The following is a 138,071-nucleotide window of genomic DNA, read 5'->3' on the forward strand; positions in this document are numbered from 1 at the left end:
AGACAAACTATATAATTAATTTTTCTTTTCATATATATTTAATGCTTTATGCACGTGCCGCAAAATTCGATATAACGAGAAATCTTAAAAAAAAACTAATTTTTTGGGTAAACTAAACAAGGCCTCAACATTGTTGAATAGTGCCCGTATGGCTGAGAGAGCTCCAATTCCCGGCATGAGGGAGCAGGGAGTATCTTATATTATGTACAACTATTCTTGGTTTCCCATATATAAAAAACCAACTAGTTTAGCTCACCCGCTTAAAGGCCAATCTAAGACGGTTTCATTCCAAGTTTTTGAACCTCCGGTCAACTTATTTAGCCAAATAGATTAAGTTGAAGAGCTCTGTTTTAAGTGGAGAGGATAAAGTTGGGCAACCCCCCCCCCCCCTTTTTTTTTTGAGAGAGAGGGAGCTCGTCGTCTACTACCTCCTCGTGGAGTGGACTCCAAGATTTTTTTTAAAAAAAAATAACTTGTGCTTTGGAACGGAGTATTACACAAATTTGTTCTGCATAAGCATAAGCCTAGCGTAGCGTGCATCCACTCGTCAGTTGGGGCTCTTGGCGTCGCACTTCCGCTCCGACAGAGGCCCGCCAACAGTGTCGCGAGAAAGAGCTCGTGAAGCATGTGCAGAACATGTGTTTATCTGGCTGAGGCAAACGTCTGTGGCTCGCAGGCCGCCAGGCCTTCTATCCTCAGAAGGGCTCATGCTCATGTGCACTCGGAGCACGCCGCTCTGCGCTGCTGCTGAGCCGCTGACGGACCGACCTGAAGCCTCCGTCCGAGGCTAAACACGTAAACGGACATCTGCCTCCGCTGCGCGTGCCCTGATGCGAGCTAGGGTCCGGGAGCACTTGCTTCACGACCACGCGGCAGCAGCCGAACACGTCGCCGGCGTGCCGGGGGCCGGGCGGCCGGCCACTGTGCTGACGCGTTCAACGGAGGCAGCCCGGGCCATTCCCACGTGTTGCCGCGTTGGCGCGCGCCGACGACGTCGCCCGTCGCCTCTTTCCGGCCAGAGAGCCGTGTCCGTCCGTCTCCGTACCTCTCGTGTGGCCCGCCGCAGGCCCCGCGGCGGCAGGCACACCACCTGTTTCCACGTACGTGATCCGCACGGTACAGCTACAGCGCTCGATATCACACACGAACTTTGCCCACCCCCTGTGTGCGGTGCGCGGTGTGCTATCCGCGGCACCGGCACGACGCCTCCATCCGTCACGTGCGCGCTCCTGCGAGTCTGCCTGCGGTACCGCTCCACAACAAATTCCTCGCTTTTTGCTTCCGGAGGACCGGCGCAGTCAGCCAGGCAGTGACACGTACCATCGCTGTGTTCTATATCTGTCACGAGAAAAGAAAAAGAAAAAGAAGATCTTGTGAATAGCGTCAGCAACGCAGTTTACGTATCCTACCGGCGTTTTGTGAGCTCTTTCACCGTGACGGTGATACAGTACTGATAACCTCAACGGTGTAGTGTAGGTCGACGGGAGAAAAAAAAAAGGCGACAGCTCAGTTTAGATTTCAGATGATGTGCATCGCCCAATCAACTCGCTGATCGTCTAGTATCTCAGTCTGACTCGGAGCACAATCACCCGGCAGGGGAAAGCAGAAGCAGCCGTACCATCTCGACCTAATTGCGCTCAATAATATTAGTAATAAACCGAGCCGATAATGCGGTCGCTGGCCGGCCATCCACACGCAAAGCGGCGCCGGAGCGGAGGCCCGGCCGCCCGGGACACCGATCCAAAGGGGCCTAATACCTAACAGCTGAGCTAGCTTATCAGTAAATCACTCCACTGATGATACTCTCGCTTGGGCCATCGATCTCGCCGGTCCCTGTCGCTGTCGCTCACCACCGGCCCCACCGACCAGACAGCGTTTCTAGCTACTATAAGCACATGCGTTTGGATTATGCAGGGCCCTTACTAAATATCTGGATAACAGCCAGCCCCAGCCCCTCCGCTCGTCCTCGTCAGTACTGACGAGTGACGATGATACTGACGATGATGCACTCCTGCACGCTGTCAAGTTAGTAGTATACTAGTACTATTAGTCTCCGTTTTAGTCATTGCGTTCGTATAGCTACTGCTAATGGGTGGATTAACTGATGCGATCCTACTGGCCGTTGTTAATATACGCGGGAACTCGAGTTGATCGGTGTCGTATGCAGGGACGCCGACGTCGCCGAGTGATATTCCGGCGGAATTTCTAGTGATCCGAGCCGGGTGCGCGGGAGATATCATCATCTTCTTCTTTGCGCGCTCCGGACGGAACGCGACAACTCCCACGCATACGGCGTGGGGACCCGTCGTGTCCGGCCACCACCGGGACCCGGACCCCGGCCTCGTGAGACTGACGTGGACCCTCGCGGCGATTTTTTATAAGCCCCCCGGCAAGCAGCGTCGTGTGGAGCTCAGCCATTCGCACGGCGGTATCCGATTGCGAGCAGGTGGTTCAGCGATCAGCTCAGTGCCCCAGCCCCAGTAGGCAGACACAACACAATCACACGACGGCTGTTTCGGTTTCGCAGTAGCTCAGTTCGCTGCTTCCTCGAGCTCTCGCCCCGGAGTGTCTACTGTCCAGTCTCGAGTCCAGCGGGGGATGGAGAGCAGCTTGCTTGACACCGCCGCGGCCGCCGGTCTCTGCCCGGCGGCGGCCGGGCGCCGCCACGCTGGGAGAGCGGCGAGCTTCCTCAGCTGCTCCTGCGCCTCCAGGGGTACGTGCACCACCGTTTCGACACCGGCCGCCTCCAGTTTGTTTCCGGATTGGTCTCTCTGGCTTCAGGCGGCCTCACCAGTCGTTCTTCGTGCAGACTGCAGAGTGAGCGCGTCCTACTCCCACTCCATCAGCCGGATGCTGAGCGGGGTGCGGTCGGCGGCGCGCAAGAAGCTCTTCCGGACCGACCAGGCGGCCGACCTGCTGGGCATCGCCAACTGGTCGGATGAGACGAGCGGCGGCGCCGGAGGCCACGGCCACCACCAGCAGCAGCACTGGTGGACGGCGCTGGAGCACAACTTCGTGCTGGAGGCCACCGACGACGAGTACGGCGGGGTCGTCGTCGACGCCGACAGGCTGCCAGACGACAAGGCCGCCTTCGCGCGCTCGCTCGCGGCGTCGCTCTCTTACTGGAAGTCCGTGGTACGTACGGCTGGCCTGGCCCCCCCATTCACTGTCATTTTGCTGATTTGCTACGGTGTTTATGCTGCTGCTGCTGCTGCAGGGCAAGAAAGGGGTGTGGTTGAAATTGCCGGTGGATCGAGCCGAGTTCGTCCCTTTGGCAGTCAAGGTACAAATCTGGTCTTCAGAATCTCAGTCCCAGTAATGAGTTCTGCAATGCTTTTTCCGACATGTGTAACGGAAGCTCCGAACCAATAGAATCCAACTCTTTTCTTGTTAAATCTTAAAACAATAAAACTCAGAGTTTTCTTTCTGAAACTCTTTGTGCAGGAAGGTTTCAAGTACCACCACGCAGAGGAAGCGTACCTGATGATGACGTACTGGATCCCTGATGAACCGAATATGCTCCCAGCAAATGCTTCTCATCAGGTTGGAGTCGGGGGTTTTGTGATCAATGACCAGATGGAGGTGAGTGGGTCCCACGTTCATACATGCTTCTGTTTCGATGGGAACAGACAGGCAGCTTTTGCGTTTCTGAACTCTGATGGCGTTCTCTTTGAACAATTTTTTTATCAGGTTCTAGTGGTGCAAGAGAAGTATCGCGGTTCGTCGCTGGATGGCGTCTGGAAACTACCCACAGGCTTCATTCTTGCGGTGAGAATATACTCCTATGTCCAAGGTCATCAGTCATCACGATGCCCATGTAGTTGTTACTGAAATTTTGTTCTGTCACAGTCAGAGGAAATCTATACGGGAGCCAGCAGGGAGGTGAAAGAGGAAACCGGGGTAAGAAAATGAAACTCTCCAGAAGGCTTTGAAACCAGTACTTCTTTCCAATCCATATTCCTCCTCGTAGGGATCGATTCTCACAAGTGGTGTTGTGATTGCGATACACTATGCAGGTTGACACCGAATTCGTTGATGTCGTTGCTTTCAGGTAGTTAAGTTACCTTCTTTGTTTCGGCGATTATCCCGATAATTGTATCTTAATATATCCTCGAGCTGTAGGCTGAATTTGTCGTCCTACGTATATGTTGCCAGGCATGCCCACAACGTGGCGTTTCAGAAGTCGGACCTTTTCTTCATCTGCATGCTGAGGCCTGTATCGAGTGAGATCAAGATTGACGAGACAGAGATTCAGGCAGCAAAGGTGCGTCGCCATCTTTCTTCAAAGGGGGTTTCATGATTTTCCTGAAACGAGCCTGCAGACTAAAAAAAGAAAAAGAAAACATTTCAGCCTCCATTTCACGATATTCAGAGCATGAAGTTCTAGACAGTGATCAATCAAGCTTAATAACTAACCCACCGAGGCGTTTTGTTTCAGTGGATGGCGCTGGAGGAGTTCGTGAAGCAGCCCTTCATCCAGGAAGACCACATGTTCCAGAAGATCATGGACATCTGCATCCAGCGCCTCCGCAAGTGCTACTGTGGCCTGACGCCGCACCACGTCGTCTCCAAGTTCGACGACAGAACGTCCACGCTCTACTACAATGTCGCCGAGCCTGAGGACGTCAACTGCAGCGCCACCTGATATATGATGGGAGATTGGGAGGGATAGTCTAGCTTTTGCTGCGCAAAGTTTCATGATGCAGCAATGGCGATTGCTGAGAGTGAAATGCTAGCTAGTACGTAGCAGATTGCGCAAGGCAATAACAGTGTTGCCAAGCCTGTACATATACGTGTAGGGCATAACAAGCGAGAGCTGTATATCGGTAGCTCTGCTCTGTCGTGTGTTCTGATAAACGATGGAGCCGTGTTTGATCGTTTGCGACTTGCGAAACGAATTCTGCATCGAATCAAACGCGGTACTCGATCGCCCTCACCATCTGTCCTCTTGGCCATCCTCGCCGCTATGCACTAGAGCCGAACCTCACCATGCTAACCATTTTTTGTTTGTTTTGGTAAAACCGATTATGTGGCATCACGATTCACGACTACCTATAATACAACAAAAGAACACTCACAAGAGACTCCCATCGTGCCAGCGTTAGACAAAACAGAAAGCCTAACAAATACTACCTTGTCTCTCAGTAATTAGGATCATAGGATGGACTGATATGATGGAGTAGTTTACTTATTATTATTTTTAGTTAGTGACTGGCTGTCTCTTTTGGATGACGCCAAGTCTAAAAGCAATCTCGCTATTTCCTGAAGAAAAGGCTGAGGAGAGATAGAGGGGTTAAGAACCTACAACTACAATACTAAGTACTTCATCTATTCCAAATTATAAGTTATTCCAAAATTCTTGAAGAGTCAAAGCATCTCAAGTTTGACCAAATTTATATGAGAGGATTATAACATTTATGATATCAACTAAGTATCATTATGTTCGTAATTACTTATATTTTCAGAATATATCTATTTGATGCCACAAAACGTTATAATTTTTTTATAATTTTGGTCAAACTTAAGATGCTTTGACTCTCTAAGATTTTTGGAATGATTGGTAATTTGGGATGGAGTATTTTGGTATAAATTTGAAAAAAAAAATTTACGATGGTTGGAAAAAATATAAACCATCCATTGAGAGATCTAACGGTGTAAAAATAGAAGGTACTCATATGAAAGTACTCAGAAGTACCAAATTGGTGGGGACAGTACTAAAATATGTGAGCCTATACTAGGTGGACCATTCCTTGATCTTTTCAATATTTATTTTTTTGTTTGAGGTTAAATCGATAATTTTAGTTTCTTGATTGAAAGGCAAAACTAAGATTTTTCATTCCACTCGGTCTCAATCTCTGAACCCATACGGATTCTCCTTTCTTCTTCCCATGGCTAAGAGGCTGGAGCACCTGGACCAGCGCCGTCATCGCTGCCGCCGGTTGCGCTGCCAACACTAGGGGATTGAACCTAGGTGCTTGAGCTAAGAAGTTAGCTTCCTAACCAGTTGGACTACAATGAAGTTGTGTCAACTATTCTAGAACAATAATACTTGTTCTAACAGCTTGGCGCCAATGACAACAGCATCAAGCTTAGCGCCAATAATAGTGGTGCTAGTAACCTTAGCGCCAATGGTGATGGCGCCAAGCTGAGGATCTATTTTATAAAAATATTTTGTGAAGGATATATTTGAAAAATCTTTTTTAAAAAGGACTAAGAAATAAAAAAGACGAATGAGCATCATCGACACCTCACAAAATATCGTGGCGGATCCAAAATTTGATTTTTTTAGAAGTGGTTTATTAGAAATTATTGGAGATAATCTTTTTATCTCTCAATATTATTTTAATAAGAGATAAAAATATCATATTTTTAGAAAACAAAATAGGATACTCTTAGAAATCCTCACTCCCATTTGCCCTAATTCCGATATGGCTAGGGGTGCAAAGGGGTAACCTTTAGGTGCACCTCCAAACCTCTTTAGTTCAAATATTTGTACTATTTTTTAATTTTTTTGGAGAAGTAGTATAAATATTTGAACTAAAGAGGTTTAGAGGTGCACCTAATCATCACTCATTTGCACCCTTAGATACGACAGCCTATATTAGGGGGGCGTTTAGTTCCATTTTCATTCCAAAAAATTCTGAGTTTTGGTCTATTATTTTGTATAATAAAATTAAACATCATGCAAAAAATTTGACAAAATAATTGTCATTCTTCATTTTAGATTTTGGCTTCAAGAGCTAAAAAAACTCAAAAGAGTCTCAAAAGACCGTAATGAGAGCAATAAATTCTGTATTTTGAATAGAACTAAACATAATCCTGAAAATTTTAACATTTTATATTTCATCATTCTAAATTAATTAGCATTTTGTATTTTGTATTTCATCATTCTACTAGCATATGCCCGTGCGTTGCTACGAGAGTAAAATTTTAATGCAACAATGATATAAAAAAAACTATGTTGAGTCAAAATATATAGACAAACATACTATTATGATCCACTTGCAAATAAAAAAGCTCAATTTTTAAGAAAAATCATAAATTCGTCATATGTATTCATCAATATATACTATTTTTTAAAAAAAATTCTTGACACGCAATTTAACATCAATTCATCGAATAGGAAACTATTTTCTTTTAAATTGGAAAGAGAACATCCAATCGTTTGACGGGTATAAGGTTATAGGAGTTAAAAAATCCTCTTTCCAGCATATTGCTCCAACACAATTTCTGCATCTATGGTATACTTTTGGAACCCCGTATAATAAGTCTGGTACCATTACAAAGTCTATTTGTAAGATCAATGTTCCTAAGCAATATGACCAACAACTAATCTTTATATATTAATCATATCAACCCATTCGTAATATAGCTTGAGATAGAAAAATACCCCTCTTATTTTCATTTTTTTCTTTTCTAATTTATTCTCTTCCCTCTCCATTTTTTCATTCTCTCCCCGCCGTATCCTCTCAACACAACCACGCCGTGCCGCACGACACGAAGCCGCTACCGCCGCCGCCCTCCAGGACCCGCTTTCGGCCGTCGGCGTCCACCACATTGCGACCCAACCCTCTGCAACCCTCTGCCACGGCTACGGTGCACTCCACACCAACCTGGTCGTCCCTTCTCAGGGGATCTAGGGCCGGTGAAGCCCACGACCACCAGCTCCCCTCCCATAGTCGTCGTCTGCCCTGGCCCACCCTGGTGACTCACCGTGTTGCACCAGCCATGCCCGCCGCACTGGGGATGTCGTGCTCGAGTTACCATCTCCATCGTCGAGAAGGTTCGTTACATTTGCTTTGTGTGTTGTTCCGTAGCTAGGTTGTGTGTTGTGTTTGGGTGAAGGAAGTGGGTGATGCGATACTATCACTGATGTGTCAATAGCTGCGAGTTCCCCATTGCCATCTACGGCTGTACGAACTTGCTAAACCTCTTTTTTTTCTTTTATTATGCGGCTATCAAACCACGGAATTTCAGCTTGTGTTGCTGCTAAGAAAATTAGAGGTTTAGTCAACTGCGTGTGTTGCTTAGCGATTTACCGCCACTAACTCTATTCCTCTTGATATCATAAGTGAAAATGGAGTAGTGGATGTGCATCGTCTTTGTTTTATGCTCCCAGTTTAGAGTCTTGGATTTCTGAGAGTTGGACAAAGATGCCAAGTACATATAATTCGTAGTAGCTCCGTGGGAATGGCTATTGCCTCAGTATTCTAGTGATTCCATTGTTCATGGCAAGTAGTTTTTCATTCTATTAATTGTCATTCGGGACCTTGAGATTATGCAAGTCCTCGAGACTTTTATATAGACTGACCTGAGATTGAGTTGTGAATGATCTGTTGATATTGATTCAGTTACTTGCACGAGATATGAAGAAAGTTGTCTTACTAATATTAGTTTTCTGGTTTCTGTAAACACTCATTATAGATTCAAACATGAGCATAAGTCGAAGGTGAACTTGAGGTGTATTTGTGGCTCCACTGATATTCCACATGTGATGTCTTTTTGGACTGGAGAAAGTAGTTGTTATTTTCTTCTTATTTTGGGACCTTTAGCAGTTGAAGTCTAGAAACTATTTCTATTAAGAATCCATAATCTGCATCATCATGTTCCATTCTTTTTTGTTAACAGGACAAGCATATGGCTACCCTCGTTAAAGATAGGTTTGGATTTACAGAGCAGTTGAAGGTAGCTGTTATGTCCATCAACACAGTCAAAGTAAAATTTGCCGCCTTGTTTAGTTCTCAAAAAATTTCAAGATTCCTCGTCACATCGAATCTTGCGGCACATGCATGGAGTATTAAATTTAGACGAAAGTAAAAACTAATTACCTGTAAATCGTGAGATGAACCTTTTGACCCTAATTAGTCTATGATTGTATAATATTTGTCACAAACAAACGAAAGTGCTACAGTACCCAAAATCCAAAATTTTTGCCAACTAAACAAGGCATTCACAGCAGAAGCAACCTAGGTCCTCTCCCGACGTGGGTGGCTGGGGCCTGCTCCCATCCGGCCAAGCAGCTGCGTATGCAGGTAAGCACTTGAGTGATTGGATCTGCTCTCTCTTGCTCAGCTGCTGTATTAGCTTGCATCCTCTATACCGCTAGTCTACAAATATTTCTTCTTGCCTGAATGCCTTCTATATTGGTACGTACTACTAAATGCTATGCTAATATTGTTTGATTGTCTGAATCCCTGAATTAAATAGTGTCTGTTATTTGGTCACTTGCATGCCCTTGAGTGGACAGCTCAGACAGATCATGTGGTGATATAGAACAGAGGCATTTGAGCTCAGCGCATATGTACTCCTGCAATTTGCTACAGCTTTCTTGCCTGCAAGGCCAGGTAGGAGAAAGCAGGAGACCTTCAGATGCTAGCTTGCGGCTGATGTGTATCCATCCATTCAAATCAAGCATCATTTGCTATATCGAGCCTATTAGGAGCTCTCCTGAATATAGGATCTGAGCCAGCGACAGCAGAGGCGGTCCGTTGTTGCACCGCACATGAGGCCAGTCGCCGGCGGATCCTGAGTCTGGACCGATCGATCATGTGTGTTGGCCTGTTGGGGGATCAGTGTGCCGAGTCGCGCCGTCCCCCATGCCTCTAGCTTCCTCTACTGCTAGACCTAGACGCTGAGGAAGCGAACGCATGCCTTGCCCTGCTTTTGCCTCTGCCCAGATTGATCGGCCTAGACGCTGGTGTATACTATACAGTGGTACGCGGGACACGTCTTTTCCGGCCGGCCGGTATGCACGCGCTCCATCATCGATCTCGTGCATCCATTACAGGCGGCACAACGCGACGTTGGGCTAGGCCTTGTTTACTTGCATCTCAAAATCCAAAAATTTTTAAGATTCTCCATCACATCAAATCTTTAGACGTATGCATAGAGTATTAAATATAGATGAAAATAAAAACTAATTCCACAGTTGGTCAGAATTTACGAGACGAATCTTTTGAGTCTAATTAGTCCATAGTTGGATAATAATTATCACAAACAAACGAAAGTGCTACAGTGTCGCAGAATATTTTCCTTGCGGAACTAAACACGGCCTTACCTTTGCTATTGCTTGCAGCACCAATCCCTGGCCCGCTGGCCCTGATCTCTCCTCTCGCACGAGCTAGCTTGTGCCGAGTACCGACGTGACACTACGGCGGCGAGCTTGCATCTGCATGTGACCTTGCCATGCCTCTCTGCCTACCTAGACATATTATACGCCAGGCAGTATGTACACGTCAACGGATAGTCTTGTGGTCTTGATTCGACGGTGTTTGGGAGAGCGGGAGGTGGCTTCGGGAGTGGACTGCAGACACGTTGAAGAGGTACCTTGGAGTGGTGTTGACGTCCCCTGTATTGGTTTTTTAGGGGTAGAGAAATTAGTTAGCATTTTGTATTTTGTATTTCATCATTCCAAATTAGTTAGTAGCCCAAAATTCCCAAACTGACGCTGGCGTGGAAAGTCAAAAAAAAATGTCGTCGTCATTTCGTTTTCCCTCGCAGGCCCGCACGTCAGTACACCAGTCCAAGGCCGTCGCGGTACACGATTGTGGCGCCCCACTAAAAATCAATCAGCAGCCCCGCTTTTTTTTTTTTGAGATAGCAGTCCTGCTTTTAAACCCATCGCTATAATGTCTAATTGAAACCTCCAAGCCCCCTCACCAATGGATTATAGCGATTGGTCTATATCACTGGACACCTGTTCAAGCTCGTAATATCACTGGACTATCGGCCCCACGCTTGGCTGGCCCCACACGACAGTGGCTTGAACAGGTCGCAACGCCAGCGCCAGCGCGTGACGGAAAAATATCATGCTAGTTGCTCTCGTTCCCCGGTTAGTTGAGCTCTTTCCCTTCCTCGCTTCGAACCAAATCAAATCGGAGCGGCGGAGCAAAACGATCCCTCGCCTCGCTCTCCTTCGATTCAGCTCGACCAGGGCCCTAATCGGGAAGCTAATGCCACGCAAGTCGCGAGATCTGTAGCGCCACCCGGCTTCGCGGTGGGCATGGAGGCGCAGAACGGCGCCGGCGGTGGGGCGCCCGTGGTGCTCAACGTGTACGACCTGACGCCCATGAACAACTACCTCTACTGGTTCGGCCTCGGCATCTTCCACTCCGGAATCGAAGGTGCTTATGTTTCCACTTCGTGTTGCCTCGGATTGCCGGAATTGGATTTCGTTGACTGTGTACTGTTGAAGTTGTACATATATTCTCGTGTTCGTACAATACCTGTTTGGAGGGGCCGTCGTAGTCTATGATTGAAGAGGGGAAAGCGATTGTTTGTAGTTGAAGAGAAGGGGGCGGAATATCGCGATAGGTTTGTTTTGAATTTCCAGGATGTTACGAGCTTCTGCTGCTGTTCGTAAGCAAGAAAAGGAATTCGATTAGTATGTTCTGGGCTCGGAGGAAAACTGCTAAATCGGGGGTCAATTTTTACATTCCTGTTTCTGACAGGTAGATGGTTACGCAGCTGTTGTTGTTGTCTTGTTTAAGCTTCAAAGGCAGTAATGTGCTCAAATATGCCAAGTGAACTGTGGCATAGGGATGGAGACACTTAACAAGTTTCGAGTAGTAAGGGTGAATATTGTCTCTAAAATAGGTGTATCATGTTATGCATTGTCAATGGCTGGAATAATAGTTCGCAGGGGTTGGTAGAGGTGTGTAGCTTATTTGATGTTCTAAAACTGGAGAATCTGTCCTTCACTTTTCTGTGGTACACTTGTTTGTAGTGCTGTACTTTACACTATTTATCTGTAAGGTTGTACCATTAGTTCCCAGTCAAAAAAAAGTTATACCAGCTGTTGTCATTACCTTTTAAGGTTGTACCATTAGTTCCCGGTCAAAAAAGAAAAGTTGTACCACTAGCACTTGTCATTACCTCTTGGCTTGCATTTGGTAGCTTGCATTGTGCTAGCTAACTGATTTTTATGAGCTTAAACTCAAACACTGGTGTATGTTTTACTCAAATAAACAGTTCATGGTATGGAGTATGGATTCGGAGCACATGAGTTTCCAACAAGTGGGGTATTTGAGGTGGAACCGAAAAGCTGTCCTGGTTTCATCTACAGAAGATCTGTGTGGATGGGCACAACTGACATGTCTAGAGCAGAGTTCCGCTCGTTCATTGAAAATCTTGCAGGAAAGTACAATGGCAACACATATCATTTGATTTCAAAGAATTGCAACCATTTTACAGATGATGTCTGTAAGAACTTGACCAGGAAATCAATACCTGGGTGGGTGAATCGGCTAGCAAGAGTGGGTTGGTATCACTAGTTTAATATGTCTTTGTCTTGATGCACTTCAGACTTTATGTGTCTGATTGTTTTCCCCCCAATATTTAGGTTCATTTTTCAACTGTCTCCTACCAGAAGGCATCCAAGTTTCCACAGTTAGACACGTCCCTACTCATCCTGCATTTTCTGGTGAGTTTTGTGCCCGAAAGTTCTTATACGGATTTGTGCAGTTGACCTGAGTTTTCTTAATGAGCTGCTACCTATGCCTAGACCTTGTTAAACTTTACATTTTTAATTGTCCTATATACATCAACTGATCAACATATGGAACCTCCATTTGACTGGTATTCCTTGGTGTAACATTTGACCATCCTGAATATTTTACTAGTAAGTAATCTGGTAGCCTTTTGGTCATATTCAAAATAACCACCAGGAGATCAAACTTTTTCTCTCTCCTTTTGACCTGGCATACTTTGGTCTTCATGGAACATTATTCTGATTTGCTTGATGGTTATGTTATGCATGACTCATAATATACCTAGTAAAAAAGAGGTAATTAATGATAATGTCTAGCTAGCAAGTTAGATAGGTTTGAGTTATGAATACAACAGATTATTGATTTTCTTCAGCTCAATATCGTGTAACCTTCTATAAGACACTCCAGATTCTAACTGAGATTTGCAAACAGTAGTAGATAGTTTATATATGCTGTCATCTTGTTCATTTGCTAGTTATCTTCTACTTTGTTCACATTTTTGCTGCCCTTTATTTTCTCACTTTCCTAGATGATGATATGGATTCGGTATCTTCATCGATTATTGGAGACAGTGATCTGGAAGAGTTGGACCAACACCTTCTGCCATCAACTACTGATGCCCATTCTATAGACGTGCCACCAAAGCTAGCCAAAGATCTTCTCTGAATTATTCAAGCCTTTGGGGTCCACATAGCAAGGATAACTTTGACTGCTGCAGTTGATGTCCACTGACTGCTTCTCCGGGTGATTCAGGATTGCGGGAGTGTAGATGAATGCTGCTGATTGTATTGATTCTTTGCGACTGAGTTTGTTACATACACACATAGCTCTCGACAGAAATGGCATGCTTTCTAATTCTTTGCCTGTTATGACTTGTGAGTTGTGACTTCATCCTAAGTATCTTGTGTTCGAGTGATACTGTACGCACTATAGACGTGAGTTGTGGCACTGCGGAACTGGCCTGTCCGAAAGAGGCACCAGGCTGTGGATCGTGATTCGTGATAGGGATAATACTGAAAGTCTGAAGCCCCCTGTGTGCCAATCCTTATTTAGGGGCCTTAGCCAGCACATGTTGTAAGTACCATAGAAGTATTTATGTTTATAATGGCAGACTGGCAGTTCCGTGGCTGATTGATTTTTTGTGTGCTTTTTGTGTTTGGACTGGATCATAATCTAAAGTCCCATTTGGAAGATGAGAAATGTTCTAGTGTTTTTCAGGATCCAATACATATTTTTACTAAGTTATAGGGATTTACTGTTTCTGTTTCAAAATATAGGTCCTATTAGGATTTGTAAAGTTAAACTTCGTAAGTCTTGACAAAGAAAAAGACAAATCCATTCATAGGTCCTTTTAGTATGATATTGATTCTGTAGCAATTGAAGAAGCTGATGATGATCGAAGCAGATAACTCTTTTTTATATATAAAAAGAATCCTAATACGAAAAAGAACGAGTACTTACTACACTTAGGGCGTCTATTGGACTGCTCCATTAAGCTCTCTACTCTACAATAAAATAGAAGAGTAGAATCCGTGGAACACGTGTTCAGTGGCCTTCACCAAAATAGAAGAGTTGAGGTTGCTTAGTCGCTTCAGTAAAATAGTAGAGGTGATGGTGCTCATGACCCATACTACAAACATTTGTATTGATTGAGTTCGCCTCAATCATCCCCGCCAAGCATCGCCCCATCCCGTGAGGGACGGTGCGAGGCAAGCAAGGAAACGGTGCGAGACAGAGAACCCAACAGGGCCAAAGAGCATGACACGGTGCCGGATAGCACTTTGGACGGCCTGATTGAGCCAAAACGGCTGTCAATGGCAATCCATCTGAATCCTTCAAATTTTGCTTAGTTAATTCACACCTTTTAATTCTGTCATTTTGACAATGACCACACTAGCAGCAGGCAAAAAGTTTCATTTCATTACATATATGGTTGAAGGGGGAAAAAAGGATCTTGGTCCTGCACTCTGCACCTGCTGTGTTCGGCATGCAAAGAGAAAGTTAAAAGTGTTTCATTATTTTACTGTACCATGCTCATGCCTAGCTATCAGATATGCCCCACGATTAGTGACGCATAAATATCCGCACCAAGATTTCATAGGGCTTTCTCCTAGAAAAGGAACAGCATGAGTATATGAACCACAGGCGATAGGCCATTGCTTCAAAAACAGATATAAATTAACTAGTGTTTACAAAAAAGACTATACAGTGTGCACTATTGCACTCGAATGCATGATCAGAGCAGGACACAAATATATAGAAACAGACAAATATGCATGATCAGAGGACTCCTTTCAATGTGTTTATCAGGAACAAAACACGCTAGTTAAAAGCTGAAGAGATCTGTTCTAGGCATATCAGTCTAATATGTCTGCCATATTGCTTGGTTCTTTGATGCCATAGATGATTGACTATAGCAGTTGTCATGCCATATATATGCAAGAATTTGAACTGATCCACAGGCTTCAGCCACGGTTCTTGCTGAATTCAGATCCAGGAGATTTCAAATGGTTGATCTTTGAATGTTCTATTTTTGTAAAGCGCACAAGTTAATGTGAACTTTTTTCTCCAACAACAACCCATTATGCGTACGGAGGACTTTGACAATAGTCGTGTGCAAAGCATCTTGATGTTTTCCCTCAGATCCTTGCCCCTTCTGTATCTTATCTGTAAGCTCAATTGGCATATCACAAAGCTCCAGGTTCTGGAGATGCACAAGGTTCTCAATGCCTTGGGGTATTTTAGTTAGCTCAAAACATTGTCTAAGCATCAATTTATCTAGATTTACAAGGCTTCCCTGTTGAAACTCTAGGTGAGAAAGGTTAGCTAAGTCACCTAACCTTAGTTTTCGTAGTACAGGAAAAACACCCGCTGCAAAGACCAAGCTCTTCTCTTCATATGCATCCATGAGGCTAAGATCAAACAACCTAGGAAGTGCTGACAGCAATCCAATTGAATCTTCCTTAAGTTTAGAAGAATGCAACTTAAGCTGCATCAGGCCACTAAGGTGACGAAACCATGAAGGTAGCTTATTCCCTACTAACCTCCCTGCTAGGGTGAATTTTTGTAGCTTCACTGGTGGTGGTGAAAAGGACTCGAGGTCCAATTGTACATCAGCATCCCGACTTACAATTCCCAGGCATTGAAGGTAACTCATTTTAGAGATGGATGATGGCAAATGGATAAGATTACCCTCGTGCACACCACATAGTTCCAAGCTCCTCATCTGTTTCAAGCTTCCTAAGGATCTGACTGTCTCCTCATTAGCTTCGATGTATTTCAGAGTCTGCAGACAGGTCAGATTTCTCATCCCATCTGGAAGAACAACTGCTTTACCAGGATACAGAAACCTAAAATCTGCAGCGTAGCGTCTAAACAATATCAGGTGGCGCAGACTTTTGAGTTTTGTTATGTTGCTTGGCAACCTCTGGACCATGGACCACTTGGCATCTAAAGTTTGCAACTTATGTAGTCGTCCCAATTCATGTGGTAGCTCTTTGATTAGAGTGGAACGGATGCCAAGATAGCACAGATTGAAGAGATTGGTCACTGCACTAGGCAGTTTATTTATTGGAACGTACCATAAGTCTAGAACAGTTAGTAATCTGAAGCTAGACAGCAGAGAAGCATCCAAATCTGTTTTGAATCCATGGAGGGACCGAAGTGATGCCATCTTTGGGGCTGGAATGTCACTACTTCTGCATCGATCAATTATGAGATGACGAAAATTACTGTTTGACTCAAATGTTGCTGTGCACTTTGAGAATACGAAGTGTCCCTCTTTTGCCGACCTACTAAGAATCAACTCTCTGATCAAATCATGTATTTGGAACCGCTTGGCACGTCCAAACTCATTTTTCATCACAACCTGCAGCAGGCTTCGTTGCACTAGCTGGTTCAGGTAATCATCAGCGACATCCTCCATTGTGGCATGGTTTTTTTCCTCAACAAAGCCTTCAGCAATCCACTTCCTTATCAGAATCTTCCTTTTGACAAAGAAATCCTCTGGGTATATACTACAATAAAGAAAACATCTCTTCAGATGGTATGGTAGATCATCAATACTCAGATTCAGTATGCTTGACACTTGCCCAATTCCATGATCAGTGCTTTCATCCCACACAAGACTGTCATGGACACTCTTCCAAGCAAACTCACTTTTCTCCTTCAAAGCAAGGACATTGCCAACTGACACAATCGCCAATGGTAGACCGCTACATTTGTTCAGTATCCTCAAAGCCCAGTGCTCCAAATGCTGAGGGCACTCTCGATCAGCATCCTCCCTGAATGTTGTATTACAAAATAAGCACCACGCTTCCTTCTCAGGAAGCGGCTTCAGCAGGATGGTCCTGGTGGATTTTGCCAGATTAGCCACGTCTTGACTGCGTGTAGTGATGATTATCCGGCTCCGAGTTCCATCGTCAACAAATGCACTGCGGATCTCGTACCATGCAGCCGCGTCCCAGACGTCATCCAGTAACACCAGGTACCTTTTCTTGGACAGAATGCCTTGCAAAACCTCCACCAGGGATCGGTAACTCGTCTCTTCGACGTCCTTTGGGACGCCGGCGCTAACGTCCCGCTGAAGTTCTTTCAAGACTCTCTTCAAGAGGTCTTCCCTCGTGAAGTTCTTGGAGACGGACACCCATGCGGCGCAATCGAAGTGGAAGCTAGCGGCGACTTCCCTGAAGACGTTGGTCACTAGAGTGGTCTTGCCAACACCACCCATCCCCCAGACGGCGACCAGCGTCCGCCGGGGCTCCATGTCCTCGGTCAGCCATTCCATCAGTAAGCTCCTCTGCGCCGCAAAGCCAACTATATCCTCTTTCCCGAGAAAATGCGCCGTATCTGCTACCTTCCGGCTGATGAAGGTGGCGCTGCCGCCAACTGCAGACGATCTCTCCGCGCCCGCGGAGGAAATCGCCGGCAAGATGCCGTATTGCGCCTTGGCGCCCGACAGTTCGCGGAGTCTGTCCCGCGCCTTCCGCAGTCGCCTAGAGAGCGCGAACCAGGCGCCTAAATTGGCGCAGCTGCGGATGAAGCCTCGGCCGGATAGGTAGGAGTACTCGTCCACGACGTCCTCGAGCTCAAAGGCAGCGTTGCGAACCTGATTGATCCAGGCGACGGCGAGATCATCGGTGCCGCAGCGAGAATCGGCGAAGCGGAGGAAGGCACGGAGGAGCTCGAGCTCGCGCACGGCGGCGGCGACCCCGGAGCGAATGGCGAAGAGGGAGGACAGCTCCACGGCTGCCGGCTCGGACAAGGACGCGGCCGCCTTCGCCGAGAGGGATACGGCAATCATCTCCGCCATGGGTAGAGAGGTAGGAGGAGGGAACTAAGTCAACGGACTGAAAAGATCTTTGACCAGTTTGGTTGGGTATGTGGCCACGCGCGCGCCTGTGTGGTCCGCTACTACCAACTCCATCGATTGTCTCTCTCCCGACCGTGTCACCGCTGGGTCAGGTCCGCCGCCGCCTCGTCCCTCCCGCCGCGCAGGGTTTAGGGTTCAGTAGCGGCGGCACCAACTCTTCGTGCCATCCTGCCCATCGCCCTCTCTGGTGCGTGCCACTAACCACCGACCTGATTGATTCGAGCATGCTGTTGCTTTATTTGCTCTGCTCTTCTACAGTAGCCAGCATTTCATGAACAACAGTTTGGCTGCATTTTCCGCTAATCCGAGCGTTCTAGAATTTTGTTTGGTTCTTATTGTTATGTGAGCTCCCATAATACTCCAATCAGCTTTCTCCGAATTCCCTCTGCAGTTTAGCTGCTATTTGCAGGTTGATCCCGTCCAGGTACAAGAGTACACCTGTTGTTTATGCTTGTGCAGTTATTCATTTTCTGAAACTTTACTAATATCTCAATCGAACTAAGGCTTGAAAAAGAAACTCAATTTAGTTTCGTGAAGTATCCATTTGGTGTCAACAAATGTTAATAATCTTCTCTATGAACTTGGTGAGACTTGAAATTAGTTTTGACTTAAGACAAAGCTAAATGTCGTTCTTTTGGGATGGAGGTAGCATATGGCTAGCTAGCTAGCTAAATTTGTTATGCTATTTTCAGGACCTTGGGAAATGAAGATATGAGTACTGTGATCATGCATCTGTTACATTCATCGGTTGAGCAGATTCACACTCTTTTTCAGAACATCAGTGGTGCCATTATAGATTGGGTACGTCACAGGAGTGGGGTGGATTGGCAATCAATGTGACCGACCAATATTCCTAGGAGTATAAAATATGGTTTCCTTGTTTGAGTAAGCTACTAAAATAAATCAGGGTGCATTAGAAGCAAGATCTACATCTCATGCTACATTTGGCAATGAGGCTTATTCTATCCAAGTTGCAAGATACAGAATTGTTTTTTGAGCTTGAATCTGAAGAAGCTGCTACTTTTATCCAGGTAGCTCATTTGGTTGAACTATTGCTCTATTAGTGTTTTTCTTTATTCCATGATCTATTTTGCTCAATGAGTCTAATTAGCAAAAATCTACTCCCTCCATTCCAGATATTTCTGGTGACATTATTAAGTCAGAGATTTTGCAAATACAATACTCAAAACTATTAATGGATGGATGACTGCTTCAACATATTTCAGAGGAATTACTCAACTGTTAGATCATTCAGACAGTCATGTGAAAAGAAAGGTACTTGTTGGTTAGCAGATTTTTGTTCTGTTGGTTTTACCTTTTTACCAATGTGATTGCAATTGATTTATACTTCTCTACAGACACTTGGGATGTTGTCTGAAACTGCCAGACGAAACAGTTTGATCCAGAAGCAAAGGAAAGCACGAAAACTGAAGCATAACTCTGGTGCTACTGCAATTAAAGTAGACAAGAGCTCTGGTCCTTATTTCAGCAAATTGTGCTTAAAGATTCTGGAGTTGATTGACACAGAAGTTGATTCAGAAACTTCAGTGAAAATTGCTGCTATTTCTTTGCTTGATACAATAGCAAAAGAATATCCCTCGGATAATCCTGTTTATAGCAACAATCATTGATCACATTGGCTCTGATGATGCAGCTGTGTCTTCTGTATTAATTCATACTGTGGGCTCTCTTATAAATGTGATTGGATCAGAAGCATTACCACAACTCCCATTAATCATGAAAAATATAATGCTAATATCACGTCAGATTTCATGTTGCCCTAGTGGAAATTATGCGTATGGTTCCACTAGAACTGCTCCTGGACTTCCTAACCAAGACATAGCTGTGCTGCTATCTGCACTGACTACAATTGGGGTTGCTGTATTAAACATGGGTGAATTTGTTAATCCATATTTGAAGGAAATAGTTGATCTTGTAGTACTTCATCCTGAATGTAGCGTTCAAATGCACGCCAAATTAGATGCAAAAAGCAGCACATGTTCGAGAGCTACTGACTGTTAAAGTTCCAGTATGTCATCTGAATTTGTTCAATTTTTTTCTTGGTCATATGATGAATGTTTTTCCTTGGATCTCATCAAGTTATTGTCTGCAGGTCCGGCTTATCCTCCCACCTTTACTGAATATGTTCTCCCTTGCTGCAAAATTTGGAGATGCAAGCCTTTTGTTTGGCATTCGATATGCTAGCTAGCCTAGTTTGTACAATGGACCGGCTGGCTGTAGGAACTTACCATTCGAAAATATATGAATATTGTTTAGCAGCTCTTGATATCCGTTGCCAACATCCTGACTCTTTGAAGAATAGTATAAATAAATATTGTGGAGCAATGTATTACTCATGCCATAATCACTCTCACTGTGAAGCTTACAGAGGGCACTTTTAGGCCACTTTTTCTTCGTACTTTGGAATGGGCGAGTCTGAAGTTGATCAGTCCTCATCAAAGAAAAGCTTGGACCGTGCAATTGTTTTCTACAAATTGGTTAACAAACTTGCTTTACAACACAGGTACCTTCATAACTGCAGTGAATACTGTATCCTAAGTTATGTTCAGAGCATACCCTGAGCTTGGTTTCACCTGTCTTTTAACTGTCAGTAATCCACACTATTGGTCTGTTGTATTACGCTCATCATTCTTAGCGACCCCAACTAAAGCATGCTTTTTTTCAACTACCTGCTGCCATATATTTTCTTTCTTGATTATTTAATTTGTCTTTGAAGGTCCTTGTTCACACCTTACTTGAAAAGTATCTACTGGAGGGATCTATCCAGGTTGGAAACAAAAGAAGAAGAACAACGCCAAAATCGAAGATGTTATAGTTGAACAGAAGGATAAATTTTGAAGGTTAAAAACTTAAAACTGTGAAATTTAAGGGCTCTAGTTTTGAAAGATTCATACAAATGTTTCCTTTATGATAATGACCAGAAGATCCTCGATTCCTCTAATTTCCAGGTTGGTTGGTTCGTTGTACTACAAGTGTTTTCTTTTTGTTGCTGGCGTGTGCTTTTTGTAAGGCACAGAAATAAGTGCATGGCAGTGACCTTTCATGTTCTGTTGTACTCCTGCTATCTCAAAATATAAGGCGCGCACATATTTCAAAATACAAACTTCATAAGCTTTGACCAACAATTAGTCTAATAATATAAAAAAATTGTGGTACAAAAGTACCTGCATTATATTTGTATTTACAAATACTCTGCAATGATTAAACTTTTGTTGCCACAAACGATATTCTATAACCTATAAGAGGAATTAGCAGTCAAATTGTGCCTTTGGAGACAGCACCAACTCAAATCGGCGTCATGTTCTGTAATTATTCTTTGTTCCTATAATACTAATACCATCTGCCTTCAACCCATGCAGTTTTTCCCAGTGATATCTTTGTATTTTAATATATTTGGTGTTTGCAGGTTCTTTTGAAGCCTATTGTCTCCCAATTTGTTGTGGAACCACCAGAATCTATTGAATCAGTTCTGGATGCTCCATCAATTGAAGAAGTAGATGAAAATGTTCTTTTGTGCTTGGGCCAAATGGCAGTCACTGCACGGTCAGATGTTCTTTGGAAGCCTCTTAACCATGAGGTGGGAATCTCTTAAGGTTTTAAGGTTTTTTTGCCTATAAAACTTCGTGATATACCTGCACTAACTAAACTAATTTCGTAACTCGCAGGATTTAGTTTACCTAATATAAAGAATAGTGTACACTAAAGACTATGAACAACAGTGTACAGGATTTATTGTTCACTCCCTCTGGCTTACAATTTCCTCATAAAATTGCAGGTGCTGATGCAGAGAAGTGATAAAGTTTGCCCCCAAAATTCTGGGCCTGAAGGTTATCAGGTACATGGTCCAACATCTGAAGGAGGAGTGCGTCGTTCTCCTACCAGAGATGGAGAGACGACCACCCCGTTCCTGGGCGAATTGCTTGAGGATATGGAGCTTCCTGTCAAGACACTGTCGCCGGCAGTACCTTGTGAGGCCTCAACTCCTCGCTATAGTACCTTTGGCTGATGAACTGTAGAACATCAGCCATCATGCTCATTTCCTGTAGATCACATCAGACGTATGTACCTTGTAATTTATGTAGGTTACACTTAACAGATGTATGTAAAATAAATTTGAATTGATTCTATACAAATTTGGGACAAGAATCACAATTTGAACTTCTCGTGTGCATTTGAGTTGCTTGCTTGTCATTCTGGTCCTGCTTGCTTTTCCTGTATTGACAAAAAATCACGTGTATAGCAAGTGATTCACATCTCTATTTTAATCTGGTGTGCGTTATAACTAGGCTGTCAAGATTGGCTGGCCCTGTGCTTGGTGACTTTTGGGTGATCCGCACCGCACCCTCCGCGCCAGGGTAGGGTACCATCTACTAATCACGTGCCAGGAACAACAGCACATGGAGCACTTAATGCTTCTGAACTCCTTGACCTTTTCTTTATTATTTCTTGGGTGTAAACCAATGCCCCATAATATACTGAGTGGATTTCTTTGCTCGGCAACATTGCCTTTTCCGGGATTGTTTGTATCATTATGTATGAGTATCAGTATGACAGATGGGATTGGTTTCTGAATGCTGACCGTCACAGGGTATGTGATTACGTTAGGTCACATGCTTGTAGCAAAGGCTGCAGAGAGTCTCCCGATCTCTTCGAGTGTGACAAAGAATGACAGGTCCTTTTCACACTGAATTTGAAGCCCAGATTTGGCAGCATGCCGGGGGTGAAAATTTGAGATCTGGAAGTGAAAACCTACTTACAGGCTTAGGCTGTCAACAGGAGACTCATTTGGGAACCCAAACCCAAAATGGTCTCCAACATAATACCTATAGCCTCCAACAGAGTACCCATACAGAAGATCTATTTTGTGTATCAGGAGAGGCATAATCAAATTTGGGTATCCTCTCTCTTCGAGACCCATTTGCAGAGAGTGTAATCTTTTAGATCTTGTTGGGTATGGAACCTTTTACCTGTAGCGCTACCCAAAAGACAAATGGGTCTTGTATTTTGGGTGACGATTGTTGGAATAGTCTTACATCCCCGACATGGATGTTCAGCCACTCTAGTGACTACGTACCAAATGTCCTTTTGACTAGTTGACAGATCGAGAGCAGAGCTGAAACTATCCAAGCTTTCTTGCGAAAGTAGCAGTGAAAGTGTTCTTGGAATTGATAGTTTTAAAGGGTGCAGCCTTGTGCTTCTTCCAGGTAAAAAAATCGATGGCTCGGGCAATTTTGGAAGATAGGGTTACAACTGACGTTGCATATAGCCGTGCTACTGGTGTCGACATGCCTGGGACCGCAAAGCAATGAAGTTTCGAGGCCAACACTAAAGAGACCCTGATAGGATGTCACTAGCCGGTGCCTCCAAAAGAGCCGACGTACTTGATTGCTCACTCATGTTTCTTGTGGAAAGATGAAGGATTGTTGATGACAAGGAGTCGAGAGACCAACAAACCCTAGTCATATAGAGGCAAGGGCATCTTTTGACCAATCCTCCTCTTCGGTTGTACGAGTATGCATCATTGCTGTCACTAGCTTGCAATAGTAGTGGAGTACACGGCCGATTTCTTGGTCATGCGGTGCCTTGTGGACAAAATTTCATCACTACTTGTCTGATGGCTGAAACTGAAATCGCATACTGTCGTCTTCAGGCAAGACAAATGGCAATTAACAAAACCTCCAAGAAAGACAAATGCAAATTAAGGAAATTTTTATAGATTTCCACGTCGAAAGCACCCACATTTTGTTCTCGGATGAGTTAGTGGAAAATATACTTTTCTATACATGCTTGTGGCTCCTACCTTACGTTACGATCTTTTCCTCTCCAAATGCCCCGATACAATCTCTGATGTATGCAAGAAGTAACAGACAATACAAGAGACACCAAAGCTACTATCCTGCTGGCTGCTGCTATAACACCACACTTTCTAAACAGGATTAATGGAGCCTCATCGCCACACGCATCTATTATTATCTTGCTATGTCTTCAAGCCTTTTCAGTATTTTCTTTGTATCTGGTCTCAATGACGGTGATGGATTACAACAAGCCGTTGCCAATTCGAAGTAGGCATTTAGATTGTCCTCCTTCCCAGAATTCTTGCTTTGTTTGATGAGCTCGGAACTGAAAGCTTCTGATATCTTCCTCTCAAGAACCAGGTCTTTGAAAGAGGCCGGCAAATGGATGTCTCGCGCATTTGGCGACTTATTATCATTTGCGACATCCTTCTGAGCGAGCATCTCGAGCATAATCACTCCCAGACTGTAGATATCACTCTCCCTGGTGGCATCCCTCATCTTGATCAGCTCTGGAGCCTTATAGCCCTGCATTGCAGATGTCTCCAGCATCTCTTGCGCAGCAGCAGGGTTCAGCAGAAGGTAGAGGCCAAAGTCTGCTATCCTGGGCTGGAAATCAGCGTCAAGCATAATGTTATTTGTTTTGAGATTGCCGTGAATGATTGGTTTCTGCGATGCTGTGTGAAGGTGGTCCAGTCCTTTGACAATGCCGATAGACAGCTTGCAAATTATTTCCCATCTCTGTGAATCATTGATTCCCTCTGCAGGTCAGAAGAATAGATAAAGATGAGAAACTTGCAAACGAAAAGGAAAAACAGGGGGAAAATATTGATATTTCACGACTGACTGAGACTAGCTTGTTAGTAATGGGTGAAATTCCTTTATAACCAAAAACTGTCCTTTTCAAGCCGTTGGTAGTCTGAAATGCAAATGGCCCAAAGTTCATTAAGTTGTTTTGTGCATGCAAGCAATAAAAACTACGAGTATTATGCAAGTCTTTCTCTACGAGACTAATTAAGTTGTGTATAATTTTTAAGAAAGGATGTGATCCAACAACTCCCTGAAAACGAGAGCTGATAGATGCAGGAAACCACAAACAGTTCAGAAGTGCCACCATTCCACCAACATAAAGCCCAGAATAAGTCATGAAAACCGCTAAAGATGCATTTCTCTGTCTGATAATAAAACAACCACCATGTCCGTCTGGAAAAAATCGGCTTTCCGCCAAAGCCTTGATTTGATAGAGGACTTGCATCGCCCAAATTGTAAAGGCAACAATTAAAAGCTTGAAAGCGTGACTATTGAAAAGGAGTGAAGCTTGCCACATGTAAAACCCAAGATCTTACGCAAGAAGAAGAAGATGCTCTGTGGAGCGGATAACAACAACTACGAAAATTTCACTAAGAACTTTATGAACTGTCCCTTTGTGTAGTCAAGAACAAGAGCATAAAGCGTAACAGTGAAGCCACATGGCTAAAGGTAACAAAAACCACCCTGCAAGGCTGTAACATAGTACAGCCCAGGCCTCCACAGCGATCTGCTTAATCCGCGAAGCATCATTTGCCTGCCACGCTTTTACCGCAGCCCGAAGGCATGGGATGACGAAAGTAGCTAATCATCTAAATCTGAGGTAAATGTCAAATTCTGCAGTAAATCCAAGCAATGGGAGCTGAACCAGGAAACCTTACCGACACTCGAGCAAAAAAAGAAAAAAAAAAAACATTTCGCATGATTAGCCTTACTTGAAGCTACTAGCTGGGTTCGAAAGCAAATGACGTGAAGGGAGAACAGACCTTGCAGGAAGCGGCGTAGCGAGCCGGCGGCGTAGAACGGGTGCACGAGTAGCTTCTCCCCGCGCGGTCCGATGTAGAGCGCGCGGATCGGCACGAGGTTTGGGTGGCGCGCGGCGCCGAGCACCCGCGCAGCCGCCGCGGCGTCCTCGGCGGCCGCGGCGCAGGCCGGGCGCACGAACCGGAGCAGCGCGACGGCCTCCCCGGCGCTGAGCCCGGCGCGGTACAGCGTGCTGTGCGAGGACTTGGCCACCACCTCCCCGGGCGCCTCGAGGATCGCGGCCACCGTGAGCGCCTCGCCTCCCGGGAACCGCAGCAGCGCCTCCTCCCCGCCGGCGACGTAGCCGCCCGACGCGCCGCCGGCCGCCTGGAACCGGTCCGCCCTCGCGCCGCCGTGGGAGGGCAGCACCGAGCGACCGCGGCCCCGGCCCCGGCGGCGGCGGCGGCGGACGAAGTAGAAGATGGCCAGAGCGACGACCACGGCGAGAGCCGGGAAGAGGACGGCGTTGATGACCGCCTTGCGCATTGCTCCGTTCTAGACTTGGGGCGAGCTCTAGATCGGAGGCGTGCTTGGTTGCTCTTGCTGGGGTAAATGGGCAACGGGAAAATGGTAGGGAAATGGGGTGCGGTGGTAGGGTTTGGAATTTGGGAGAGAGAGAGAGAGAGAGAGAGAGGTTTGCTTGAGCGTGCTGCTCTGGGGCTGCTCTGCTTCTGCTTTCCTCTGCCTCGCGCAGCCCCTGCTATTCTTGCCGTTGGGATGGGGGAGAAGGAGGCTACCAGACAGCCTTGGGATTCCTTTCGTTTCAGGAAGGCTTTCTTTATTTGAGAACAGAGGAAAGTTGTGTGTGAAAAAAATGAGAATGTGGCCTGAGACGGTGACCACGACGGTGGAGGCGACAGTGAAATGTTTCTCTTGCTTTTAATCTTGTATAACTAAGGCCTTGTTTAGTTCGCAAATTTTTTTTGTTTTTGGTTACTGTAGCATTTCGTTTTTATTTGACAAACATTGTCCAATCACGGAGTAAATAGGCTCAAAAGATTCATCTCACAAATTACAGGTAAACTGTGCAGTTAGTTTTTATTTTCGTCTATATTTAATGCTCCATGCATACGACCAAAGATTCGATGTGACGGAAAATCTTAAAAAAATTTGCGAACTAAACAAGGCCCAGCACAAGCTAAAGTTTAGGCTTAAAATGAAGACTTGTATCAAAGTTAAAGCAAAACATAGGTGTGCATTCGATGGAGTGTCGTAACAATAGAAAGCTTTCCCTCAAAAAAAAAACAATAGAAAGCACTTTTTATCTCTTATACAAATCAAGAAATTTCTATATACTACCTACCAAAACTTTGACAATACACATTGGTGCACCAATTCTCTTTTTTTAGAAAGAAAAAAACTGAGTGCACCAATTTTTTGGCAATGAACCAATTGATGACTTAAGTTTTTGGTTTGCCATGATTTGGTAGGACAGGAATGAAAAGCCAACCAAGTAGACCTTAAGTCCAATTTGAGCGATGTGTCAGCATCACGAAAATTTTAGTAATAATAACTTAACTGACTTAACAAATATAGATAAAAATAATAACTAATTACACAGTTTATTTGTAATTTGCGAGACAAATCTTTTAAACCTAGTTAGTTTATGATTGGATAATATTTGTCAATACAAACGAAAATATTATCGTATTCATTTTGCAAAAAAAAAAGAACTAAACAAGACCTTAGGATATGGCCCTTCCATCTGCCCCTCAGGCCGGCGTGTGATTGGAACAGGCATTGACTTTATATGTCGTTCTCTAATTTTTGTTACTACCCCATATTAGGCTTATACAAGATATAAAAAGTTTTTGGATTTTGATACTTTAGCACTTTCGTTTTTATTTGACAAACATTGTACAATTATAGAGTAATTAGACTTAAAAAATTCGTCTCGTGATTTACAGATAAACTGCGCAATTAGTTTTTGTTTTTATTTATATTTAATGTTTCATGCACATGCCGCAAGATTCGATGTGATGGGGAATCTTGAATTTTTTTTTTGTTTTTAAGGTGAACTAAACAATGCCTTAGTAGCTCGCAAAAAAAGAACAATGGCTTAGGGTGCGTTTGGTTGAGCTGTGGCTTTTGAAAAAGCCGCTATGAGCTGTGAGCTGTGGAAAAGCAGCTGTGAGAAATCAGCTGTGGAAAAAGCAGAAGGCCGTTTGGTTGGAGCTGCTGTCAAACTGTAGACTGTGTAAAAAATACCTATTATGCCCCTGGAGGCTGAGGACATGTTTATATGAAAATTGCTCGTAACAAAATAATACATCACTTGATTATCATTAAAAAGACTGTTTAAGCAAGATAAAAATAATTTTCATAGTTTTTCATCCATCAAAGTGATTGGTCCATACAACAATGTCATCCCTCAACATAACATAACTAGCTTTCTCTCGCACTAACCAAACCATCCGCTATCCTAGTACGAATGATATTCATAGTATCCTCGTTCTCTACATGCTCACTACCATCCTCTCCTGTCGTGTCACTTGTCTCTTGTACCAAGTAATCTTCATCGGCGTCACATCTCTCGAACTCCTTATCATGCAATTGGCTATCACGGATAAAACCGATCACTCCAATCTGCTTTGTCACCCATACTTGAACCGCACAAACAAAAATTTCGATCAATTTGCAGGGAACACAACAAATTTACCAAATGTCATCATGGTTGCAACTAGTACTAATGATAGTACGACAAGCAGACCAATATTCACAACCACTACACAATCAGAACACAAGCCAGAAGGGGTCCTTGGCTCTTTACTTCAGTAGCAGAAGGGATCAGACATACCTGGTGCGCCCTTGGTTGGGGCTGGCGGCAACTCTGGGGCCAGTGGCTGGCCGGCTGCTCGACGGCGCGAGGATGTGTTGGCGCTGCAGCTCGTCGGGCAGGGAAGCGCCGGCGTCAGGCGGGGATGCGTCGTTGATGTAGCTCGTCGGTCGGGGATGGACTGGCGTCGGGCGAGGATGGACTGGCGTCGGGCGGGGATGTGCTGGAGATGTAGCCGGGGATGACGACGCCGGTGGGCGGGTTCGGTGGGGTGGCCGCCGGCCTCGGGCGGGAGTGGCGGCGGAGGAACCCTAGGTCGCGGCCATACTCGCAGAGTCGCGAGTCGCTGTCTCGGGCGGGTGGGAGATGGGGAGGGTGAAATAGAACCGCGAACCGTTTTTTCCCCTTCATAACCAGTGGCAGTGGGTAATTTTTTCAAAGTTACCCATCCTAAAGCCGGTGAAAGCAGGGGTAAGGTGCTTTTAAAATTGTACTGCAGTTAAAGCTGCTTTTGGGCAAAAGCACATGTAGCTTTTGGACCCTTTGGTTGGCTTTTGGCTTTTGCTAAAGCAAAAGCAGGTTGAAAAGCCCAACCAAAAGGACCTTAGTAAAGTGTTAAGCTGCTTGTCTAGAGATCAAAACGATGCCGTGCAGAAAAGCTACGATTTAGGATTAAAAAAAAATCTGTGTTCTTTTGAGAAAAGAATCTTCACTTGATTTTGCTATTGCTCCGTCTTGTTCGTTTGGCTGATAAGTCATGGTTGGAGGTATTGTTCACTGATTTATTGTAAGAGAAAAATATTATTGAATAGTTGACAGATACTAAGATCCTTATTTTTTGATATACATATATAATATATATACTCTCTCTCTCTTTTATATAGATAGAAAAAGGCTGAAAAACTTGTATAGTCCGTACCTAACGAATGGTGTGAGACTTCAACGGTAGTGTAGCCGACGCCCGACGGCCAGCAGCACTCACGTATACGATTACGTATAGCACCGATGTGTACGGCGTACTGGCAAGCACGTGCATCCAGGACCGGCACACACGAAGCCGCGTCCGCTTGAGCCGTGTCGCCGGTCAACGGATGGCCGTTGGCCGGCACACTGACGCTGGGCCATCCCCTTCCGGACGCAGCTCATCACGGAACAAAACTACAAGAGCGCCTTTTCCTTTCGGCCGCTGCCGCTGCCGCTGCCGCTGGCGGCTTACCGAGAGCAAGGGAAAGAACCCGTATGATCCGCACGCAACAGCGTGCGCGGTCCGTGGGCGCGAGGTTTCCGGCGACCGGCGTGCCGGGCGCGGTATCCGGGCCGGGCGGCGCCTGGCAGGCAGCACGCGTGGTGGGAGAACCGAACAACTACCTCTCGGTGGGCTGCAACTGCGCTTCCTATATTGGGGCCGGCCCGAAGGCCCATCAGTACACTTCGGCTGGGTGTCTGGAATCCATGTCGCTAAAGTCCGGGCCGAGCATTTGCTTTGTATTGGAAAGGGAGTCCATTTGGTCTCATAAAAAAAGGAAAAGGAAAACGTCCACTTTTCCTCCCCTAGTTTTCATAATAGTTCGTTTTTTCTCCCTTAACTCTAAAACCAGACAAACCACCTCTCTCAACTTTTTAAACCGTGCATTTTACCTCTTTGGAGAGGTTTTAAAAGCGGTTTTGCTATAGTAAATGGTGATTTTGTCTTTTTCTTTTTTTTATTTATTTCGACTAAACCTTTGAAAAATCATAGTAAATAAAAAAAAATCATAAAATAGAAAATCCATTTTTTGGACTCCACATGAGTAGCTCTACACAGTAACATATAATATGGAATACTTTAGTACAAAGCTTTTGATATAAAGGTTTTCTTTTTTTTTCTTTTTTTAATTTAAATCTTTGAAAAATAATAGAAAAATTGTAAAATAAAAAATCTAATTTTATTGGACTCCATATGAGTATATATACACAATGAAAAACCTTTATAGCAAGAACTCTGTACTAAAGCATACCATATTATATGTTCATTGTGTAGATCTACGTTCGACAAAATTTGACTTTATATTTTATGATTTTTTGTGGTTTACTATATTTTTTAAAAAAGATTCAACCAAAATAATTTAGAAATAAAAAACAAAATCATCGTTATTGTAGCATACCACCATTCGCTGTAGTAAAACCGTCTTCGAAACCGCTCCAAGGAGGTAAAATATACGGTTTGAAAAGTTGAGGGAGGTGGTTTGCCCGGTTTTGGAGTTGAGGGAAGAAAAATGGACTTTCGTGATAGTTGGGGAGCAAAAGTAGACTTTTTCCAGAGAGAGAGAGAGAGATCCATTTGACCTCTCCAATGGAAGTTTGTTTTGCCTGCAATTGCACCAAACGGATTTTTTTTTGCTTCTCCAATTTTTGAACTATCCGAATAGATGATTTTAAAAGTGATTTTGGCTGAACTACGTCAGCCCAGTGACGAAGCTAGACCAAATAAGAGGGTGGTGCATTTCTCTTATAGATACATAAACTCGAGTTGTAACCATGATGAAAAATTAATTTACTCAGTGGTGTTTAATTTTTTCGTGGGTGCATGTGCACCCATTGTCTTGTATATAGCTTCGCCACTGCGTCTGCCACGAGAAAGACAGATCGGACTGTATTTATAGTTTGGCAGTTAATTACAATGCAAAATGTAACAACCTATCTTTTTAGAAAAACCATCCAAATACTTTTCTACAAAGATACGCAAAATCCTAAAACTAGAAGAGAATAATTAAGCTGTCAATGTTATTTTTTTTCCTTACGTCGGTCGTTCCATGATACGGGCCACAAGATTTGGTAGCCTCCACCGTGTTCTGTCTTCCGTGCAAAGCAGCTCTGCAACACGAACGTTCTACTTCGTCTGGAGCCCTCGGTCAAAACTTGACATCAGGGCCTTGTTTAGTTCCAAAATATTTTGCAAAATCGACACTGTAGTTTTTTCGTTTGTATTTGACAAATATTGTCCAATTATAGACTAACTAGGCTCAAAAGATTAATCTCGTCAATTTCGACCAAACTAGTTTTTATTTTTGTCTATATTTAATACTTCATGTATGTGTCTAAAGATTCGATGTGACAAGGAATCTGAAAAATTTTGCAAAATTTTTTGGGAAATAAACAAGGCCCGGATTAGTACACGAAAAAAAGATAATTCAAATGAGATAGGAGCCCCGGGTCTATGTTGTTAATTTACACCGCTGTTGAGGCTGTAATTACATTACGACACCCAAAATGAAAAGACAAACGTAAAAGGAAATATCACGCTATCATACACTGCACGAGGGAGGCTAACTGTGAGCCTGTTGCCTGTGCCTGTAAACACTTTGTCGGACGTGTTCGATCGGTGGGTCATCTCCTGGCCGGCTCGACCCTCTGCATCCTAATCTGCTCCCTGAACTTGGCTATGAACTCGTCGGCCTTCCTGTCCACCTCGTCCTCCACCTCCGTCTCCGTCTCCGTCTCCGTCTCCGGTCCTGGCCTCATCGCCAGCTCAAAGAGCTCCTCGTCGCACGAGTTGCCGTCCTCATCGTCCTCGTCCACCCCGTTATCTTCGCAGCTGTTTTCCTCCTCCTTGATGATGGTGTCATCGTCGTCGAGATCACTGCTGAACGAGCTGATGTCCGACGCCGCAACCATCTCATCACGCAACGTCTCGTCGTCTGCTTCGTCGTCGATGGGCACTACAGGATCGTAGCGGCGGCCGAAGGCGCTCCTCCTCGTCGCTTGCACCGCGGATCTGGACCGGAACTGCTTGCTGCCCGCGGAGCCCAAATTTGCGTTCGGGCTCCGGTCGCCACGACTAAGTGCTCCAAATTCGTTGAAGCTCCTCGCCTTGGCCTTCAGGAGGCCGCGTCGTCGCCCGCGGCCGAGAAACGGCGGCGGCGGTGGAGGTGGGGGAGGCGGGAGCAGAGGCGGCGAGGACGGCGAGAGCGTCAGGTCGGCGTCGAGGACGGAGGACGGCGAAGGGATGGCGTGCTCGCGCACGACGTCGTATCCCGATCCCGGTCCCGCCTTGGGAGCTAGGAGCAATTCTTCTTCTTCCTCCTCCTCAATGCCGCTGCCGTCGCTCATCATCATATCCCCTGCTGGTGTCGCCGCCGGCGCCGACTCCTCGGCCGCCGCTGGCTTCAGCTTCCTCACGGGCAGGAGGAGTGGTTTCTCGCCCGTGTCGGTGATGACGCCGTTGCCGCTGGTGGTCGTCCCTGGCGCCGAAGTGTCCGCGACGACCACGAGCGGGTCGTCTGCAAGGTACTGCGAGCTCCACGCCTGCTGGACGCCGCCATCGTTGCTGGCGCCATCGACATCGTCGCCGCCGCCGTCGTTTTCCTCGAAGACCAGCGGGCCCCGCATCATCTGCGAGACGTAGGCCTCCACCGCCGCCTCGTCGTCGACGACGCCGGGCAGCAGCTTGGCGTCGTCGGCAGCCGCTCCCGCCGCCGCGGCGGCCACCTCGGCGCCGTCGTCGGCGTTCTTCTGGCCGAAGACGCCGTAGGAGAGGATGATGCCGAGCAGGAGGAGGTGCGGCAGCTCCCAGATCCTGGGCGCCTCCTGCGCCTGCCCCGACGGCAGCAGCGGCAGCAGCGCCACCACCAGCGCGAACAGCGCCGCCTTCGCGGCCAGGCTGGACGGGAACAGCAGCGCCAGCACCTGCTGCAGCCACGCGGACACGGAGACGTCGCTGGCTGCCGCCGCCGTCGTCGTAGCTACTCTAGCAGCAGCCTGCTGCTGCTGCTGCGCTGGAGCCGTGCCGGCCGCCGCCTCCGCCATTGCGGACGACGCGCGCGCGCGCGCGCCTCTTGCGTTGTCCCGAGGCTGTGTGTTTGTTCGGGGTCTCGGTAGCTAGGTTGCTGCGATCGGTGCGGTGGCGTCGGTATTGGGAAGCTTGGAGCGACAGATCCTTGGCGTTCGGGCGGGGAGAGGAAGCTAGCTAGGAGGCTTGGTCGTGAAGCGAAAGGGAGGGAAAGAATTTTGATCGCGGCGGAGCAGAACGGAGAGGAAGGGGAGCGGGTCACTGTCATTTTAAATCTGATGACAGCAGGCCAGGCCTCGCGCGGGCTCCCGGATGATTAACTGCTGCTACTACTGTGGAAGGAAACGGCAGGAATGCGCTAGATCAAAATGCCAGAATTAATTTGAGGAAAAGGACCTCTTGGCCAGCACTTGGGACTTGGGCATATATAGTAACCTCTAGAACTCCATGCACTGTAGAGAGTAGTATGTCATTAGAGTATTTAATTTTAATTATTGTACACTCTAGCGTGTAGCCTAGCCACGCAAAGATCGATGGTGGAGCCGGCTGCCGGTGCAAGGCATGGTTGCCGGAGCACACACGGCACAAAGGGGCGGCGTCGCCAAGGTCAGACGATGGGGCCATGCAATGGCTCACCTGTGCCTCGCTCTCGATCGGTGATCGTTTAAGCTTGGAGGATCTCGTTCAGTAGAAGATGTTTCTAGTAACGGACGAGCATGCAGATCATCATCCTGATGTGCCGAAACAGGAAATTAAGAAGCTAGTCCAGACTTCAGGACGACCCACTAGTGGCCCTAATCCTGATGATCCGGCGAACTCCAGAATCACAACAAAAGCTATAGGTGTGCTGATACTCGGCGCCGCTGCTGGAACAGAATATGCATAGTTGGATGTAGCTCTGTACACCGTGTTAATTTTGAAGACTACTACACAAGTCCCTAGATAGATGCGATCCGATCCGATCTGATTTTTGCTGCTGCGACGTGATTCGTCTTCGTCTCATCTGCAGAGATGTGAACGCCGGCTTTCTCAAGAGGTGTCTAGATTTTCAGGAAACGGAAAAAAGGTAGCTTGCTCCAGTCAGGCTTTCTGAGCATGGGACATGGGTTGTTATCCTTTGCTTAATTCTGCAGCTATCCGATCCTTTACCACCCCCGGGAAGGAGGAGATTCCATGTGTTTCCTTGTTTGTTCTGCTTAATTTTTCTCCGGGAGGTTGAAGAATGTTCAAGTTACTGCTTACTGGAGTGGAGTAATCAAGGGGGCAGTAATATTCGACCCCATTTCACCGTTGACTGGCTCCCCCTCCAGTTGTGGTTCACCGTTGACTGGCTGTGGGGGACAAGCGGCAGCAGCTGTAGCAGGCCACGAGTCCGCCTCCGAGAAGATATCAACGATCTGGACTGGGCCAGAATTCTTCTTGTTTGTTTTTTTTTCTGCATGATCAGTGGGCTAGAATTTATTGGCATGGGCCATAATGTCTGTACGTTCTCCCTTTAAGTATTTGGTCTGTTTATCTTTTGTTTCTGCAAAGAACTCACGATACATACGTACCTTTCCTCTGTCCTTCCTTAATTATCATTCTCACTTTCTAAATAGTCAAATATACTCAAGTTTAAAAATATTAACAAGCATTAAAGAACTATATAAGTTATCTATACTATACTCCTAAAGCTAGACAGGGAGCCCCCTCTCATAGATCACTGTTTATGAACTGTTCCCCCTCATAAAACACTGTTCTGGTAACCGTAAACCCGTTAAAGAACGGTAAAAGTCCATTAAGGAACAGTAAACCCGTTAACAGAAAAGTAAAAATTCATTAAGAAACAGTACAACCCGTTAAGGAATAATACTACCCGATAAGAAACAACAAACCCATGTAGAACCAGTTACACCCGTTACTAAATACTTACGGGTTCCAAACATAATGGGTTTAAAAAACCCGCTTACTGCCCCGTGCGAAAGCACGGGGGCACCTACTAGTTACTTTATATTTATACATTTTGACTAAAACGTTTGGCATATCCATATTGATAGATAATTGTTGCTGCGTATATAATTCTTTATTAAGAAATTTCAAACATCTAGTTAGTGTAGACTATAGGTGGCTATGGCAATATCTTCGTGGCCTTTGAGATTTCTTTAGAGTAAATAGTCATTAGAAGGTTTAAATATTAATATCCTTTTGAGGACACCACTGCTACCCATTTAAGATATCCTTTCAAGGTCTTTCACTGATCTTAGGCAACATGGTGCATGTTTTAAACTTTTTATGCTGTATTAGTACTAGTGTAGTCTATGATCTAAGGTCCTTATTTTTTATAAAATAAAAAAAGAGTAGTGTTAATAAAATACATAATAAACACAAGAGTTCCAATTTAACTTGAGGATTACAAAAATTTTAGCAACAAATAAGAGACTAATATTTGGAAAAAAAATCATAATTTACATTCATGATGTCATAAGACATGGATTCCAACAAAAGCCGCCGAAATGTAAGCTTAAATTTCAATAAATACATCTTAAACGTACACAAAAGTGCCTGCAAATAGGGGAGAAAACTACGGTATATATCGAACAAAAAACAACAATTTATAAGTTTACAAAATATCTATTATGACTATTGTGTTAGAAAAGAAAAAACATACACTTTAATATAAGTAATAACACTTTGGGCGGGGCGTCCTACCCACCGGACGCCTTGCCCACTCACGCACAACGCGTTCACTTCCTCTACTTTTGTCTGCACCGCTCTCTTTTCTTCTTCTACGCCGTCTCCTCCACTACTGTCCGCGTTGCTCCTCTGCTTTCTTCTCTGCCGCTTTCCTACGCGCTCTCCACGCCGTCGCCGGGACAGGGGCACCATGCCCTCGCACCCACAAGCTCACAGCGTGCCCCCGCACGCCTATACTCTCTTCCTCCCTCCGTCCCTTGCCCACCGCAACCTCCAAGCATGCGGCCCTACTCCCACATCTCACCGGAGATGAGTATGACGGTGGTGACTCCGACTACATAGGACGCGGAGGGGTCTTGATCTAAGACATGGTGCTCCTCCTGTAAATCTAGAACTGAGGCTTCCTCCTCCTCCTTTTCTGGATCTAAGGGGATGCAGTGGTGGTTAGGATTCCGATAAGCTCTCGGACATCAATTTTGCCATGTTGTATCAGTTTTTTTATGTTGCACTAGCTTTTCAGTTGATGTCGTAGAAGTACTACTTCTTGGGATTGTTATAGTATGTTTCATAAGCTATTCAATCTTATGTTGTAGCAGTTTGTTCTATGTTGTTGTAGCAGTTTGTTCAATATTGTTGCAGCAGTTTGTTCGGTGTTGTTGCAATAATATGTTCATGATGTTTTAACTGCTCCATGTTGTTCTTCGTTGTTGCAATAATATATTTAAGGTGTTTCAACTTCTACATTCCAATGTTGCAGTTGCCGTCCCTTTCTTCTTCGTAGGAAGCTAGGGATGGGCTATGGGGGCGAGCTGGCGGCGGGCGTTGGTGCTAGGCCGGCGAGGTTTGGAGGTGTGTCGAGTTCCATGTGTTGGGGTTCCATGCGTGGGCAGCCGAGGAATTGAAGGGCGGTTCCAATCTGTACTCTTTCTTCTCTGTGCAGGGGCGGGTGAGGTCATGACTTTGGTGTGGAAGTCAACACCTTTCTTCTCTATATGGGGCGGTCGGGCGGGCGCTAGCAGTTCCGTAATACTTTGAGAAAGAGATAGTATTAGATAATAACTAATTAATGCTTATGTATATTGTATTAAAAAACACGTGTTGATGGATTATAGTGAGTTAGTGACATTGATAGGCCACGCGCTGGATGCCAGCGGGGCGGGGTTCATTTTCCTTTTACGTTACGCCGTTGCCTGCCGAACCGGTCCTCGTTCGTTCACTGTTCTGACCTTTGAAGTGGCCCGATGAGCTGATGTCACTGCACCGGTAGACACCTGGGCAAGAGATCTCCGGTTTCCTTAATTACTACTTGTAGTGAACACGAAGTCAATTTCCTCGTACGTTCTCGGTTGTTGTTGGCAGGGTGAAGTGAAGATTCATCAATGTTTCCAAGTACGTAGTTGCCATTTGCCCAAAGCCTTGGAGACGATGTCATTTGTTAATCGTTGCTCGCAAAAACGCGGGCGCGACGCTTCGACTCGACAGTGACATACACTTGAGGACTTTGACGAGGCGTATCTACTAGCTTGTGTGAGGGATGAGCTCTATAAAACTACCCGCAACTGCTCTCTTGCATTTGCTACTTTCGTTCTACTAGACGTACGTGGAATCGTGGATACGCGAGCTGCTCAGCTAGTAGCATAGCAACGAAGACGACGGAGCACTGCGTGTGTGCGGCAACAACTTACAACGGCAATGGGCGTCGGCGGCGGCGGGAGGACGGAGGCGATCATGCGCGAGATCGCGAGCCTGCGCGCGCAGCGGGACGAGCTGGACAGCCGCATCCGCTTCTTCGAGTCCCAGCTCCGCGTCGGCGGCGGCGCGCCGGCGCCGACCACGATTCCTCCCAGCTTGTCCACCAAGCTCGACGCCGTGGGGTTGCACGCCGCCGCCCAACAAGGTGGCGGCGCCCTGAGCCCCGACGTCGTTAGACGCTACAGCCGCCACCTCCTCGTCCCCGACTTCGGCGTGCAAGGTTGGTGCCTGTAATTAATTTGCCTAGTTAGCTTTCTGATCTCTTTCCCTGATCGATCGTGAACAACGCGTGAAATTTGCTATGTGCGCGTGAAATCTGAAATGGATTGTGTTCTTTTTTTTTTGTTAACGAATTAAACGAAATGCATGGATGGGCAGGGCAACGGAGACTCTCTCGGTCATCAGTTCTGGTGGTCGGAGCCGGAGGCTTGGGCTCGGCCGTAGCATTGTACCTGGCTGCCTGCGGCGTTGGTAACTAATAAATAAACGTCCCATTGTTAATTTCTTTTTAAAAAGTTATTTTCTTTTTTACTACTAATCCCTCATACTAGTAGCTCAGCTTTGCACTTTTGCTGACCATTTTCCTACTATATATTACTAATTTGATCTTATCTATTTATAGGTTCTCTAGGCATTGTTGATGGAGACGACGTTGAAATTGGCAACCTCCATCGTCAGGTACTACCACACATGGTCTGCACTGTACTTCGTCTACATCTATGTTGTAGTTGTCATGTACGTTACCTCCACCGGTACATTACCGCCTATGGTGGGCACTACCACACATGGTCTGCTAATTTAATTTCGTGGTTTAGGTTAAGTCAAAGACAATAAATTGTTTGACAAATTCCCGTCACTGTTTTAATTTCTTATAAGCACAAAAAAAAAGTGCCGTACTTTTCTTCTGCTGCTTCTTAGATTAATTCCTCGTCTGTTTGCCTTCCTTTTCAGGTCATACACGTAGAAGCATATGTTGGGCAACCTAAGGTGAAATCTGCAGCAGCTGCTTGCCGGGCGTAAGTATACTTTGTAGTATTCTGACTTTTTGAGAGATAGGCTACCATGCAAGCTTGCTTGCTTGCTTTCTTTCTTTCTTTCTTTCTTTCTTTCTTTCTTTCTTTCTTTCTTTCTTTCTACTAATATCTCAGACCTCTTGTATATGTGATCGATGACTCGATTTTTTTCTACAAACCAGGATTAACTCCTCTGTCAACGTGTTGGAGCATCATCTCAAACTGAAATCAAAAAATGCTTTGGATGTTGTGAGGCAGTATCCTTGACAATGTGAAAGAAGAATTTAAATTCCGCATTTTGTTATTGTTGTAAAGCCTGTTTTCGATACTAAATGATCACAGATATGACATAGTTGTTGATGCAACAAACAGCATTGCTAGTCGGTACATGCTTAGTGATTGTTGTGTCCTTCTCAACAAGGTAACTAATACTAGTATATTGCACTTTTGTTGGCAACAATACATATATTACCTTAAATTGAAATTCACCTTCTCACCAAATAAACAAACTTATTGAAAGTTTAAAATTTGGAGAAGTTCATACATCTTGTTTATAATTTGTTAATTTTAGCTATACTGAACAACTGAATCCTTATCAATTTTAATGTTTTCTCAATCAAAGTAGTTTTTCACCTGTTGTGATGTGCTGATTTATTGCCATCTAACTCTTCAGCCTCTCATATCCGGTTCAACAAGTGGTCTAGAAGGACAGGTAATTCTTGTTGTCTCAAAATGGTTTACATTTAGCCTTAAGAAGTTAAAATGTTCACTTTGTGACACTCTTTAAACTTTTAACAGTTGACGGTGTATAACCACAATGGAAGTCCATGTTACCGGTGTCATTTTCCAAACCCAGCAGCATGCCAGAGTAGTTCTGCTAATTGCACTCTTGGGGTTGGTAAGTTACAAAATTCTCTATAATGCCCAATCAACTCCAAGATATTACTAACACAAACCAAATTGAGTGAGAAGCTGATTAGGACATCATTTTAAGGCTATAAATTAGGTGTTTCAATAGTACGGCAAGTATCCATGCATATTGAACTGCATTGTCTCACTTATTCAGTCTGTTCATTATTTTTGTTCTAGATATAACACATTTATATTGCCGAGAGTTGCTTTAAGACGCTGATGTGTCAAATACATGCATCCCTTTCAATGATATGCATTGAGTACATTTATATGATCATATCTTGTCTTTCACCGTTATTATTTGATAAGTACTCCTACCATATTGTCTATATGCATGACCTGATAATTCCCCTTGTATTGTTCAGTTCCAGGAGTGATTGGCTGCCTACAAGCTCTTGAAACTATAAAGGTTGCAACTCGTGTTGGTGAATCCCTTTGTGGAAGAATGCTACTCTTTGATGCATTATCCTCCCGTTTTAAGACTGTATGTCACTACATCATGTGCATATACAGTGAATAAATCATGTCTTAATGTCTCATCCTAGTTTAGCATGAACTAGAATTTCTGTTTGACTCATAAAGCTCATGAACTGTTCTACATTATTATTGTTCGGCAGGTTAATAAGGTTCATCAGAGGTCATCAACTTGCACAGTTTGTGGAGATATTTCTAATTTGACTCAAGACACTTTTGTTATGTTTGATTATGACAGCTTTGCACAGTCTACAAAGTCTAGCAAGGTAAACTACATTTTGTTTGTAATGGCCACTTTCATTTAAGGGTAAGCAACAATACCAAGAAAACATAAGATTTGTGACCTGACACTGACAGTGACATGTATGTTACCTACAACAATGCAGCCGACGGTAATCCAGAACCCGCTCCCAAAGAACGCCCGGATCACCTGCAGAGAATACAAGCGGGTGCTGGACAGCGGCAGGGCTCACCTGCTGCTGGACGTGCGGCCGGTGCACCACTTCCAGATCGCCTCCATCCCCAACTCCGTGAACATCCCGCTGCAGGAGCTGCAGGAGAGGCTTCCCCGGCTCAGGGACGCCCTGAGCGAGGTGGCGGACGTGTCGCACGGCAGGCAGGCCCGGCCTTGAAGGCGGGCAAACGGGGCGGCCGCCCTGGGCCCCCAATTAGACAGGGCCCCACCCCAAGTATACAAACCATGCAATGATGTTTAAAGTATTTGTACATTTATATAAATTGTTACATATGAATATTGCTTTTGTATATAGAATTAAGTATTTATGAGTTTATATATATAAGTACTATTCTACATCTCCGAACTGTTATACTGGACATAATTTAGTATCGTTTAGTATTTTGCGTTTCAATGTTGTTCAGTTTTTTTAGTCCTGGGTGTAGTACTGAATGATATTTAACGTTGTTCAATATTATTCAACATTTTTTCTGCTTAGTCTTGTCTTACAATGTAGAATATAAGGCCCTATTTGGTTCCTCCTGCTAAATTTTAGTCAGCTAGAACTATTTTATCTACTCTTAGGTGGCTAGTGTAACTAAACTATTTTAGCTCTTTTTGTCAGTGTGTTTGGATTTTAGCTACTAAAGTGACTAAAATTTAGCAAGGGGAACCAATCAGACCCTTATTCTAGAATAACAACAACTAGAACCTTGTTAGTTTCCAATTTTTTTAAGATTTCTAGTCACATCAAATTTTAGACGCATGCGTGGAGCACTAAATATAGATAAAAGAAATAATTAATTACACAGTTTACCTATAATTTATGAGATGAATCTTTTAAGACTAGTTAGTCTATAATTGAACAATAATTGCCAAATACAAACGAAAAGTGCTACAGTAGTTAAAACCAAAAAATTTCCCTTAGGCCTTGTTTAGTTTCCAAAAATTTTTGGTTTTAGGTACTGAAACGCTTTTATTTTTATTTGGCAATCATCTCGCGATTTATAGGCAAACTGTATAATTAATTTTGGTTTTGACTATATTTAGTGATTTATGCATGTGCCGTAAAATTCGATGTGATGAGAAATCTTAAAAAAAGTTTAGTTTTTAGGGGTGAACTAAACAAGATCTACATATATGTATAAAGGACCCCTGATTTTTGTTTCGCCCCAGGCCTCAAAAACTCAGGGCCGGCACTGACGGCAGGCACCGCCCCGTGTACTTCGTCTGCCAGACCGGCGATGACTCCCTGGCCGCCGTCGGCATCCTCCGGGAGAACGGGTTCCCTTACGCCAGTGCCATCGCCGGCGGCCTTGAGTGTTGGGCGCGAGAAATTGATCCCGGGTTCCCTGTGTACTGGTGATTACAGATTATACTACCATAGACTGACTGGGCAGACGTAGGATAGTGTGTTCAGGGATGAAAACTGTGTACCTTCAGGGCTTGTTTAGAAACATAGCCCAATCCATAGCAATCCTCTTCAGGATAGTGCTGGATTTTTATTTTGTTTTACATTTGGGGCTACTGGCCTCTTTCTCAGGGAAATGGGCCTACCATCCTTTGGCCCATAAGCGGTGGCAAGAGAGTAGTGCGTGAACAGTCTGGCAAAATCAGAAGTAGCATGAACACTAGTTGAAGACAGCGAACCTTTTATGTGCTCCTGAAATGTGCCATATACAACTATACATTTCCATATGATAGTTACTACCAACTGGTCCCATCCGGTCCAAAGAACTCATAGTACTCATCTAGTTTTGACTTGTGATTGCTCGTTGATTTAATTTGATTTGGGCTCCGGCACAGCAGAGAGCTAGCAGTGCAGAGACAGTAGCACGACCAACCATGTGAGCACCCTGTCTCCTGCGAATCATTGTGCTAGCTAGCCAATCTCGCAAAAGCCGGGCCGCGGCGGGGTGCCAATGAGTGTGTACTACTGGTACTAGTAACACACGGCACGGGCTATCCAATCCTCCATGCTTACTTTCTCGTACATGAGCATCTGTAATCGTATTTATTAGGGGCAGACATGGAAAACTAACCTTCAATTAATCACTCCTTAGTTACCACAATCATGTCCTAAACGTCAGGTTTTCCAGTATGGAGTGAGTATAGATTATATGCAACTTGGATGGAGTTCTCAGTTCAGGCTTCAGCAGAGAGAAACTGACCCCAGCTTTCGCTCCAGAAGTTCCGGTGGGCGTGGCGGCCGCCGCCCCACCGCCCGAGCGCCAAAGCTAGCCGCCCTGGCTGGCATTCGCGATTCGATTCATCGTCCGTCCCTGGGTGCCTGAATCTGTGTATGTTTTGTCCAAGTATTGCACGTCTACAAAGCCTGGAAAGCTCAGGCTATGAGGCTACCTCTGCCTACCTGCCTGCTGTGGGTTAAGTTGGTCACGCACACGACGCACGGGGCGATGGAGTGGAAGCTGACGATATCTCCCGACCCGACCAAGAAACCTGCCGGGCGCCCGCGCGCAATATTGTTTTGCTGTTTGAGTGCAGAATATTCATGCATGCACGTTGGGGACAAACTCCTCCTATATACTATAATGTTAGAATGGTCGTTCTTGCAAACATTTCGGTGCTGTGTAGTACTGGGCACCGAATAAAGTGGCGAAAATGCAGCGAATTGGATCGGGAGGCGACGTAGACTGCGGGTATATATATATCTGCTAGTAGGAGATGAGATGAGAGAGATTGATCGGTGCCAATGTGACATGCGTGCGCTTATTATGAGTTGGATTATTAGTTATTCCCCAGCCGGATTCTCGCCTTCGTGCACACCATTCCAACCTACGATTTTATATATGCCGCGTCTTGATCATGGGACCGGATCGACGCAAAATTAACGAAGTAGTAACCACAAACACATGCTATCGAGGTTTGTGTTTATGTATAATTTAGCGGTTAGTGTCGTTTAGATTCGCTATTAGCTATTTGAGAGGCCATCCACTGAATTCCTTAGCCGAATATTTAAAACATTGCCTGGTGTATGGATATAAATAGGCTTTTGGCCCATATAAATATTTTAGTTATTCTAATTATTAGATCTCAAAGACTTTGACCTTGTTTGGATGGGGACTAAGACTAGTTGTTAGTTGGGACTAGAACTAGAACTAGTTGTTAGTTGGGTAATAGTAAGCTAGCTAAAATTTAGTCATATGTAGCTATTTGGATCCTAGGACTAATGAATAGTACTATTTGCAGGCAAAGATATTTATTATGTCATGACCTTTTTCGAGATTAGTTGTCCCTATTAGCCCAGATGCTTAGCTAGTTTTTGCAAATTAGTGGTCTAGCAACTAATGGTGGTTTAGCTAAAAGTTAGTCCACCCATTAGCCCATCGGTTTGATCTTTATATATGGACTAAAAATTAGTGACTGGTAGTACTTAGTCACATGATTCAAATAGACCCTAATTCATGTATGCAAGTGGAAAAAGAATTCCTTAAATATGAAGTTCCTTCCATTTCATGTGTGGGTGAAGAGAAGGAAGAATCATAAGCCATATGCTGGCCCATTGGCAAGAGCGGATCTAGAATCACCATTTTCAGGGGGCTAATTAGTAAAAAGTTGTTTGGACTGGTTGTAGAATGAGCTATCTTATGCTAAATAATGTCTGGAATTTCTATGTGCTTCGAAGACTTTGTTTATAGAAAAGGGCGTGTTTGGTTCGTGGCCACAGGCTGCCACGCCTAAACTGAAGTTCGCCACATCATGTTTGGTAGGTGTTTGGTTCAGAGCAAAAGTAAGGTCGCCACAGCCACGAAACCGCCCTCGCCACAGATTTCACGAAAGTAAAGTGTGGCGGGCTTTGGCGGCCGATTTTGCCGCCACAGACTCCGTGGCGCGCCTTTACCGCGTCGAAAAAGGCATCTCGCCCAGTATTTTACCGCACCCGCCCCGACTCCTCCTCATCCTCATCCTGTCCGCCTCCACCGGCCGTAGGGAAGGGGACGGAGCGCAGGCGCCACCGGAGGGCCGAGCGAGGGCCGCGCGAGCGCCGCTCGGGGCCGCGCGAGGGCGCCGCTCGGAGGCCGCGCGAGGGCGCCGCTCGGAGGCCGCTCGGGGCCGCGCGAGGGCGCCGCTCGGAGGCCGCTCGGGGCCGCGCGAGGGCGCCGCTCGGAGGCCGCGCGAGGGCGCCGCTCGGAGGCCGCGCGAGGGCGCCGCTCGGGGCCGCGCGAGGACGCCGCTCGGGGCCGCGCGAGGGCGCCGCTCGGGGCCGCGCGAGGACGCCGCTCGGAGGCCGGAGGCGCGAGGACGCCGCTGTGGGGTCGCGTGAGGGCGCCGCGTGCATCGCCGGACCACCACGCCATCACCGCAGGAGGGCCGCGCGCCTCTGTGTGCCAGGAGAGCACCACCGGTAGGGGTAGGCCATTGACGAGGTAACCAGACATCCCCTGAGTTTCAGCTTCCCATCTTCTCTGTGTGTATGCATGTGTCTAGACCTGGTGATACTTTAGCTATGGTTTTCTTCCATGTGTGCAGATCTGAAACAGCTCAGTGAACGAGGTGTAGATCCATCCATCTTGTGGTCTTGGTGATGCGCAACAACCAGTCCCTTCAGATCAAGAAGGTTCAAGTTCGGAAACCTCTTGTCAACAGAGAAGGTAATTTTATTTCCCCCTTTGCCATTCATTTTCTGATGGAGGAATAATTCAACATTGTGATGCCTCTTTCTAGTTTATTGCTGATTTCATATTTTTTAACATATGTTTTAGATGGGTCAAAGAAAATTATACGTGCAGTATTACTTGGACTACTGCCAATATATATGGAGGAGAAGATTAATTGCTGGTATTCTTGTGTGTCTAGCCATGCATCTGTATAGGATTAAATCAAGAAAAAGAAGAAGGGCCATAACTTATGGTCCCATGATAGATAGAGATGTTGATAGATTGGCACGTCTAAATCGTTTATATCATGGTACAGAGGCCCATTGCATAAGTGAGTTGCGTATGCGGAAAGCTGTCTTTCATAAACTATGTGTTGAACTTAGATCACGTGCCTTGCTAGAGGACACTTTTCATGTAACAATAGAGGAACAAGTTGCCATGTTTATCCATTGTGTTGGGCACCATTGGTCAAATAGATCAATTGGTTTTGAGTTCATGAGGTCAAGTGAAACGGTTAGTAGGTACTTTCATCATGTTTTAGATGCCCTTTGTACCCTTGGTCGTGACCTCATATGCATGACATCCATTGAGACACACTCAAAGATAACAAGTTCTCCGGGCAGATTTCACCCTTATTTTGAGGTACATCTCATTTGTAAATCAATGTTTCTAGTTTACTTTAGGTGTCATGGCCATCTAATTTATATTAAAAAAATTATTTTCGTAGGGATGCATAGGAGCCTTGGATGGTACACATATACCAGCATGTGTACCTTTCCATATGCAAGATCGGTTTAGGGGTAGGAAATCATATACCACCCAAAATGTGCTAGCAGCAGTTGATTTTGACCTAAGATTCATATATGTTCTTGCCGGATGGGAGGGCTCAGCACATGACTCTTATGTGCTTCAAGATGCTCTATCACGTCCTAATGGGCTTAACATACCAGAAGGTAGGAATACCCCATTATGTCCTAGCTTTAATATAAAACTTTGCTTATATTCTTAGCTAATTAACCTGCAAAAACAATGATGTAGGCAAATATTTCCTAGCTGATGCTGGATACGCAGCAAGGCCTGGTGTTTTACCCCCATACCGTGGTACCCGATATCACCTAAAAGAGTATAAGGGGACTAGGCAGCCTGAGAACCTGAAGGAATTATTCAATCTTCGCCATTCCTCACTTAGAACTACAGTTGAACGAGCATTTGGGACCCTGAAGAATCGTTTTAAAATCTTCGCAAGTCAGCCATTCTTCCCTTTGAAAACACAAGTAAAAATTGTGATGGCCTGTTGTGCGCTTCATAATTGGATCTTAATGGACGGTCCTGATGAGTTCGTCTATGATGATGCTACTTGGTACAGAGCCCTACCACGGAGTATAAGAAATCGTAGTGATATACAGCAAGAAAATGCGGCATGGGTTAGAAAAAGAGATGAGATTGCTCAAAGGATGTGGGAAGATAAAGTAGGAGCAGCTGTAGATTAATTTCGAAATAATAGCCAATGTAACCAAGGTGCTGCTACATTTGTGTATTGCTGCTTGTATTTTCTGCTTGTACCTTTGCCTGCTGCTGCTGCATGTATGGAACAAATATATAAGTGACATGCTTTCTATTATGAATATGTGCTGCTAGCTACCTTTGCCTATTATTGTTGGTTCTATTCATGTATTTATAGCTGTAATGCTTGGGGGTAGTGTGTCATGCTTGTGCTAATACAACTTGTGTACACCATATGACTAATGGAGTGTGTCTTTTGCTGCAAACAGCCATGGCCAAGGGAAAGGCTAAGGCTGATGCTTTTGTACCTTCTCGTGAGAGGTCTCTGAATTGGCATGAGGATCAGACAAAGTACATGCTTGAGTGGTGCATGGAGTATTTGAAGAAAGAACATGTAGGATTCAAGTTCAAGAAGTCACATCTCCTGTTGTGTGCCAATGCTTTAAACAAAAAGTTTGCTATGGGGGTGACCGTTGATCAAGTGGACCGCCACTACAGGTACCACAAAGAAAATTGGAAGTACATTGCAATAGCATTGAGCAATAGCGGCAATACATTTGATGAAACTAGATGCATGGTGATTATTTCAGAATCTGAAAAGGCGCGTTTATGTGTAAGTTGTTTGCACTGAATTTCATTATTATACATATATATATATATTAGATTCTGAAATGAATTCACTTGTTCTTTCACATAAATGCAGGACAGAGCCAGACGCCTGCTTTCTAAGCCTATTAAGTTCTACAATGAAATGAAAGAACTATTCATGGGATCAAATGCTAATGGATCTTTGGCTATGGATCAGAACACATGCATGGATGTTGATGATGGCTCAGATAGTGATGACTCAAGAGAACTAATTGACCTCAATGCCTACACACTGCCTGAAGAAGTTGAAGGTGAGGATTCAGATACTTTGCCAACTCCAACTATACATGCACCGGTTGATATTCCATCTTCCAGCACTGATCAAGTTAGTAGGAAGCGTCCAAGAGCCAAGAACTCTCCAACTAAGAAACCAAAACGCAAGAGTCGTTTTGCAGACTCAACTGATGAAATATCTGCTACAATGAAGTCACTTCGAGAAACACTAGCTGCCACTGCCCCTCCTCCAATGCCACAACTTAGTGATCCTCATGCAGCATTATGGGGAAGACTAGAGGCAATTCCAATGACATCAGATCAGAGGGTTCTTGTTGGTGAGCACTTATCTTCCAAGGAGAATAAAGGTAAGCGTGGCTGGTTGTGTAATGCAAGTGATGCTACTCTACATGCTTGGGTGTTCAAGTTCTTATGTGACAAGGAAGGCATTAACCTTTGAAGGCTTGTGAGGTTGGCTGGTCATATTTTGTGCCATGTCGAAGAACTTAGCTGGGTGCTTATTTTGCTTGTGATCATGACTTATGGTGGCTGATCATATTGTGTGCCCAGAAACTTATTTATGTGCTTAGTTTGATTGTCGTGAAGACTGATGGCATGTTGGATGTGTGCTCACTTTGCCTGGGCTGTAATGAGCCATGCTTGGCTAGTTGCTGATTTTGTAATTAGTATTGTAATATAAATCTCCTAGGCTTAAACCTTCTACATATATGTATATATATGTTGTTCTCTGAAAAATGAGTGTGATCCTACTATGACAATGAGGTATTTTTCATTCATTTGTGGTTGCAAACCAAACACATGCCACAATATTTTGCCATGCTTTTGTGGTAACTATCCAAACAGCAGCCACATTTATTTTGCCAAACCTTAGTCACTAACCAAACACCTTGTTTTTGCCACAGTTTATGGCTTGCCACACTTGTGGCTACTACTTAAGGTTAGGCATGGCAATGTGTGGCCATGAACCAAACATGCCCTTAGACTACACCCCGGGCTACAGCTCCCTAGTCCGGAACCTAGATCTGCCCCTACCCATTAATTGGCCTTAAGCACGTGGTACTTTGCTGCAGAATAGTCCACTGAAATTTGACATGTGGTCTTCTTTTGCAGTTTTGTATTTTTGTACTTGGCCTTTAGACCTGCGAGTTGTAAACCTAATCAGGTTATATATTGATCAATCACAACATGAGATTGTGCGGGGTTGTTTTTCTATACTATATACAACCTATCGCCTGCCGGAAAAAAAATATATCTATTTGAGTTAGAGTTTTGCGTCATTTCGTTGCTACGTTGCCGTCGTAGTCTTTCTATCCCAAGCATCTGTGTCCACCGGCGTGTAGGTCTTCAGAACCTCTCGCTCTTGTGATTCCAAATCGACAAAGTGCAAATAAGATTTTTGGAAACCGAGAAGCGCCTCATGCAACTGCTGAATTACTTTATCACAGCCCATCTTCTGTTGCAAAGCCAAGTGGGGTGCCGCGTATCATCATCTTCGTCCCGACTGTTTCGACTAGTCCTCGACGACATCACTTCTCCACTACTAGCCATGGTGACTTCTTCTGTGAATGAAGAGTACTTTCCTCCATATCAATTCCAGGAATCTGTGTTAGTTAATTTTTTTAAAGTTTAACTAACTTTATAAAAAAGAATAACAACATCTATATATGACATAAAATACATATCCTATAAAAATATATTTTATGATGAATCTAATGATACTAATTTGATACCATCAATCTTAGCATTTGTTTTTAGAAATTTAGTCAAAGTTTAAAAAGTTTGACTTAAGACAACTCTAAAAATTGATTCTTTCGTGGACGGAGGGAGTATACTATACACACATCATGGTCCGATCTACTACTACCTCCGTTCCATTTTAGCTGACGCATATGCATATCAAGATTCAAACTTTAACCAATAATTAAGCTAATAATTTTTAACTGTTATAATACAAATTAAACTTCATATGATTATATTTGTAAAGATCGTGAATTATACTATATCTAATGATTATAAGTTTATAAACATAAACAATATAAATATAAAGCAAATAAATAGTCAAAGTATAGTCTAAGAAATCGTGTCATTCTAACTTGCACTAGATAAAATAAAACAGAGTGAATATTTAAGTATATTTTACTGTTTGCGACATGATTTTGGTCGTTTAATCTAGCATGTTAATGATGAATTACATGTGCTAGTACATGCTTTCGTCATGGTTTAACCGTTTAAGTTATGAACTTAATCACAAAATTGTTTAATAATTATCCAAGACGAATAGCATATATACGGTTCCTAGGTTCCCAGGACTCGCAATCGACAGGACCAAATGAAATCCGTCACTGACAGGGGCAGATTGCTTCTAATCTCCAGAATGTGCCGCGTTGCTGTTCACACGTATACTCCAACAGCCATCCATGTCCAATAAGAATAATTGTTTATCCATACATCCGATCCAGCCACGGATAATCCTCAGTCAAATCAAACACCTATATCAAGCCAGCAATTAGAGTATCAAAATCCAGCGTGCTTTAGTTTCGCAGGCCACAGATTTAGTTAGCTAGCAGCTGGCCATTATTAAGCAGCTAGATTAAGCTGTGAGTGCCAGTCGAATTAATATAATTAAGCTATAGCTGCGCGCCTGCACTGTGCACAGCACGAGAGACCATGCACACCACAAGAGTGAGATTAACAACGCTAATAAGATCAAAGCTTCAGGGACACGGCTGTCCAGCAATTAAGCTCTAGATAGCGAAACCGATGGACCGCGACCTCTCTGCAGCTGGGCGTGCATCATCGCCGGCCGTCATCATCATCACCGCCGCGCGCGCCATGCCGGCCGGGGCCGCGCAGATATATGCAAGTCGACAGGGCAAACCACCGTGCCATCCCGCTGCGCCCCACCCTCCCTACACCCGTATCCCACGATTCCCACCATATCCAGCCACCCGCTTTCTCGCACCAGTACTGTGCAGCAGCCAGCAGGACCATCAGCTGCTAATATTCCTTCTCGATCTTCCTTCCCCACACGTACGTACGCCCAGCTAGCGGCTCCCGGCCGGAAAATACACACGCACAGGCACCTCTCGATCAACAACACACAAGACAGTAGGAGTATAACTAGCTATAATCTGCTCGATCGATCTGCTACTGTGGGTGACTAATCAATAATTAATAATACTGGCTCTGAGTCGTCATAACAGAGGTTGTTACTACAGAGACAAGAGAGATTAACGAGGAAACAGTCGTTTGCACGATCGAATAAATGCGGCAGAGCAGACGTACTGTTTTGTTGGCTTACACGTACGTACGGACGGCCGGGTGAACAGCTAGCTAGCTATAGCTAGTGTAGCAGCTACTACTACGTACTAGTGCCTCGATCGAGATCGGCTGGGTCATGGAGTCATGACTGCTGCGGCCGGACGGCGATCGGGCGGTGGCAGACGATGGCGCCACCGTCGGCGACGCCGGCGCCCGCCTTGCGGTCAGCGGCGGCGGAGTTGGCGTTGGACGCGTTGGAGGAGGAGACGCGCTCGCAGGAGGGGCACATGGTGAGGGTGGTGGGCGGGGGCATGTGCATGTAGAGGTGCGGCGAGACGAGCTTGAGCGCGCGGAGCTCCTGCACCTCCTTGTGCAGCCGCCGGTTCTCCTCCGTCAGCGTCTCGCAGCAGCGCTTCAGGTACTCGCAGTCCACCTCCGTCTGCTTCAGCTTCGTCCTGTATATAAAAGAGAGAAAAGTGTGTGCATGCTGATCAGATCAATGTTTCATTTCATCAGAAATTCAGAAATAGGTAGCATGCTGCTATAGCTCTATAGCGGCTAGCTGTGTGAAGCTAAATAAGCTGTCGTACGTGCAACGGCGGCCGGCGACATATCGCATGTGCGCTACGTACGTACCTGGCGCGCCTGTTCTGGAACCACACCTCCACCTGGCGGGGCCGCAGGCCCAGCTGCTGCGCCAAGGCTGCCTTCTGCCGCTGCACGCCAATTAATCAGCAGCGAGTTAGTACAACTTACACGCAGGATAACAGTTTACAGGTTAAGATCGAGAACCGGGCGAATGATTGACAACTACTGCTACATAGCTGTACGTTCATCCATGACCATGAGGAGTCTTAATCGATCACCGGCCGGGAGAGGATAGAACACAGGACAGAACTGCTGCAGACCTTTAAATTCTCAATAGATATATAGCATGTCGTTAATTACTACTTACAGGGTTGAGAGTTGGGTGCTCCCGGAAGCTATCCTCGAGCACGGCCGACTGGTCCTTGGACAGCCGGAGCTTCTTCCTGGAGCCGTCGATGCCGCAGCCGCCGTCCTCCTCGTCGCTGCCGCCGCCTCGCAGGCCCTCCTCGCCCGTGGCCAGCTCGCTTCGCTTCGCGGGGAGCAGCAGCGGCATCTCCAGGAACCTCTTCTCTGATGATGCATGATCCAGAATGCCAGCCATACACGGTACGGTATTAGATGCTGACGACTAATCTTACATATAGTCAGACAAATTTCAACTCACATATGTACACACTAGCTAGCTAGCTAGCTTGATCACACATAGCTGCTAGCAGTAGTAGTGTACCTGCAGAAGCTAAATACTCGCTGATATATATAGCTACTTACTATAGAGATTCAAGTTATATATATATACAGCAACTTGCATTATATTTACCTGGTGGAGCGCGTAGCAGCATGGTGGCGACATGGTGAGTGCGAGGAGACGCGAGGGACGAGCTGAGGCTGAGGCTGAGCCCTAAGTCCTCGACCCTCTCCATCATCTATCGATCGACCTCTACTGATCAATCTAGCTATATATGTGAGAGCTATACAGGCGTGTATGTCTATGTCTATATGTGTAGAGGTAGAAGAACGATGGAAGAACTGGCCGGATAGATATATAGCAGCAGTACGAGTAGCAGCAGAGACGAGCAATAGATATAGATAGATAGATGATGGAGCTGTCCGGCCGATAGATGAAGATGGAGTGATAAAAGAAGTGGGGGGGAGAGCGAGGGTTTTAAAGACATGGGATGGGAGGAGAGGGAGCAGGGGCGGGAGGAATGTTGGATCTCACTTCACATAGTTTCTGGGACAGCAATCATTAACTTGTGGGGCGGGCTCCTTAATTGGTGCAATCATAACTTCCCCACCACCTCCTCTCCTCCGCCTCCATCCGCTCAAAATTGCTGGCCTAGCTAACTTCAGCTATTCCCCACCCAGGATTATTAGGATTTTCTTTTCCACGGAAAGGCGATCGACCATGATATTTCCCCTTTGTTGACGACGAGCTATAGCTGGTACTACTAGTGTTTTTGTAATCCATGCATCTGACCACTGGAATAATGCATGGACCTCAGAGAGTAGTGTGTAGTATATATATGTGGCATAACTACTACTAGCTAGTAGTAGTATTATATATGCATACCTTTATCTTGATCTATATATGCATAGCTCCTGATGAACATACTAAATATATGGTGCCCGTGCAAATAGATTTTTGCGTCGTCTTCAGTACTATAAAATACTAGTACGTATTCTCTAAAGTTTCAGATTTTGGACCACTTGCGTCTGGTTTGAAATGCTTATTAGATTTTAGACATGGAAAGTAATTAAAGTAGTAGCGTGATACTGTGTATCTATACTCTAGGAAGAGATGTATGTATATATGTAAAAGAATGTGTGTCCGCCTAATAATTACCTTTATTCTGCATTATATTAATTATTTGGACAGCTAGTAGCTAGGTCCCCCTTTGGATAGGAATTGTGCAGCAAAAAATTTGGAGTCGCTGTCAAATTTTTTTTTGGTGTACTTTTGATCGAAGTGCTACTTTTCCTTGTTTTTAACTGCAGTGGACAAATATGGAGGTCCTAGGCTAGCTAGACCGGGATGCATGTACTATGTGCACATCTCATTACATGAAACTAGCAGCTAGCGCCAGCACTATTGGCTACCTAGCTTTGGTCTTGTTTAGATACACCTAAAATCCCAAAACTTTACAAGATTCTCCGTCACATCGAATCTTGCGGCATATGCATGAAGTATTAAATATAATTAAAAAGAATAACAAATTGCACAGTTTACATGTAAATCACGAGACAAATCTTTTAAGCCTAGTTACTTCATAATTAGATAATGTTTGTTAAATAAAAACAAAAATGTTACGGTGTCAAAATCAAAAAACTTTTTAGGTCTAAACAAGGCCTTAATTGGTCGCTATAGCTTTGGGCCGGCTTAGACCACCAGAACTAGTACTACCATGCAATGATCGCAGCACGTAGGAGCAGTGCATGAGGAAATGATTGGCTTTTCGAGTTGGTACCAACCAAAACGCTAATAAGGCTGCCCCGGCCCGGCCGGTTCGAGGATGGACGCCATGATTGCAGAGGGCGTGCTCGCATTGGTACGGTGGTATAGCTAGGCCGGTAGCGCATGGCATGGCAGCAGTGGCTCCACTACGCTTCCACAGACCACAGGACGTACGACACGGGAGATCGAGGAGACGAGGCGAGCGAGTTCATTCGTTCAAGTGCTCCATTCATGCGATGCGAGAGCCCGGCCGGGCGCGCGGGCGGGGCGCATGGCCTTTCCCCCACCAGGCCCAAATCATCGTGTCCCGCTTTGTGCCGGCACGCACCTAGCCGGCTAGCCCCCACACCGCGGCCCCCGCCCGGCGCCTATCTCATCTCCTCACCCATCATCATCCCATCATTGCGTGCCTGCCGCCCATCCATCCTTTTGACATGCATGGCAACGCGCTTGTCTTCCATCGTGTACTTGGAGCTAGCTAGCTAGCTAGCTAGTAGCGGTTCATACGAGTTGCGTACACAATACTCATGCTACTTTAATTTGTGTATTCGTTCTCACCTCCATGGCTCGTGCATCTGTGTTTTAGGGAGACCCTATTAGGAGTACTAAATAAACCTCATCATGGAAATAAACTACGTCTGAGGTTAGGGTTTAAGAGTTAGAAAGATCTAGAACACTGGCGGAGCCTAGTGAAGGCTATATGGGCCATAGCCTCCCTATGCCAGATCAATTCTTAGCGAAGGTCTTAGCCTTACTACTTTTATTCATGGCAAGCACCACCACTGACCAAGAGGAACGTCGTGGTACGGTTTACCATCTACCCCCTGGAACACAGCGCGCAAATCTTGGATGCAATTTTGGTTTGATTTCAGATCAGTGGCTAAACTTTGGATTTTGTGGTCAAAGTGCTCTTACTAATAATGTTATGTTCCTCGGCAATCTTATGGAGAGCATACAAACATATGGAATGTTGTCTGTTTTCAGAGGAATACCTAGCGCAATGTGAGGAGGGTGATGAGGTTGGCGATAAAGATGCTAAGAAGAGGCCGCCCCTATACAAGCAATAAGACTAAGAAAGGCGGGAATGTACTAGTTGTAAGGTAAAAGGAGAAAAAGGCAAGCAAACCACTGAGAATCATGTGAAGAGTGGACTGTGAAGATACATGGGGATCAATGGGATTGAAATTCTTCCATTGAACTCAGAAGATGCAATATCATCTATTAGCCAAATTTCTTTAGAATCTTTTGGATCGTAATGAAATACAAGTTTTCTAGAGTATGGATTTAGGCAATTTAAGTAGATGTGCCTCAAATACGCTTTGTTTCGTAGACGCCTCTAAAAAGTAAAGGGAATTTCTAGATGTGCTAAAAGTCAATTTCTAGAGGCAGTCCAATTCATAATCCATATTTAGAGGTGGTTCTTGATAGATCCTTCTCAGGACTAAAACGGAGATGCCTCTAAAAAATGGCTTTTGTTGTAGTGCTTGCCAATGGGCTCGGTGGTGGGCCTTCGTGTTGGTAGGCTTCACGACACCTCTTCTTTTTTTCCCATCGAGGTAAGTGTGGACTCCTGCCTATGTTATCTTTGATTATCATAGATCTTAAATAGCCGCCACTCGACCTCTCAAATTTGTTCTGACCATCTCCGTTAATGCATGTAGTAAAAGTCATGCCTAAAAATCCCATAGCAACCAAAAACATGGAACATGGACACGTTCAAGTTCAACATTCATATTCCCATTTACGTTCCCATACTATAAAAAATATTATAAAGTATCGATCCATGTTTTCGTTCCTGTTCAAACATTCTCATTCCCTTCAACGTTCTTGTTCCCTTTTATATATAAACATGGCTGCTAAGAGACATACTATGATTTTTTTGAGCGAAGAGACATACTATGATAGGTGCCTCCACAGTCCAAACGTCACGCTTGCAACCACATGGCTAAGAGCACTCCTATATACAACCATGGGCCATAATCACTAAAGCTAACTAACTCCAAAACCTTGCTAGAGTATTATGTTTACGAGTTCACCAGAAGTTTTTTTTAGATAATAGAATAAACATCTGGCTTCATCCACGCTCAAAAGTGAGAAACAAGACCACGTTTTTTCACAGGTTGTTAGCAAAGAGGCACAAATCTAAACCACGAGACCGAAAATTCTACAGGTTGACCCAAGAAATCCGTCATAAGTGTTGGAGTTGTTCCAAATTCACTTCAGAATATTGGCCGGGCTTCTGACGGAGCGAAGCGGAGGCCCGACCCATCACGCTGCGTCCGTGTGTGCACGGGGGGTGGGGGGGGCGAAGCCCCCCGCGGTACGGTATATATATACCCTTGCTAGGGTTTTATGGAGACTTGATTCTTTTGTAAGCCGTCATAGGCGTGTAACCCAAAACTCTTGAGATAGTGAGATTGTTGCCGGCTAGTGCCCGTGGTTTTTTTCCTTCGCATTGAAGGAGTTTTCCATGTAAATCGTGTGTCTTCGCTGTGATTGATCTCGTTTATTCATATTCCTATACGTAGTTCATAACAATAAGATATACCTAGCGCAAAATCCTTAAAATATACTCGTACGTTGCTTGAGGAACCTAATTGGGTACCTTTGCTAATTGTGGGACCATATATATTTCAAAGGTTGCTGTCACACTTTCATAAATATGAGAATGGGTGGCCATTAGTTCCTTTAAGTAGCGAGCTAGCCCTCCCACAGTCCATCTGATTATTGCGATTTTTCTACACGTCTCTACTGGTCCTCGATCGCACATAATCAACGCCGTAATCAAACATTCCACATTTCCACTATCCGTATTCACAAGAAAAATCAAGATTATCATATCTATATATAAAAGGCAAACTAACTAATTAAAGCTCGCAAACCTGTAGCGCGAGCGTAAAATAAACCCGCTCTCCTCCTTTTCCTGACAGGAAAAGTACGTTGTTGAGCCGACAATCCGTCTACCTGTGGTGGAGATTCTCTCGCCCTGCCCCTGCACCAAAGCATCGATGATCGCTGCTTCAATCATGCGACGGCACTCCGGCGCGCGCGCGCGCGCACAGCGACGCTGGAAAAAAAAGCAGCCAGCCGGACACGAGGGCGCGACCGCGACCGCGACGACGGGGCCCGGCCCGGCGCGCGGTGTGGCGTGTGGATCCTCGACCTCGATGGAAGCAGCAGCAGCAGCAAGCAGAGGAGGTTCCGGTTCCGGCCGGACGCGGGGCCGATCCCGCGGGATCTCGTCACGTGGCCCGTGTCCGACACGGGCGCGCGCCGGCACGTGGGGCGCGCGGCCTTTGCTCGCCCCCACCGTACCGCAGCACCACACACCGTCGGGTGGAAGAACTGGAGACGTACGGAGACCCTCGTCGGTCTCGCCCGCCGCCCGCGCCAAAGCGAGGAAAGGAAGAAGAAAAGCGGGGGGCCCGCCCGCGCGCGCGAGAGAGAAGCCCAGGTGACGGCGGGCCTACCACCGTGGCCGCTCCGCCACCGCGGGCCCGTTGTTGTACGTCCCTCCCGCGCCACCAGCAACGAACGAACACGACACCCGCAGACTCACGCGTGTCGTCCTGTCGCCTTCGGCGGCAGGCATCCCACGACCCATGCACACGCCGGTGCGGTGCCGATCATTGTCGCGCCCCCGATCTCTGTGTGTATGTGTGTGTCAGGTATATCTGTGCCCCTAGCTAGCTCGCGGGGATCTATTGGGCTTTCAGTCACGTCAGCACGTTTAGGCATCCGGTACCAACGACCTTTGAATGACCTGGATTGAGACGGTTCCAAACAAGATGAGGAGAGGCTAGCTAGCTTCTCATCATCAAGCAACAAAGGGATCGGAGCCGACGCGTTGTTACCGGCCGGATTCTACAGAAGGATCATCCGATCCTTGTCAGTAAAGGAGTAAACGGATATCAATTTCCGATCTTGTTCTGATGGCCGGAATGTGGACAGGGCTGGTGTTGACCACTAGAGCCGTCCCGGCCGGCAAGCAAAGCAAAGCGCCTGGCAGGCAGGCAGATTGAGCATTGCATTGGCACTTGGGCCCGGAAAGTGATATTACCGTGCCACTGCCACCAGACACACGCACTTTCACCGCGTGACGGAGACAAAGGTAAATGCGCGGCGCTGTGTCCGCTGCACGTCGTGTGGTGCGTGTGTGTTTACCGCCCGCACATCCATCCATCCATCCATCCATCCATCCAGGTTCAGTGGCGTAGAAGCGAAGACGACGGCGCGCGCGCATGGCAGTGCCACATCCAGGTCCAGGGCGATAAAAACGCCGGATTGCCGTATGATGTCTCGCAGTCGCAGGGGGTCGGTGTCGCGCACGCAGCAGACTAGCAGAGAGCAGAGGCAGTCAGAGCCCTCTTATTGGCAAGCAGCCATGCTGAAATAAACACCTGCGGCTGCGGGCTGCGGGCTGCGGGGATCAAGATCATGCCATGCGCGCGCGCGCATGCATGCCAGTACGACGCGCCACCATACCATGCCCCCGTCACCGTCAGAATCATGGCCGCCGCGCGCAGACCATTCAGGCGGAGCCAAGTAGCTAGCTAGATGGCCAGGGCCAGCAGCCAGCTCCAGTACTCCACCTGATGACTACACAACGAGTGTAGTGAGTGAATGCTGTAACTTTTTTGCACTCAAGAACGCACTGAAGTCTCAGCTGAGGTGACAGTGAAGGCTTTTATCAGTTATCAGTATCACTAGCTCGGGCCGGCCGATGGATCATCGATCGAGAACCATTGGATCCGAAAGCTGGGTAGTACGTGGAGTAGCTTGATTTGCAAGGAACGCGATGATATGGATTATGGACCAACGATGACACGACTAGCTGAGCTGCAGCAGGCAGCCATAGGTAGCAACTGTCTCACCATAAGTGCATCAGGCAACGCCAATCTGAAACGGGTGGATAGGAAGACGAGAGCCCTGTCGGCCTGACACTTGGTGCTTATACCAGCCACCACCGCCACCGGCACCGGGTTGCCGCGCAGGCGCAGCTCTCCTGCCGCGCCTGCGTTGCGTGCCATCACGCACGCTCCCTCATCATGGCGCTGGCCCCGGATCATCATTGCCACCACAGCGCCGATGAGAAACCGTGCCGCGACCCGCCATCGATCGGTTGACCACGATCGCACGCCGGCCGTCTCCCCCCCGCGCGCGCGCACGAATTGCCCTGTGCAGGTGATGTCTGGTGCTCGCTCGCTCGGTCACCTCATGAGAAATCTGATGATCGAGCTAGCCGTGGACAGCTAAAAATTAAAGGGGCACCGAAGTTTCATTGGCATGATGCTGTTGGGAGGCCTGCCTGCAGAGCTGCTGCTAGCTCCCCTGAGGCCTGAGGGAGTGATCATGGCCGCGTTTCTCAGGGAGCTTATCATGGCGGCGTTGAACGACGGGATGTGCGGCATTACGTTGTCCCAATCACTCCCCGACATGGCTGGCAGTGGCAGACGGATCGAGCTCTTGACGTGCATTGCGTAAGCGTGTTGCGGTACAACAGCGGTAGTCAGTGGCGAAGCTAGAGCAAATCAGAGGGGGGGTGCAGTTAGCTTGTGGTGCATATACATGAGTTTTAGAAGATGCATATATGGTAAAATTTTGATTAGATCTGCTGTTTTTGCAATTTTTGGAGGGTGCATTTGCACCCCCTACCTACAACACAGCTTCGCCCCTGGCGGTAGTGGTGGACTGGTGGTGGTGTGCACTGTGTACTGTGCAGGCAGCCGAACGGTTGAGGTGGGTGGCTGGGCCGAGCGCGAGATGCACCAGAGTCCTTGGCCTCCGGCGTGTGGCAAACGACGACTCGTTGTAGGCCTCATGCACGGCCCATATTGGCAAACAACGACCACAGAAGGCCTTATTATGGACTATTCAGCCCAGCCCAGACTAGCCCAACCAAAGTAGCTTCTCCAAAGGCCTTAATCCATGCGGCCTAAATGCCCCCTGAGTGTCGGCCTTCCATGTGACGAAAGCCCACTCAGAAAAAGAAATTTAAAAAACAAAGCATTCCTCCTTTTAAGTGGCCTTAGAATTGGTTGACTTCGTTGCTTGGTCCTGAAAAAACAATTGACATCAAAGATTGTCCTCTCAGGGTCGATGGCTTAGCACCCTCTCCCTATTGATGAAGAAAACTATGAGCTTCTTGTTCTCCTCTGTCAATTTAGAATGAAGGTTGCAGAGCACCTAATACATGGGCGACCTTACAAATTGATCTAGTCATCATAAACAATAAACCTCTTTGAAACATGAGAGAGATATCTCTAGACTAGAAAAAAAAGGACATTCTAAAAACAAAAGGAAGATATCTCTCTACATACGGGAAATGGTCCTAATTGGTACGTCAAAGTTTTCATTCAGAAAATTAGGAGTTGCATCATGCAGTACCTTCTCAAGTGTACCATGAATTCCTACTCTGAGATGTGCTTCATATTGGCTCTCTCAATAATCTTAAATAGGACTAATGGCAGCTACACACGGACCTAATGTTGGACCAGATATGGGGCATAAAAAAATGGGCCCGGTGTCACATAAAGTGGGATTTTTTTTTTCAAAGTCAAGAAAGGAAACCAGTTAATTTTTAGGCCCAAATAACAATTCTCTTTAAGAGCAAGCTGAAACCTGGCCAGGAATAATTTCAGTTGACAAAACCTATTCAAATTAGAATACAAATCCAGAGTGGGATTTTTTTTCAAAGTCAAGAAAGGAAACCAGTTAATTTCTAGGCCCAAATAAGAATTCTCTTTAAGAGCCTGTTCGGTTAAGCTGAAACCTGGCCAAAAATAATTTCAGTTGACAAAACCTATTCAAATTAGAATACAAATCCAGCCTGGAATATTTCCAGGGAGCCATTCCCCTTCAAACGAACGGGTCCTAAATGTTTTTTTAGCTCCGTCAATTATTCTCAATATCTTATCTTCGTCTCACTCAAAAAAAAGAAACTATAAAACTTGATGTTTTTTTGAGGAAAAAAACTTAATAAAACTATAAAAAGAAATTATAAAACTTGATGTTAGTGTCCTTATATAACTTTTAAAACCATTTGTTTTTGCACCCGGACGGCTTAGACGTAGCTTACATGGCGCCATACCAATCTTGAGGGCGCATATCAGATACAACTATTTTTCTTCTTCAAAAAGTATCTAAATAACTATAAATTATGCAATTAAGAATCCTAATATATAGTTAAACATTAGAAATATTGTACCAAAATCATACTCAATCCTATGGTGACTATCCTAGAATTATATACTCTGTGGTCCTTTTCTGGTACTTATTTGCCGACAGATGCTCTCATTATATATCATAACTATCACACGTATAGTTCAAGTGACTCTAACAAACATAATCCAATTTACCCTTCCGCGGCTGACCCCACATAGTACGGTTTGATATGATACAAAAATAAAGGATTTTAAAAGCTGAAGAGATAGAAGAGTCACTAGTACATATGTGGGCTTTAATACCATAACCGGGATTAAAGTTTATCCTCGAAACTAAAAACTAATTTAAATTCTGAGAGAACCCCTCTTGCGACGCATGAGATTCAAACACAAGATTCCTTGTCTCTCGCATAACTTTCTTACCAACTCAATTGCACACCACATGTGACAAAGGCCTGGGCGTGTTCCTTTGGAATTCACCCTAGGGACTTTTATTCTCGGGTGGAAGACCTTTAGTTCAAGTTAGACATACCAACAGAGACTAAAGGATGGTTTTAGATTAAAGATGTTACTAACTGAGATAAAACAGCCTTTGGTGCTTGTAAAATTTAAGCTCGAAACTAAAAGGATCTTTAGTTCCGAACCGCAATACAATTGAGACTAAAAGTGTGAATCGAAAGTCGGCTCTCTACTAGAGACTATTATCTAACATCAACTATGCCTGACGACAACTATGCACACGGTGCCATAACCAATCATGACCATATAAAAGAAACCATCAAAGCAGGGTGGCCATGTGACAACACTAGAAGATTAGTCACCACTACACTAGAAGATTATCTAACATCAACTATGCAGTTTGTTTGGCTGAAAAATCATGACTAAAAGTACTATTCGCTAATTTGTTGAGAGAAAAAAAATAGTACTAAATGATAGATAAGCTAAGTAAAGCGAGCAAGCTTTATCTGGTATACAACTATAAAATCAATCTATTAAAGAGGATGGTTTCTCGCTTCCGGTCTTTACCCCGTGACCTGACAAAGAAGAAGAGAGAGTGGGACCAGAGGACGATACGGATTATGAATTCATTTTCTTTTATTGCATTGGTTGAAAAAAAAACAAATGTCGTGTCACCCGCACGCTTGGATGCCCCTCTTCAGGCTCCGCTGCGTCGAGATATTTTAGAATTTCTGCCGGTTACGCCGACGCGGGGAGCGGGGTGTGTGTGATTGCTGCCAGCAAAGCGTGCTTTGATTGTGATTGCCGCACCAGAGCCAGGGACGAACGAGCAGATCGGAATCGGGTGGAGGGCCGATCTCCGATCTCCTCCTCGAGCGCAGCCGACCGTACTGCTTCTGTAGCCTGGTAGTACGTAGTAGTACTACGCATAACACATGTGGTCCCTCCCAGTCCCTGATAAAGGCGGCCTCTGTCGCCGGGTTGCAACGCCAAACTTTATGAGTGAGTGGGAAGCTAGAGCCCCCTGAATCATGGCCCATGGACATGCTTTGTGAATGAAGTTCAGGTTCAGGACTTCAGGTACATACAAACGGGAGCCAAGTGCTCCGTTTCTGAATGGAGACCAGCAAAATACAAGTGGAATCGTCCATGTCTGAATGACATGTATACAGGACTGCAGGTATCTACATTTTCTTACATTACATACAGGAGCACAATAACACATTCACAACAAAAAAAAAAACCGAGAAAAAAGATTGACAGGATTGGAGTACATACCATACGTACCGTCCCAGACTGAGAGACTGCACAGAATATGAACTCGGCGGCGAGTTACCAACCAGATCGAAGAAGCTGCCACCTCCTAGGTAAAACTGAGGTCTCTCCTACCCACCTCCACCCCGTACGCGCCTCCATTGCAGCTTGCAGCTTGCAGGGGTGTCGAACTCGAACCTTGATCGGCTCCGCAGTCCGCCGCAGCAGGAGCATGGCCTGAATCCACACCTCACATCATGATGCCCATGGTATGAATGCCGCCGACGCGGCCCCACGCCCACGAGTCCGTGAGCGGCGGCGGCGGCGGTCGCGGCCGCATGATGCACTCCTCCAGCTCCTGCAGCCTGGCCACCAGCACCACCAGCCGCCGGCACGGCACGAACACCAGCGTCACCGGGATGACCCAGATCGCCAGGTCCAGGATCAGCATCGCCGCCGTCGCCCTCCGCTAGCTGCAGCCTTCTTCGGGGATTTCCTCCGACCTCCGAGCTCCTCTCGGCCCTGCTGCCTAACCTTCCACAGCCACAACTGGGATGGCCGGCCGGCCGCTTGCTTCACTTATTGGACAAGTGTTGCTTTGCCTTGTAGTTGTAGCCGGAGAGTTGCTTGCTAGGATATATAACCGGCCTTGGATGCTTGCTCTTCAGTGAAGTTAGCTATTCATTATCCGAGCGTTGGATGCTTTATTTATCAAATCAAAGGTTATTCTTCAGACGGCGACTAATTTAGTGTTTTCCTCTAATCAATCAAATCAACCGTGCTCCGCCCATGTTAGACAATGGGGGCATGTAGCACTGTACTGTCGAGGGGTTGGGGTTGTATTGTATCTGCAGGCCCACACTTGACGTGGCATCGTTTGCCGTTGGAGGGTTTCATCACACATCGTCGTACGTGGTGCAATGATTTGGGCATAACTTATCGCCTTATCGGTATCTTTTCTTTTCTTTGTCGTTTTGGATGAATGTGTATTTCCCATTGCGTGCACCCCCTCACTCTCTCCGTCCAAAAAAATATATATACGTATATTAAGTTTGATTAAATTTATTTAAAATAGTATCAAATGTTATGATTAACAAATAAGTCACACATACCATATGATAAGCTAATCTAGTTACATTTATCTGATATCGTAAATATTAATATTTTTAAAATGATCAAACTGAATATGGTTTAACTTGTAGCTAGACTTACAATCATTTCAGGATGGATGTACATATTTTTGACCCAAGACACCCACTATTCGTGGGACCTTCTTCAGTGAGCACCCGCCCTGTCCACCCTGCACCAAATGAGGTGCCGCCGCCTTGTTTAGTTCGTGAAAAATTTTGCAAAATTTTTCAGATTTTCCGTCACATCGAATCTTTAGACGTTTGCATGAAGTATTAAATATAGATGAAAATTAAAACTAATTGCACAGTTTAGTCGGAATTGACGAGACAAATCTTTTGAGCCTAGTTAGTCCATAATTGGACAATATTTATCAAATACAAACGAAAGTACTACTATTTCTATTTTGTAAAATTTTTTGCAAGTAAACAAGGAGTATATGTCCTTGCTCCCCTGACTGTTCGTCCAGAAAAAGAATTGCCAGGAGTGGAACCATCACCTGCCCATTCTGGAAAAATGTTGCTTATATATTCTACATTTACATTCTAGAGGCCCAATTCATGGTTGTTCGCGTCGTGGAAATTTGTCTGATAGATTAGCCTGACTGTAGTTTCTACCAAAGGTGGAAATATGCTTCCAATGCAATGCAACTAACCACTTTATATATACTAAAAATAAAAAGATGCTTCCTACGGTAAGTACTGGTTGTCGCGGGTCCGGAAACAACGTGGAAACCATTTGTCAACCATTCCGCCGCCGTCCACGGTCTACATTACCCTCGACGCTGCTTACCATTAAAATCAAGGACAGCGCAATAGATTCGTGAGTTCTTCAAATTTTACTCCAGTTCGTTAAATCCTATACTCACTCAATAATAATAATCTGTAGACTGTAATGCGCACAAATCACATCGGGAACTTGGGGGGCATCATATGAGCGACGGAGCTCAAACATGAATCCGTTTTTTTTTTTTTTTTGCCAAACACTTATTTTCAAAACAGCTTCGTGGGTGAAGCTGTTTTTCCCCTCCTCTCACAAAGACATAAGTTGAATGAAGCTGGAAAAAAGTAGCTTATTGCAGCTTCTCCCTCATTTCTCTCTCTCAACTATGTATGAAGTAGTTGGTGAAGCTATTTTGCCAAACACTTTTTCCAAAACAGCTCAGCTTCATCTAGAAAGTCACTCATGAAGCTATTTTCTAAAAAACAGCTTTACTAGTGAAGTTGAGCTGTGCCAAACAAGCGCTAAGTATACAAGAAAACAAAGGAAAACGAAAGGCGAGCGAGACTGCTATACTTGTCGATAATGGGCATCATTGACCACAGCGAAAGGTGAGTACTAATAAATTGCCGCAAAACGAAACATTTATGCGACCTGATAGGCCGTTAGGCAAGACGTGCAATTGGCTTATCCTTTCGTAGATGATAAAAGAATAAATAAAACTATTGACCAAAATGTGTACTGCTAGACATTCATGAAGAACTAACACAAAATATTAGTATCCTTTTGTTAATATAAACCAACTCGGACGACAAACAAACCAAAGAAACTCTAAAACATTTATGCGGCCTGATAGGCAGTTACCCTCTGGCCTCTGCTTCTCTCTGCTCGCCGCCGTAGCATCCCACCGCTCATCAGAGCTACTTCCACTAGTGGCTGGTGAGCCAGTGAGACTTTCCAAAATCTACCGTGCCTCCGAGCTACTCCCACAGTCCCACTACAGCAAGCCTGCTGCCGATCCCGGTCCCATCGATCCAGGACAAGCAGCAAATTGAGCTTTGAGAGAGAAGAAACACCCCTCAACTGAAGAACATGCACTCTGCTAGAGTCTATTCATAAAGAAATAACATAAAATATTAGTATCCTTTTGTTAATATAAACCAACTCGGACGACAAAGAAACCAAAGAAACTGTATGCAAAAACAAAAGCAAAGCAGCAAGCAGAGATCCCCCTCAGCATTCAGGAATCTTGAGAGCTGGAGCACCATAGTTCTCTTAAGCAGGGGAACCACTAATGACTAAAATAGCCTGTGCAGCTTTAGCTTTAATATAAACATGATAGTTGGTTCTACGAAGTTGACTATTTATTGCAAGTCTAACTTCTGTACAATCAACTCCTAGTTTCAAAAGTATCGGCATTCAACACTTTTTATAGAAGGGGAAAAAACAACTATGGTCAAATTGGTACATATAGTACTACTAGTTTCAAAACAATCGGCTTTAAGAAAAGGTCATTTTTAAAACATCAGCAGGGGTGGTTGTGAAAAAAAAATGTTCATCACCACGTGTAAATATCCTACCTGCTGATAAAAGCAAACTTTTGTTTTCGGTGAATTGCCATTGCTAAGGGTATACTGTGATGACCTCCACATCCTGCATGCTGGAATTTCGTACAGAGTATTGGAATGTCCATCCGTGACATGCCCCGGCGTGCACTCCTTCCTTGTTGACTGCAAATACAGCACCGATGAAATCTGGGTATTTGCGGGCAATTCTCGATATAGCATCTTTGGCAGCGTCTCGAGGATCCATCCCTTGTCGCATGCTCTCTACCACTTGATAGCTACAACAGGATTTATAATAAGATTGGTATGAAGTGCATGACAGTTGATAAAGTTGGGATAGAAAAAAAACGACTAGCATAAGCTGTTACCAGCATTAGTGTTTACAACTGGATATGCAGGGACTGTTTAAAATTGAATGCCCAAAGATGATTGCAATTGCATACCACCATGTATTAGATTGCTACACTTGAAAAAACAAGAAGGGAAAAGAGTTCATAATAACCAGAGCACAACTCTGTCATCTCTCTTTTCTTTCAAAGAAAATTGCAGCTTGGAGCAACTAATCCGGTTCTAATTGAGAAGCTAGACATCACACTGAGCCATATATTTTCAAATGTCATTTTCAATGCAAACTATGTTTTCATTACCATGGAAGGAAGCGCATCATAATATCACCATCACCAGTTGCTCCACAAGCCCCAACTTCATTATCACCATATGAAGAAGCTCCTGGTATTGGTCCATCGCCTACCCTGGAATCAAATGATTGATCGGTACTCAGTACTAGCTATAAAGAGAGAAATTGAGAATTCTTCACCAAGTTCATTCAAAATATTGAGAATTTTAGAACTAGACTGGCCTCTCGAAATATGAATTCATCTAGATTTTATATTTCTATGAGGATGGTTACACAAATGAATAAGCAGGTACCATGCCAAGCAAAGAGTCCCAGTTCAATGGGCAACATTTAGGTTTCTAGGGGAACAATGGATGACGCATACACTGGCTTATAGAAAGGAGCTCTAGTCTGACATGTTTCACCAAATAGCAAAACTGGTTTAAGCACATATAACAAAAATGCAAAAATGAATAACGCAGTTGGTACATGGAAGAAGAATACAGCTGGTGGATCTACATCATTATCCAATACAGAGAAATTCAAATATAAAATACCACTCCAATAAGACCAGAGGATCTGATTGATTCATACAGTGACTAGATAACACACTCCAAAACCATATGAAAGATACATGAAATGGTAAGATCTCATGGTGCAAAGGAATTAGATACACAGAAAGGCGGTGAATAAAATGCCCGAGTTAGCGGAAAACCACACACACTTAGCTAAGACAGGTACTAGCTAAACAGTTTGAGCGAAACCAGGCCCAAACAGTTGGCCATAATTTTAACTAGCCATCAGCAGAAACTAGTATATTTCGTGTCCATGATTAGTTAAAATTATGATAAGCCGGTTGGGATGCGATATGAAGTCACCCAACATTCCAACAGTAGTCAAAGTGATCACCTTCCTGGAATTTTAAATGTAGCACCATTGGTTGATGTCCCAACTGCTATGTGGCCCATCTATAATAGAAAACAACACACATATTAGTTTGACAACAACAGAAAGAGTCAGCTAATGTTGAATGTGATAGCTACCTTGTCAATCACAGCCATAGAAATTGTGTCATGGTTGTGGCGATTAACAATCTTCGAATAAGACTTTATTGGCTCCAGTAAATTATCACTTTCATAATACCCCTCTATCCCATTCTTTACAGAGTCCTCAACTTCAACTGGGGCTAAATTGATAGGATGGTATGGACCACACTTACCGACAGGAACAACATTTTTCCAGAAGTTTGGTTGGCAGTAGTTCTGTCTCCACTTTTCCCATTTCTCAATTGACTCTGGTGAACTGAGGTTGGTTGGCCCTGGAAGACCCAGTGAAATTGCAAATGCTGTTGCTTTCTCTCCAACGAGCAGAGTATGCTCACTGTGCTCCATGACTAACTTTGCTGCCTTAATTCCATCCTTCACATATCTCATGGCCGCCACAGCTCCAATTTCCATTGTTGCCTGACAGTTTCCTTAAGCGAAATAATGCAATATGCATCCACTATGAATTATGAATGATGGAACAAAACAAAATATCAACTTGAACTGCTGTATGAGTAAGTAAAGCAGATGTTACCCCATTCATGACAAGAGCATCTAATGTGGTTTCACCGTTCTCATCTGGACTTCCACCTGGACCAACTGTATGACATGTAGAATAACTAAAATTATGACCAGGTTGGTAGATCCAAGATGCATGCTAAAAATAGGAAAGTTATTCAAATTATAAGTCAAAAACAAGAAGCAGGGCTGCTTAAGCATTGCTGTCCATAAATGGATTAGGAGTTACTCCCTCCATTCCAAATTATAACACGTTTTGGCTTTTCTAGATACACATAGTTTTTGCTATGCACTTAGATATACAGTATGTCTAGAGACATAGTAAAAACAATGTATCTAGAAAAGCCAAAACGTCTTATAATTTGGAATGGAGGGAGTACAACACTATGAACAACATGCAAAATCAGTTGCAATTCATGTTATCCTCACAGTGCTAACCATTTAAGGATTTTTTGTGCATCGATTGTTTTACCTATGTAACTGCACATAAGAGAAAAATAATTTAGGCAATGTAACACCACACGTGTTTCTTTGTATTAATATTGACACCTCAGACTTGGCATTATTTTGTTTCACAACTCCAAGTAAAGCAAATCACTAAGAATTATGCAGGCAGGCACATCATTATAATCTTTTAGTATTGCCAACATAAGAAGGCCTGAAAAAGATCCAATTTAAGCTCTGCAACCATTGTTTATCTATTTACTGTATCAAATGAATGGAGAATTTTTTATTCAATGTACCACTAAAGTAACTCAAATGGGACCAATGGTCTATGAGAAATATTTTGGCTGCGTGTTTGAATGTTAAATTATGACAGCATGGAAGCACATGTAGTCTGTACAGAATCCAAATCCAATCTGATATACAGGTATACAAATTTTGAGCAGTTTCATGCATCAGCCTATGATGGCACAATGGGGGCAAAAAGAGCTCTACAGGTGGCACGTCTGGCACCAGGCATTGAACAACATATTGATACTGAAGCACTGTACTTTACTGGTGCAGAACTACAGATGAAAGCAACAATGTTGGCATACAGCTACAGGTAATCCTGATACAAACAATGAATTTAACAACCCATTTCTATTGTAGTCCCTGATGTTGCATCATGTTTCGAATCAATGTGATAATAATGCCGATGCATCAACATACTTCAGAGAGCAGCATGGCTACTGCCATGCCACCCAAGTTCGGCCTTGTTGGATTGACATAGGAAGAACGACACGTGCAAGGGAGCAGGCCAGCAGGAACTAACCTGTACCATCGCAGCGGAGCTCCTCGCAAGCGGAGCAGCCAGCGATGACAGCATCGACGGCCGAACCCCCTCCTTCACCGGTCGAAACCACCTTCCACGCCGCTCTGACCGCCTCACGGAACGGCCAGGTGCTCACCACCACCGGGAACGCCGCGCCTACTTCACCCGCGCCTTCGTCGCCCACCGCCTGATTGCACCCCCAAACCCCCCCCCCCCCCCCCCCCCCCCAACAATCCAAATCCATCATCAATGACGTAACAAACCAATACAAACTCCAGAGACCAAATCGAATCGGATCTACGCTTACCGAGCACCGATTGAGCCGAATTAGCAGGAGCCCTATGAGAAGCCCCACGGAACTCCGCCTCATGGAATCCATGGAAGCGGGCGTCGCGATTGACCGGATACTGTACTGGCGGGTCTGCCGGGGCTCATAGTGGCGCTTCGATGGGGACCTGTCCCACATGTCAGTGGGCTGGCAGTTGAATACTTCCATGCGGGCTCCACATGTCGGTGAGATTTCGGCTTCTATAGGGTGCCACTCCAGCAGCTGAACCCCGAATACCCTAGTGACGCCGGCGGGGATGGACGACCGAGGCGGCGGCGGCGGCGGGGAGGCCGAGAGGTGGCCGTGGTGGGCGGCTGCGAGTGCGGCTCAGGCCGCGGCCGGGGTCGCGTGGTTCCGACGCGGCAGGGGCGGAACGGCTGTGGCGATGCCGTTCAAGGCATTCGCCATCGCCTCCCTCTTCGTCGGGGCGGGCGCCACCGCCGTCTCCGCTGGGGTGCTTGCCGCGGGCGTCGGATCGGTGAGGCGTCTAATGATCTAATCCAAGCTTCCGTCCCCGTACGGCGAGCGATTTTGCTGCTCGAATTTTCGCTGATCTGGTGCGCGTGATGTGTGTGTATCTGCAGGTGGAGGAGATGAAGGGCGTGGGCGCGAGCATCCGGCGGTGGATGGGAGCTCCTCCTCGCCGAGCGGGAGGTAGTGACTAAGCAGCACACTGCTGCAACCGTGATTTGGATGAGAGATTTCTCAGCCTTGCTAGGAAACTACAGAATGCTGAGGGGTGTGGATTGCTTCACGTTTCAGAGCTAAGCGTGTGTCGTTCTGAATTCGGAATGCAGAATGCACAGGAGTAATAAGATCACTGTTGTAATTTGTATTGTATCACAAGCTTACTTTGATGATCCCTCAAAATTTATTTCCGCCTTGTTTCCACCGAGCACACGTATGACTTGTTTAGTTCCGAAAAGTGAAAAGTTTTTGGTATTGTAGCACTTTCGTTTGTTTGTGACAAATATTATTTAATCATGGACTAACTAGGATCAAAAGATTCGTCTCGTGATTACAACTAAACTGTGTAATTAGTTTTTTTTTCTATATTTAATGTTTTATGCATGTGCCATAAGATTCGGTGTGACGGGGAATCTTGAAAACTTTTTGATTTTCAGGGTGAACTAAACAAGGCCATACTCCGAAGTTACTTTGCATCCTTTGTTCGATTTATGAAACCAAAAAAAATGCAAACTAGCTGAAATCGACTTTTACCGAACATAGGTTGGGTTGCAAGGATGGCAATTCGTAAGTTCCTGATCGGACGGCAATAGAACTCCTAGATTTTTGCCAGGTTGCAACAAAAAAACAAAATGTTTTATTTCCCGCACCATGTGTCGGAGGCTAGACAGTGGACACGAAGAAGTATCCTTTCCTTGGCCCGCAGAAATCGGAGGTCGTGGGGGTGGGACGAGCGGTTAACCACCCGCGTTCGTGCGCCCGCTCCATCGACGCTGGCGGCGCCCCTTGGGAATCAAACCCGTCCGTCGGATCGCAGTCGGACGCGCCCGCACAGCGCCACGTGCGCCACTCGCTCGCCCCCGCCCCCGCCCCATAAGGAGACGAGAGCACGACGACACTTGTATTCTACTGCCTGCCCTGCGAGATCGCTTAGCGTGGAGGCAATGGCTCGAGCACCTGGCGGCGCCCGGAGGCGGGGCGGAGGCGGAGGCAGCGGCAGGAGGGACGTGGCGGCGGGCGGGGGCGAGGCGGTGCGGAAGGGGCACTGGACGGCGGAGGAGGACGCGGTGCTGCTGGAGCACGTGCGCGTGCACGGGCCCCGGGACTGGAGCTCCATTCGATCCAAAGGCTTCCTGCCGCGCACCGGCAAGTCCTGCCGCCTCCGCTGGGTGAACAAGCTCAGGCCAGACCTCAAGACGTACGCCTACGCGCAAACCCCTCCCCCTTTGTGTTTCTCCCCCACTCTGATTCACTCCTCCTCCGCTTTGCTTAGTTTGAGCGCACTATGAATTCTTAACTGCATTTGCATTTGTTATATAATTGTTGCGATTCTAGTTGTCAGAAATTTCGTTTTGCTTGGGGTTTAGGCTGCACTGATCGCTCCTACTTTCTTCTCTCTACTGCGGTTGATTTGTTGTGTTCTGCATTTCGTGTACGGTTGATCACAAAATTCACCATGGTGATCGGGCGCCTTGCAACAGTGGCTGCAAATTCTCTGCAGAGGAGGAGCGGGTGGTGCTGGAGCTGCAGGCGCAGTTCGGGAACAAGTGGGCGAGGATCTCCACCTACTTGCCGGGCAGGACGGACAACGACGTCAAGAACTTCTGGAGCACCCGCCAGAAGCGGCTCGCCAGGCTGCTGGGAACGCCTCTCCGCGGCCGGTCCAGCAGGAGCAGGAACAGGAGCGGGAGCGCCAAGGCGCAGGCGCCTGTTGCCTCTTCTCTGGAGCCGCGACCCGCCGCCGTGGTAAAGCCTAAAGCCCTCGCAAGTTGCAACACGCATTGCCCGCTCCTCTTTCTTGGCTACTTGTATTACAAGTCTTGTCCCTCGCTATTCACTGATATGATTTTCAGAAGTGATCATTTGGAGTTTGAATTTGATACAGTTCTCTTTTTTAACATGAATCCCTGATGCGTCGTCAGGTTCCCTGTCTGGATCAAGTTCCATTGGAGGGCAGCTCCTCTGGTGTTCACCCATGCAGAGCAGCAATACCATTCATGGACGCGCAGAGAGTTCCACTGGAGGGCAGCTCCTCTGGTGTTCACCCATGCAGCGCAGGGACACCATTCATGGACGCGCACAATGCTGCACTAGCCCCGTACGATTGGGCAGGCTCCGGGCTTGTCAGTTTCGGTGGAGCACTGCCGCTGGCCTCCGATAGCCACGCGTGCTCGTCGTCAAACGCTGCCGCACTGCCACCGCTGCTGCCGTTCGACCAGCCTCCGTACCCTCTGCTCGACTTCCCAGGGCTATCGGCGGCGGGCTGGAACATGGCTCCAGCTGGGTTCGCCAACGCCGGCGGCGCTATGGACCATCTCGCCTACCAGGAGCTGCTCCCGGTGACGCAACCCGCTCCAATGATGCTCCCGTTCTTCGGCACGGAGTACCCGCACGGCGGCGTCAAGACCGAGCTTCCGGACGCGGCGCCCGACAACTTCTTCGACGACCTGCCGCCGGACATGTTCGACTCGCTTGATCAGCCGCCGCCGCCGCCGCCGCCACCACCACTGTCACCGCCTGCGACGAGCTCTGGATTTTGAGATTGGCCTTTCTTATCACGAGTCCCGTAGTTGCCTAACTTGCCATTGAGGCATTGACCATTGTTTTCTGGTTGGGCATTTGCCTGTTCTGAGTTCTGACGCTGCTGACCAGTACTAGGCTACTAGCGGCTATTGAGAGTTGTAGCCTTGTAGATTGCAGTCAACTTAACTTTTGCAATGCTTCAAGTTTGAGCTTTGCGTTGGACATGGAAACTGCAATGCTTGTAATTGTAAGCATAGTTGCAAGATGCATGAAGTATTAATCACATGTCTGTGATGTATGCAAATCTTAGTATGCTGTAAGATTAAGATCGGTATCAGAGATGCAAGAAGTTTAGCATGTAAGTACGATGTAACAGTGCCATTTGGGGGTTTTATGCAAGAAGTTTTTACCGATCAAGAATTCATGAACAGCGAACTTCGGTGACACGTGCGTGCGGCGGATCACATGAGTCATGACTAACTGAAAAGGACCATCATATGAACAATGTTCAATTTTGGGTTCTCATCGTACAACAGCCCTGACTGTATCTAATGATAGATACAAATTGTTCAAGATGTTGACACGTCTTGCGTCTCCTTTAGAACAAATGAAAAAATGGAGATATTCTAGAGGATTAGAACTCTATAGGAAAAATTGGAACGAGATCGACTGACTTCACCTAAAATGACTGCATCTTCAGTCACGCAATCTTTGTCGTTGCTTGCTGATCCAACGGTAGATCCGTTTAATTCATATGGTCTGCACAATAGCTAAGACCCAACACAGCCCACGTATCTTTTACTAACACCAAAGCTCCCGTGGAGCAAGGCCACCCAAGATCTAAAACTTTATAAAATTCTCCGTCACATCGAATCTTGCGGCAAATGCATTAAACATTAAATGTAGATAAAAAATAACTAATTACACAGTTTAACTGTAAATCACGAGATGAATCATTTAAGTCTAGTTACTTCATAATTGGACAATGTTTGTCAAATAAAAACAAAAGTGTTATAGCGTTAAAATTCAAAAAGTTTTTGGATCTAAACAAGGCCTAAGTGGATGGGGATACGGCCGGACGCATTGCCGCTGCCGCCGCCGTAGCACCACTCGAGCGCCGCAAAATTGCACGCCGTTGCCGTCCTCGCCGAGTCCCGCAGCACACTGCGCCATCCCCGCCAAGTGCCGCTCTGTTGTCGTCGTTGCTGAGCGGCTGGCCTCGCCGAGCGCCGCGCGTTCGTCGTCCTCGCCCGACGGCCGTCCTCGGCGAGCACGGCGCCATCGTCATCCTCGCCGAGCGTGACGCCGTCATAGTCCTCGCATGGTGGCCGTCCTCATCGAGCGTGGCGCTGTCGCCGTGCTCGCCGCCTCACAACCGCGGGAAAAGAGAAAGAATTCGCGCCAAAACAAAACACCGGCGGCAAAAAGAGGAGCGACATCGATGGTTTTGGGCCGAGGCCCAGATAGGGAACGAGTGCAGCAGAAGGAATGACACACAGCCGTCAGATCTTCAACGAGCGACTTAGAAGTGCTGACAGCAGGTGCAGTCATTTTCTCGTGAAGTCAAATTATCTGATTCCGAAAAATTCGTATCGGTTATCTTGTTTTATAGGAATTTTAGTGGAATTCTACCAAAAGTTTGGACCTCGTGGAAAGTTATCTTTGTCTCATTTTCTCATCATTTTTTTCATGTTTTATGCGCTTCATCCAAGTGTTTGATCTTACAATTCTATATATTTTTCGATCCATAGGATTCAAGTGTTAGGACATTCAATTCATGCATGTATTTTATCCCTACATTCCAAAGAGACACTAAAACTTTGACATGTGTTTTGTGTAGAATAAAGGTATTAAAAACTAAAAAATAGCGGTACACAAAATTGAGAAGCCCTTGAGGTATTAGGCTACCTGCTATTAAGCAGGTATAATAAAAAGTTGTAGGTGGTTTGTACATTGAGGTGGAAGAAAGTGCTGCAAGTTTAAAGCCATCTTATGCACAGGAATTTTATGAGATAAGAAGTAGACCATGTGTGAGCCAACTATTATATGAGTGAAGTGAAATGTAGGTTGTAAATTTTCATATAACCAACACCAGGTTGTGTTATTAACCTTGCTTTTAGGACAGCTCCAACAGACTCATGAGGTAGCTCTAAGCATTTTTTTGTATTTTAATATAAGAGAGAGAAAAGCTAGCTCTTGATCAAGATTAAGCTCATACACACCAAGATCATGAGAGGTTGTTATGGGGGATTATCCATGTTATAAGCTACTTCTATTTTCTCAAAAAAATGTTTTTATTTTGCAGCTTCAACTACTCCCTTTATCCTAAATTATAAGACACTCTATGAATCATGGAGAGTCAAAGTATCTCAAGTTTGGCCAAATTTATATGATAAAATAATAAAATTTATGATGTCAACTAAGTATCATTAAATTTCTCATTAATTATTTTTTCATAGGATACTTATTTGATGTAATAAATCTTTGTAATTTTCTTTACAATTTTGGTTAAACTTGAGATTCTTTAACTCTCTAAGATTCTTGGAATGTCTTATAATTTGGAATGGAGGAAGTACTTCTTAGCCATAAGCTACTGCTTGATGATGTACATAATATCTGGGCAATTTATCAGAAAAAATAGAGTGAAGTTAAAGACAGATTCTAAGGCATTCCACACTGAAGTGGCAAAGTGATGCTTGAAATTACTTTTTGGTTTTTGGACATCACTTCTGGTGTGGTGCTTAAACATTGCAACTGTTGATGCCCAAAATAAATTTTCTGGCTTTGGCACAAGTTAAAACGTCGATGCTTGCTCTTGAGAAGTTGTTGCTGCCACCGGGGAGAGGCGAAGAGAGTGAGCGAGTTATTTTTTAGTCATATTATGGGTCCTGCTAAAGGAGGAAGTGATGCTTTTCACGCTGTAGTGTTACAAAAGCTGGCACTGTTTTGTGACATGATGTTCCAAGCAACACTAACGAAGTTTTACGTTGTGGAAGGTCTAAGAGAATAATGCACTATGTTATGATGAAAACTACAATTATGATATTCTCCTCACAAACCAAAATAAATATACATTTCGCTTCTCATAGCAACGCCATGTGTTTATTTATGAGCATGTTAGGCATGAACAAAGTTTGCTGATTTGTTATGAGAAAAAAATACTGGTGAATGGTTGACAGATTCAACAGATAAGCTCAAGCGAACAAGACCAATCCTTAGAAAATAATAATAATAGAGATTTTAATAAAACAAACACCCCCAACAACCACTTTGACTAGGGGCTTCTTTAGTTGCAAAAAAATTTACAAAATGGATGTTGTAGCACTTTTGTTTGTATTTGACAAATATTGTCCAATAATAAACTAACTAGGCTCAAAAGATTTCTCTCATAAATTATAGGTAAACTATACAATTAGTTATTTTTTAATTTATATTTAGTGCTTTATGCATGTGCTGTAAGATTTCATGTGACGAAAAATCTAAAAAATTTTGCAAAACGTTTTCAGAACTAAACAAGTCCTAGATCTCTAAATATAATTTCTCTATTTTAGTTTTCTCACTAGTTAAATATGGAGAACAACGTTTGCTCTCTAGAGTGCCCACGAAATATATATATATATATACAAAAGTTGTTGGAGTAAAAAAAAGATATAGAAAATAATTTTTTGATTAAAAATTTAAAAATTTGAGTTTCGAAAAGATTCTTGGAGATGCTCCCATAAATTTAAACTTTTCTTAAGTTTAACTAGTTATATTGAAAATATTATTAATATTTATATCTCTAAATAAATTTATGTAAAAGTATATTTCACGATTAATGGAACGAAGCTTATTACACATCATAAGTATAAAGTACTAGGAGAATGTCTCGCGCGTTGCTGCGAGAATTACCGGTAAAATTACACTATCATAATATATGTTAGTGGATGATTTTTAGTACTCTAGCATGGACAACTAAATATATGTTAGAAAATAATGTGGTTTGCTAATGTGAATAACATAGATATAGGATAAATGATATGTGTTAGTTCGATTTATTAGTGGATAATGATATTAACACTTTGCATGACGGGGTAATGTATTAGTGGGATGATTTAGTGGATGTTGATGTGGACGCTTTGCATGATAAGAGAATTAGTTAGTGGGATGCTCTAGTGGATAATGATGTCGATGCTTTGCATGTTAAGAGAATTAGCTAGTGGGGTTTATCTATATAAGAGATATAGATTAGTTATATTTTTATATAATTTAGTCAAATTTAAGCAAATGTGCACTTGTTTAATATTCGGTGCTAAAATAACAAAGAAGACATTGCCGATGGCATATTTGTAATTTCTCGAAAAAGGAAATCATTTTGCCATCAAGGTGGGGAAAAGATCAGCCACCCGTGTTTGCGTTCACTTCATCTCCTCCGCTCCTCGTCCTTCCTCCCATTCTTGCCTACCTCTCTCTCTCTCTCTCATGGTCGTTTTTTCCTCGCGGGGACGAGTCGGCGAGCAGGGTCGCCCTTCGCCAGGTCTTCACCGGGCGCTTGGCCAGCGATTTGCACCCGCCAGGTATCCTGTCCGTTCTCTTCCTGCTTTTCGTAATCGAGCACCCAAACCCTGATGTTAGCTACTTGTATCGGATCTGACCGAATTACATGTATATTCATGTGTTATGCCTACTAATTTCGTTTTTTCTTTTGCAAAAATTATCGGGTGTACATGTGTCTTGTTCAGATGCTGTGAGTGGGTCAAAATTATCAAATCACCTGTTGATATTTCACCAAATTGATTCACATGTACAGCATGTGTAGCCATCTTCGATGAATGGATGGACGTTCGTGAACCCTCACTGCATTATGTTACCAGGCTGCGATGTTTCCATATTTTTTAGGAGCAACTGAACTTTTTGCCCTTTTTTTCCTCTCTCGAAAACACAGTGTTACAATCCTCGATAAAAAAAAACACCCTTGTTATTATGAGCAGGTTGAACAATACACCATATAAGGGAAGTATTCACTGAACTGCAATCAGGTAAAACAAACATGCATCCGCGTAACATCAATGAGAGTCAGCTAGAAATGTGAGTGTGAACATTATAAATTGCCTAAGCTGGTGCCATTACTCGCACGTAAATGTTTATTTTTTTGAGGAATCAGCAGGAGTCCTACTGTTTATATATATTATAAATAGATAAAAAAGATAGTACAAAACAAAAGCAGAGTTTAAGGAACGTAAAAAGAGACAGAAAATAAAAAAAAGGCCATAAGAGGGTTTGTAGCCATTGTTCAATAAGAGGGAAATATTTCTTTGCTCTATGCATAATCACACATAAATGTTGTCAGTTTGTTGAGATATTCACACGCAATGACACAGAATGCCTAATACTTATCCTCTGAATGACTCATGGCCAGATACGGCGGGTTAGATTTAGACTTCTGGTGCACCCTTTTGTGATATTTGAGCGCTTTAGTTTTCTTTACAACTGATGCAGTGCCTGCACAGCTCATTAAAGTGGAAGTTGATAGCACAATGGACACTTGTCCTATAAAATTGCAGTGGAGGTAGATAATGTCCATATGTGGTTTTGGATTCCAGCGAAGTAACACGCAAAGTTCTCTAGTGTTATTTCGTGACGGCATCTATCGCTACAGCTATTTAAATGTGTTCCATTCTTGTAGAGGCAATTTATGTGACTGTTGCATATGCTTTCCCACTAGACAGTCTTGATCCTCGCGTATCCTACTATCCTAGTCCTCAAGAAGTGAGACTTGTTGAATCTCTTATCCTTGATCTGTTAGATCCAGAATGAAAGGTGAATCCCATTAGCACTGCTTTTCTTCTCCATATTCAATATGCTCTTACTTACTGATCATAAACATCTGAACATATCACATCCATTTTTAACTTATATCCTGGGGGGACACACTGCTATGGTATCTTTCACCTCTCTTCTTTGATTTGACATGGTAAACGCCATTTCTTTTCTGTTCCATCTTGTAATGCAAAGTATTTTGTATTTAGTAGCTTCTGGTGAGAAGGTCATATGTGCTAGGGACCTGCTTTTTTTAATGCATTCAGAGATCATATGTAATAGAGAAACTTATAACTAAAATACTACATGAACTACAGTAAAAGTGCTACAACTTCACTCACCAACCCCCAATTTTGTCGTACTAAAGACAACCCAAATGACTCAAGTGCTAGCCAAAGTTGAGTGCACACAGTAAGTTGAATCATAAAACAAAACTTCTAGAGCAGGTTACAGACTTACAGCTCACAAGGACCAACTTACTAAAGAACACATACAAAAAAGATACTCATTTGTTTTCTCCAGGACCATCAATGACAAACAATTCACAGGTTTAATTAGTTCATTATACATAAAAACATGTTGATAAGCATTATCCTTGTACACTTTACATAATTTAAGAATTCAATCCTATCACCGCTAATCCATACTTGAAAGCTAGTACACCTTTCATGTGCTTTCAAGGATATAACATCCAAAATCAGAGACAAATTTCATTCACACAGCAAAGCGAACCATCTATTTCTTACACCAAAGACAACTGTAAATAAATATCCCAAACACCATATATTATCCAAAAAGAATATGCACAGAGCCACATAGAATTTGAAATGTACAAAAGCTAAGACAAATGTTAAGTTGTTAGAGCAACAAACCAAAAGCAAAGGGTAAATATAAGGATGTATTTATCTTTGACCTTATAAGAAAGGAAAAAGAGTAGAAGGGTCTTTAAGTAGAATACCGAATTTAACAAACTTTATTTTATTTTCTGAACCTCTTTGAATTGGAAAATCTGCCATATTCCTTGTACACAACCTGCTCCTCCCCCCAAGGTCTCGCCTTTGTCTTTCTCCATGGCAAGAGTCTGTGAAGGGCAACACTGGAGGTGCAGGCAGTGAAGGACATCAAGATGACGCTGGAGGAGCAGCTTGTGAACCCTAAATTGCATTGAAATCTCCCTCTGAGCTCTTCAAAGTCCGTGTAATGCCTTTCGTCATCTGTAGATTATACATCCCCGTTGAAAGATTTGTTCTTTTTGACATCTAGTGAGGTTTCTTGCCTGGGGGTCTTGTTGCAATAGTGGTAAAAGTACACACTTGTGATGCTATGTGGTTTTCTGGGATAAGGATAGTTCAATTTTTTAAATGGAAACAATAGCAGAAGCAGTCTTAATGATTGGTGCGGGAGTTTGTGTATAACTGTGGCAATTTAACATTTCCTTTATGATCGATTCTTGGTGTGCAAAGGAGCAGTGGCGAAGCTAGAGCTCCAACAAGGGGGGTGCAACACTTGATCACTGACCCCGTTTGACACACCTTTAAAAAGTTGCGGGTCCTTACAGCAATGCACATAGGAGCAGGAGCTGATTAAGCTCAAAATCATGTTTTGGCGGGTGATAGGACTAGGAGCCCTACCGGAGTTGCTGCGTAGGTTGTAGGGGTGGACGATTGGAGGGCGAGGCCTGAGACCTCGGCAACGGCGCGTGGGCGCCGTTCTGCTGGCTGGAGCAGTTAGGGCAAAGGCGGCTAGGGTTTCTCCCGGCTCCCTGAGGAAGCCGGAAACAATAATATGTTTCTGCTTAATCCCCTCTGAATAGTTTTTACAATATATATATAGGTCTCTGGAATATAATATGAAAATTAATCTAATTTATCTCTAATAAATATAATAAATATGGGCCTTGACCCCAGCAGCCGCCAGCACCCCTTAGCCACCATTGGGCCTGCGGCGCTGGTATTGGATGCCGGTCATAACATCTCTCCCCGCCTGCGCAAACAGCTCGTCCTCGAGCTGGAAGTCGGGGTAGAAGGTCTTGAACTCGTCGACCAGCTCCCATGTCGCATCCTCTTCAGGAAAGCCTCGCCACTGAATAAGCACCTGCCACGAGCCGCGGCGTTGTTGGGCACGGAGCGCCTTGGCTGGAGCTGGAGCCAACCGGCCGTCTAAAGTCGGCCCAAGAGCTCCTGGGGCAGATGGGGGGTCTCCACGGTGGCGCTTGAGCAAGCCCACATGAAAGACATCATGAAGACGCGCGCCCTCCGGAAGTTGAAGACGGTAGGCGACGTTGCCCACGCGCTCCAAGATGCAGAATGGCCCAGCATACCGGGGGCTGAGCTTCCCTTTGGCGCCGGGCACCAGAGACTGGGTTGTGCGGTTGAGCAGCCGCAACCAAACCCAGTCCCCCACCTGGAACTCGACGTCGCGGTGGCCTGCATCGTAGTATTTCTTGGACAGCTGCTGCGCCTGGAGCAGACGCTGGCGTACCTCCGCCAGGACCTCGTCCCGGGAGCGAAGAAGAGCATCCGCGTCTTCTGGATGCCCTCGTGGCCAGCCGTATGCGCCAAAAGGAGCACCTGCTGTCGTAGATCTCCATAGTCTGGTACCCAGACACGGGAACCATGGAGGAGCAGGCCGTCAACGACATGCCAGGGGTCGCCCAGCTCGCCGGCCCGCAACTGGTCCAGTAGCGCGCAGCTATCTGGTGCTGTCGTCGTGGCACGTCGGATTTCGTCCAGGAGGGCGAACGACGGGCCGGACACGGCGAACACCGCCCCGACACTCGCAGGTGGTCGAGCAGCCACCTCATCCTCAGCATCGCGGCGGGATAGAGCATCCGCCACAGTATTGTAGCGCCCCGGTCGGTACTCCACCGAGAAGTCGAAGCCGAACAATTTGCTGATCCACTGATGTTGGGGCACTGTAGACAAACGCTGGTCCAGCAAAAACTTCAAGCTGTAATGATCCGTGCGAACCAGGAAGTGACGCCCCCACAGATATGGGCGCCAGTGACGGACCGCCTGTACCAACCCAATGAGCTCGCGTTCATACGCGGCCAACTTGAGGTGGCGAGCCGCAAAGGGCCGGCTGAAGTAGGCGAGGGGTCCAGCGCCCTGGTGCAGCACCGCGCCGAACCCCGCCCCCGACGCGTCGCAGTCCACCATGAAGGGTTCGTCGAAGTTGGGCATCTGGAGAACTGGGCCCGTGGTCAAGGCGCGCTTGAGCGCCTCAAATGCCGTCGTTGCGTCGTCGTCCCACGCAAACGCGTCTCGCCGCAAGAGACGCGTCAGGGGAGCCGCGATGATGCCGAAGTCCCGGATAAACTTCCGGTAGTATCCGGCAAGGCCGAGGAAACCACGCAGACCGCGCGCCGAACGCGGTGGTGGCCACGCCGCCACCGCGGCCACCTTGTCGGCATCCATGGCCACTCCTCCTTCTGCGATCACATGGCCCAGATAGGCCACCGAAGATGCTCCAAAGGAGCACTTAGAGCGCTTGAGGTGGAGGTGGTGCGCCCGTAGTGCGCTGAGGACGATGCCGACGTGCTGCAAATGCTCGGACCACGAGGAGCTGTAAATTAAGATGTCATCAAAAAATACCAGCACGAACCGCCGCAAGTAGGGTCGCAGGACGTCGTTCATCAAAGCCTGGAAGGTTGCCGGGGCGTTGGATAGCCCGAACGGCATCACCAGGAACTCGAAATGGCCGTGATGCGTCCTGAACGCCGTCTTGGCGATGTCCTCTGGGTGCATGCGCACCTGGTGGTAGCCGGAACGTAGGTCGAGCTTGGTGAAGAAGCGCGCCCCGTGGAGCTCATCCAAGAGCTCGTCAACGACGGGGATCGGGAATTTGTCCTTGGAGGTCTTGGCATTGAGGGCGCGGTAGTCGATGCAGAAGCGCCACGAGGAATCGGCCTTCCGCACCAAGAGGACGGGCGCGGAGAAGGGAGATGTGCTCGGTCTGATGATCCCTTGCGCAAGCATAGCGGCGCATTGACGTTCCAGCTCATCCTTCTGCAGCTGCGGGTACCGATATGGGCGCACCGCGACGGGGGCTGTACCGGGCAGCAGATGGATGCGGTGATCGTAGGGGCGAGCTGGCGGCAGCCCCTTGGGCTCGTCGAAGATGTGGGCGTGCTGCTCCAGAAGACGGTCCAGGAGGGGTAGCTGCGGGTCTGCTCTGACCGCGGCCACCCCCTGCTGCGGAGCAGCGGCCTGAGGACCTGGCACGCCTTGCCAGGTGACGCGGCGTCCCGCGCGCGTGAACTCCATGGTGAGGGCGTCGCAGTCCCACAGCACCGGCCCTAGCGCGCGAATGAAGTCGAAGCCTAGGATGACGTCGAAGGCTCCCAAGTCGATGCCCACCCCTGTGACAGTGAAGTCCTCCTTGCCGATGCGGATGGGCACGTTCTGTGCGACACCTTCGCACGTCATGTGGTCCCCGTTGGCCACCTGAACCCGCAGGTGCTCGCCACCCGCAGGGGCCAACCCGAGGCGACGCATCGCGGCTCCCTTGATGAACGTGTGCGTGGAGCCGGAGTCGAGTAGGGCGAGGAAGCGCTCGCCCTTGATGGTAACGGGAAGGAGCATGGCGTTGGGCGGGCGAATTCCTGCAACAGCATGGAGAGACACGACGAGTGCGTTAGCATGGCTGTCAGCAGGCTCCTCCGGGTAAGCTGCGGCGTCGAAGTCTGCCGCAGCCGCTTCCTGTTCCTCCTCCTCGACATAGTCGGCGGACTCCAAGTAGAACAGCCGAGGGCACACGTGTCCCCGGACATAAGGTTCATCACAGTTGAAACACAGCCCCTGGCGGCGGCGTTCCGCTTGTTCGGCCGGAGACAGGCGGCGGAACTGGCGAGCCGGTGGCGCCCCCTGGGCTCCTGCGTTTGTAGCAGCTCCCGGCGCTGGAGCCCCGGCTGGTGGAAGCGGGGCGCGCGGAGGCAGGCCAGCGCGTGGTGGAGGTCGCGCGGCGCGCGGTGGTGGCGCAGTCTGCATGGCCGCCGCCCGGCGCTCGAACGCCCGCGCCAAGTAGATGGCCGTCTGGACGTCGGGCGGTTCGCGCATCTCCACGTCGACCCGGATGTACTCAGGGAGGCCACCAACAAAGAGGTCTGCCTTTAGCTTGGTGGAGAGGCCTTGGGCGTGGCAGGACACCGCCTGGAACCGGTCGGCGAACTCCTGGACGGTAGAGTGCCACGGCAGGCGCCCCAACTCCGCCGCTCTGGTGCCGCGAATAGGAGGACCGAAGCGCTGACGGCACAGGTCGACGAAGCGCTCCCACGACGGCATGCCCTCGTCCTGCTCGAGGGCGTAGTACCACGTCTGAGCCAGCCCGCGGAGGTGATAGGACGCCATCCATGTTCTGTCAGAGGCCGGCCAGCGTTGTCCCCTGAAAAACTGCTCGCAGTGATTGAGCCAATTCAGGGGATCCTCAGAACCATCATATGTCTCGAAGTCCAGGCGGTGAGTCTTGTGAGGCAGCCGATCGAGGCTGCTCCCGCGTCCCAGCGGGTAGTGCTCGTAGTGGGCTCCCTGGTCGGTACCCAGGGACAAACCAGGACGTGCGGGCGCCGCTGTCGCAGCAGCTGTCGAGCCGGCGCTGGTGGCGTGGAACAGCAGTCCATCCACGCCGCCGTACAGGGTGCCCGATGCATAGGGTCCCCCATGGTCGACGGGACTGCCCGTCGAGGGCGCCGGTGGGATGGCTGTCCGCAGCGGGGACGAGGAGTAGACCGGCGCGGCTCCGGGATAGGGCGCCGCCGACGAACCATACGCCCACGTCGGGATTGGCGAAGGAGACGGCGGAAACTGCAGCAGGTGGAGCGGTACTTGAGTCCCCACCGGCTGGGCAGAGGTTGCCGCCGATGGCATGGGATCGGAGGGCATCCCGTACGGGTAGGTGATGAGCGGAACCGACGATGACGGCAACGTAGGTGGCGGGTTGGGCGACTGGTGTGCTGGCGCCCCCTGCTGGACGCTGAGGAACGCCTTCATCATGTCCTGCAGCTCCTTGACGCTGTGGCTGAGGTGGACAATGGAGGCCGTGACCTCCTCCGGCGTGAGGACCGGCCGCGGACGGACAGAGCCCGACAGCGGCTGGGACGAGGAAGGCAGCAGCGCACCCGAGGTTGCTGGAGGCGCACTGGAAGTTGGGGAAATCAGCGATTCCGTCGCGCCGGCGGCGGCAGCGGGCGGCTGCTCCATGATCGACAAGGTCTCTGATACCAGGTTGATAGGACTAGGAGCCCTACCGGAGTTGCTGCGTAGGTTGTAGGGGTGGACGATTGGAGGGCGAGGCCTGAGACCTCGGCAACGGCGCGTGGGCGCCGTTCTGCTGGCTGGAGCAGTTAGGGCAAAGGCGGCTAGGGTTTCTCCCGGCTCCCTGAGGAAGCCGGAAACAATAATATGTTTCTGCTTAATCCCCTCTGAATAGTTCTTACAATATATATATAGGTCTCTGGAATATAATATGAAAATTAATCTAATTTATCTCTAATAAATATAATAAATATGGGCCTTGACCCCAGCAGCCGCCAGCACCCCTTAGCCACCATTGGGCCTGCGGCGCTGGTATTGGATGCCGGTCATAACAGCGGGCTCTTAGTTCATTTTGATTATAAAAGAGATAAAAAATGTTATTACATTATACGTATGGAGTTGGTCGGAGCTGTTGAAATATAAGTGAATTGCCCACCTCCCCATCAGCTTAAGCTTTTGGGTTGGATTGGTTGGTGCATGCAACTCAATAATAAAATAAAATAATTTCTTGCTCGCCCCTATTCCATGTCTGAGGCTTGTCCGTCGCTGAGATCTCTTGCCGGAGCCTCGACGTGAGGGGCGGTGTTGAAATATAAGTGAATTGCCCACCTCTTCCCATCAGCTTAAGCTTTTGTGTTGAATTGGTTGGTGCATGCAACTCAATAGGAGCTCCACCGAATAGGTTTCGAACATTGATTTGCAAATTTTACATGGTAAATTCAATTTTTTTCGAAGACAATATACATGCTCCTAGACAAATTTACATAAAGAAACAAAGAAAGCTATGTAAAATCATTAAATATATAAATATAAATACTGGGTGTCGTAAGCTAGATAGACATTTATCTCAAATCTGTGCATAGATTCAATATAGGAAATTACTTAGATTTCTGTAGAGACAGTATACAAAATTAGATGCTATCGATTATTTGACACTTCATTAGATAACATTAGTAATTCAAATGGCATACTACTATGGTCAGCTAATTTTAATTCCTAAACTCTTATTGAAGCCTATCCATACCTCAACTAGGAAAAAAAATCATGTAATACAAATCTAAACACCTACATATATCCATCCCTAGTACAGAGCCGGTTAGCAAGAAAACGATAATTATAAATTTATGAGTCATTTGGTATTGGTACTGGTTTGCTGGAGCTTTTATGCTTCCACGTCGGACCATGGGGGGTGCATGGTCCTAGGCTGAGGGGGGGGGGGTGCACATACGGTGAATCTAAGATAATTAGCACATAATTTTGTTTTTGGTGTGGGTGCGTTGGCACCCCCACCGTACATGTAGCTTCGCCACTGCAAAGGAGGTGTTCTTTGACCTCTTACAGACTTTAACTTTATCATGACATGGGGATCCATGGTTATACTGCGCAATCTAGTTTCACTTCTTAATTGGTTCTGCTTACTCGATTTTGTAGTTGCACAAATTTAGGGGGTTTATATGTATGATGTCTTAATTTTGGTCCATAGCTTGAGTTCTGGTGTATGTCTTTATTTCCACAATACTGGGTCCGCCCCTGCTTACAAATCTTTTATTTGTTCGTGAATGCTTATAAAGCGTCAACATTTATGATACTGAACTGATGTTACAGCAGATCATAAAATTGTTCACCTTTCAAGTTCTGCTATAAAAATGATCGTTTGAATTGGTGAATTTTTAGGCTACTTTTCTTTAGTTGATTCAGTTGAGTTTTTTTTCAGAATTGCAGGGAGATTGTCCTCTGATTGAAAGACATGTTTGGGCGTGCTCCAAGGAGGAGCAACAACACCAAGTACTATGAGGTCCTTGGTGTCTCCAATACTGCAAGCCAGGATGAGCTTAAAAAGGCATACCGGAAGGCTGCTATAAAGAGCCACCCTGACAAGGGTGGAGACCCAGAAAAGGTATGAAGATACATGGTGCTTACTTGCTTGAATGTGGACTGTTTAGTTGTTCTGACAATTTTTGTTTCATGGATAGGACAGTTTAAAGAATTATCTCAAGCTTATGAGGTGCTTAGTGACCCAGAAAAGAGGGAGATATACGATCAATATGGGGAGGATGGTCTCAAGGAGGGAATGGGAGGAGGCAGTGATTACCATAATCCGTTTGACATATTTGAGCAGTTTTTTGGGGGTGGTGCCTTTGGGGGTAATGCAAATTATATGTCTTAAGTTCCTCAATACTTTTTCCCTGAATTTTTGTAATTACACAAGGATATATGATTCAAAGGGAGTAGCTCAAGGGTACGCAGGCAAAAACGTGGTGACGATGTGGTGCATTCATTGAAGGTTTCTTTAGAAGATGTGTACAATGGGGCTACCAAGAGACTATCGTTATCACGGAATGTTCTCTGCTCAAAATGCAAGGGGTAAGTCTTCTCCGCCCCCACTTACCACCACATGGTTTGAATTTTGGAATATGCTGATTTGAAGTTGAAGGTACTAATTTTGAACTTAGCTCCTTCTGTACTTAAGATGCCAAATTTTGCAAGAATAAAGGGATACAGAGGGACACATATAGTTGTACCACTGTGTGCAATCAATCCTTGTTCAGTTTCAAGTTAGGTTGTTCACTATCTACTGAAATTTGAGTTGCTGAAACCTATTTTCATCTGATTGAATCTGGTGGAAATCAGAGAAACTCCTAGATTGTAATGCGAAAAAAGTCAACAGGTTCTTATGGTTATGGAAATTTTGGGTCATCTGTTTCTGTGGTAATGTGATATTTATTTAACCTGCTAAAATTCCATTCATTGTTCGATATGATGTCACCATGTATAACACGATACTGTTTGTCATGCACTCATGATAAATAGATTTTTTCAAAATACACACTAAGGTAAACTACTTGTCCACATGTGCTTGACTATTTGTTGGCTTGTAGGATGATATTTGCAACCTGTTGAAGTATAAGCAAATTGCCTACCTTTTCCTATTAGCTTAAACTTCTGGTTTGAATTTGTTAGTACATGCAACTCAATATGGTATCAAAACTAGAGGTCTCGAGTTCGAATCTTGGCTGGCACAATAAAATAAGATAAATATTGCTCGCCTCCTACTCCACGTCTGAGGCCTGAGGGAGCCTCCACGGGGGTTGGGGGTGTCTAAGTATATAAGTGAGTTGCTCCTCCCTATCAGCTTAAGCTTTTGGGTTGAACTGGTCAGTGCATGCAAATCAAGACAACCACTGGCATATTTGGCAAAAGTAGCAGAGGCTTGAGACTGCATTTGTGATCATGTTGCATCTTGATTTACTGAATGCCCTGAATGCTTCCTGTGCAACAGTTTGTCCTCATCATATTCCAAATGAGATAATGCTGCAGCCATAAACTTCCATCTATTAACGTTATGGCTTGTTTTGGTTATGTAAATTTGTGATGATTGTATTGTCAAAACTTGGCTTTGTTTACCCGAAACATGTACATTGCACAATGTTAGTAGTTTTGCACAAGGCATTGCACACTTGTGTTTTCTCTTGTCCTACTTCGGTTGCAGTGGGGGCTCAATTAATATGACAAAAGACGCAGAACATCTTTCATGACCATGTACGATGTTGGGAATTTAACACTTATACTGCTGGTTATAGCAACAGGAATTTAAACAGCGGTCATGCTGCTAAATTGTATACCAACTCTATTTGCTGCTTCTATTAATGCAATGGTATGCAATTCTCCTGCATGTTTGAGAAAAAATTTTTCCTTCTGCAGGTTTTCAGTGTTTTGTTGGTCCTATAGAGCTATTATATTGTTAAGTCTTACAGGCATTTTTTTTTTGGTGATAATGTCTTATGACATATCTTGGAACTTCAAAAGAGCCTTTAGGTATGCTAGTTCATATCGCAATGGCTTCCCCAGTCCATCTATGTGGTTTAGGTATAGGATGTGTCCTCTGATTCTAGTGCTGATAATGGGAGCCCAAGACGTATCTGCCATCTTTCGAATTTACCAATAACCATTGAATATGGTCAATGTTTTAATTGTTCTAAAGTGTATTATTTGCAGAGTCTTGGCAGTTTTACTCTTTCCACATTTACCAACACATCCGTTTCAGCTATTTATTGATCCTACTTGTATTTTAGATGTGTGTTCTGATATCAATCCTGTGGGTTGTTCACATCTTGTAAATTCCACATGGGTTGTTTCATTTGAATCCCTTCCTTGTAATCCAGATTGTGTGTAGCCACGAAGTTACTGGTGGCAACATGCTTCTGTTACCCAGTAATTTATAAGGCATTATTTTTCGAGAAAAACAAGAGAATGTGATCCCTTGATGAAACCTCTGTGAAACTGCCGCCAACTGCTATACGTAGGGTGGTCTTTTAAATTTTTTAAGTGAACTACTTTTGTTATTGAAACTTCAGAAAATGAAAAGAATGATTGGGACACAATTTTCAACTATGGAAAGTTCAGTTTGGTACAACAAGGATTTCTTTCAACACTAAGGAAACATGCTTGGTTCCAATGCAGGTATTAAGTTGTATACAGGATCATCAGTGTGTTAATCCTGTTCAGGTGGATGTCTGCAAGCATATGTTAAAAAAACAAATTTACTAAAACTTTTCTATTTAAATTTATGCTCTATAAAAAACTAATCCAATGGACAGACAAATTGGATTTCCCATTTAAAAGTATACAAGTCTGATGCACCTAATAACCCAATAAAAATCCACAATCATGCATCAATCATCATGTCCCATGCATTATTCACTACCTATTATCCAAGCCCAACTGACTTCCATCTATTGAGCTTATATTTTGTTGAATCATGTTTTCACTTCCAGTTTGGTTCGTCCCTGTACAGTAGTCCTATGCTGTCAATTTAAACGTGTTACACTGAACATTTAGGCCTTGTTTGGATGCCCATGTATCCACCTCAATCCACATGTGTTGGGTTGAGAGTGTATAAGAGACAGCATGTGGATTGAGGTGGATACATGGGCATCCAAACAAGGGCTTATGTGTATCTAACCAACTCATCGGCCCCTCTTTAAACCGTGATGAAATCAAGCCCATCCGAATTATCCTGTCAATATCCTGTTCGAGCCCACCTGACAGTAAGAACTAGTTTATTTCACTCATTTTAACCACAGTTTGCTAGGCCTTTTGAAGTTGTATCATAATAATATTATCTTACACTGTACTTTATTGTTTCTCTCTAAAGAGCAAGGAATGATCTTCTACGTTACAAGTCTAATGATGTCTCACATTTTTTTATGCTCCTTTTCCCTATTTCCAGGAAAGGAACCATGTCTGGAGCACCTGGAACATGCTATGGATGTCATGGTGTAGGAATGAGGACTATAACAAGACAGATAGGATTAGGCATGATCCAACAGATGAACACTGTTTGCCCTGAATGTAGAGGGACAGGTGTGCTACTCTTATTCCATTTGTGTATCTTCCTGCAAAATGCGTTTTGCTTGAGCCATTCTTGTGATTGTAATCATGTATCCTTGATCAGGTGAAATCATAAGTGAAAGGGATAGGTGCCCAAGCTGCAGAGCCAGCAAAGTTGTTCAGGAGAGGAAGGTTCTTGAGGTTCATATTGAGAAAGGAATGCAGCATGGCCAAAAGATTGTGTTCCAGGGTGAAGCTGATCAAGCTGTGAGCTCAATTCACCCCCTTTCCACAGCCATTAGATGCAATGTGTATACACATCCATTAAGCTATTTATAACTGCATTTGCCACAATTAATTTTGCAATATGATGTCCATGTTTTTGCAGCCTGACACAGTGACAGGAGACATTGTTTTCGTCTTGCAAGTTAAAGAGCACCCAAGATTCAAGAGGAAATATGATGACCTGTTCATCGAGCACACAATCTCTCTCACAGAGGCTTTATGTGGATTCCAGTTCATTCTGACCCATCTTGATGGTAGGCAGCTTCTAATCAAGTCCAATCCTGGTGAAATTATTCAGCCTGGTATGTTCCCACTTCTACAATCTAGATGGTACTGTTGGGTTTGACGCTTAAGTCTGTGTTGGTCTGTGAATTCTATCGAGCTTGACTTTTGGAAATGATTCAACTCATAAACTTTGTTCAAAAAAAAGGTCAACACAAGGCCATAAATGATGAGGGTATGCCCCAGCATGGTAGGTCCTTCATGAAGGGCCGTCTCTTTGTGGAATTCAATGTCGAGTTCCCAGAATCTGGTGCCCTCTCACCTGACCAATGCCGGGCACTTGAGAAGGTCTTGCCACAGAGGCCCAGGGCCCAATTGTCAGACATGGAGGTGGATCAGTGCGAGGAGACCATCATGCATGATGTCAACATGGAAGAGGAGATGAGGCGCAGGAAGCACCAAAGGCGGCAGGAAGCATACAACGAAGATGAGGAGGATGCTGGTCCGTCGAGGGTACAGTGTGCCCAGCAGTAAGACGTGAGACCGCGTTTCACGCATGCTTTATCATAAGTGATAATAACCCAACACCGATTTGTGGAGTTTGTGCATGAAAAATTTATATGGTATATGTGTGACACTTATTGTCAGTCATTAGGGATATACAAGCAGTTGCCAGCTAGGCATTTGTATTGGTCAAAGTATGTAAACATAATGTGGTGATAATGACGGCTTGGTTAGGACTTGGGGATATGGTTTGTTAAACTTACCGTTGGTGCTATCTTTGCTTCAACAGAATGCTGGTGGCCTGCTGCTGGGAACCTGTGACTTGGCATGTCAGCATTTGAGATGTGAACCTGAAACTGTCATGTCAGCGTTTGAGATGTGAGAATCTGAAACTGGACTATGTAAATGCGGTGAAACATTCAATAAAGTTCTTGAGCAGCAGGCTTTTATGCAGTAATCTTATTTTGTGGTTCGTAGCTGAGAAGTCTCAGAAGGTTGGGCAGAATTCCAGAAACGAGCTGGCTGCTGTTGATCGTGCTGTATAATGGGAACCACATGACAACCCTTCGCTCCCTTTTTCTGAACTATGAAGACGTGAAGTCAAAGTTCCGGTACCTCGCAGATCATGATGCAGTAGTACGTGGCTCTCTGTTCAGTTAACTGTTACTTTCACTGCCTTAAACATTATTGACGTGTTCCCACATGATTCCTGAACTAGCTGGAATCCCAACTGGACCGCTTCTAGGCTCATGCCACGCACCACTGTGAAAACAAATCCTACGTGCTGCTACCATTCTGCTGCACCTTTCTAGTGCCCCAGCTGCTTGTGCATATTCCAATGGAGCTCCGCCGTTCGCTTCCGTCACCATTGACTCCTCTCCTGCCACTTGTTGCCAGGCACGTTTCCCTGAAAAATCTCCCCAGTTTTGACTGCCAATCTAGCAGGTTTCGTGCAGTAGTTACCGCATTTGGCCGTGTGCTCGCTGATGCCATTGTCATGGGGCCGGCGCCAACTTGTTGGCGGAAGAAGAAGCATGCAAGCAAGAACAGCGCAGCCACGCATCAGTCGCTGAGACTGCGCGCCCTACTGATAGCATCAAGACCTGATTCGGTGACTGTTCACCTTTCCAATTATTATCTGAACACAAAACCCGGAAAAATTCATGCTGTTGAGTGTTGATGCGTGTGGACAAACCACTACTGTAGCAGTAGTGTTTTAGTGCCTGTCTCCCTGAACCTGAGCCTGACGAGGTTGGTTAGGGTTCCTAATTTCAAGATGGAAGAAGAAGTCGGTTATAGGGTTTAAAGGCTCCATTAAATTGGTCATGTCAAGCTCCGCTCGGCGTTTTTCCCTTTTGGTTGCCAGCAGCGGTAAAAAAACGATGACCGATGACGGCATCGCATCGGCATCCGACGCCAGCTTAAACTAGAGGCGTTACAGCCTGTTGCGTTGACAGTGCACTGATCCCGTCTCTGCAGACTCTCTCTCAGCTTACATATATCATCGGAGATAGGAGTAAATAAAACAGTAGCATCTCGGGAGCCGGCTGTTGTTGTCGAGCCAAACACAAAGGGATTTGACTCCCTCTGCAGCAGTAGTTTATGTTAGGATTAGTAGGAGGAGGAGGAGGGTAGCGTGAGGTTACTGTGTTTCGCTTTGCTCTGCTGTTAGAAGTTGTAGCAATAGCATTGATGGCCCTGCCGTTGGCATCTGGGCACTTGTTGCGAGCTGATGAGTGATCTTTATGTTTAGCCTTGCCGTAACCACGAGTATTAACTCATGTTCTTGGTAACAGTACGACTGTACGTGCTGAGATTGTATATTTGCTCTCTCTCGAACAGTCGACACCCTGTCCCTGAACTGATGAGCCAGCAACTATGTAGACTGGAAAGACTAATATATATGTTGCGGCGTCAGAGTATTTAGCCAATACAAGAACCAGTATAATATATAGTACTCAGTATATAACCAATTCAAGAACCAGTATAATATATAGTACTCAATATATAACCAATTCAAGAACCAGTATAATATATATATATAGAATCTCAGTACCGGCAATGTTATACTAGTAGTATGCTAGTAGCAGTATATCAGTGCAATTCCGTACAGCGACCGGTTCACTCCCAAAGTCACATCCTCTCGCAGCAACAGCGCCTAATTAGAGTAATTACTGCTCTGACCGACTCGGTGAAGTTGAAGCCGGAACTACCTACGGAACGGAAGTTAGTAGTTGGAATCGGGTACACGCACCAGCCAACTTTGACGGCGAATTGTTACTTGCACTTAGGAGGAAGATAAGACACGTTGAGAGCAAGTATTATAGCAGGCTGTAAGCCAGCTAAATGCTGATGTGAAGGAGAGAGAAGAGGAGAGAGAGTAAAAGCGGGCTGCAAGCTTACAGCCGGCTCAGACACAAAAACCAAGAAAATCTGTGACACGGACAAGTGGGTCATGTATTAATAGTGATGAGCTAACCTTATATGGGTAGGCTGCAAAAAGGCTGTAAATAAATCTTACAACCAACAGCTAGCTGTATTATAATACTTGCTCTGGACTACTGCTACCGTGCACTGCGATACACGTAGGTACTGCACCGGAGTCGTCGTAGAGTAGGAGTATAGTGATGGAAGTAGGCAAGTAGCCCTAGTATAATAATACACGCACACTTACTGCACTGCATGCACTTGGTGTTATGGACTTGACGACTGGTAGCGGTGCTGTGAAGTATACGTATATTACAAGTGCATGCAGTTCCGTACAATGTACAATATTGGCCGTTATAGGGCTATGCGGCCAAAGGGCTGTAAAGATTTGGAATTTGGGACAAAAAAAAAGAGTCTCAAAACTGTCCAAAACATGCCTAGGGACCCGAGTTGGACGGGTATACCCCTAGCAATCATGTGCATGTACTTCAATTAATGAACCAAATCAGGCATTAAATAAGGGCAAATCTGTCTTATGTGTTGCAGACCAAAAAGTTTTTTGAAACATCTAAACATCTATTTGGATGTAAAGTTTACGGCCAAAACTTTTGGGATGTAAAAATTTGGGATTTAAACATGCCCATACTACTCCACATCTTGCAGCGCGGCATTTATCGATCTATCAAGTATCAATATGCCTAACTGCAAGTCTAGTCCAGTTTTACTGCTCTCTAGATCTGATGGTACACGGAAGCGTTGGTTGGGTTTGGATAATGCACGCACTGGCCAACTTTGACGGCGAATTGTTACTTGCAAGTAGGAGCTTGACACGTCGAGATGAGAGACCATCTACCACCGTAACCATTGGACAACCAGCGATACGTATATACGTAGAGGAGCTTGACACGTCGAGTACTAAATGCATGCGTTGGACAAGCGGACAAGCTCTCCATAACGTACTAGTACGTACAAGTAATGCGTGCCGCGACACGGACAGTACGTGTATACCGCACGCACGCCGATTCGCTACCTCGCTCTTTGTTCGGTACAGCTGCTCACACTAGCTAGCTAGCTACAGTCGCAGGTCGGTCGGTCGTTCAGGTTAGTTGGGCACAGGCAGGCTCGGCATCGACAAGCAAGTAAATAATCTGACGACAGGATTCTCGCTGATCCGACTGGGATCACCCACCTTAACCGGGTACGGTCTCGTTTCACCTAGCGCGCACATCTATCACGATTTCGATGGGGAACCCGTCGCGTCGCGTCCCACCTGCATTGCATTGTATCCATCGGTCGCGTAGGGTTGCAGTGCAGGGCTCGCAACCACGGCACGGGGTACTACGCGCTGACGCTTGCCGCCGCCCCGCCCGTTCCGGGCTCCCTCTCCCTCTCGCGCGGCGGACAAGGACGCCCCGGCGCGCGGTCGATTTTGCTCGTGACGGCCGGCCGGCCGAGCAATTCTCTCGGAAAATGTGTGGTTTCGCGTGCGGGATCGCGATCTCACACACACACACGGCCAGGGCCAACCCGCTCGGAAAACGATGGACGGTTAGCTGGCCGCGCTCGGCGCGCGGGCTGCAGGCTCCACGCTCACGTGGCTGCCCCCTCCTCCTCCTCGCTCGGGCTGCGACTGCGACTGCGACTGCGACTGCGACTGCGACTGGGTGGGCTGTAGCTGGAACCGCACGTTGTTGTGTGTGCCGGGTGGGTCAAAACGGAACGTGATGCACGACCACTGTAGCTTGCCGGGAACAGCGTCCGCTGTCCGTGGGATGCGGTAACTGCACGGCTCGGCTGGAGGTGTTGAAAATGCGTGTTAACAATGGCTGCCCGGCTGGTTGAAACGGGAACGGGCTCCTCTGGATTTCAGCCCGTGCACGTGCTGCCGATGTGTTTAGTGTTCACTCAAGGGCTACGTACTGCGGCGGTACAATTTTCGTTAGGGATTTGTTGTACCGATAGTACTCTTACCGATGCTTCTAAACAAATAACTACACTATTACTGCTACTACTACACTGCAGTATTAAGCGTACCGGTGCACGAGGCTAACCGCACACGCACAGGAAAAAGCTAGCTGCGGCCAGCAGGCAGCAGGGGCCGTGGCATATACCATCGCATCGTGTTGACTGCCAAGAATGGCAACACGAATGCGTGCAAGGAATCTTACCAGTGCAGAGGATCTTCTTCCATATGCTACGGCATCTTTTTATTTTAAAAAAAAACTAAATTCATCATGAGGATAACTGCTTGTCATACTCTCAAGGGTTTTTCATTTAAAGTTTGCATTTAAGTAATTTGTCAAAAAGCTCCAAAAAAAAAAAGGTATCCAACGGTTTTACATTTGGAGTTTGCAATTTGGTCAACTTGGCAAATGAAGGAGCAAACTTGGCAAAAATGCCGGCTTTGCATTTTGTTATGGGAGTTTGCAAACAACAACAAATACCAAGTTAATTTATCAAAACCTTTGGAGATGCTAGAGAATATAAAAACAAAAAAGATACTGTGCAAAACGGCTGGGTGAAAACGCTTAAACCAATGCAAAGGAGGGGAAAAGGTAAAACGAAATATGAGAAACCACTAAGAGCACTCACAATGCAGACTCTATCATAGAGTCTAAAGTTATTTATTACCTCGAACAATGTGGACTTAGAGTCTAAATAAGACTTAGAGTCTTATTTTTTCTAACTCTTTCTTCAATAAATATGCTGCCATATCAGCAAAATATCATAAATAATATGTAATTAATTATTTTGAATTTTATAATATAGTTTTGCATTGTGAGTACCTAAAAACCCTGGAGAAGGCGTGTTAGGTGCGCTGCTCGTGCCGCTGTCCACAGTCCACGGTTGCACTTCTTCTTTATTTTTTGTATAGCAACCTTGGATTTGTCCAGTGCAACGACATTCAATTTGTCTCATGTTCTATTTCAACTTGTTAGATCTACTAGCAACAAAGCCTTTTTACATTTCTGGTACAAGTAGAATGCGTTGGAGTACTCCATCTCTGTTTTGACCTGCACTGAGGTCCACTGAAGCTGCGTACATACTGAACCGTACAATTCGGTCTTGAGGTTGCCTGAAGGAGATCGCATTTCAATCCTGATACATTGCAATCAACCAGAACTGAAATTCGGCAGAGATGGGTGTGCCCTGGCCTAACTAAACTTCATCTTTCCAACCTTGTCCGCCGTCCGTCCGGCCATCAGACCACAGAAGCAGGAGTAACTCCAGGAAAAGCCAGGGAACGAAGGCAAGTCAAAGGCGAGACCGGACAAAACGAAGCCAAATTGGGCTTTCCTGGCTCGCGGGGAACAAGCCGGCGACGGATTCCGGCGAAATGCTGGCCGCGATTCTGTCCAGCTCGACGCCTCCGTTTGTCGTTAGGTTGGGCGCCCGGCCACCCGGGCCGCGCAACGCGCCGGCCGGCAGCCTTGCACCCACGAATCCACGATCGCCGAGCAGCATACATAATATTTGCGATTCCGCCTGCACGGCAACGTTCTGTACGCAAGCGCCACCGCCACCACTTGCCCGCGCTGCTTGATCTGGCCATCGCATTTTTGTATGCAGGCATCAGCGCCACTTGGCTCGCTCTGTCTCTCTCTCTCCCATTTCATGATTATGCTAATAGTATCACGTTTATTGATCGGTTGACAGATAGTTTATTCCGGAATGGAGTTTAATAACAGACTAGTTAAAACCAACTGGAGACGAATGAGACTGACGGATCGAAAGCTTACCGTTCAGCCTTCAGCAGGTCAGCAACTCAGCATGCTTCTAGCCTCTAGTAGTGCTGAAGAGATGGCTTCCATTGTTTTTCATACGGCGCAGAAGACGGTTAGTTAAAATAAAGTGGTGCTTGTCCAGCCCGTTGAGTATCAGACTGTCAGTAACACTGCTGAGTCAATGTCAATGCCTAGAATGGTAGAACCTATAAAGAAATCAGTCCAATATAAACAAACCTGTTGCTCTCCTGATCTCCCCATTGCATTATTATGTTTGATAGCATCACGTTATTGATCGGTTTAGAAATAATGTATGCATTTGGATGGGTTATTCTATTCGGTTTTCGTCCGGAAGAAGATTGACTTGCATCGTCTAACTAGTTAACAGCAACTGGAGGCGAATAAGATCCACGGATCAAAAACTTACAGCACTGCTCATCTTACAGCAGGTCAGAAGTACCTATTGATTGTAGGACCACGAGAGAGATGGTTGGCTAGACTAAGCTCGTCGAGTATTTACTATGTCAAATGCCTAGAATCTTCTATAAAGAAATATGTTGAATGGTACAATGAATAAATAAATGATCCTTAATTTTGTGAGTAAGAAAAAATGTGTTTTAAAGGAAAAACAAATGTTTACGTTGGAAAAACAAATGTTTACGTTAGTAGTACATGCACATGAATGGTACTATGCATGGACTTTTTTTTGAAAGGTATACTCTAACTAATTAGAAAAGAAACTTTGCTTTCATATGCTCCTAAAAATTTCTGAGCTTCTCTAGTCTTGTGAGCACCTCTAGTTTCGACTTTTGACTGTACATTTGCTTTTACAATATAAAAATTTTGTGGGGCCAAATTAAGGGCATCACAGACCCAAAGTCCATGCTACCAAGGTAAATGGTCTATCCTTCATCAAGTTTAAGGTTGCTTAAGAAAAGATCTCTGGAAATTCCACCATGGTACGGTTACGTTCCAATCACTCCGAACCGAAACTTGACAAAGAGATGGTGAAAGGCAACACCACACGGCGTGGATGCTCTCTCAACCTACCATTTGTGTCTTGTTAAGCAGTGTCACGTAAGTTAATTTAACCTGTTCTTAGATACATTAATTTATTTGGAACGGGTTATCCCATTTCTCCGACAGATGATTACTTGTCTAGCTTACTCCTATAGTTTGCTTTGATTTCACCGCATACCAAAATTTTCTGATTTTTTTGAAAAAATATACAGATATCTACAACATTTAATTAGATTAGTTATTTTTTAATAAATATGTTTCAATAATGCATTTAAATAAACTTATAGATATCATTATATCTGTCCAAAAACTTAATCAAGCATAAAGAAATTTGACTTTAGAACAAAATAAAAGTGAATTATAATTTTAAAATACATGTATTTAATAGTAACCAATTAACCAAAGGCAAACGAGCCTGACAGACCACCTATTCAGTGTACACAAGCCTTAACCCTGTTGAGTTTTTGAGCACTTAGTAAATGTACACAAGCGAACTAGGTGATGTTTGTTTGAGCTGCAACTTTTAGACTTTTAACTTAAAAAGTATTTTTGGCTGCTTTTTTTCTACTTACTTCTGTACAAAATTTTAACTTCTCAGCACATCCAAAGCCAGAAAAATAATGCCTCTCAAAGTGCTTTTAAAATTTTAGTTCATTTCCTCGGAAACCAGCCTTCTAGTTTTTTTTTAAAAGCCAGCATTTGGATTGTTTTGTTTTCGCTTTTGAATTTTGGCTGGCAGAAGCCAAGTTGAAACAAGCATGCCCTTAGTCCTTCAAGAACAACCAAAATAAACACCATTTTGTGGAATTCTACTGTTTCAGGGGCGAAAGTGGCCCTCCTTGCTCGGTTTGTTGGCTATGATGAAATTTCTAAATCATTTAGTAAAACATATTAGATTTAAGAAAATTTCTACCATGTAGTGGAATGGAGTTGATCATCGTCCTAAGTGCAGCTCAAACAATGTTAAAAGAGCTAGCTCATATAATATTTTATTAAGTAAGAAGAACAAAAAAGAATGATAAGTTAATTCTTCATGAAAGAGTTAGACTCACATATTATTTTCGTATGATTCATGTGTTCATGCCCATACATTTTTTATACTAAGTGGGTGTCTAAGACTGCTCTGCTCTACGTTTTTTTTTAGCTCCGCTTCACAGTTTTTAGCCAAACTGTTTCAACTCCACGCACTCAGTTCGATAAAAAGGGGTGGAGTTGTAAGAGTACCTAAAGAGGTACTCCACAAACGTCAGTTTTTTTATGAAACTGCTCCACGGTAAAGTTTATAGAGCATAATTTGTGGAACAGTCTCAAACATCCCTTAACACGCTAGTTTACTCTGTTTTTTATGAAACTGCTCCATGGAGTATTTTTTTTAAAGTTCATATGAGTTTGCAAGTTGATTTTATTGTTGAGGTGTCCTAACATGACGTTGTCATTGGAAAAAAAATGCCTTAAATTCAGTAAAAATAACCGAGGCCCCACCAGTCCACGAAGCAAAAGGTTCTAGGCACCACTATTTATAACCGGGGGCGCTCTACCTCCCCGCACTCGGCTTCCCCTTCCTAGTGCTCCTTCCTAGCCTAAGCCATGGACGCTCCAGCCCAACGAGCCATGGCAGTGGACACAGGCAATGCACCCACCACATCTTGCTCTTCTTCGTCCTCTACATCCTCCTCCTCGGTCGTCAATGACGCGCCGCAAGAGGTTGTTCCCAAGAACTCCTGCAAAGGCACGAACAAGCGGAAGAGAGCCTCTTCGCCGGACTCCCAGGAACAGGAAGTAGAAGCCAACGGCAGCACCAACAATGGGCACCACCAAGGCGAGGAGAGCAGCAGCTGCTGCTGCAGCACCGACGACACCGAGGCGAGCGTCGGCGACGACAAGGCCGAAGAGGCGGCAGCGGCCACCGCCACCAGAAGCAGCCGGAGCGGGTACAAGCACCCGTCGTACCGCGGGGTGCGGCGCCGGAGCTGGGGCAAGTGGGTCTCCGAGATCCGGGAGCCCCGCAAGAAGTCGCGCATCTGGCTGGGCACGTTCCCGACGGCGGAGATGGCGGCGCGCGCGCACGACGTGGCGGCGCTGGCCATCAAGGGCCGCGCCGCGCACCTCAACTTCCCGGACCGCGCCCACGAGCTGCCCCGGCCGGCGTCCACCTCCCCCGCGGACATCCAGGCCGCGGCGGCGCAGGCTGCCGCGGGGGCCGCGGACGTGCAGTGCGACGCGCCGCCGTCCCCGTCGCCATCACCGTCGCCGTCGTCGTCGGCCGAGCTGCTGCTGCCGTCGTCCCCCGCGGCCGACGCCGACGCGTCGCCGGAGCAGGCTGCTGCCGCATGCTGCCTCTGCCCCGAGGCAACAATGACGACGACGCACGGCGACGGCGGTGGCGGGCAGGGCCAGGGCCAGGGCCAGGAGAGCGCGCTGTTCGACCTGCCGGACCTCCTCCTGGACCTGAGGGACGGGCTGTGGTGGCCACCGGTGTGGCCGGCGGCGGCAATGGCCGCCGAGGAGTACGACGGCTGCGACGTCGTCGGGATGCACGATGAGCCGCTCCTGTGGGCCGAGTAGTTACTCGATCGCCTCTTTGCGTTTCTAGCAGCGAAGTATATGGGTCTTCTCCATGAAAAAAAAAGAGAGGGAAAACCACCAGACACATACTAGTATGTTTACTATTCTTATAAATTTTAGTACTCGTACGAGTATTGCCTGTGCTTGATTTGGGCATGGAGCAGCTGCATGCCCCGTGTGTTCTTTCTGTATCAGCTGAGACGTCGACTGATAGCAAGCAGTACGTCTGATGCATTTGCAAATCGCAGTTATTTTTTTTTTCTATCTGGTAGTAGATGCATACTTGCATTTCGCATCGACAATGATAATATTGTATTAATTTATTGTTGTTGATCTTTGATTTAAACAAAAACAGAAGGAAAAAAAATATAATAGTTCGGCTGAGCTGTTACTATTAGTGTCGATCTGCCTTCTGTTCGGAGGTCGTTTTAGGGCCCGGCGAGCCGGCGAAAGCAGCAGAGAGAGAGGGAGAGGGAAGTCCATGTTGGCATGTTAACGTTGGGCAGATTCTCACTGGACAGCTCCAGCTCGCAACGCCAAACGCTCCCAACGCTGTGCTGCCGCTGCTGCGTCGTTGTTACGGCAAAAAAAAGTCCAAGTGCTTTTTTAACTTATCACGCCAACTGGACACACACACACACTTGCTCTCCTCTCGTAGGTCACTACAGCTAGTACCATACTGAACTCGCAATATCTTTGCGCCTGGTTCGGTACAGACTCCACTCCGAGGTTAGTACTACACGTTACAGCAGCTACTACTTTGAAACACAAACACCGGCCGTGAATTGAGAATGAATCTGATGATCCGACGCAAGGGAAAAAAAATTAATAAAACAACAACAACAACAACCGGGAGCGAAGCCGCACGGAAAGTTCCATTCCCAATTCCATGCCGCGCGCGCGGCGCCATATTCCCTTGTCCCCTTCCGCTTCCGAGCGCCAATCTGACAAGCCCCGGGAGGAGGAGGAACAGGGAGCGTCGGGCCAATCGCCGTTCGGTTAGGTGCAGTGCAGAGCCATCCGCACGCCCAGTTGGCCGCCTGGCTTTGGCTTGGGTATATTCCCGCGCGCCACGAGCGCGGCGAGGTTTTTGGCATGGGATCCGTCCGTCCGTCCGTCCGTCTCGCCTGACAGGTGACACGTACGTAGGCGAGCGCCGGGGCCGGCGACCCCCGTCACATGCCCGGACACATGGCCAGCGCGCCGCGCATCAGCACAGCCAGGAAGGACACACCGGCCACACGCACACGGCGCGGGGCGCCGCGCCGGGGTCACTCTAGCCCACGCCCACGGCGGCGAGCTGAGGGCGAGCTGCGATGTGCATGCGCTCCGGCGTCTAATTGACGACGCCGGCCCGGCCGGCAGGGTAATTACATTATTAATCGTCCGGCTGGGCCGGCTCGATCACGCTCGCGTGCGGGGACCCGGGGCGCACAGCGCTTCCCTTGTCGCCGTCCGGCCAGGTCGACCGACCGGCGGGCTGGCGCTCATACATAGCCCGTTGCCCCTTAGGCAGGCACGGTAGGTGCGGGGGTGGTACAGTGGTCGCGTTCGTTCGTTGCGCGCTGAAATTGCATTGGCGAGTGCAGATTTTGTGTGGGGGATCGCCGGCCGGCCAGTCGGACCGTACCAGCGCGGCGGGTTGCCCGGGACGGGACGGCGATGCACCTAAAGCTAATAATCGGGTGCTTAGCTAGCTAGCGCTCAACAGCATCGATCATCAGATTGCATATGCTGGTGTGACCGTCCGATCGATCGACCCATCGATGCAAGTTGCGCCATGATTGATCAGTTCTTGATTCACGCGGCCGCCGTGCCTCCCACCTGATGCGGCTCGTTGAGATTTGCAGGATATACGACAGTTACGGGGCGCGCGACTCGAGTCTCAAGCTACTACTGATTTTGTTGGCAGATTCAGTACACAGCACGAAAGGAATCCATGCAGGTGGCACAGGCATTCCGATTACAGATTTTGCACATGCGTTGCGCAGTCAGAGCGCGCCCAGCTGTCATAAAATTAGCAACTAATAATAATACTACTACTAATATAAACTGAACGAATCCAGTGAAGACAAGAACAAGCCACTCTTTCGATCTCTCTGAAGATCTCATTTATTTTTCCCTACCGTTGCAGTTTTTTTTTTTTGAGGAAACAGGAGGGGCGATGGCCCCTACTGGAATTTATTAAGCAAAATTGTAAAGCAATTACAAATACAGATAAAAAAAAAAGAAAAGGTCAGAAGAAAGAAAAGAGGAAGTTCAGAGCTAGCAAGCCGCAAATTCTGAACCAGTTGTACACCACCAATAATCTAAAAAAATTAAGGAATAGCACTTATCCAATCTTCTAATCTTGGTGAATAGGCTTTCTTGGCACGCAGCAAAAGAGCATCCATTTCCAGGAGAAACAAATTCTTACAGCTCTGTGTCGAGGCATTGACATGCTTGAAAATCTTATTGTTTCTAGTCATCCAGATAGCCCAGCTTAGCAGAATGATAACTTCCATGAAGAAAGGTTGGTTGAGCTGATTCTTGAGGCATTCTAGATTTAGAAAAGGATTAGCTGTTGGGTCAGGACAGAGCAATAATCAGTCTCGACGCCATCAATTGCAAGTGTTGTTGCTTTTGTCTCTTCAAAGGCTGAAAACCCAACGGGTTTTACTACTACCTTGCATCAGATTCGTTCGCGTTGCAGATGCAGCGCGAAAAGCAAAAGCCGGGAGAACACTGCAAAAGCCAAGGAAAACCAAGAACCAAAGGGAGGTCGAAGAACGACGACGATCGACGGAGCCCACACCATGCATCTATAATTGGTCAACAGTCAATTTTCTATTTAGGAACAAATAAAGGGCCAAAAGGAATATTCGTGTAACTAATTAATAAACATACAATTAATACACAGATCTCGATCGTACACGTACGACGTGCTGCTCTCGATCGCGCATATATATGTGACAGTAATCATCCACCGTCCGTCCGTCGTCAGGCCGGGTGTTAGTTTCACTGCGAAACTGTCACCGTCGATCGATCAGCGGTACGAGCGTAGCTTTCCGACAGCGAGCGCCACCAATTATTTTCGCCGGCCGTCCCCATGCATATATGGACGGACACCACGCGCGCACGCCCGTTTCGTTCTCCGGTTGCTGTTAAGGAAATGACTAGTCGTATGGAAGTTTCTATGCGGATGGATGGATGGATTAGTATTAACCACTCTTTACGTATGTGTGTAGCGAATACATGCATGGGGGTTAAATTGACGTACTAACCGCTAGCTCTCCGCGATTGGCCGGCCGCCGGTGAGCACGCACGTCGGAGTCCTTCCACTGGCGCCTTGCATTGCGAATTGCCATCGAGTCATTTCAATGGCTTTGCTTGTGTCGCGTACGTTCCCCCCCCCCCCGTTTGTCTCACTCCACGGCCACTCAGATGAACGGAGGACGCATGCATGACTAGCTGGTCCACGTCATAGATTAATTGCCGGATCCTATCGATCGTATCATTATTTGTGTGCTTGGTGATTATACTCTAATAAAGTGAGACTAGAGCTAGCTACATGCAGGGGGCCGGCAGGGGAAGGTCAAGTTAGAACTGAAGCAGGCCCGTATGGAGCTAGCGCGCGCCGGCCGTCGTTAACAACGCAAAAGTGTCCGTTGATACTAGTATTATTTTTCTCGTTTTTTTCTTTCCATGGATGCGTACATGTTATCTTTCTGTTTTCGGTAGATCTTTAATTGCCTGCCGTCCATAGGATTAGGTTATCGTGGCGCTGAACGTGCTTTTCTAGACCGTCTTTCAGTCTTTCTCCTTTGATTCAATTGCTCTCGCGTTGCACACATTAGGTAACAATTCAACCTATCATCTAGGCTTTCGTCCTAAGATTTTCGTTGATACGTAGCATGCATGTGCTTTTGACCAGGCTAATCATTAACATGTTAAATTAGTTACTACAAGTTAAATTCATGTGATGATTAGTTCAGATCGATCCAGAGATCCTTTGAATGTGTAATTAGTGGCATGCATTGGCCTCTATATAGTGGCCTCCCTAGTGATGACGTCAGAATTTATTTTTCTTTCGGAGTATGTACGTCAGAATTACGTCAAAATAGTTCATGGAGTACTACGTTTCTTGGCTCACGAAAGGTTCCTGGAATTCAGACACTCCAACTCTTCAAGCATTCTCTTGCTCACCAATTCTCCATGGCTATTATTTTCTTTCTCTTTATTTGTAACCTGTTTGTCAAGTTACCCGTAATTAACTCATGTGCTCATTAAAAATTGGCACGAGCTTTATTTGTAGGACCTCGATTTGTGTCTCTATCACTCATCGCAGCTTTAGTTTCTCAGTAAACACACACTCATCGGACCAAACGAAAAAGCTGCAGAGAGCCGAAAGACCGAAATGATTGCTCCATTCCAGCTTTTTTTCAGAGGAGTTTCTGTCGCCTGATCGATCGCAAATTAACAAAACCTCAAAAAGGCTCTGGAGTGTGATCTGAGGAAGCATCGTATCTCAAACTCACGCCACGAGTTCCTCCCCGGCACGTATTTTAAATGCCCTAGCTCTCCCTGGAATCTGGCAGTGTTTATATTGATTATTTCGCTGCATGGATCGTCCCTAATCTACGCGTACCTGCAATAGTTTATCGTTTCAGGAGTATCAGGCTATCAGCAAAGGAGACTGCTTTTGCTTTGCATTGCATTATTTCCTTCCATTCCATCATGCATGCTTTCCCCAACAAACGCTGCTCTCTCTTTCTCTGCTCGTTGACACGGCTGGCATTTCCCTCGTTGCCATTTGTATAATGAAACCCATATATAAGTATATATGTTTATTATAATACACAAGCTAATGCAACTGTAGCACGGATCCACATCTTTTGGATCTCTGAATGAGGGATTTGGTACAGTTTAAAATACTTCGCACACGGCCCACGGATTGGTACGGTGGTCGCCCTAGGATGCTATCTTCAGCTTAAGCCTTGTTTAGTTCACTCAAAATTCAAAAACTTTTTAAGATTTCACGTCACATCAAATCTTGCGGTACATGTATAGAGCATTAAATATAGATAAAAAAATAACTAGTTACACAGTTTGTCTGTAAATCACGAGACGAATCTTTTGAGTCTAATTAGTCTATGATTTGACACTAATTATCAAATACAAACAAAAGTGATATAGTACCGAAATCTAAAAATTTTCACATCTAAACAAGGCCTTAGTTTAATCATTGTCCATCCAACATAATGGAAGCAACACACTCTCAAGAGATCACATTTTGCACGAATGCATACTGTGCGCTGGGGCATGCAGCATGCTGCTGGTACTGCTGCCTGAGACCAATAAACAACCGGAATCAAAGGTGGGTTCAGTACTCGGTACTGCAGACTGACCACTGACCGTCAGAGAAGCAAGCGCGTACACCAACCTCATCTTGCTCTTGGGTTTTGCTTGCGTCCCTCTCCTCTGCCCTTTATTTGTCCTATCGTTTATATTTTTCAATGCCATTCACATTTCTTTGGAGAACCAAAAGAAATATGACACTCAAATTGCGGTTTCCACATTGACTTTCTGTTCGGAGGTCCGTCCAACTGTAGCCTGTCGTTGTGATACATATATATACATGTATGCGAATGGTACCTAGCTCACATATCGCAGTCATCACCAAGTGCAGGCAGGCAAACTCACAGACACAGCGATCGGTCCTAAGCTGTACAAGCAGGGAGACTAGCTCGCAAGAGACACTACTTGGCGTCGTGATCAGCAGCTAGCTAGCAAGTTCAGTCGATCGCCATCGTCACACTCGTCACGTCATGTCGTCGTCGTTGATGGAGCACGAGCAGGTGGTGTCGCCTCAGGTGTCAGAGGGCTGCTGCACCTGCAGCAGCAGCAGCTTTAGCAACACCACCACCACCAGCGGCGGCGGCGGCTCCCTGAACGCGTCGTCGCCGAGCTCCAGCGACGACTCCGGCGGCGGTGGCAACAAGGGCACGAAGCGGCCGCGGAGGGACCTGAAGCACCCGACGTACCGCGGCGTGCGCATGCGGACCTGGGGCAAGTGGGTGTCCGAGATCCGGGAGCCCCGCAAGAAGTCGCGCATCTGGCTCGGCACGTTCGACAACCCGGAGATGGCGGCCCGCGCGCACGACGCCGCCGCCGTCGCCATCAAGGGCCGAGCCGCGCACCTCAACTTTCCCGACCTGGCACACGAGCTGCCACGCGCCGCGTCGGCGGCGCCCAAGGACGTGCAGGCCGCCGCCGCGCTCGCCGCGGCCACTGTGGTGGTGGCGGCTTCACCCGCCGTCGTCCCGTCCTCCTGCGGCCACGACGATGCCGACGCCGAGACGGAGGACCTGCCGCCGCCTGAGCGGGCAATGCCGGAATGCGAGAGTGTGAATCAAGCTCAGCTTGAGCAGCTGGGTGGCGACATTGACAGTGGACTGGGGTTTACGTTCTTGGACGTGCCAGACGCTCTTCTAGACTTCGGGCACATGTTGTCGCCGCTGCCGCTTCCGTCTTACTGTGGCTCGCCGTGGGATGACATCGCCGATGACCTCTGCTTCGAGGAGCCATTGCTGCTTTGGGAACACTGACGATGCAAGACTAGCCAACTCCGTCCGTCCACGAGATTCTTTTTTTTTTCTTTTGGTCGCTGTGATGCGTGCTAACAAATTTTGCAAAAGCACATGTAGTTACACTGAATTCATAGTTTTCAGTTTTTGATTCCATTATAGGGCCTTGTTTAGTTCCAAATTTTTTTGCAAAATGATGTAGCACTTTTGTTTGTATTTAACAAATATTGTCCAATCATAGACTGACTATGCGCAAAAGCTTCGTCTCGCAAATTATAAGTAAACTATACAATTAGTTATTTATTTTATCTATATTTAATGTTTCATGCATGTGCCGCAAGATTCGATATGATGAGAAATTTGAAAAATTTTGTAAAATTTTTTAGAAACTAAACAAGGCCTAGGTCAATATGACTCATGTCACTTTGTATCATATACAATAATACATGAGAAATGTTTTCCATGACATCCAAGGTGCACGAGGTTTCCATGAAGCAAAATGCTCTCAACCGTCCATCTAGCATCTGATGACCTATTGTTTGTTTGACTGATAAGTCATGGTAGGAAGCACTGTTGGCTGATTTGTTGTGAGAGAAAAACATTGTTGAATGGCTGACAGATTTGGCCGATAAGCTCAAGCGATTACATTTGTTTATCTAGCATCAGATGGCCTATTACTTTCTTCGGTCCTGTTTAGAGCCGCTTCTCCCAAGCTTGCGGTGAATGCCCATTAAACGGCGAGATTCTAAGCCAACTTTTTCCGCCTGCAATTCTTCTCCCTGTGACCCTTCAATGTGGAAGTAGAAGACGCCAGGAGGCTGATGCCGGAGAAATCCTCAAGAATGTCAACCACCTTTCTTCCCTCACCTCACAGGCCACGGTCTTTGAGCCATTCACCACACACCGCGCAGCACCCCCACCCAAGTCTCCTCCTCTATGCCAGTGTTCAGTCCCTTCCTTCTCATCGCATTGGTAGCCTCCAAGCCCCTCATGACCCACTGCGCTCTGGCATTCCCATCTCCTCCTCTTCCTCCACACTAGTGTCTATGTGACCAAGCCCTTCCTCATCCCCATGGTCATGGCCTTCGAGTCCCTCATAATCTATCGTGCCAATGCCCCCGCCTCCTCACCGGTGCCTTGGTTCCTCGATCCTCCTCTCCTCCACGTGAAAATTCCAGTATGGGAGAGGATAGTGGGTGCCCCTTCCTCCTCATGGTTGGCCTAGATCCGGGCTTGTCACTAGTGGCGGTGACAAGTTCTTACCCTAGAATCGACATGTCAAATGGTTTAGGGTTTTATCATGAGCTAAGATTCTTGTGGAATTAGTTTTGATTCAAACCAGGTTGAGATTTTCTTTGAGGAAATAGGTTTGAGATAAATTGTCCCAAATAGAGCCTTTTTCCTAACAAAGTGAATAAACATCGAGATTATTGGAGGTGTGCGTGAATTTTTTTTTTGCGAGACCCAGTTAGAGACACAGACGCTCACAACACACGAGAGCACACTCACCCCTAAGAATGCACACATGCACACCCTACCTCTATGAGCACCTTCGAAGAACCGAGTTGGACCGGCAAATCTCGAGATTGACAAAGTCACCACAGGCGCCTCGTTGTCGATAGGCACGATGCCTACCACTGAAAGCATAACACCATTAAATTTTAGAATAAATCCAAAAAATACGAGCAACCATGTTAAGTCATAAACTTGATCTGGATGGACAGGTTCCACCACAAGGAATCTATGGTCAGTTCGCAGGTGTGCGTGTGAACATATATACATAGATTGTCCCAAACATAGCCTTTTTTACCAACGAAGTGAATGAACATCGAGATTTTATATATTCCAAATCAAGATTTCTGTAATTGTTGTAGTTGTTGTTGTTTTGCTCATTTACATGTCGTTCCAACAAAGCGCCTTGAAACACCAGCCCATGCAGCGAGTATAAACAGCTAGTAGCACAAACTAATGATGAGCTAAGAATATGATATGCACAACCCTGGTTTACAATGGACGCGCGCAATCATGCAGCGCACTATGCATAGTATTCTAGAACGAAGAACTAAAGCGAACTACCGTTCTGTCTCTTGCTGTCTCGACTATCGAGCCGTTCTAGCCATTCCAAATAAAGCTCCAAAGATCATAGCCAACGTAACTAGCCATCCCTGGAGGTTAGTCATTACTTATGTCTGTCTAAGTGTAGTTAGTGGCACAAGGTTTAGTGACAATTAGTATTGCATGGTAGGTAAGGCCACGCATGTGGCGGCAGCCTGCATGCCTACCTCAGCAAAAGCAGCTGCATGCTTATCTTCTACACGGCAACGTAGTCCGATTAGGTATGACCAACGGAGCCATATATGCCATTTCGCTACGAGGTTAGTTGAGTGTTCAGTCGCGTCCAAAGCGCATGCATTTCTTCGGTTTGTTAATTTCCAATGCGGTTACGTGGATTAAATAATGAACCGGTCGGCATGCATGACATGTCCAATGGCGTCTTGTGCAATAGTCCGGGAGCACGCATGTGAGCTCCGGCGGCTTGGATCAAGTTTTCCAATGCGTGCTTGGAGCCTGGGGCCATCACTCATATGCATGCTTAAATGCTTTGCTAGCTACTTGCTAGGGCAGGGTTAGAGGTAGAGCTGTTGTTTAGTGTTCATGTCTGTCTGTCAATTGAAGTGCCGTCTTGTACTGACCTGTAGCGCACGCCATGCACGGCAGTGGCGTCTTCCGTGCTGCGTCATGTGGTGTGGGCATATTATTGGCTCAACTTGCTAATTGCTGTATCGGTAAATTATTGGGCAAAACTGACCTTGCAACCTCTTTTTTTACGGGTTGTGATGAGTAGATGACCTGATGGGACATTTCAACTGACCGTTCCAGAAAACAGATCACAGCATGTGTTCTGCCCTATGGAAAACAAGCTGTGTTTTGCTCTGATTCAGAACTTCTAACCATAATTTGTGCATCGGACCGGCCAGGATTAATTGAAGACTTGTAGAGGAAGTAGCTAGGATTATATTGCTATTAAAAGAGTGCAAGTTTGTGCCAAGTTGGGGACCTGTAGTGGGGCAAGTGCTTTTCAGGGCATGGAGTAATTAAGGGGTAAGCTAGTTCCTTCAAATAATTCATGAGTTCCTGTTCACAAACTTAATTGTTTACTTGTTGTGGAAGGAAATGTGACAGCGATTACAGTCAAGAGCAAAGCAAACAGAGGAACACTTATCTTCTAAGGCCTTGTTTAGTTGAGGAGGAACACTTTCGTTTTTATTTGGTAATTATTGTTCAACTAGGTTTAAAAAATTCGTCTCGTAAATTATAGACAAACTGTGCAATTAATTATTTTTTTATATTTAATGTTGCATACATGTGCCGCAAGATTCGATGTGACGGAGAATCTTAAAAAGTTTTTGGGTTTTAGGGTGAACTAAACAAGGCCTAATTGAAAGATTTATGTATCCATGAGCAGTTGCCACAGTATCTGCTCAAAAGATTTCATGCTTTTGAGCCCATTAGCAAAAGAACAATCAAGTGGGACATTGAAACAGCAGCACAAGCCAAGTGCAAGGTAGAGAAAGGGCCACGAGATAAAACAAACTCAATTAGCTTTCTGCTTCCTCGTACCGCGGTCTTAGTTTTCACCATCATTTTTTGTCCGAATAAAAACGCTACTATTGATTGGAAATAATATAAATCCATCTAAGTTTATCTCAAGTCAACTTTTACTATATATATAGTATCTAAATATCTAGATGGATTTACAACATAATCTTGTGTCACTAGAGACAACAGAAAAGTAGCTTACCCAAAGCTAATCCTCAGTTTCAACCAGTACAAAAGCAAAGCTTGTCCCAGCCTCATTAGACTGAAAAGAATTACCCCTGCCTCTGTTGGGTCCGGAACGGCGGCCCCTGCTGGAGCCTAATTCAGGTATGTATAAAAAGGCCCATAGAGAAGAGTTTTGATCCGCCGAGGTATGATAGGGGTTAGGCGGAGCGGGAGGAGCTGATTGAGAAGAGAGGTCCCCTATCTCTGTCGGTTAGTGAAATCCGGGTGAAATGCAATATAGGTTCTTCATTTAGATGGATTTACAACATAATCTTGTGTCACTAGAATAATTATGAAGAATATTTTCATAATAGATAAAATTTCTTGTATAAGATAAGATGTTTTTATAGGCGGCTTCCAGTTCTTTGATAACAGCGTTTGACGCTAGCCTGCAGTCGTTTAAGCCATGGGGGCTATTGATGCCTTGGCCCGGCTCGCCATTGCCGGCACCTAAGGCCTCCAGAGGGGTTGTGGTCATCAGATCCACATGAGACCCACCATCTCAGCTAGGATGCGAGCATAGAGGCGTGAGGCCTTTGGTATCCTTGTTCGCACCAAATCTAGGGTAACTATTGCGTGTGTAGCGAGGCGAGTCAAGAGGAGGACATCCGAGGTAGGAAGAGGAAAGGTGGCTGCAAGTGGTGTTGTGGAGAGTGAGGAAGGGTGCCGCGGCGGTTGGAGAGTTGGAGAGGGAGACCAGGAGTATGTGTCAGTGGAAAAGATATCTATAGTGACTTTGTCAATCTCAAGATATGTTGACGTAGTCTTTCGAAAATGCTCATAAGAGTAGATTTGCGTATATGTGTTCGTAGGGGTAAATATACATGTAATTCGCAAAACACACACACTTTCGCATAAGTTCATTAACTCTCGCAGGCAGCATCGATCGATCTGTTACCTCAATCTCTCAGTAAAACATGCGCTGATGCGCACTTAAGGTAAGATATGGCAATGCTATTCTTTCAATGTTTGTTCATATATATATATATATATATATATATATATATATATATATATATATATATATATATATATATAAGAGACGCTGAATCAAGCTATAATCAAGCACACACAGGTACTGGTTGGTCATTGAGCGATTCAAGCAATGTTGCTTGCAAGAATCCTGGGAGCTAATGCACTAGACAAACTTATTGAGCACGCGACAAATTAGGATGGTATTCAAGAACTATTAGGTACAGAAAGCCAACCGAGGATCATTAAACACGGTGTCGCTCACAACAGCTACTACGACTGGCCGGTAGCTTATAGCTCTGTCATTAGCTTGCAGCTACAACATCAAAGAGATTTGTTTTGTGTGTGGCAGTAGTACACGCATCACTGAAGCGCAATGCGGCCGCACAGGCGGGTTTGATCGCCATCACGGAACGGGGACGGGAGCTGTGATCGAGGAGCAGTGGTGGCCGGCGCCGTGTCCGGCTGGCCGAGCGCATGCAGGAGGCATCACGGCCCGATCGGAATCGTACCCCGGCCCGGCGCTCTGAATGATGGCGTTATTATCGTTGGGTTCCTGTCACTAGCACTCTCGTACCTTGCAGTGGTACTTAGTCGCCGCTAGCGCTTAACAGTTTGTGAACTCGACAATCATGTGGTACGGGCCACAGCGCCTCCGTAGCCGTAGGTGCGTGCATGATTGGCCGGCCATCGTAGAGAGAGGGCAGGCAGCTGGGGTGCTGGGAGGACGAAGGTGGTTGTGGGCTACGCTACGCGCTGCCCCGGTCGACGTCCGATCAGTCGATCGATCCATCCATCAGCTGCTAGCAGTTCGGCAGTAGCAAGTGGCAGTACTACGTCTTGCTGTGCTGCATGACTGCTGCTTCGACGCTTACTGCCAGCCGAGTACTTTCGTTCTGTCAGAAACGATGGTATTCATTGCTGATGCTGGCCTCTCTTGTTCGCCATTTGGCTAGATAGGTTGGTTGTTAGTGGATTCCAAATTAATTTCCAATGCTACAATAGCCTACGAAGTAGCCCGGCCGTCTGTGCTGCACTGCTGCTGGCCGTAATCGGTCCGCCATGTTCTCACTGATCGAGGGCTCGAGGTTGCGCATGGCATGGCCGGCTGGCAGCTACATACCCCCTACCGTGCTCAATTCATGTCACTGCAGTCTTTCGGCTAATGTTGAGCAGTGAGCACCGAAAAAAAAAATGGTCAAGTCGCCGCATCAGTCCTTGTGCGACAGTGACAGTGTGTCTCTGCACAACCTACTCGTGCCACCCCAATTGCGTTGCAGTTTTCCAAAGGCCCAGGAACCTAGCGGCGTTGCTGGCCCACGCCTGGTTATTTGGGCCCGGACGGCTTTGATCTAGCTGAACGCGACGTGCGCCGCGCCGCGTCGGGTGAGCAACGGGACACGGGAGCGTCGTCGAGGCTCGAGAGGAGGTGACTTGACTTGAGCAGTTGAGTGCCATGCTCACAAGAAAAAAAAAGGGTAACCGTTGGTTGATGCTCATCACTTGCATGCTCGTACGTACCATATATGTCTGCACGAACACGAAACGCCTTGATCAGCTTGACAAGTCTCCGAAGTCGTGCTTGAGAAGGCGGCACGTACGACCTCTGGCTCATCTCACCTTCGTCCATTGATTTCTTTGTCGCCAAGGACATGTTGGATAAAAACCCAAGTCCAAGCAATTTTAGGATGAGGACCATATAAAACTCTTAGGTACGCATGACAAAATCGATAGCACACAAAAAACTAAGGTTGTGTGCACTTACGGGTCGCGTAGGGGAACTTTGCCCTAGCGTATTTCAAATCTTTGAGTAACTTTTTAAGCCATCATGTTGTGTTGAGTTTAACTGATTAAGAAAGTGACTTGGTCTCAATTTTTTTTGTGTGTGTAAAGTCTTGGTCTCATTTATGTGTGTGATAAATGACTAACGATTTAGCTATCGTGATTTGAGATTTGGGGAACTAAGTGTCTTGCCCATGAATATATATACTGTGTGGCATGAGATGTCTACTCGCCCAACTTGCACTCCCCAAACTCCAAAGTAAAAATACAACACATAATACTGCAGTATATATCCTATTAAGCTTGCATATCTGACCGAGCTATATATAGTACATATATCATAATAGCTTCAAGCAAGCATCTTTTCCTGACAGGAAAAAAAAAACATCGATCCCTTACTTCAGTTTACATAGGACTTCAGTTTACAGGTTTGAGCTGTGTTCTTTTGCTATATTAATCCTAGCACTCATGCCAATTGATGGACAGGAAATTTTTTAAAAAATGCACTCAGATAGGCAGTACAGTGCAGCACAATTTAAAAATAGAGACCAAGGAGGTACAAATTTCAGTAAAATAAATTCACTAGAGATATAAAGCATTTGTCACAAGGTTTTTTGTGGGATAAAGGTTTGTTACAAGTTGTTGTAAAGGCAAATTTTGGAAGTAAGGCAGTTTTGTAGCTTTGAAACTTCTACTCAAGTGTATTAATTAGGGTCAAAAACAGTATATATAATAAAAGGGAAATGTTATAATGGTGGAAAAAATATGAACCATCCATGAAGAAGTTGGCCGTGAGAAAAAATATAAGATACACATGTGAAAATACTCGGATGTACTAAAAAGGTGCAAGACAATACTAAAATATGCTAGCCATCACCAGATTAAATACGATTTTGTTTTGTCATATCTCAAACTTTTCTAATTTCAATCAAATTTGATAATAAACATCTACAACATCAAATTAGTTTCATTGGCTCCACCATAGAAATGTCTCGGGAGTGCATGATAGTGCATATTGTGTCATACATTTCATACATCTTTCTCTAAACTTTGTCATGGATAAAGAAGTTTATCTTAGGAGAAAACTAAAACACTTTACATTTTGGAACCAGAAAAAATATAAGATAACTTGGTGTGTTTTGGTTCCTAGAGCTAAGACTCGCCCTTGCCTGCACGAGTGAGCTTTACCTTGACACAAGACAAGCCAAAATGGTATTCTTGGAGAAGCAAACAAAAGCTTACTAGCACAAACCCTAAGACAATATTGTTCGTCAACCAAACACTCTTTGCTTGATTCTCCCTTAGCAAGGCCAGTTAAACATTAGGTGAAAATAGATAATTTCCTTCATAATCTAAATTTTCACATCAAATTCGATGAACATTGAGGTACAATGGATAGTGTAGGGGGATGTGCAGCAATAGTCTCCTCTAACTTAAGTTACAGAACTGGGTGCGTAGCTTGTTGAGTACTCCCTCCATATCATGAAGGTAGACGTTTTAGGCCTTCGTGTTGATTTCACATTAGCTGACGTTCTGAGTGCTGGAGGTGAAAACCGAACTTGTTTGCCCCTGGCTCTTCAGCTTCGACGCAGCATTAATGCATACATGCACTCATCGGCACTCATGTAGCCTCCTCCACGCGATGCATGCAAAAAAATTATGCGGCCCAAGAGGTTCGAACCAAGGACACCAGCCTCGGGCTGCACAATGCAAGCCAACTGAGCTAGGATAGTTTGTTGTTTAGATAGCATGCACAAGGCTATTTATTAAGGGTAAAGATGAAAAGTTAACATCTAATTAATCACTTCTTGGTTACCACAATCATGTTCTAAACATCTACCTTTATGATATGGAGGGAGTATCAAACAAAGGGGTAGATTAAGTTCATGGATCAGTGTCATAAATAGCCAACTTCTCAATTTTGACCATTTGAGGGCTTTCAACACTTTCATTCCTTTGAGTTGAGACACCTTGAGCTGTGACTTTGGATTTCTCCAACCATTTGATCAAGACTATATTTTTCATCCAAAACTCACATTTCCAAATAATTCATCAATTATCTGATAGCTTGACTAGTACCTCGACTCAATGCAAGTACTCTCTTCTTCACCTTAGTCTTCATCCCTCGATCACCAAGCCATCGCTTGCATTCACCTTCGCTTAGTCGCGTGAAGCCCTTTCCTTACTATCTTCACTTCATCAAGCCATCAAATCAAATCTTGCTTCGAATCAACTTTAAGCACACATTGGAAAACATTTCATTTGAGTTGTTGTCTTCTGCCTAATTTCAACTAGCGAGCTTCATGTAGTGAGACCATCCCATATGCAATTAACTATGTCTCTCATCTTCCCTTAGCACACATGGTTGCCAATGTATTTATTATCAAACCCAATTTTAACATTTGCACAACATGACCAAGCTTCATATTAGAGATAAATAGATGGAAATTTTCATCAATCAAACCATGTCCTTTTTTTCTAGATTCATCACATGCTTGCCATTCATGCATTTATCACCAATAAACTTGGACTCATTTCTCAATTATATGATTTGCTTCATAATATAAGCCTAATACATAACAATTACATCTGGGACTAAATACCAGCAATTCTTATAAAATTCATTAGTCCCTGAATCGTGTTGTTATTCAATCTACCAAAACCCACTTAGAGTCTAGATGCTCTTTCAAAGATAATGTATGTGTGTTACACTCGAGTTGTTACTTAGGCGCTCACCTGAGCCAATAAAGCCGAAAATAATGATTTTAACGGCTCCTACTTCATTTCTAGGAGAGAGAGAGAGAGAGATGTCGGTTTTGTGAGGATAAGACCTCCTAAAGGGGGGCTTACATAACCATTATATGTGGATAAGACCTCCTAAACAGTGTCGTAAAACAATGATATTTTTAGCTAGTAGAAGTCATGTTACTATAGAAATATGGAATTTGAATGAGGCAAACACCTTTTTGAATTACATGACCATTTTGACAGCTCTTGGAAGCTGTAAATGTATAATGCAAACAAAATAAAGAAATCATTTTTTATATGCACCTGCCTATTAAGAAATTGTTTATCTAGTTTCTATTTTTTTAGTTTTGTGTACTGTAGCACTTTATTTTTATTTAGCAATTATTATCCAATCATGAACTAAACTAGGCTCAAAAGATTTATGTCGCGATTTACAGAAAAGTTCTATAATTAGTTTTTGTTTTCGACTATATTTAATGCTCCATGCATGTGCCGCAAGATTTGATGTGACGGAAAATCTTGAAAAGTTTTTAGTTTTTTGGGGTAAATTAAACAAGGCCACAGCTGACGCTAGACATGCTCAAACACACCACTCCCAGGTGGCTCTGAGCTACATGTGCTAGCTATAAAACATCCACCCAAGAAGAAGCTATTTTCTTTTTCTAAAAAGGTCATACTTGATTCGAACGTAACAAACATTATAGTTTTTTAGCGAGTTTTTTTAAAAAAAAAACACCTAAATCTCTTTTTCCCTAAACAGTACTCTAATATTAAAGCTTTAGAGTGTGTGTTTGTCAGGGTTCTCGATTCTTGCAAAAATGTTTTCGGATCTAGATTTTTTCAGTAATTATAATTATTTTGTCAAATCGTGCCTGTTGGATTCTTAAAAGCACAACTAATATAAAATCAGAAAAAGCTAGGAATTAGTTTTTTCTCTAGAATAGAACAAAAGAATCAACTCTAAATAATTCTCCTTTTATCATTTCTCTCTTTGTAGGATGATTGAATTGGGCCTTGTTTAGTTTACCCTAAAATTTAAAAACTTTTCAAAATTCTCCATCACATCGAATTTTGTGGCACATGAAGCATTAAATATAGATAAAAATAATAAATAATTGTACAGTTTGTCTATAATTTGTAAGCTAAATTTTTTAAGTCTAGTTAGTCTATAATTAGATAATAGTTATCAAATACAAACGAGTGGCCAAAACCAAAAAAAGTTCCCACAAACAATTGAAACTTTTTCGCTGTCGAACACACTATGCGTATATACACAGTTTCTGAAAACTACACGTCCTTGTTTAGTTCCAAAATATTTTGCAAAATGGACACTGTAGCTTTTTTATTTGTATTTGACAAATATTGTCCAATCATGGACTAACTAGGCTCAAAATATTTGTCTCGTCAATTCTGACCAAACTGTGCAATTAGTTTTTATTTTTGTCTATATTTAGTACTTTATGCATGTGTCTAAAGATTCGTTATGACGAGGAATCTGAAAAATTTTGCAAAATTTTTTAAACTAAACAAGGCCCAAAGAACCCCGGGGTGGCGTCGTCCTATGTTTCCATTGCTATATGCCACGTTGCTCTGGCCTCCACGGCTCCACGGCACACCATAAAAACCAGAGACCCCGCTCTGCTCCTCCCGTCTCCCACTTCTCCAGGTCTCCACTCCCCAGTCGCTCCGACCCAACAGCTCCACCACCGCCGCGCCGCTCCACAGGCAGGCACGCAGAAAGCCGCCATGGACATGGACGACGCTCAGGAGCCTGCCTCCCCGACCTCCCCGTCCCCGTCCTCCTCCTCCTCCTCCTCTTCCTCGTCGTCCTCCGTGGGCCCGAAGAAGCGGGCGCGCAAGGACGGCAGCCGTCACCCGACGTACCGCGGCGTGCGCATGCGGAGCTGGGGCAAGTGGGTGTCGGAGATCAGGGAGCCCCGCAAGAAGTCCCGCATCTGGCTGGGCACCTTCGCCACCGCGGAGATGGCGGCGCGCGCGCACGACGTGGCGGCGCTCGCCATCAAGGGCGCCCGCGACGCGCACCTCAACTTCCCGTCCCAGGCGCACCTGCTCCCGCGCCCGGCCTCCGCGGCGCCCAAGGACGTGCAGGCCGCGGCCGCGCTCGCCGCCGCCGCCGACTTCCCTCCTCTGCCGTCGTCGTGCCCCTGCCCCGGTGAAGGCGCAGGCAATGCCAAGAGCCCCGAGAGCAGCAGCTCCGACGACGCCAGCGCCAGCGCCGCGTCGCCGCCCCCGCCCCCGCCCCCGCCGCCGCCGGCCCCGCAGGAGGACGCCGAGCCCAACCCGGACGACGCGCTGTTCGACCTCCCGGACCTGCTCCTGGACCTGAGATGCTGCGGCCCGTCGTCGTGGGCCGTTGCCGACGACGACGTGGCCGGCGGCGGCGCGTTCCGGCTCATCGAGGAGCCGCTGCTGTGGGAGTACTGAACTGATCAATGCATGCCACCGCGGCAGTTCCCGTTCTTTGGATGGAGCCATCGCCGGTAGTCACCAGCGACTTCTTCATGCATCGCTGCTAGCTGTTGAGTGTTAGAAAAAAAACGATCGGACACATGTAAATGCCGCTGCTTCCGCTCCTCTGTTTTCTTCTTCTTGTTAACTCCCGAACTCCACTGCTGCTTCTTTTGCTGTTTTCCTTTTGCCAGATTTAGGTGCTGCGCCTGTATAAAGCTAGTTCCTTTTCTTCTCCTTCTCTTGCTTGATTTGGGGGACAAGAATATGTATAATTAACGAGCATCTTATCTTCCGTCACTTTTGGGTCGATTTGTTTACTATTTTAGTGGTAAAAAAAAGCTGATCGGGCAAAGATTTGGGCCAAATGGACAGTGATACTCACGCATCCAGCATTCCAGCTTTTCGCCTTTGTGATCATGCTACTATTTAGGTTCACCTGCCTCATCTGGAGAGAAGTCGATCAGGAAAAGAAAGTCTCCCGCGCCTTCCAAGCCACGGCAGGAATCCCCGCTCCGCTCAGGCGCTCAGGCCTCAGGCGGCTCATCAGCTCGCTAATAATTCGCCCTTGTTAATGGCGACTGCGAGCACGGTGACGTGTGCCGCGTACTACAGGACAGCTAGCGCGAGGGGAGGAGCGGACGGGACCCCACCCCGGCGTGAGGACTGCTGCTGCGCTTAAAGGCCGAGACAGCGACGGCCGCCGCGTAAAAATGCGGCTTCCGGGTTAAGATTTGAGACAAAAGCCCCGTCACATACTACTTTCACACTCGCACGGACACGATCACAGGACGCTCCCGTCTGCGGATTTCCCGAGCCGCCGTCGCCATCGACCCATCGTGCCCGGCGACCATTTCGCCGTCCGCCCCGCGCCGAGGAGCGCGCGGCGCGTGACGAACGGGAGAGAGAGAGAGAGAAAAAAAAAAAAACAGCCCAGGCGGCTATTTCGTACAGTAGTACTTTGGTTTGAGGTCGGCGCCGGGGCCGTCGTCTGCGCAGGCCGCACGCGGGTACTCCTACTACGCGACGCGCTCCTGGCCCCTGTGCTGCTGCCACCAGCCACAAGACGACGCGGTGGATCGCGGCACGTTAGCATGCGCACAGAAAATGTGAGCCTGGCGAGGCAGGGTGCTCTGCTCGTAGTCGCGGTACTACGAGTACGCATGGGAATGTGATGAGCTGTGAATGTGGCCGCCGCTCCACGAGGGCTTTGCCAGTTGCCGCGGGGCGGCGGTGCGTGAGCAGTGCGCGCTGCCGGTTATCTCTCGTGCAAGAGACCCTGGAAGCCTGACTCTATGTTGGTTAAAAAGTTATAATTGAAAGTATTGTTTTAAAAAAAAAGTACGGAGTGCGCTAAGACGGATGCTTCACTTCTCGGGGAAGACAGAGACTACTGGTCTGGATTATTGCTCGCACTCTTCTCGCTAATGCTCCGTACAGTCCACAGGAATTGCTATACTTGCTCCGGGGTTTACTTCACATAAGAGGAAGGAAACGGGGAAAAAAAAGGTTAACTTGTGATGCTTCTGCATCCACGCACGTTCCTTCCTCGCACGCTTGGCTTTAATCCCCGTCCTTTTTTTGTTCTGTGTTTCTGTTGCTCTCGAAGGATTTTTCCTTTTTGTTCTTTGCGTGACCCTTTTGGTTTTCGGACCGTGAGCGAGTTGCCGAGGACGGGAAATTTATTTAAGAGCTGTGTCAGGTGTTAACCGCCGGGCGACCGTGTGATTGCTGCCTCATCAATCCCCATGGGATTGCCCACACGAATTGGTGGGTGTGTACTTACGTGTGCCATTAAGGTCGGTGGTTTCCGAGGAAGTATATTTTTATAGAGATGCGGCGTTCAGGCAGCTGTCGGAGTCGCATCACGGCGTTCGGACAACGTGGCCTGGCTTGGCTGCACAAATTGCGCTGCTTTCCACGGTTAACTTCTCCTAGGAATTAGCAGTATTAGATCTGCCACTAAATGGAGTATTATTATTATTATTATTATTTGCACCTAAGTACGGTCATTGCTTTCGTTTTTCGTAATAAAGAAAGAAAGAAATAAAGAAAAGAGATTCCGACGAGGCTTGCATGGCTGCACGACAGCGCGCAACATGGGCTCATTTGCCTCCTCCCTGCTGCTCTGCTGTAGAAGCAATTCTTTTTCCCTTTTCTGAAAACAAAAAATACTCGTACCTCTAGAAGCACCTGTTGCCATCGTGACAGACTACCATGCCATAGCAGATGAGAGGCATAGGGTCACATGCCGTCGCCAAAAGGGCGCCCAGGACAGGAGAGGAGCAAGACCACGCTCGACGCCCGCTGATCTGCGCTGCGCATCCGAGGGTGCCTTGGAGTGCTGGACACGTTACGCACACCGGCACGACGGCTTTGGCTTGGCTTGGCTTCGACCTTCTTTTTCTTTCTCCCTTTGACAAACAACAGAGTGTTTTTTCCCTTCGCGGCAGCATTTCCAGGCTAAGTAGTATGTTTTTAGCTAAAAGCACCGGTGCTTACTGCTTGCATGAGTGTTGACACTTGTCTGCCCGTTCACGGCTGTGACCACTTCTGGTGGAGGCAGGAGACAAAGGAGCCCGGCCCGTACGACGAGACGACGTCAAAACACAGTGCTCTGAATGCTGCTGCTGGCAGATCTGGGCGTGGCCAGGTGTCCCCGTTCGGTCGTATCCTCGGGGTAGTGAGGTCCAACCGGCAAGAGCAGGCAGATGCTTGGGTTTGCGTTGGGTTCCAGGCTGGCGGCGAGTGTGCGACGCCCTCAGGCGGTACGGCATACGACAGCACTGCTCGCGTCGTAGTACGGAGTCACCACGCGGCTTTGCCCTTTGGGGTTTGGGGCACAGCTACGCATGACCCATCACCCATCTATCTATCCTACTCCACGCCACGCCGCCAGGCTGCCTACCATTCTTGGGAGCGGGGACTTTGACCACAGCCCCAGCCAGCAGCCAGCACTATGGAGAGCCATGCCCCTGCATGGTTGGCCTTCTCTCTGGGAGGGCATCGCGAATGTGAACGCGAAACACCAAAGGCCTTCCATGCAAACGCCACGATGTGGAAAGGTAGGTCAAGGCGCACAGCGGTGGTACTCCTGTACTAGTATGAACTAGACACGCCTACTCCGTACGTACGCACGCACGCCGTGTATTGCCCTTATTACCCAGGCCGGGCCTTGTTTAGTTCACCCCGAAATTAAAAAAACTTTTCAAGATTCTCTATCAAATCAAATCTTGAGGCACATGAATGAAGAACTAAATATAAAAGAAAAAAAAAATAATTACACAGTTTATCTATAATTATAAGACGAATCTTTTAAGTCTAGTTAGTTTATAATTAAATAATATTTACCACAAATAAACGAAAATGCTACCGTATCAAAAATCCAAAATCTTTTCGGAGGTAAACAAGGCCCCACTGAAACCAGAAAACCATGAGTATGTACGGAGTACGTACGCAAGCAGCTGCACACTAGTCGATCGCGCAGGAAACATGTGAACCTTCCACACGGTCAAATAGGCCTTTGACTATCGCCTACCAAGTCCAGTTGGCAATTTTTTTTTTAGTTTTGCATACTGTAGTGGTAGATATACTAGATCACAGAGATTAGCTTATTGTTGTCGTTTTGTAATTGAACCATAGTACATACTACTCCTATTTAAGATTATAAATATTATTATTTTATTAATTAAAATTATTGTTTGGTCTTTTGAAAGTACGAGTACTCCACTCCGTAAGTGGAAGAATAGGCCACTAGTGGAAGAATAGGCCGGCAAGACTCAGGCCTTGTTTAGTTGGCAAAATTTTTCAAGATTTCCCGTCACATCGAATCTTGCGGCACATGCATGGAGCATTAAATATACATAAAAACAAAAACTATTTGCACAGTTCATCTGTAAACCGCGAGATGAATCTTTTGAGCCTAGTTACTCTATAATTAGACAATGTTTGTTAAATAAAAACGAAAATGCTACAGTACCGTTTTTCACAGGTTTTTGCGAAGTAAACAAGGCCTCAAAATCCACCGGAAGACGCCAGAGAGGAATCCAGAGCCGCTGCGTCAGTCGTGGTGATGCAGTGATGCTGCTGCGCCGACCACTCACAGCTCACAGGGCCGGCGATGCCATGCATGGACTATCCGTCGGCGGCTAGCCGGCTACGGAGAAGGGCAGCGGGACAAAAAGGCTGCCGGCTGCCGCCTCGCCTGCACGTCTCGTGTTTCGCTCTCGCCTGCTACGCGGCCACCCATGGGCCATGGCTGCTGCGTTGGGTTTTGGACGTTGCACGCGCTGAACTTTCAAAGCCCAGCACGTCCGATTGATTGGGAGGTCCTGCGGGTATTCAAAGCAGTATATACGCCGTACGCACGCATACGTCGTCCGATCCCGATCGTAAAGCATTTAAGTGCCACCTATAAGACTAAATATTATAGTGGTTCTGTAAGCTGACTAAATGCTGAGGTGGAGAAAAGAAGGGAGAAGAGAGAGGAGAAGCAGCAGCCAGCTTAGGCATAGAAACCAAGAAACTTTGTGAGAGAGATAAATAAGATAAATAGGTCATATATTAATAATGGATAGCTAACTATTATATGAGTTGGCTGGGAGAAGACTGTAAGAAACCTTACAGACAGCAAATGGGCTGTATTATTAAACTTGCTCTAATGCTTGAGTAGTGCGGTACCTGTTTCAGGGAAAGATGATAGAGGAAATGAGGAAGAAATTAAGCTTAGGTCGTCCGCAGTGTGGAGGATCGGGCGTTGTTCCAATCGTGGGTGGGACTTGATCTGACATGATTCTTCCTATTTTAGCCCACAATAGATTGAACTAGATTTAGGGCCAGAGCGTGTTTAGATCCTAAATCTTTACATCCCAAAACTTTTAGCTGTAAACTTTACATTCAAATAGGTGTTTAGACGGTTCCTAATTTTTTTGGTCTGCAACACACAAGACACAGGTCCCTAAGCAAGTTTACATAGTTTTAGAGTACCAAGGTACCAAATTCCAAATCTTTATAGCCAAGTTTTACAAGCCCATGTTTAGATCCATTTTTCCAAAAAGTGCTCATTTCTCTAAAAATTTTGGCTGGCTGCATCACTTTGATTGTCGGATCCATACATATGTAAAAAGATAGAAGGTGTTTCTTCACTGATAGCTCGAATATGGCTTGATAGCTTGGAGCTGCTTCTCAATCAAACCTACATTACAATGTTGAGTATCTGGTTCTATAGCTGTATTTAATGCATCGAAACGTCTACAAGATGCACAATGTGGACGCTATTAGAGTTACACGGCTCCATCTTTAAATTCCATTGAGTACTACTCAGCTTGGCCACATATGTCAGTCTAAAATTAAGATTTCGCACTCAAAATTTGAATCTTGGGTAGGAGCCCCCCAACCAATGGCCTTTGCCATTGTGCCGTGAACTCCTTGACACCAAAGATACAATTTTAATACAAAATAAAGGAAACTAAAATTCAGGCACCAACGTGTCACTCTCTCGGCTGCCCGCTTGTTCCGATGTTTTGACCTGCACCACTGACCAATGGTGCATGTTATTCACAAAACTACAAGATATCAGAGAAAATATCAATCTATATCCATATCTCTTATAAAGATAAATCCAACTAAGTATTTCTCTTGTCATACAAAGTGTCCACATCAGCATTCACTAGAACATCCCACTAGCATATTCAACTATCTCGCTATGCAAAATGCCCACATCAGTATCCACTAACACAATGAACTAACACATGTCATTATATCTTCATTCAAGCTATTCACATTAGTTGTTTGCTTGAGTTTATCTGCCGAATTTGTCAGCCATTCAGCAGTGTTTTTCTCACAACAAGTAAGCAGTACCTTCTAGTCAGGTCTTATCAACCAAACGCAAACGAACAAAGAGATTTAATCTATTTATATTTTTTCTTTATACTCGTGACAACACGCGGGAATCCTCCAAGTTTGGTAAAAAGGGAGGACGCAAGTCTGAACTTGAAAAAAGAAAACGCCAAGGGTTAAAACTTAAAAGGGAGGACGCTTTACAAATGGCCGCGCCGTGCCGTTGCCATGTCGACGTACTCTGAATTCGCCATCACGCCTGAATAGAACTTTTGTACACCACCACGGAGGATGACTTTTCCCCGGGGTTGCATTGTCACCCTGATGTTCCTCGCCAACCAACCTCGAATTAATTAGTCCAAGTGACCGCGGTGCGTGGCAATTCCTAGGTGGATGCAGCCGTCGACTTCATAGGGCCGCGGAATTCTACGTGAAAAAGCAGCCTCATGCGGCTCATGCAAAGGGGACGTCGTCATCACTGCGTGTGTGCATAACCATGTTTTCTGACGTGATCATTTTTCTGACGCTTGTTAAATTAAATTTGCATCGTCGCCCGCCTCCTCCCAAGTCAACCACCTCATTAAGGTCGAGCACGTCGTATCCTTTGTGAACTGATTGATTGATAAGCATTGCTATATACTACAGCGGTATAGTAGCTAGCTCTGACATTACAGATTTGATGATTAGTCATAGAAATAAAGAAGTGAGTTCTGTTCACTGCCACAGAAGTGAGTCCAGACGTACGCCAGATTAAATTAGGTGAAACATTCGGACCTGAGAATACCTGATAATCTAGAATCCGGTCATACATATGCATGCAGACTTAATTACATCCAAAGCTCGTTAATTAACAGAGATGGCGATGGGTGGTATTAGGTTTGCAGCCTTTGTTAGTTGTAGCAGATGAAGTCTCTCTCGATCATATATTCTGTATGTATCTTTATTTCAGTAGAAAACGATGAGCTCGATCTTTCGATTGCTGGACGCCGTCCATTGGGCGCACGGCCTAATCTATCTGCATGCCCTGTCTTTGTTTACACGTAGGAGTATGCACGAACGAGTAGGTAAAAACGACAAGGTTTCTAATCTGCAGGTCGCCATACAAGTATGTTATCTATAAGAGGGCAGATTCCTGTTAACTAAAACACACAGCAGGATGGATCGGCTTATATAACAACACGGTCTATACGACTCTGCTGCATGCCGAGAAAACAATGCGCACAAGCACACGGCAGGGCGTACAGGTGTCCGGCGGCACCAGGCTCCAGATACATACGGCCACCACGGCGTCGCCGTCCAGCACACCTCCACGTCTCAACCCTAATAAACCCTAAACACCGGCTAGCTGATCTGATGCCGTACATGCATGCAATACGAGGTCGCCAGCTGCTACGGGTAGTTGCCGTTAAATAGTACTATTTTCAGAGCTGTCTGATGAGATGGTGGATTAGACGCAATAAACTAGTACTACTACCCCGTACGGGGTAAGAGGTGCGTGCCAACTGCCTGCCAGTGTGTGTGCATATATGCCCAGAGCCCAGTAATGATACACACACACGCGGCAGTGATAAACATGTAGTACTGTACTACGTATGCATGTCGCTGATGGAGGAAGGAAACATATATACAGACAATACTTCATGCAGGCCGTCGTCGCGACGTCGCCGTCACGGTAAGAGAGCCATCCCTTTTACCCCGGCGAAAACCCGTCGATTCCCGGATCTTGCATGCAGCGATATGAATATATGATGGTGATGATGATCCAGGAACAGTAGGGCGTACGTACAATATCTATCAGGACATGGATCGATGATGTACCACCACTACCATGCATGCTATCTTGCCCATGCATGCATGTAGCACGCACAGGGGGGCACGTACTGACGATCATCAACAGCATGACAGTCATGTGCTGGAATTGGCAAGGGGAGGGTAAGCGCCCGTTCACGTGTTACCTGTACTACCGGGGCGATGAGATGTGGACGGACGGACGGACAGGAACGCCTCACCCACCGCCGGACGCGAGAAAAAGCAAAGGATTTGATTTGATGCCCGCGACTATAGAGACATGGATGTATCGGATGCATATCGATCGCTAATTAATCATTGAAGGGCGATGGGCCGGCCGGAGCCCGGAGGGACGACAACCCGACGTGGTGCAACGCAGCGCGATGCAAAAGCCGTGCAGCGATTAGACTCCGTCGGCCAATGGACAGATAGAGGGCCACCAAAAGGCACTGACGGCAGGTAACAATTTTAGGGCAAAAGAGGCGATGAAACTTCATGAAAAGATGGATGGATGCTCAGCTCGCGCCCGGCGCGTAGTACTGTACTGATGATATATGCGGTACGGTGTGGGTCGGGTGACCATGGGAGGGAGGGAATACTAGGCAGGCTACCACTGTTGCTGTTGCTGCAAGGTCCAGGTAGGCATCATTAGAGACGACAGCTAATAAGGTTGCATGCATGCAACGCATGAATATTTGTTTACCCGCTCGCACTCGCACTCGAACTCGCCTGTTATGTTAGGCTGACAGGTAACCATATGCGCATGCATGCCCGCACACGACAAAAATAGCTTTATCACCGCTAGTACCTGGCTACTACTACTGCCTTTCGCCGTCAGTCCTTTTCCTAGTCCTGGAGATGGCTCAAAGCATTTTTTTTTGCCGGGCCTTGTTTAGATGCGAAAACATTTTGAATTCCGCTACTGTAGCATTTTCGTTTGTTTATGACAAATATTGTCTAATGATAGACTAAGTAGGATCAAAAGATTCGTCTCGTGATTTACAGTTAAACTATGTAATTAATTTTTATTTTTATCAATATTTAATGCTTCATGCATATGCCGAAAGATTTGATGTGACATGAAATCTTAAATTTTTTTTAGTTTTTTGGATGAACTAATCAAGGCCCCAGTGGGAAAATGCGTACCCAATGCAGTTCGCACACAAGCATTGCTTGTGGGGAGTCCAATCCAATTATTAAGGTACGTAGCACGCGGACGTGACGGTGTTATACGAGAAGTTTATAAATTACTGCCGCGTGTGCAGTCCAAATCAAATCACCCCACCCACCGCTCGTAGTCTCGTAGGTGGCGGTAAAATTGCCGGTGCTCCTCATCGATGATATACGGAGTACTAGTAATTAGTTTTTTTGTTTTTGTTTTCAGTGAACAGTGCGTCATGATGAATGATGATGTCTCTGCCATGCTCTTTGGGGGCCCAGCCGGCCGGGCAAGAAGCAACGAGGGCCGAACGTTTGCCCTGGGCCGTGGCCCGGCCGATCCCGTCCTGGATTCAGGATTATGGACCATGGCGACATTGCTCCGCGTGTGGCTTCTAGGGCTGCATGCGGTGGTCCCCAACACACAGAATAGGGCCTCGTTTATTTTTGGTAAATATTGTTCAATCATGAACTAACTAGGATCAAAAGATTCGTCTTGTGATTTACAGACAAACTGTGTAATTAGTTTTTATTTTAGTATACATTTAATGCTTTATGCATGTACCGCAAGATTCGATGTGACAGAAAATCTTGAAAACTTTTTGGTTTTTGGTGGAAACTAAACAAGGCCTAAACGTACGATCTAGCGAACGTCCTTTACATTCCCAACAGCGACTCGGCAGTCATGTCCGGGGCCCTCCCTACGTAGAACGTACTGCTGCACACTTTTCTGGTAGGAAACTTTACAAGATTACCTGTCACATCGAATATTACGTCACATGTATGAAAATTAAATATAAACGAAAATAAAAACTAATTATACAGTTTAGCTATAAATCACAAGACGAATCTTTTGATCCTAGTTAGTCCATAATTGGATAATATTTGTCACAAACAAACGAAAATGCTACAGTACCGAAAACTTTTCTCTTTCCAGAACTAAATAAGTCCCTGTTCAGTTGGACCAAATCCTCTGGGCCTCTGGCCCGGCCAGCTGTCCTGCGCGCGTCAAGGACTGCCGGCACGTACGGACTACTCTCCCGAGTCCCGCCACGGCCGCCCGAGGCCTGGCCTGCTCACGCGTAGTGGAGACTGGCGCGAGAGAGCAGGCGCAGCGATGCACACGCACGACACGCGGAGAGATCTCTGGGGTGCGGCGCCGTGGCAGACGACCCCGGCGGCCGGCGGGCCGGGGCATGCATTGCATGTGCGCGGCCGGCAACGCGCACACGCGGCAGGGGTCTACTACGTGCGGCGCGGTGCGTTGGTGTGGAGCCGTCAAGGACCTGCCGCCGCGCTCCGCCCGGCGCAATGAACAAGGCCCTTGTTTAGTTTCGAAAAGTGAAAAGTTTTCGATACTGTAATAATTTTATTTGTTTGTAACAAATATTATCCAATCATAAACTAACTAGGATCAAAAGATTCGTCTCGTGATTTACAGCTAAACTGTATAATTAGTTTTTGTTTTTTGTCTATATTTAATGTTTTATGCATGTGCCACGAGATTCGATATGAACGAGAGTCTTAAATTTTTTTTGGTTTTCAAAGCAAAGTAAACAAGGCCCAAGTGAAAGGGGACTTTTGGTTCTAGCTAGGTACGGCCCGGCCCGGCCTGCTCTCTCTCTCTCTCAGCTCGCAAATAATTGGCGTCGCGTGTTCAATAGGACGGCGCGGCGGCCGGCAACATCGATAAGTAGCTAGCTATATGGTCCTATAGCTTGTCCTTCGTTCTAGGCCTTGTTTAATTCCACCCAAAAACTCAAAATTTTTCAAGATTCCTCATCACATCGACGCATGCATGGAGTATTAAATGTAGATGAAAATAAAAATTAATTGCACAGTTTGGTCGAAACTGATGAGATGAATCTTTTGTGCCTAGTTAGTCCATGGTTGGACAATAATTACCACAAACAAACGAAAATGCTACAGTGTCGCGAAATTTTTTCCTTCACAAGCTAAACAAGGCCCTACTAGTAGCGTGAGTACGATAGTGTGTACAGTACGTGCGTGATGTATGCAACTATGGATACTCCGGTCCACCGATAGGGAGGAGGGAATCAGGGAATTGAAGGCCGGAAGGCCGAGGCAAGTAGTAGCACCGTAGTAGGTGCTGCTGTCTCCTGTCACGATCGACCGGCCGGCAACTGTGCGCCAACCGCGCCTCACAGCCACCCGTTTCAGCGCTGCTTAATTTCGTGCGTCGTGTGCTTCTCGTGGGCGGCCGCGCGCATGCGTACGTACGAACGGCGCTGCCGGTTACTTGGTTTAATTTCTGGTTACACGAATTCTAATCCATGTTTCGAGGTCACCTCAACGGAACCCACAGGGACAGGGGCCACCGCTAGCACGTCGACGGCCGGCACACGGCATCCTGCTACGGGCACGTTGGCGGTGTTGGCGTGGTGCGAGGCGGGAAAAGGGCAAATGCGTGCATCCCGTCCCTCCCGCGCGCTCGATCCACTGCATATGCACCAGTCAACCGCGCACTTGCCCGGCCGCGGCCGGGGTATCTCCACACGTGGCTGCTGATCGATCGACGCCTGACGACGGGACTTGAACGCACTGCTCTGCTCTCCAACGTACTCTGGCCGGTCTTCTGGAAGGGCGACAAATAATGGTGGTTCGTTGCACTTTGACACTTGGTAGGCAGGCAGGCGCCAAAAAAAAAAAAAAAAAAAAGGGTGCCCAGCGCACAGCAGCCTGCCTGCCCTGCTTCGAGCGTTTTTGACCCAACTCTGGAACCAGATCGAAACGCTACGATCAAGTTCCCGTCTATCACTGTTCGTTGTTGGGAGTACTTGAGAGCAGTCCGGACTTTGGATGGAGAGCTGAAAAAACTCGAGATCTTGGACTTCATCACCTCCCTGAGGCTCTGGCTGGTGTCGTCAGTTGCTGCATGTGGACCGGAGCCACTACGGGCAGTCAGTCGTCGGGCACTGCATCATTGCATTTTGCATGCATGGGGCTCGATCGTCATCACCCTTGGGCCGGCCGGAGACCAACAAACCCAACACCGTTACGCGGCGCCCACCACCAGCTTTTTCGCGAGGAATGGAATGGGCTAGCGCAACGTACGTACGGGGACACTTGTAGCCCGATCGAGGGGCCTGCATTTCGAGAGCGTACGTCATCGGCACATGAGCGAGCAAAGCCAGGTTGTTGCCGCCGTTGCAAGCTAATGCTAGCCAGCCGGTTGAGATTTGAGAAGATCACATGGACTTGGTGACGGTAGTAATAAGCTGGTCTAAAGGAGGAGGAGCCAACGCCAGCGGCCTAGCAGGTCAGCAGCGAGAGGAGATCGAGCCGGCCGGGAAGGAATGGGAAAACAGACGGGGGAAAGGCAAAGATCGAAGGCCTGGGCCAGGCTACGTACGTGCGCTCGTCTCGTCTCGTGGCATCGTCACCAACGTGTCGCCACACACACCAAAGCTAGTAGTAGTAGTAAGCCGAAGCGCACTGTCGAACGATCCAGCTTAACGTACGTTACGTCTGCGACGAGGCAGCAACGACTTTTCGTTTGTTTTTGCCGAAAGAAAGAAAGCGACGAGCGACGAGACGTTCGTTGTCAAAATGTCAAGGCCTGCTTTTTTTTTCTTTTTTTCTTTTTTCTGATGGGAATAGAATAGGAATATGTACTCGTACAGAACTCAGAAGTGACCAAACCAAATAGGTCGTAGATTCGAACGATGAAAGAGAAGGGAGCGGATAAAATATTTTGGAAAGCAAAATTGCCTGCGAACTTTTAATGAGGAGAAAAATGATCTCTTATTTTTTTTTATTAGAAACAGGAGAGAAATGATCTGCATACTGCTAACTCGCGTAACGCTGTTTGGTTGGAGATGCTAAATTGGTACCGCAGCTCTTTCGTTTTATTTGACAGTTAGTGTGCAATCATAGACTAATTAGACTTAAAAAATTTATCTCACAAATTATTCTCTAATTGTATTTTTAGTTTTGTATAAATAGTCTATATTTAGTATTCTATATATGTGTCCAAATATTCAATGTGATAGGTGCTAAAAAAATCAGCACAAGTCAAACAGGGCCTAAACTGGTTTGCCAAACTTGTGCTGTGGTTGGGCCTTGTTGCAGCCGCCCTGGGCTGCTCGGCCTGTGGTGGCTGGTGGGGTAGCGACGATAACGGGCTGAGAGGAGTGGGTCGGCGGGAAGAAAGAAGAGGGAGGGAGAAAAGCCAGGTAATGGGCCGCAGGGAGCACATGAATACTTCTTGTTTGGATTCAAATATGTCCAAACTTCGGTCAAATTCCTACTGCCAGTGAAAGCAGTCGTACGTCCTAACGTGCTGGCAGTTGCAACATGTTCCGCCGTCTCGTGTTCGTCACCGAAGAATGCCGCGTGTGGCCGAGAGGGAGAGAAAGGGGATTAGGTTTAGGCTTCATGGGATGTTGGTATATTTATACAGAATGGAGAACTTCTTATCTCAACATCAACTAACAATATTGTACTAACTGATGTTGTATGTTCTGCCTTTACTAATGAATTTTTAAAGTTGTCTCTTATTAAAATCCTATTAGTACTATTCCCTCCATCCCAAATTGTAAGTCATTCGAAGAATCTTGGAGAATCAAAATTTTCTAAGTTTGACTAAATTTATATAATAAAATTATTATTATTATGGTACTAACTAAGTATCATTAGATTCTTTCTTAATTATATATTCATAGTATACTCATTTTACGTTACAAATCTTAGTATTTTTCTCTATAATTTTGGTCAAACGTGAAAATGCTTTGACTCTCCAAGATTCTTGGAATGACTTACAATTTGGGATGGAGGGAGTACTATATAAATACTAATGGATTACTCCCTCTGTCCCTGAAAGCTTCAACTTCTACAATCCGTGTCAGTCAAACTTTTCTAACTTTGACCAACTTTATAGAAAAAAGCATCAATATTTATGACATAAAATAAGTATCTTATAAAAATATATTCTATAATGAATCTAATAATATTAATTTGGTACTATAAATCTTAGTGTTTTTTTCTATAAATTTGGTCAAAGTTGTAAAAGTTTAACTTAGAACAACTCTAGAAGTTGCAGCTTTCAGGACATAGGAAGTATCTTTTAAGTCCACTTACTTCAAAGTTGTGCTCGCGCCGCAACTCGTGGGCAATTTTACTGTGTTAATGTGCTCGTGCTCCATTTCAACCTTTTCGGCCTACTGTATCTTCTTGTCCGGAAAGTTGAGGCCTTTTGTGGGCTGTCAATTTAGCATTTGCTTAATTCGTGTCTTGTTATTTTCTTTTCTTCTTGGACTTCAAAATGCTTTAGGCCCATGTTATATCTTGTTGTTTGCATTTTCATTTCCTTTTTATTCTTCCGGACAATGGAAGTCAAAAATTTGAATCAACATACTCCTAAAAATTTGAGAGATTACTTCGTTCACACATTTCAAATTATAGTCCAATTTTGCCTTTTTTTCCCCTTAAGTTAAATCTCTCCAGCTCCAACCAAGTTCATAGAAAAACATGCTAACAATTATATAACAATAAATTAGGTTCATTAACTTCTTCATGAAATATGTCCCATTGTATTTATTTGAACATAAATACTAATATAGTTTTCGTTAAATTTCGTCTAGGTTTAACTTAGGGCAGAACTGAGAGACAACCTGTGTTAACTTGGTTCGTATCTTCGCTAGTTGGTATCCCTAAACCCCAAAACTTATACCTGATTTGTTTTCTTTGAGATAATCTCGTTTTAGAAAAAAAAGCTAATCTCCTTTTAACAAAAAACACTAAAAATTTTCTCAAGTATTTTAATTTTTACCATGAATTGATTAAGCACATGTTTTGATCATATGGCTAGTTACTAAATGTACTAAAAATTTGTCTAAATTAACTATAATTATCTAATACTAGCTAGCAATTAGCCCAATGGATTTGAAGAGGTGCTAATCCAAGTAAGAGGACGGTTAATGTGACACGTTTTGGTCGGATAACCAAAATATATGAAAATTTTCTACAAATTATGTACTATAAAGTTTGAAAACCAAACTGCAATAGAAAAATAGAATTTGGTTAGATAGTATTAGATAACTAAAATAAAAGAAAACTATTCTACAAATTATTTAGAAACAGAAAATGAAATCGTGTCCAGCAGCCCAGACAATGGAAAGTAGAAAACCCTTCCGGCCTGACATTTCGTCGAACGCCGCCGCCGAGTCGTGCCCCAGCCACCGCAGCCATGCTCCTCACGAAACCCCACCTCTCCAACTCGTTCCTCCCAGTCCCATCCCCGCCGCCCTCGAGTCCCACTCTCAGCTTCAGCTCCAACCATGCCAGGCCCCTTGCCGCCCCTATTTGCCGGCGCAGCCGCCTCCGCATCTCCGCCACATCCACGGCTGCGCCGGCTCCTTCCGCGGCGGCGGCGGCCGCTGCCACCGCGGCGCTGAGCCGAGTGGACGTGCTCTCGGAGGCGCTCCCTTTCATCCAGCGATTCAAGGGCAAGACGGTGGTGGTCAAGTACGGCGGTGCGGCGATGAAGTCCCCGGAGCTGCAGGCGTCCGTGATCCGCGACCTCGTGCTCCTCTCCTGCGTCGGCCTCCGCCCCGTGCTCGTCCACGGCGGGGGCCCGGAGATTAACTCCTGGCTGCTGCGCGTCGGCGTCGAGCCGCAGTTCCGCGACGGCCTCCGCGTCACGGACGCGCTCACCATGGAGGTCGTCGAGATGGTGCTCGTGGGGAAGGTCAACAAGAACCTCGTCTCCCTCATCAACATTGCGGGAGGCACCGCCGTTGGCCTCTGCGGCAAGGACGCGCGCCTCATCACCGCGCGCCCGTCCCCAAACGCAGCGGCGCTGGGATTCGTCGGCGAGGTCTCGCGCGTGGACGCCGCCGTCCTCCATCCCATCATCGCCGCGGGACATATCCCAGTTATCGCCACCGTGGCCGCCGACGAGACTGGGCAGGCCTATAACATCAATGCCGATACGGCGGCTGGTGAGATAGCAGCTGCCGTGGGCGCCGAGAAGCTGCTGCTGCTCACGGATGTGTCTGGGATTCTGGCGGACCGTAATGACCCTGGGAGCCTGGTGAAGGAGATCGACATTGCTGGGGTGCGGCAGATGGTGGCCGACGGGAAGGTAGCTGGTGGGATGATACCCAAAGTGGAATGCTGCGTTCGCGCCCTTGCACAAGGTGTACACACCGCTAGTATCATTGATGGGCGTGTCCCACACTCCCTTCTGCTTGAGATTCTCACAGACGAGGGCACAGGCACCATGATCACTGGCTGAGCTGCTTCGTGCCTTCATGGTATTTTCCTGTGCCTCTTTTCTCATTTTGTCATGTATTTTATGGCTATGTAGGCTTGACTCAAGATTGCAATAAGACTACCTAAGTTTGGTTGAAATGTTTCATGTTTGTGCGCCCATTTATTATATGTAACTTTGTTGGCAACTTGTTGAGGAAGATGTTGAAGTTCTGTAGTTTGTTTGGTAAATTGGATCAATTCAGGTTATAATTTATTTAAGGGAAGCGGTATTTATTGTATGCAATTTGAGAATAATTTGTTTTAAAACAAATACTTCACATGAGATTGGTCTGCAAAGGTTGTAAACCTGTAAATGACATATTTTGCTGTTTTCATCCTGTGAATAGATGTGATGCTTGTACTGGTTAGTGTTCCTCTTTAATGAGTAGAGAAGACGTATCTAAACCAGAAAGAGGGGGATATCAGGAGCTTTGGTTAACTGATTAATTTTGTAAAAATAAGGCTTTCGCTTTGAGTCCTCTCATCCTCTGAATATTTTTGTAGTATAAAAGTTGTGTTTGAAGCAATAATGTTGGATTGGGCAATATTTTATAAATGCTTGATCATGAACATCGGTTCTCCTTCAAGGTTTTGCACGTTATTGAGAATGTGTCCAAGCTATGTGCCATCCTACTTTGATTATTGTTCATAATTTTTTTTTGCTTGTGACATATGAACTTGAATGATGTTATTTCAGTAGTACCTAACTGCCAAGTGCCAACAGCATCAGGGATATTTCTTGGAGAATGGTTGATTCACTATCTCAAATATATAAAACCAAGTTAGGGCATTTAATCAAGGAGTTAGTAGTAGCATCACTAATGTGTTTTCTGTAACTAGTGATTTTGTTAATCAAATCAACTTTAGTGAAAATATATTTGGGATCAGAGGGAAGACTTCACGTTAACCCTCTCAGTCTGAAAAATTATCCTTCTGATTGTGAAAAGAACCTCTAATTCTTGATGCTGATTAAGCATGATGTGGGTCTCTGCCTCCATACTGCTCTGCTGGGATCTGTTATTAGCTGTAAGGTACTGCTGTATCTTTCTTTTAAAAAGGATAAATTTATGGATTCCTTTTTTTGTTTTCTAGTATGAAAATTTTCAGTTGATGGCCAGAAGGCCCCCTTAATTTGACAAAACTAGTCCAATTTTTGCATGACGAAAGGTGTTGACATTGTGTATATTCCTGTGCCTCTCTTCTTGTATTTTTTTTTCTCGAACACGCAGGAGAGCTGCGTATCATTTCATTGAAAGGAGAAGAAAGAGTCGTACACACACACCCCTCCTAAAAAACTTGAGAAAACTGATCACCTCAAAGATTAATGAAATGACCAGACCAAAACAAGCAACCCCTAAGAGACCTCCCTGGCAGTGAGCAGGGAGTGACCCTTCGCTCCTGCCAAACACCATAACTCGGCTTCCTCCTTTGCAAGGAGCAGCGCTGTGTCCCGTCTGGGGGTGGCCTCATTGAAATTGAAAACACAATCATTTCTATACCTCCAAATGGTCCATGCACCAAGCATGATAGCGTGATGAGGGTGCAAGGAGCAGCGCTGTGTCCCGTCTGGGGGTGGCCTCATTGAAAACACAATCATTTCTATACCTCCAAATGGTCCATGCACCAAGCATGATAGCGTGATGAGGGTGTTCAGTCCGTTCCTTATGTCACTGTCTACAGCAGCTTCTGCTTTCATCCACCAATCTTCCCAGGAGAGTTCTGTTGTTTGTGGGGTGAGAATAGAGAGTCCGACACAATGCAAAAGAGAATACCAGAAATGTCTTGCAAAAACACAGCCAATGAGAAGGTGCTGGATGTCCTCATCTTCTTGGTCAGACAGCAGGCATTTGCCTGGATGGGGAAGGCTGCACCGGGCCAAGAAGAACCGACACCTTTTCTTTTCTTTTTTTTGTTGGGGGGGGGGGGGGGGGGGCATTTTTTCAAATACGTTCATAGGCTAACTTTGCTGTGTATTTTCCTGACGGGGAGAGCCTCCAGATATGTCTATCAGGAATGCCTTCCTGCAGCACCACAACTGCCAGAGTATCCCACAGCTCCAGGTATTCTAGCAAAGCTTCCAGGGATATTTCGCCTTGGATATCTTCCAGCCATTTTCCATTATTCAGAGCATCCATAACTATGCATCTGTTCGCTCTTCGCTTAGACACAAGGGCAAAAACTCGGGGTGCTAAATCTTTAATGCTTCTGCCATTCAGCCACTTATCTTTCCAGAATAAGGTATTGGATCCATCTCCAATTTCAGTAATTATGGTCATAGACAGCAGGGCTTCCACTTCCTTGCTGACCTGAAGAGGTAGGTCTGCCCAAGACCGATTAGGTTCAGATTTCTTGAGCCACGGCGATCTTGCTCTTAGGGCACATCCCAAGATTTCAAATCTGAAATGTCGAGTCCCCCAGTTCCTTGGAACGACAAACTTTGGGCCGAGCAATGAGGCAGTGTCCTCCATTTGCTTCCTTGTGTCCCTTCCACACAAAGGCTCTCCTAATTCTATCAATGTCCTTTATTGCCCAAGGTGGCACATCAATCGCCATGGCCAGATATATCAGCATTGCTGTCAAGACATATTGTACCTGGACAGCCCTTCCAGCCTGTGTCATTAGGTCAGCC

At 45.8% G+C, this 138,071-nt stretch overlaps 17 protein-coding genes and 1 pseudogene across 24 annotated transcripts in view; 12 read left to right on the forward strand and 6 right to left on the reverse strand.

Moving 5' to 3' along the window:
- On the forward strand, positions 2,406-4,941 carry LOC8083352 (nudix hydrolase 8). Its single transcript, XM_002446842.2, has 9 exons — positions 2,406-2,713; positions 2,810-3,135; positions 3,218-3,283; positions 3,445-3,582; positions 3,691-3,768; positions 3,850-3,900; positions 4,017-4,051; positions 4,156-4,264; positions 4,439-4,941. Exons 1-9 carry the CDS (start codon positions 2,599-2,601, stop codon positions 4,643-4,645), a joined length of 1,125 nt encoding a protein of 374 aa, XP_002446887.1. The 5' UTR covers positions 2,406-2,598; the 3' UTR covers positions 4,646-4,941.
- On the forward strand, positions 10,644-13,621 carry LOC8083353 (deSI-like protein At4g17486). Its single transcript, XM_002446843.2, has 4 exons — positions 10,644-11,123; positions 11,971-12,258; positions 12,341-12,421; positions 13,018-13,621. The coding sequence occupies exons 1-4, from the start codon at positions 11,003-11,005 to the stop codon at positions 13,152-13,154; spliced, it is 627 nt and encodes a 208-aa protein (XP_002446888.1). The 5' UTR covers positions 10,644-11,002; the 3' UTR covers positions 13,155-13,621.
- LOC8083354 (disease resistance protein RPM1) lies at positions 14,388-17,830 on the reverse strand. The gene has a single exon (XM_021462932.1). It carries the CDS (start codon positions 17,797-17,799, stop codon positions 15,016-15,018), a length of 2,784 nt encoding a protein of 927 aa, XP_021318607.1. The 5' UTR covers positions 17,800-17,830; the 3' UTR covers positions 14,388-15,015.
- On the forward strand, positions 17,834-22,038 carry LOC8083357 (annotated as a pseudogene).
- On the reverse strand, positions 23,571-26,434 carry LOC8083358 (putative kinase-like protein TMKL1). Its single transcript, XM_002448237.2, has 2 exons — positions 25,466-26,434; positions 23,571-24,433 (listed from the first exon to the last, which is right to left on the reverse strand). The coding sequence occupies exons 1-2, from the start codon at positions 25,986-25,988 to the stop codon at positions 23,850-23,852; spliced, it is 1,107 nt and encodes a 368-aa protein (XP_002448282.1). The 5' UTR covers positions 25,989-26,434; the 3' UTR covers positions 23,571-23,849.
- Positions 27,782-29,700, reverse strand: LOC8055959. Its single transcript, XM_021463631.1, has 4 exons — positions 29,495-29,700; positions 29,261-29,406; positions 28,300-28,683; positions 27,782-28,105 (listed from the first exon to the last, which is right to left on the reverse strand). The coding sequence occupies exons 1-4, from the start codon at positions 29,698-29,700 to the stop codon at positions 27,888-27,890; spliced, it is 954 nt and encodes a 317-aa protein (XP_021319306.1). The 3' UTR covers positions 27,782-27,887.
- LOC8055960 lies at positions 31,426-33,862 on the reverse strand. The gene has a single exon (XM_002448239.2). The coding sequence runs from the start codon at positions 33,061-33,063 to the stop codon at positions 31,645-31,647; it is 1,419 nt and encodes a 472-aa protein (XP_002448284.1). The 5' UTR covers positions 33,064-33,862; the 3' UTR covers positions 31,426-31,644.
- LOC8055961 (adenylyltransferase and sulfurtransferase MOCS3-2) lies at positions 37,316-40,676 on the forward strand. The gene is made up of 11 exons (XM_021463995.1): positions 37,316-37,691; positions 37,850-37,942; positions 38,094-38,149; positions 38,423-38,487; positions 38,667-38,741; positions 38,827-38,905; positions 39,158-39,196; positions 39,283-39,382; positions 39,762-39,880; positions 40,014-40,136; positions 40,257-40,676. Exons 1-11 carry the CDS (start codon positions 37,412-37,414, stop codon positions 40,500-40,502), a joined length of 1,275 nt encoding a protein of 424 aa, XP_021319670.1. The 5' UTR covers positions 37,316-37,411; the 3' UTR covers positions 40,503-40,676.
- Positions 44,523-48,104, forward strand: LOC8083359 (protein ALP1-like). Of its 3 annotated transcripts, XM_002446849.2 has the most exons (5): positions 44,523-44,712; positions 44,816-44,937; positions 46,716-47,059; positions 47,150-47,675; positions 47,770-48,104. In XM_002446849.2, exons 2-5 carry the CDS (start codon positions 44,871-44,873, stop codon positions 47,775-47,777), a joined length of 945 nt encoding a protein of 314 aa, XP_002446894.2. In that variant the 5' UTR covers positions 44,523-44,712; positions 44,816-44,870; the 3' UTR covers positions 47,778-48,104. The 3 variants fall into 3 exon arrangements, with proteins under 3 accessions (XP_002446894.2, XP_021318458.1, XP_021318457.1); XM_021462783.1 differs by having other exon boundaries at positions 44,529-44,712; positions 47,150-48,104; XM_021462782.1 differs by lacking the exons at positions 44,523-44,712; positions 46,716-47,059; positions 47,150-47,675; positions 47,770-48,104 and adding exons at positions 45,049-45,585; positions 45,671-45,896; positions 45,982-46,570 and having other exon boundaries at positions 44,846-44,937.
- On the reverse strand, positions 50,500-52,344 carry LOC8083360 (homeobox-leucine zipper protein HOX17). The gene is made up of 4 exons (XM_002448240.2): positions 51,995-52,344; positions 51,545-51,747; positions 51,226-51,305; positions 50,500-51,044 (listed from the first exon to the last, which is right to left on the reverse strand). Exons 1-4 carry the CDS (start codon positions 52,098-52,100, stop codon positions 50,732-50,734), a joined length of 702 nt encoding a protein of 233 aa, XP_002448285.1. The 5' UTR covers positions 52,101-52,344; the 3' UTR covers positions 50,500-50,731.
- Positions 64,949-69,885, reverse strand: LOC110436579 (probable isoaspartyl peptidase/L-asparaginase 3). Of its 3 annotated transcripts, XM_021463928.1 has the most exons (8): positions 69,662-69,885; positions 69,355-69,541; positions 68,113-68,177; positions 67,578-67,997; positions 67,444-67,502; positions 66,566-66,670; positions 65,934-66,196; positions 64,949-65,462 (listed from the first exon to the last, which is right to left on the reverse strand). In XM_021463928.1, the coding sequence occupies exons 1-7, from the start codon at positions 69,848-69,850 to the stop codon at positions 65,977-65,979; spliced, it is 1,245 nt and encodes a 414-aa protein (XP_021319603.1). In that variant the 5' UTR covers positions 69,851-69,885; the 3' UTR covers positions 64,949-65,462; positions 65,934-65,976. The 3 variants fall into 3 exon arrangements, with proteins under 3 accessions (XP_021319603.1, XP_021319602.1, XP_021319604.1); XM_021463927.1 differs by lacking the exon at positions 64,949-65,462 and having other exon boundaries at positions 65,549-66,196; XM_021463929.1 differs by lacking the exon at positions 64,949-65,462 and having other exon boundaries at positions 65,549-66,196; positions 67,578-68,008; positions 69,662-69,859.
- On the forward strand, positions 69,924-70,632 carry LOC8055962. Its single transcript, XM_002446850.2, has 2 exons — positions 69,924-70,160; positions 70,267-70,632. Exons 1-2 carry the CDS (start codon positions 69,939-69,941, stop codon positions 70,345-70,347), a joined length of 303 nt encoding a protein of 100 aa, XP_002446895.1. The 5' UTR covers positions 69,924-69,938; the 3' UTR covers positions 70,348-70,632.
- LOC8083361 (transcription factor MYB2) lies at positions 71,314-73,190 on the forward strand. Its single transcript, XM_002446851.2, has 3 exons — positions 71,314-71,567; positions 71,851-72,115; positions 72,292-73,190. Exons 1-3 carry the CDS (start codon positions 71,314-71,316, stop codon positions 72,907-72,909), a joined length of 1,137 nt encoding a protein of 378 aa, XP_002446896.1. The 3' UTR covers positions 72,910-73,190.
- Positions 77,265-91,741, forward strand: LOC8083362 (dnaJ protein homolog 2). Of its 3 annotated transcripts, none has more exons than XM_002446852.2 (8): positions 77,265-77,448; positions 86,657-86,839; positions 86,921-87,086; positions 87,168-87,306; positions 90,173-90,306; positions 90,398-90,540; positions 90,662-90,860; positions 90,989-91,741. In XM_002446852.2, exons 2-8 carry the CDS (start codon positions 86,690-86,692, stop codon positions 91,312-91,314), a joined length of 1,257 nt encoding a protein of 418 aa, XP_002446897.1. In that variant the 5' UTR covers positions 77,265-77,448; positions 86,657-86,689; the 3' UTR covers positions 91,315-91,741. The 3 variants fall into 3 exon arrangements, with proteins under 3 accessions (XP_002446897.1, XP_021318866.1, XP_021318867.1); XM_021463191.1 differs by having other exon boundaries at positions 86,665-86,839; XM_021463192.1 differs by lacking the exon at positions 77,265-77,448 and having other exon boundaries at positions 86,709-86,839; positions 86,916-87,086.
- Positions 99,916-101,412, forward strand: LOC8083363 (ethylene-responsive transcription factor ERF034). Its single transcript, XM_021462685.1, has one exon. It carries the CDS (start codon positions 100,044-100,046, stop codon positions 101,019-101,021), a length of 978 nt encoding a protein of 325 aa, XP_021318360.1. The 5' UTR covers positions 99,916-100,043; the 3' UTR covers positions 101,022-101,412.
- LOC8083364 (ethylene-responsive transcription factor ERF038) lies at positions 106,647-107,822 on the forward strand. Its single transcript, XM_021464030.1, has one exon. It carries the CDS (start codon positions 106,829-106,831, stop codon positions 107,606-107,608), a length of 780 nt encoding a protein of 259 aa, XP_021319705.1. The 5' UTR covers positions 106,647-106,828; the 3' UTR covers positions 107,609-107,822.
- On the forward strand, positions 118,552-119,683 carry LOC8083365 (ethylene-responsive transcription factor ERF039). The gene has a single exon (XM_002446855.2). The coding sequence runs from the start codon at positions 118,661-118,663 to the stop codon at positions 119,357-119,359; it is 699 nt and encodes a 232-aa protein (XP_002446900.2). The 5' UTR covers positions 118,552-118,660; the 3' UTR covers positions 119,360-119,683.
- LOC8083366 (acetylglutamate kinase) overlaps positions 134,307-138,071 on the forward strand; it is a 6,429-nt gene continuing 2,664 nt past the window's right edge. Inside the window, exon 1 of one of the 2 annotated variants that reach the window (XM_021463890.1) lies at positions 134,307-135,444. In XM_021463890.1, coding sequence (XP_021319565.1) covers positions 134,376-135,425 — 1,050 coding nt within the window. In that variant the 5' untranslated portion in view covers positions 134,307-134,375 and the 3' untranslated portion in view covers positions 135,426-135,444. The remainder of the gene's footprint in view (positions 135,445-138,071) is intronic. The other variant, XM_002446856.2, reaches the window with a different exon arrangement.

The sequence above is a fragment of the Sorghum bicolor genome, chromosome 6, assembly GCF_000003195.3.
Source record: "Sorghum bicolor cultivar BTx623 chromosome 6, Sorghum_bicolor_NCBIv3, whole genome shotgun sequence".
Classification (NCBI taxonomy): Eukaryota; Viridiplantae; Streptophyta; class Magnoliopsida; order Poales; family Poaceae; genus Sorghum; species Sorghum bicolor.

What these genes read in the sequence shown, in the direction of transcription:
- LOC8083360 (XM_002448240.2), bottom strand. Translation starts at nt 52,100, where the DNA reads ATGATGGAGAGGGTCGAGGACTTAGGGCTCAGCCTCAGCCTCAGCTCG. An exon ending in GCTGCTACGCGCTCCACCAG is followed by an intron (nt 51,748 to 51,994) that starts GTAAATATAATG and finishes ATGCATCATCAG; the next exon opens with AGAAGAGGTTCCTGGAGATG. An exon ending in TTCCAGAACAGGCGCGCCAG is followed by an intron (nt 51,045 to 51,225) that starts GTACGTACGTAG and finishes TTTTATATACAG; the next exon opens with GACGAAGCTGAAGCAGACGG.
- LOC8083352 (XM_002446842.2), top strand. Translation starts at nt 2,599, where the DNA reads ATGGAGAGCAGCTTGCTTGACACCGCCGCGGCCGCCGGTCTCTGCCCG. An exon ending in CTGCTCCTGCGCCTCCAGGG is followed by an intron (nt 2,714 to 2,809) that starts GTACGTGCACCA and finishes TTCTTCGTGCAG; the next exon opens with ACTGCAGAGTGAGCGCGTCC. An exon ending in TGATCAATGACCAGATGGAG is followed by an intron (nt 3,583 to 3,690) that starts GTGAGTGGGTCC and finishes TTTTTTTATCAG; the next exon opens with GTTCTAGTGGTGCAAGAGAA.
- LOC8055962 (XM_002446850.2), top strand. Translation starts at nt 69,939, where the DNA reads ATGGACGACCGAGGCGGCGGCGGCGGCGGGGAGGCCGAGAGGTGGCCG. An exon ending in TTGCCGCGGGCGTCGGATCG is followed by an intron (nt 70,161 to 70,266) that starts GTGAGGCGTCTA and finishes GTGTATCTGCAG; the next exon opens with GTGGAGGAGATGAAGGGCGT.
- LOC8083361 (XM_002446851.2), top strand. Translation starts at nt 71,314, where the DNA reads ATGGCTCGAGCACCTGGCGGCGCCCGGAGGCGGGGCGGAGGCGGAGGC. An exon ending in CTCAGGCCAGACCTCAAGAC is followed by an intron (nt 71,568 to 71,850) that starts GTACGCCTACGC and finishes GCCTTGCAACAG; the next exon opens with TGGCTGCAAATTCTCTGCAG. An exon ending in AGCCGCGACCCGCCGCCGTG is followed by an intron (nt 72,116 to 72,291) that starts GTAAAGCCTAAA and finishes ATGCGTCGTCAG; the next exon opens with GTTCCCTGTCTGGATCAAGT.
- LOC8055959 (XM_021463631.1), bottom strand. Translation starts at nt 29,700, where the DNA reads ATGGGCCTTCGGGCCGGCCCCAATATAGGAAGCGCAGTTGCAGCCCAC. An exon ending in GGTTCTTTCCCTTGCTCTCG is followed by an intron (nt 29,407 to 29,494) that starts GTAAGCCGCCAG and finishes TGCGTCCGGAAG; the next exon opens with GGGATGGCCCAGCGTCAGTG. An exon ending in CCCAACCAAGGGCGCACCAG is followed by an intron (nt 28,106 to 28,299) that starts GTATGTCTGATC and finishes GTGCGGTTCAAG; the next exon opens with TATGGGTGACAAAGCAGATT.
- LOC8083365 (XM_002446855.2), top strand. Translation starts at nt 118,661, where the DNA reads ATGGACATGGACGACGCTCAGGAGCCTGCCTCCCCGACCTCCCCGTCC.
- LOC110436579 (XM_021463928.1), bottom strand. Translation starts at nt 69,850, where the DNA reads ATGGAAGTATTCAACTGCCAGCCCACTGACATGTGGGACAGGTCCCCA. An exon ending in ATGCTCTTGTCATGAATGGG is followed by an intron (nt 67,998 to 68,112) that starts GTAACATCTGCT and finishes GGAAACTGTCAG; the next exon opens with GCAACAATGGAAATTGGAGC. An exon ending in ATGATGCGCTTCCTTCCATG is followed by an intron (nt 66,197 to 66,565) that starts GTAATGAAAACA and finishes ATCCTGTTGTAG; the next exon opens with CTATCAAGTGGTAGAGAGCA.
- LOC8083363 (XM_021462685.1), top strand. Translation starts at nt 100,044, where the DNA reads ATGGACGCTCCAGCCCAACGAGCCATGGCAGTGGACACAGGCAATGCA.
- LOC8055960 (XM_002448239.2), bottom strand. Translation starts at nt 33,063, where the DNA reads ATGGCGGAGGCGGCGGCCGGCACGGCTCCAGCGCAGCAGCAGCAGCAG.
- LOC8083358 (XM_002448237.2), bottom strand. Translation starts at nt 25,988, where the DNA reads ATGCGCAAGGCGGTCATCAACGCCGTCCTCTTCCCGGCTCTCGCCGTG. An exon ending in GCTACGCCGCTTCCTGCAAG is followed by an intron (nt 24,434 to 25,465) that starts GTCTGTTCTCCC and finishes TCTGACCTGCAG; the next exon opens with AGGGAATCAATGATTCACAG.
- LOC8083359 (XM_021462782.1), top strand. Translation starts at nt 45,049, where the DNA reads ATGGGTCAAAGAAAATTATACGTGCAGTATTACTTGGACTACTGCCAA. An exon ending in GATTTCACCCTTATTTTGAG is followed by an intron (nt 45,586 to 45,670) that starts GTACATCTCATT and finishes TTATTTTCGTAG; the next exon opens with GGATGCATAGGAGCCTTGGA. An exon ending in TGGGCTTAACATACCAGAAG is followed by an intron (nt 45,897 to 45,981) that starts GTAGGAATACCC and finishes ACAATGATGTAG; the next exon opens with GCAAATATTTCCTAGCTGAT.
- LOC8083364 (XM_021464030.1), top strand. Translation starts at nt 106,829, where the DNA reads ATGTCGTCGTCGTTGATGGAGCACGAGCAGGTGGTGTCGCCTCAGGTG.
- LOC8083362 (XM_002446852.2), top strand. Translation starts at nt 86,690, where the DNA reads ATGTTTGGGCGTGCTCCAAGGAGGAGCAACAACACCAAGTACTATGAG. An exon ending in AGGGTGGAGACCCAGAAAAG is followed by an intron (nt 86,840 to 86,920) that starts GTATGAAGATAC and finishes TGGATAGGACAG; the next exon opens with TTTAAAGAATTATCTCAAGC. An exon ending in CCCTGAATGTAGAGGGACAG is followed by an intron (nt 90,307 to 90,397) that starts GTGTGCTACTCT and finishes ATCCTTGATCAG; the next exon opens with GTGAAATCATAAGTGAAAGG.
- LOC8055961 (XM_021463995.1), top strand. Translation starts at nt 37,412, where the DNA reads ATGGGCGTCGGCGGCGGCGGGAGGACGGAGGCGATCATGCGCGAGATC. An exon ending in CCCCGACTTCGGCGTGCAAG is followed by an intron (nt 37,692 to 37,849) that starts GTTGGTGCCTGT and finishes ATGGATGGGCAG; the next exon opens with GGCAACGGAGACTCTCTCGG. An exon ending in TTGGCAACCTCCATCGTCAG is followed by an intron (nt 38,150 to 38,422) that starts GTACTACCACAC and finishes CTTCCTTTTCAG; the next exon opens with GTCATACACGTAGAAGCATA.
- LOC8083354 (XM_021462932.1), bottom strand. Translation starts at nt 17,799, where the DNA reads ATGGCGGAGATGATTGCCGTATCCCTCTCGGCGAAGGCGGCCGCGTCC.
- LOC8083353 (XM_002446843.2), top strand. Translation starts at nt 11,003, where the DNA reads ATGGAGGCGCAGAACGGCGCCGGCGGTGGGGCGCCCGTGGTGCTCAAC. An exon ending in CTTCCACTCCGGAATCGAAG is followed by an intron (nt 11,124 to 11,970) that starts GTGCTTATGTTT and finishes TCAAATAAACAG; the next exon opens with TTCATGGTATGGAGTATGGA. An exon ending in GAATCGGCTAGCAAGAGTGG is followed by an intron (nt 12,259 to 12,340) that starts GTTGGTATCACT and finishes CCCAATATTTAG; the next exon opens with GTTCATTTTTCAACTGTCTC.